Below are 111,954 nucleotides of genomic sequence, written 5' to 3' on the forward strand. Positions count from 1 at the left end.
AGATCACTCAAAAAGGTATAATCAAGCCAGCCATTGAGGGTTTCAAGCAAACTATTGCCCCCTTGGGAAACAGATATCTGTAATCGTTCAGTTCTTAAGACAGACTTCCAAGCCCTTATCACAGATAGTGAGTTCCCAAAGTAATAGAGTGTCCAGCTGAGGAAGTCTCCCAACCATCTTCTCAGGTATGATGACAAAGCCAATGAACCAGGGAAATCCAGTAGGAAGGCTCTGGAGCATCCAGACAGGCTGACTAAACAACCCACTGTATGGCCAGAGAAGGGATCCGACAGACCAATAGAATGCATTATTGCCGTCTATCAGGCTGGAGGATGCTGCTTCCTCCTCTGTAATCCATTTTTAAATGTGGTTCAGCCTTGCCCCTCTTCCTTCCTTACCAACTTCCCCTCTCAGTATGAGGCCACCATATTATTTCTAGCCTTAGGTAAGTCTTCTATTCCTCTATCAGCTTAACAATCGCTCAACTATACTGTAATCATAACAGAAACATACAGAAAATGAAAAGCCCCTAGGGGCCATTTCTCCATTCTCCAGTTTCTCACAATTCTCCAGCTATTTGAAGGGCCTGGCAAAAGACCATACCCAACTATATAAAAGGGCTGCTGTTTAGGGTAAGTGTAACCACAGAGATAAACATAAAACAAAAAAAGATCTTATGTAACATTTATTTATTTATTTATTTATTTATTTATTTATTTATTTATTTTTTTTTTGCGGTATGCGGGCCTCTCACTGCTGTGGCCCCTCCCGCTGCGGAGCACAGGCTCCGGACGCGCAGGCCCAGCGGCCACGGCTCACGGGCCCAGCCGCTCCGCGGCACATGGGATCCTCCCAGACCGGGGCACGAACCCGCATCCCCTGCATCGGCAGGCGGACTCTCAACCACTGCGCCACCAGGGAGGCCCTAACATTTATTTTTTATCCCAACTTAATTTTGGCTTTATTCCTCACCTCCCATTCCCATTCTTTTCTTAGAAATCCAAATGTTTTTTTTTAACAAATTGTTTAAAATCATGATTACCTAGAGTCATAACAAAATTTTCTTCTCTCCAAAAGGGGGAAAAACACAGCTTTTATTCTTGTGCTGCATTTTCAAATGCATGTAGCATTAACTGCATGTTAATATATTCTTTATAAGCTATTTAAAATAAAACCTTCATCCTTTGAGGTTACTGACATTTTTCTAGTTCACTGACACATCTCCTATAATACATTATTCATTTTCATGAGTGAAGTGGGAACTGTAATAAAAAATAGGATTTTAATCCCTGAGGTTGCCATTGCAACACAAGATCGAAAGAATAGACCTTTAACAATAAGCATTGATCATGCTATCTGGATCAAAATCACCTCCATAGCATGGAGTCATTTAGAAAGTTGCATTTACTGGGTTAAGTTAACCCTGCTCTTCCTAGCCCTCATGCTGTAATAATATTTCCTTTTGTAAAGAAATAACACATAGCAATGAAGTCTGCAGAAACTTCTGAGATCCTCAGAAATCAAGAGAAACCACAAGTTCCATTTCTCTAATCTCCATCCACATTGCTGGAGAAGGGTTTTCAGCACCATTCCAAGACCTGGAAAAGTTAATGAACCAACTTGGTTTTTCTATTTCTCCATAAATTTAGTCAAAAGGGAGAAATCAGTCCTCCTGGCTAGAAAATGGGAATGTCCTGCTTATCTCTGCCACCATAACATTAGCAGAGCTGCGTTCAACTCTTTGTGCCCGCCCTCCTTGTGGAACCCTTTCTCTACCAGGCGGCTAACAGTGGGGTGTGGATTCCTGCTCTTGCCCCTAGTAGTAGCGGTTCAGGCTCCTGGTGCCAGGAACCTCGGGCTGGCCATTCATCCAAATCTCCCTGATGATGCGTTCCCGCTCCTCTAGCCGCTGGGCACGCTCTAGCTCCTCGGCTGAGGTGAAGACGTTCTTGTTCAAAGTCCTCTCGAAGCGACGATGTCTCCTGACTGAGATGTCGGATGCTGCATAGGAGCTGCCATCCTCACTGTCGCTGCTGTTGCTGCTGCTTTCTTGGTCCTGCAGGAACTTCTTCTGGGGATGCTGCCGGCAGTCTGTGTGGCAAGAGATCCTCATCACCAAGGCAGCTACGGTGAGGACCAGCCCGATGCACACACCAGAGACAAAGTACAGAGCTGCTCGCTCAGGATTTTCTGGAAGAGGAGGAAGAAGAGAACATTTGAGAGATGACCACTATATATGCAGAGAGCAAATATGACTCCAGCACAGGATGCACGCCTCTCACCAGACCTCAAAGCTTTGATGGTTACAAATATTGCCTTTCCATGTGACAAATTGCATAATGTTTTCAAAATATAATTTTCAACAAATGGTGAATGTGGGTAAAGAGTGTATGGAATTCTCTTACTATTCCTGTAACTTAACTTCAAAATTATTTCAAAATGAAAAGTTAAAAAAAAGAAAAAATATTATTTAGCATTTACTAGAAACAAGTAACCGTGCCATTTACTTATACCAGAAAAATCTTTGCTCCTGAATTTGCTCCTGCAACCCCTTGAATTACCTTTTAATCATAGTTGTAGGTAACTTCTGAGATGACACCCCACCTCTTGGTATTCATATTCTTATGCAAGCCCTTCCCTCCAACGGCTGGACATAGTGGGCTGGACCTAGTGACTTACTTCTAACCCAAGACTGACTTCCAACTTACTCATGCTCTCTCTCTCTAACTTACTCACTTGCTTGCTCTGATGCAGTCAGTTCCCATGCTATGATCTGTACTACAGAGAGGACTGCATAGCGAGGAACTAAGGGTGGCTTCCAACAGCCTTCAAAGCTTGGAAGTGTATGAATATGTTTTGTGTATTTTAAATTTTATTTTGCTTAGCTGTATTTTTAAGTATTCTATTCTCATTGACATTACTTTTGTAATAAATAACATTATTTTACTTGAATTTAAAATTTTGAAGTGAATCATCCCCTGGTGGAGCATTGAGGTGGCCACAACCCTGGTCATGCAGCAGCCTTGTGGGACACCTTGAACCAGAGAACCCAGCTATGCCAATCCCAGATTCCTGACTTACAGAAACAGAGAGATAATTAATATGTGTTGTTTTGAGGTACAGATGGTCCCTGAATTGCAATGGCTAGACTTATGATTTTTTAACTTTACAGTGGAGTGAAAGCAATATGCACTCGAGTAGAATTTGTACTTCTAATTTTAAATGTTGATCTTTCCCTATGCTATCAACATGCAGTACAATACTCTCTCCTGATGCTGGGCAGCAGCAGTGAGCTGTACTCCCAGTCAGCCACATGATCACTTACAGCCATTCTGAACATAGACAACCATTCAATTTTTCACTTTCAGTACAGTAGTCAATAAATTACATGAGATATTAAACACTTTATTAAAAAATAAACTTTGTGTTAGATGATTTTGCCCAACTGCAGATTAATGTAAGTGTTCTGAGCACATTTGAGGTAGGTTAGGCTAAGCTATGATGTTCCACAGGTTAGGTGTATTAAATGCATTTTTGTCAATATCAAAAGAAAAAACCCAATCAAACAATGGGTAGAAGACCTAAATGAGACACTTCTCCAAAGAAGACCTTCAGATGGCCAAGAGGCACATGAAAAGATGCTCAACATCACTAATTATTAGAGATATAATTACATTGAGATATCACCTCACACCAGTCAGAATGGCCATCATCAAAATGTCTACAAACAATAAATGCTGGAAAGGGTGTGTAGAAAATGGAACTCTCCTACACTGTTGGTGGGAATGTAAATTGGTACAGCTACTATGGAGAACAGTATGTAAGTTCCTTAAAAAAAATAAAAATAGAGCTACCAATGAACCAGCAATCCCACTCCTGGGCATATATCTGGAGAAAACCATGGTTCGAAATGATAAATTCACCCCAATGTTCATTGCAGTGCTGCTTATAATAGCCAAGACTTGGAAGCAACCTACATGTCCATTGACAGATGAATGGATATATATATATATATATACACACACACACACACACACACACACACACACACACACACTGGAATATTACCCAATCATTACAAAAAATGAAATAATGCCATTTGCAGCAATATGGATGGACCTGGAGATTATCATACTAAGTAAAGTAAGTCAGACAGAGAAAAGACAAATATCATATGATATTGCTTATATGTAGAAGCAAAAAAATACGATACAAATGAGCTTATTTACAAAACAGAAACAGACTCACAGACTTAGAAAAAAACTTATGGTTACTAATGGGGAAAGGTGGAGGGGAGGGATAAATTGGAAGTGTGGGAATGACATATACAGATCTGTAATTTGCTGTGCAGCAATAGATAACTTATACAATCACAGATTGAAAGACAGTGTGGGCATTTTTGCATACCCTCATCAGGTTAATTTGTGGGGGAGTAATTTAAGCCCTTTCTTGGTGAGAGAAGAAAATAATCATTCTGCTGATGAGTAATATACTTAGTGGGCCCAGTGATGATCCCTGTACGATGTGTTCAACAGAATTGGAGGCTCTGAATGAAGAGCTCTCACCTTCTACATGTGAGAGCACTGAGACATGCCTGGCCTTGAGTCAAAGGGCATGGTCAATCAGACCAGACCCAAGATTGACATCAGCAAATTGAATCCATAATCTATATTCACCTGTAGGTATGAATCATAATGTATATATTGTTTTGTGGGTTTTTAAAGAATATAAGTGGAATCATATATGATTTATATTTGCTTTTTAAATTTAAGAATATTTCTTAGAGAGGTTTCAACATATGTCAATAGTATTCTTTTTGACTGCTGCATATTTTTCTGTAGTATAGACATCAAAGTTTAACCTTTTCCTTGTTGATAGCATATAAATTGTTTCCTATTTTTCACTATTACAATCAATGCTAAAGTCAGTATCTTTTTGTTCTTGTATATATCTCTTTATGCATTGCAGAATTATTTCTACAGGTTAGTTAATCTAGAAACAGAACAGCTGTATCAAAGGGCTTAGGCATTTTCAGGTTTTATACATTTCAAATTGTACCCAAAAAAGGTTCTATCAGTCTGAACACAGAATACTGAACACATGTGTTTATGATCCCTCCTTCTCTCTGAAACCTCCACTGAAATGACAGTGATGTGAGTAAAATATATACAAAGTATAGGTACAAAGAAAAGAATAGAGAAGAAAATAGAAAACACGCATAGTCCAATGTTTACTGCAAGGGAAGAAATGTATGCATATGATTGAATACCAAAAGGGACGATGTGAAATAAAAACTGTTTAAAGAAGAAAAAAGAAAACACGAAGAGTCAACATAAGAGTAGTCAACAAACCATGAAACATAGTAAAAAGGGACTGACATTAACATCATGGTAGTGTAAGACATCCTTCCTCTTTGTACAACTAATGAGGTATCTATCCATAAATCACAGTGCCTCCGTGGGAATTGTGTGATCTAATATCATATGCCAAGGGACCAGGGAGAAGTCTTGCTTACCTGTTCATCTGGTAATAGACAGACAAACCCTGGTTTGGGCTGCAGAATCAGCAGAGCGAGCAAACCTGCCTCAACAACTCCCAGCCATGATTGGGGAAAACCTGGAGAGTGCTGACTTGGGCCGATACCCACAGATGAGAGAGAATTTGTAAAATTCCAGCGCCCTGGAGGTGATTAGAGCACACCACTGGAGGGAAAACACACACACACACACACACACACACACACACACACGAGTTTGAATGCAGCAGAGAGGGAAAGAGGAACTTTTTCAGCTTTGCCCCTCTCCACAAGTTGACACAACAACAGACTGAACTATCCCGTGGTCACCTGTGCACAGGTGAAAAGGAGAGTACAGTGTGAGTGCCCGGCTACCCCAGCTCTGCTGGATGCTGCAAGAGAAATCCATTTTTCTCCAGCAACACTAGGAGTACTGGAAACAGGACCTCTATGACTGGGGGAAGGGAGAAGATCAGAAAAGGCTAATAAGAACATCAAAAGGCGTTAAAGGGGCATGGTTCCTGCTGTCTGTGCTCAGGGCTTCAGCAGGAAGTCCACTCAAGAGCCCCTGGGAGAACCTCAGCCAAGGATATCCCCACCAGCTGGTGGTTACCCCCAATGCCCCAAGTACTAAACCCACACCTCCCCTCACTCTGTGGTGTCTTCTTGTTTGCACTCAGATTGGCACCAGAAGTGAGCAGGGTGAATGGAATGCTATTAGAAAAATAGACCAGGATCTGTGGGCAAGAGAGAAAACACAAACTTGAGCTGTAGTGCTACCTTCTGGAAAAAACAAGAGAGATTTCTAGCAGCCAGCCAGGTGAGTTGTAAGAACCACAGAAGACATAAAAGCTTAAGAATTCTGCCACAGGAGGGAGCAAGAAGTACAGAGCAGGTGTATAAATACAAGGTCAGAGAGAACCCCAGATAGAACAGGATCAACAAGCAGTATACCCTATCTAGTAAAGATTTGAGGAGGTGTCTGAACTACAAGAAAGAGGAAGAATCAAGAAAACACATCATCACCAAAAGATAATAATCCTCAATAACTGAACTCAAAAGCAAAAAATCTTATAATCTACCTGATAAAGAATTCAAAATAGCTGTTTTGAGGAAACAGTGAGCTACAAGAAACACCGAAGACAATTCAATAAAATCAGGAAAAAATACATGTACAAAGTGAGAAATTTAGCAAAAAGTTAAAAACCATAAAAAGGAACCAAACAGAAATTGTGGAGCTGAATAATTTGATGATTAAAATGAAAAATGAAACAGAGAGAATCTGCAGCAGGGTAGATCAAATGGAAGACAAAATAAGCAACCAGGAAGACAGTAATTTTGAAATAACCCAATCAGAGGTGAACAGAGAAAAAAGAATGAAAAAGAGGAAAGAAAGTGTACATGATCTATGGGATTCAATCAAACATACAAATATATAGCATAACTGGAGTTCCAGAGGAGAAGAGAGGGGCAGAAAGTTTATTTAAGGAAACGCTAGCTGAGAACTTCACAAACCTAGGGAGAGTCTTAGACATCCAAGTTTATGAAACTAATAGATAATCCTACTATTTCAATGCAAAAGACCACCAAGAACATTATAATGAAATTGTCAAAAATCAAGGAAAAAGAGAGAATCCTTAAAAAGCCAGAGGAAGAAAGATAATAAACTTACAAAGGAATCCTCATTAGGCTATCAGAGGATTTATCAGCAGAAATGCTACAGGCCAGGAGAGAGTGGAATAACCTATTCAAATTGTTGAAAAAAAAATTGCCAGCCAAAGAATACTTTACCTGGCAAAATTATCCTTCAGATATGAAGGAGAAAATATGCTAATTAGTGACATGAAAACACATTAAAGTATACAACGCACTGGTAAAGGTAAATATACAATAAATATACAGTTTCAGATTTAGAAAACTCTAATTCTGTACTATGGTGCTGTGTTAACCACTTAACTGCAGTATAAAAGTTAAAGGAAAAGGGTACTAAAAATAACTAAAACCACTATAGTCTGTTAAAAAATACACAATATAAAAACAGGTAAATTGTGACATCAAAAATGTAAAGGGGTTAGTAAAATGGTGGAGGCTTTGTGATCGAAAAACTTTCATCTTTCACCAATTTGTATGCTGTTAGCTGTGGGCTTGTCATATATTACCTTTATTATACTGCAATATATTCCTTTTATACCCAAGTTGTTGAGGGTTTATCATTAAAGAAAGTTGTATTTTGTCAAATGCTTTTTCTGCATCTATTGGGATGATGAAGGAAACAGGAGATGACATCACCATCTTAAAGAGATAGCTGCATTCCCATGTTTATGGCAGCATTATTCACAATAACCAAATTATGGAAACAACCTAAGTATCTATCAACAGATGAATGGATAAAGAAAATGTGATATATATTACAGCATTATTCAGTCATAAAAAAAGAAGGAGACCCTGCCATTTATAACATGGATGGACCTCAAGGGCATTATGCTAAAATGAAATAAGCCAGACAAAGGCAAATAATATATGATATCAGTAACATGTGGAATCTAAAAATGTTGAACTCATAAAAACAGAGTAGAACACTGGTTACCAGGGGCTGTGGGGTGGAGGAACTGGGAATATGTTGTTTAAAGGTACACATTAGCAACTTGTAGATAAATAAGTCCTGGAGACCTAATACACAGCATAGTCATTATAGACAACAATATTGTATTATAGACTTCAAAGTTGCTTAGACACTAGATCTTAATTGTTCTCACCAGAAAAAAAGAAGATAGTAATTATATGACGTGAAAGAGGTGTTAGCTAATGCTACAATGGTGATCATACTGCAATACAGAAATGTATCAAAGCAACATGTTCTCACCTTAAATCTATACAATGTTCTATGTCAAATTGTATCTCATTTAAAGAAAGAAAGGAAGGGAGGGAGGGAGAGAGAGAGAAGGGAGGGAGAAAGAGAAGGGAAGGGAGAAAGAAAGAAAAGAAAGAAAGAAAGGAAGGAAGGAAGGAAGGAAGGAGGGAGGGAGGGAAGAAAAGAAAGAAAGGGAGAGAGAAGGAGGCTGAAACTGAACTCTGTCCAGATAATCAGCAAACACTGAGAGGACTGAGTGAGCTCTTTGCCTTGAGGAGCTTAACAGCCCAGCAGGGAAGATAGCCTTATCCGTTGCGGTACCAAAGGGAAGTACAACTATAGAAACATGAATAAAGATTTTTGGAAATGCAAAGGTGAGTGGAAAAGCTAAGTACAAATATGGGAATCTGAAAAGGCTTTCTAGAAAAGATGTACAAATCCATGCTTTTACCAGGGTGGAAAACCATCAGGCAGACCTGTATTTGAAGCCTCATCTCAGACTCTTCTTTTAAACAACGATAACACTACCAACTCTGCTGAATTGTGGTAAAGATATTACAAATGACAAGCATAAAGGGATTATCCCAGATCCTGGCAATAACTGATAACTTACTCTCACTCTATTTGTTTTTTCCCCCTCTTTCCCCTTCCTGCCTTCCTCCCTCCCTCTCTCCCTTCCTTCCTTCCCTCCTACCTTCCTACCCTCCTTTCTCTCTCTCTCTCTCTCCTCCTTCCCTTCCCTCCCTCCCTCTCTCTCATTCCTCTACCCATCTATCTGTTTTCCTACCTCTTTCCTTCTCTCCCTTATTCCCTTCCTTTCTTTTCTCATCCAATCCTCCCTTCCCTGTGAATTAATGTCTCTCTTTCACAACCTGCCCTCACCCCACCTATAACATAGGTTAACTTGAAGATGGTTACTGAACTGAATGTTGGAAACCACTATTCTCCCTCTAGCGTAACTAACAGGGTTTTCTCATACATCCTATAAGCAGTAAATTTGTGAAACTCTTTAAATGCCAATTTGGTAATACTTATCATAAATAATAATTATTATACATTTGATACAGCAATTCTACTTTTGATAATTTATTCTACAAATGCACTTGAACACGTATGTATGTCACGGTTATTTATTGCAGGTTTCTTGTCCTGTTTGAAAAGATTTGAACCATTCCCACTGGCTATGACTGGTTAAACTATGATTCATCTGTACAATGGAACAGTGTGTAGTTGTCTAAAAGAATGAGGAAGCTCTCTATACACTGATATTAAATACAATATTTTCAAAATACATTTTTCAGTGAAAAAAGTGAAGTACAAAACAGTATATAGGATATGCTACTTGTGTATAACAGTGGGGAAGGTGAGACTGTATGCTCATATTTTCTTATATCTGCACAAAGAACTCTGGAAAGATGCAGAGAAGCCCGGTATGGATCAAATATGGGGACTAGAAGTAAGAGACAGCTCTGGAGTAAGACCTCTTACTAGATGTCATTTTGTATTGTTTGATCACTGAGCAATATTCATTCACTAACTTGTTGAGCATCTAATAGGTGCCAGGCACTATTCTAGATGCTGAGAATGTGGCAGTAAATAAATGAAACACAAACCTCTGTGCTCTTGGGAGTTTACATTCTAGTAAGCTAGTAAGGAGATGGATAATAAAAAAGATAAATAAATAAAATAGGTGGTATGTTAGGTGGTGATAAGGAGAAAACAGAAAAAATAGGAAGGAAGATATGATATGTTAAATGTGTGCTGGAGGCAAGGAGAAGGAGGTAGACAAAGTGACCAAAAGGGATCTCACTGAGAAGGTGATTTTTAAAGAAAAATCTAAAAAGAATGGAAGAGTGAGGTGGAGAATGTATTATCACTTCAAAACATTAAATTAAAAAGAGAAATCATTCAGCTTAATCTTTCTAACAACCTTCCTAGAAGTTATTAATGAGGTTATTATGATTAATGAGATTATCCTCATTTTAAATTGTTATATTATGATACCAAGGGGTTGCTTTCAAGTAGTTAGAACAAGAAGTGTTTACTGCTCCAATCCAAGTGCTGAGATAGAGGAAACCAAACACGTGTAGGGAGAACACATGGATGTTTCTTAGGTGGATGGGCACCTAAGCCAGAGTAGGGAATAAGGGGAGAGGATGACTGAGAGAGTTCTAAAGACTGGGAAGGAGTTAGCCAGTCCAAGACTGAATGGAAGAATTCCTGGGTAAGGAAATAACTGTGCAGAAGAGATGAGAAAAGGCTAGGCAGGTGGTTTAGAATAATTGAAGTGAGGCATTGGTCAGGGAGGATTATAATTAAATAAGAGCATGGAGAAGTCAAGGTTAGACAATAAAAGCCCTGGTAAGCCAAATAAAAAACTGCAGATTGGAGTACCTCAAACCATCCCTAAGTCCCTTCCCTCTTGCTTGTCTCTATTCTAGCATGTTTTCTAAACCTTGGCACGACCTACATTTGAAAAGTTAATTCTTTGTCATAGGGGTTGTCCTGTGCATCATAGTATGTTTCTCCACCCACTAGATGATAATAGCAGCAACCCTCACCTGTTGTTATAGCCAAAAATGTGTCCAGACATTGGCAAAAATCTCCCTACTGTGCAAAATTACACTGGATTATGAACCACTGGTCTGGAAGTTGAAAAGGCTAGTATTCTCATTTTTCCAGCCTCTCTTACAGCTAGAAATGGCCATATGACACAGGTCTAGCCAATGAAACATGAGATGAGGTCGACTGGAACCTCCTTCCTTTTTCATCCGTCTTTCAATCTTGAATCAAAAGGCAGGAGCAACAGCAGCCACTTTGCAGCCATGAGATGACAAGTATAAAAAAAAGGCCATGAGAATCACAGAGAATCTGACCCCTACATTTTTGAGCTAATGCTAGCAACCACCTACCTCCAGACTTCTTGTTATGTGGGTAAGATAACTCCTATGTGTTTAGGCCACCAAATTGAAGGTTTCTACTATTTGCAGCTGAAAACAACTCTATCTGTTAAACCATAAAAAAGTGTTTGGATTTTATCCTTGATATAACGAAGATCCACAAAGAGATTCTAATAAGTAAAAAGAATTGCATCATCACATCTACATTTTAGAAACATCATTTCACTACAAAACATGTATTGGAGGTTAGTAGACCATAGAAAATGCCATTATGGCAAAGCAGGCAAAAACATGAATGAGCTTAAACCAACTCAGTTACAGTGGGAATAAAGTAGAAGTGAGGCATTTCAGGGACATTGAAAGGTGAAATGGACCAACTGTAAGTGATTGGATATGGGCAGTGAAGAAGATGCATCAAAGGCTAAAAATCATATTTCTAGTATAGGTGATGCCCTAGATGGTACACAAAATAAGGAGTATATTTAATTTGCAAACAATGCTACTGATAAGGGATTAATTTCCAAAATATACAAACAGCTCATACAGCTTAATATCAAAAAAACAAAAACCCAATAAAAAAATGGGCAGAAGACCTAAATAGACATTTCTCCAGAGAAGACATACAGATGGCCAACAAACACATGAAAAGATACTCCACATCACTAATTATTAGAGAAGTGCAAATCAAAACTCCAATGAGGTATTACCTCACACCAGTCAGAATGGCCATCATTAAAAAGTCTATAAATAATAAATGAGGGAGAGAGTTTGGAGAAAAAAGAACCCTCCTACACTGTTGATGAGAATGTTAGTTGGTACAGCCACTATGGAGAACATTATGGAGGTTCCTTAAAAAACTAAAAATAGTTACCATGTGATCCTACAATCCCACTCTTGGGCATATATCTGGAGAAAACTCTAATCAAAAAGGTATATGCGGGCCTCCCTGGTGGCGCAGTGGTTGAGAGTCCGCCTGCCGATGCAGGGGATACGGGTTCGTGCCCCGGTCTGGGGGGATCCCATGTGCCACGGAGCGGCTGGGCCCGTGAGCCATGGCCGCTGGGCCTGCGCATCCGGAGCCTGTGCTCCGCAATGGGAGAGGCCACAACAGTGAGAGGCCCGCATACCACAAAAAAAAAAAAAAAAAAAAGGTATATGCACCCCAATATTCATAGCAGCACTATTTACAATAGCCAAGACATGAAGCAACCTAAATGTCCACTGACAGATGAATGGATAAAGATGTGGTATATATATATATATATATATATATATATATATATATACACACAATGGGATATTACTCAGCCATAAAAAAAGAATGAAATGATGTTATTTTCAGCAACATGGATGGACCTAGAAATCATCATACTAGTGAAGCAAATCAGAAAGAGAAAGACAAATATCATATGATATCACTTATATGTGGAATCTAAAAAAATGATACAAGTGAACTTATTTACAAAACAGAAATAGACTCACAGACATAGAAAACAAACTTATTACCAAAGGGGAAAGGTGGGGAGGGATAAATGAGAAGTCTGGGATTAACATATACACACTACTATATATAAAATAGGTAAACAACAAGGTCCTACTGTATAGCACAGGGAACTATACTCAATATCTTGTGATAACCTATAATGGAAAAGAATCTGAAAAAGAATATATATATATATATATATATATATATATATATATATTCTTTTTATATATATAAAATATATACATTCTTTTACATGTGAAAAAAATATATTTAAATATATATTTTTTATATATTACATATATTATACATATTATATATATATATATATCTGAGTCACTTTGCTGTATACTTGAAACTAACAGAAAATTGTAAATGAACTATAGTTCAATTTTTAAAAAAGAAGCATATTTAAAGGGGACAATATTCCATTCCAGGCCAGGTTCAATTTGAAACACTTATGGCACATCTAAGTGATAACGTTCAGGTCATTTAGATACTCAGCTAGAGAAGTCAGAAAAGAGTAAGGCAGTGGTAATTATATATATATATATATATATATATATATATATATATATATATATATATATATATATACACACACACACACACATATATATATATTTCAAAATTTTAAATTTCAATAAAATAACATTACTTATTACAAAGCTAATATCAATGAAGTATAGAACACTTATACATACATCTAAGCAAAAGAGAATTAAAAATCCACAGACACATACTCATAAAATCCCAGCATCCAGATATAGTTTGTAGTAAAATGTGGTTATATATACATGTGAATATACACATATAATGGGATTATACTGTATATGCTGTGTGGTAACAGGCTTTGTTTACTTAACAGCACATCATAAACATCTTTCTATTTAAATTAATATTCACCTACATTTTTTTTTACTATTATAAACAGTTCTGAGATAAACTGTCTGCACAGTAAAATTTTGACCCATATCCCTAATTATTTCATTAGGATAAATTCCTAGTTGTGGAATTGCTGACTAAATGCTATATGTAGTTTTAAGGCTTTTGACATTTGTTCCCAAATCATTTTCTAGAGAGGCTGTAGCAATTTATAATCCCATCAGCAATATGTGCAAGTACTCATCTCCCTACACTTCCTCCAAAATTGAAATTATAAATGTAATCACACAAATATTTGAGAATTGTATAAAATTAAAATGTTAACCTCACTGTTGGCTTCATTTTGCATTTGTTTAATTACTAGACATTGAGCTGCTTATGTTTTACCAGTAATCTGTATTTTTTCTTTGGAAAACTGCTGATTCTTATCCTTTGTCCACTTTTCTTTTGGGACACTTATCCTTTGTTGATTTGTAAGAGCTCTTTATATATTAACTTTAACCCTTCTTCATTAATGCTGCCTTTTCTTCTTAGTTTGCATTTGCCAACTACGGGTACATTTTGATAAACAGATATTTTAAATTATACCTTGGTCAAGGCTTAAAATGGGCATTGTGAAGAATGGGAGCAAGATGTATCCAAAAGTAAATAGAAAAAATGACGCAGTATTACAAAGCCTCAGCTAAGGCCAAATTCCATGAATTTCTTAATGGTTTCAATCTGCAAAGTTGTAACAGTGTTTGGTTACTTGAGTGCAGAGGGAGAAAGGGGAGAAAGAAGGGTTTACTTAAGAGTTGGGATTTTGCCTGTTGGTTTAATCAGAAACTAGACAAAGGAATAAGGGAGTTATGTGTATTAGCAAGTGTGTTCCTGAAATGATGGACCACATGGATGAGGCAACTGATAAACTGGGAGAAAATAGGAGCAGTTAGGGGCTGTTATCTTCACCTTTATATTTTAAAGTTTTAAATTCATTTCCTTTATAGCCAGGCAGTGTTCTGAATCACACTCAGAATGAATTTTTAGCCACCAAGTCTATTTACTTGATCTAATGAATTTTATTTTAGACACTCCACTTTCCATTTCCTTTCCTTCTCTTTTTATCTCAGCCCGTATTTACTTAAAAGAAGCATTATCTTCCTGCATCCTATGCAATATTTAATTCCAGAATATGGAGCGGGAAGAAAAAAGGTTGAAGGGGAGAGAAAAACAGGGCCATGAACCCTTTCACCTTAACAAGATCATAAGACACATGGTAAACACCAGGGCATTCAATGATCACAACTCAGGGTCATCCTGGCCAAAATGGAAAGCCGCCAGGTATTTCTTGTGCTGAGTAGAGTTCCAAAGTCCAGAAGCCTGTTTGCTCTCACCCAAGATATTTTCTTACAACAGCTTATTTGCAAGTGTCATCTGAGGCCTGGAAACTCCAGACCCTCCCTGCCACACCCCACTTCGTTTTGGGGTGTCCTCACTATAGAGTTGAGGAGATCATCAATTTAACTGCTTGTGAAAACATGATACCAGAGTTTCAAACATCTCTTTTCTAGCTCCAGTGTCCTTTCTCTCCAGAACAGCCTAGAAGAAAGAGCAGAACTGAGATTCCTCCGATGTGTGGGTGCCCAGGTAAGGAGGCCCCAGGTACTGAACTTCCTTTGGGAGGTGAGGAGCTGACTGATGACCTGAGCCTTTGCTGATCTGAAAAGGGAGAACCCTGGACTTGAGGCATGTGAAGACTACATGCTGCATCTTGCCAACCACAAAGGAGCCAGCCAGGCTCCTGAGAAGTCCTCCTTTCTAAAATCAGGTTGCACGTCATCCAAGATGCTCTCTCAACAAAAAGCCATGAACTTCCTTATCCTCAACCCTAGCTCAGATTTGCCATTGTAAATAGAAGTGTCAGGTTTTGCACCTGAACTCTGAGGTCACCACATATCAACCCTGACCAGAGAACTAGAAAGTAAAACCAGTCCCCCAGGGGAAATCTAATCAGAACCTCAGTCCCTTCCTTTTATACAACAGAGACATAAGGCCAAATAAAATAAAGAAAAGCAAACTACCAAAACCTTAAAAACTCACTCAAGCAGCAGAAAATCAATTTGGTCATTCAAACTATTCAGCATTTTCATGTATTTTTTTAAGTTTCAGGTTTATTGGGTACATTTTCATGTATTTTTAAATGACTCCTTTTATATGAACAGCACCCTGTTCTCAAGAAATGATCTTGAGGAGAAAGTCAGCCATCTTTCTAAAAGAAACAACTGTGAACCAAGGAGGGAACAAATATCAGACTCACATACTTTCTGTCTCCATGTCTCCCAGAAGGTTATCAAACTTCTCACACAACCCCTCAAACACAGACTACACATAAACACACACACACACACACACACACACACACACACACACACACACACTGGGTGGAGTTGAGAACCACTGCATAGAAATAATCAGGCTGAGGATACTCCACTCTGGCCTTACATATCAGAGTTAAATGCTTAATGACAGAAGCCAACAGTAGCCCCAGGCTACTTGATTCACTGGAGCCCAAAAGGAAACCAAACATTTTTCAGAAAGATAAAGCTCTTAGAACCCCCCATTTGCCAAATTAGAGAAAGCTTAAGTTTCAAACCAGAAAATTTTTCATCTCAAAACTCAGTACCACAGAGCCCCTCTGTTATGAGGGGCATTTCTCTCCTGAGTATAAGACCACCCAGGAGATAGCTCTACCCAGCCCCAGGCCTCAGACGTGGCCCAGCTGAGACTGAACAACTACCTGAGACAAAGGAATAGGCCTCTAGGATATTGCTGAGCAGAGCCATGTCCACGAACTCGGGGATCACCAGCTGCGTGTTGTGGCAGATGGGCAGCCTCGACGTGACATCCAGAAAAGGCCTCCTGGAGATGCTTCAGCGGGATCAAGGTGGCTGCCCTCCCTCTCTTCTCTTCTGTTTGGGAACACAAAGTGAGTGATGAGAACACATTCTGATTTCCTGAGGCTGTGCTCCAGGTAGCCTGGGCTCAAGAACAAAAACCAGTCCAACCTTCCCAGCCAGGAGGCTGCAAAGATCTGAGATCTTGTACTCTGTGCTCTAACAGCTTCTTGGCTTTCAAAGCAGCAGCAACTCCTTAAATCTGTCTTTCCTGGCCTTTCTCCTTTCTCTTCCCCATCTCCTCCCAATTTCCCATTTTAACACGTCTCCTCACCTTTCCTTGATCCTTTTTATTTCAATCTTCCTGGTTTGCCTATGAGGTTCAGTCCATCATCACTTTATTCACTGCATTTTAAACCCAAGCCACAGCCTGCTTTTCACCCGGCTCTGTTTTCCCCTGTACTGATGGCACTTGTGTACTTTGATCAGTTTGCTTCATCCCACGTATCACCAAATGTGCATTCTTGGCGATGGGTTAGAGCTGACTATTTCAGAACTCCCAAAGTGGTTCCGGTTCTAAAATGCCCCCAAGAACTTGGGAGCTCAAGGCTGCTACCTGCCCTTAGCTCCATGACTCCACCTGTGACTGTGATGGGCCAACCAAACACACATGCACTGCCACAAAAGGCCCATCAAAGGAACTGATCACCAGAGTTTAGAACAGGAACTTGGGATCTCAGTATTCAGTGGCCCAGCCTCTGGCTGGGGGAGCACATTCTTTCCCCAGCTGCTGCTGCTGTTCAGAACCAGCATTATCATTACCTATTCAGTGAAGCCCTGGCAGAGAGCTGAGGATTTCAAGTGGCAAACCTCTTAATGACTCCTATTCAGTGCCACTCTATCTGAACACAGGGAACTGAGTCACAGGGTATGGAAAGATGTCAGGTTAGGGAAGGCTAGGGAAGAAGAAGGTTCCAGTCCTTTCAGAAGAAACAGGTTCTCAGGTGGGTCACAGACATTGGTAACATGGATCACATTTAGAGGGCTTGGAGAGCTGCAATTCCATAGGTGGATGGAATGGGTCACAACAGATAAGGCAACTCTCACTTTGGTGAATTCCAGTGGGCTCAGGGAAGACAAGAGCAAGAAAAGACAGACCAACCCATAGGTAGGACAGAAACGAACACAAGGTCCTTGGAGCAGCCAGAGGCCCAGAGAGTGGCAGATGAGGAGTGGGAGCCTGGGGGCTCTGAGAAAGGGCTAGCTATTGCTGAGGGACCCCTGTACCTCTGAGTCTTCAACAGCCATTTGAGTTCCTAAAAGGTGACAACTGATGATACAGGTGAAGACTTGGAACCACCACCCTGAGTTCAGAAACTGCTCTGCAGGTCTGAGGACTTCAGAACCTAGGAAGAGAGTGAAGCCACTGGAATATTTCTGAGTATATAGTAGGACAAAGCTGTTTCAGGTCCATTCCCTCCTTCCTATCCCCACTAATCCTACTATAGTGCAAGTCTCATCATTTTATTTATGTGAGTTTTCCAACAGTCTCCTATCTGATGCTTCTGCAAATACCTCTTCCTATTCAATCTAGCACCCACTTTTATCATCAGGGTTATCTTTATAAAGTACAAATCTGATTACTTCACTCCATAGTGCAACCCTTCATTAATGTTAAGAAGTTTAATCCCCATTAAACTTCTTAACACAAAACACATCCACTTTCACAATATCTGACCTCTATTTTGGCTCTTAATTCATCTCCTACCCAAGTCTACACTCTCACACATATACACAGAGATACAATTATGCCTAATGTTTCAACAATACCAGATTACTTTCAGTTCCCCAAATATACTAAGCTCTTTTATGTTTTCATGCTTTTAGCTGTGCCCTTCCTTTTGCCTAAATGTCCCTCCTCCCTGGCTAACGTTTCCTGTAAGAGAGAATTCAAAAGTTCTACTGTAGTCTCAAAATCCCAAAGACTTCCTTTTTTCAGAAATAGAAAAATCCATACTAAAATTCATATGGAATAACAAGCAATCCAAATTACTAAAACAATCCTAATAAAAAAAAAACAAAGCTGGAAGTCTCACACTTCCTCATTTCAAAACGTATTACAAAGCTACAGTAATCAAAACAGTGTTGTACTTGCATAAAGACAGGCATATGGATAAATGGAATAAAATGGAGAGCCCAGAAATAAAACCTTACATATGTGGTTAAATTACTTTCAACAAGAGACCATTCAATTTGGAAAGAATAGTCTTGTTGAGAAAACTGGATATCCACATGCAAGAGAATGAAGTTCAACCCTTATCTTACACCATATTAAAAAAATTAACTAAAAATGGATAAAAGACCTAAGCGGAAGAGCTAAAATTATAAAGCTCTTAGAAGAAAACATGGAGAAAGAGCTTCATGACACTGGATTTGGAAATGATTTCTTGGACTTGACACCAAAAGCACAGGCAACAAAATAAAAATAGATAAGTTGGACTACATCAAAACTTAAAACTTCTGTGCATCAAAGGATACAATCAACAGAGTGAAAAGCAACCCATGGAATGGGAGAAAATATTTGCAAATCATATATCTGATGAGGGATTAATATCTAGATTATAGAGAACTCCTACAACACAACAACAGCAAAAAACAAACAACTTGATTAAAAAATGGGCAAAGGATTTGAATAGACCTTTCTTCAAGGAAGATTCATGAATGGCCAATAAGCATATGAGAAGATGCTCAACGTCACTAATCATTAGGGAAACACAAATCAAAAACACAATGAGATACTACCCCACATCCATTAGGATGGCCACTATCAAAAACAAAACAAAACAAAACAGAAAATATCAAGTGTTGGAGAGGATTGGGGAGGAACCCTTGTACTGTTGATGGGAAGGTAAAATTGTGGAGAACTATGGAAAACAGTGTGGCAGTTTCTCAAAAAATTAAAAATAGAATTACCATATGATTCAGCAATTCACCTCTGAGTCTACACTCAAAAGAATTGAAAGCAGGGACTTGAACAGATTTTGTACACAAGTTATGATGAAGAACTATTATGGCAGCCTAAAGATAAATCAATCAAAGTGTCCCTCCACAGACAAATGGATAAACAAAATGTGGTATATGCATACAATGGAATATTATTCACAGCATTTATTTTTTTTAACATCTTTATTGGAGTATAATTGCTTTACAATGGTGTGTTAGTTTCTGCTTTATAACAAAGTGAATCAGTTATACATATACATATGTTCCCATATCTCTTCCCTCTTGTGTCTCCCTCCCTCCCACCCTCCCTATCCCACCCCTCTAGGTGGTCACAAAGCACCGAGCTGATCTCCCTGTGCTATGCGGCTGCTTCCCACTAGCTATCTATTTTACGTTTGGTAGTGTATATATTTCCATGCCACTCTCTCACTTTGTCACAGCTTACCCTTCCCCCTCCCCATATCCTCAAGTCTATGCTCTAGTAGGTCTGTGTCTTTATTCCCATCTTACCCCTAGTTTATTCCTGACCTTTTTTTTTTCTTAGATTCCATATATATGTGCTAGCATACAGTATTTGTCTTTCTCTTTCTGACTTACTTCACTCCATATGACAGACTCTAGGTCCATCCACCTCACTACAAATAACTCAGTTTCATTTCTTTTTATGGCTGAGTAATATTCCATTGTATATATGTGCCACATCTTCTTTATTCATCTGATGATGGACACTTAGGTTGCTTCCATCTCCTGGCTATTGTAAATAGAGCTGCAGTGAAGATTTTGGTACATGACTCTTTTTGAATTATGGTTTTCTCAGGGTATATGCCCAGTAGTGGGATTGCTGGGTCATACGGTAGTTCTATTTTTAGTTTTTTAAGGAACCTCCATACTGTTCTCCATAGTGGCTATCAAGTTACATTCCCATCAGCAGTGCAAGAGTGTTCCCTTTTCTCCACACCCTCTCCAGCATTTATTGTTTCTAGATATTTTGATGATGGCCATTCTGACTGGTGTGAGGTGATATCTCATTGTAGTTTTGATTTGCATTTCTCTAATGATTAATGATGTTGAGCATTCTTTCATGTGTTTGTTGGCAATCTGCATATCTTCTTTGGAGAAATGTCTATTTAGGTCTTCTGCCCATTTTTGGATTGGGTTGTTTGTTTTTTGTTATTGAGCTTGCATGAGCTGCTTGTAAATTTTGGAGATGAATCCTTTGTCAGTTGCTTCATTTGCAAATATTTTCTCCCATTCTGAGGGTTGTCTTTTGGTCTTGTTTATGGTTTCCTTTGCTGTGCAAAAGTTTTGAAGTTTCATTAGGTCCCATTTGTTTATTTTTGTTTTTATTTCCATTTCTGTAGGAGGTGGGTCAAAAAGGATCTTGCTGTGATTTATGTCATAGAGTGTTCTGCCTATGTTTTCCTCTAAGAGTTTGATAGTGTCTGACCTTACATTTAGGTGTTTAATCCATTTTGAGCTTATCTTTGTGTATGGTGTTAGGGAGTGTTCTAATCTCTTACTTTTACATGTACCTGTGAAATTCTGACACATGCACAACATGATGAACCTTGAGGACATTATGCTAAGTGAAGTAAGCCAGTCACAAAAGAACAAATATGGCATGATTCCACTTATATGAAGTACCTAGAGTAGTCAAATTCATAGACAGAAGGCAGAATAGTGGTTGTCAGGGGTTGGGAGAAGGGAGAAATAGGAAATTATTGTTTAATTGGTACAGAGTACAAAGTTTCAGTTTTACAAGATGAAAAGTGTTCTGGACATGGATAATGATAATGGTTGCACAACAAAGTAAATGTACTTGATGCCACTGAGCTGTGCACTTAAAAATGGTTAAAATAGCAAATTTTATGTTATATGTATTTTACCACAATTTTAAAAATTAATAATAATAAATATGTTGATGAGGTACAACAATGAATTTTAAATGTTAAATTTTAAAGATTCTTTAGAGAATCCAGCAATCAAATACTGATTTTCAGTTAATAGGAATGGTAGCAGAATTATAGAGATATTAAAATTAAAGTCAAAATACTATATGATATCACTTATATGTGGAATCTAAAAAATACAACAAACTAGTGAATATAACAAAAAGAAGAAGACTTGTAGATATAGGGAACAAACTAGTGCATCAGTGGGGAGAGGAAGGGGGGGCAATATAGAGTAGGGGATTCAGAAGTTCAAACTATTATGTATAAAATAAGCTACAAGGATATATTGTACAATGCAGGGAATATAGCCGATATTTTACAATAATTAAAAATGGAGTATAACCTTTAAAAACTGTGGGGACTTCCCTAGTGGCAGTGTGGTTAAGAATCCGCCTGCCAATTCAGAGGACAATTCAGAGGACCAGTCCCTGGTCCAGGAAGATCCCACATGCCATGGAGCAACTAAGCCCATGAGCCACAACTACTGAGCCTGTGCTTGAGAGCCCGTGAGCCACAACTATTGAAGCCCGCGCGCCTAGAGAAATCAAGTAAAAAAAATAAAGAGGGCTTCCCTGGTGGCGTAGTGGTTGAGAGTCTGCCTGCCAATGCAGGGGACACGGGTTCATGCCCCGGTCCAGGAAGATCCCACATGCCGCAGAGCGGCTGGGCCCGTGAGCCATGGCTGCTGAGCCTGCGCGTCCAGAGCCTGTGGTCCGCAACGGGAGAGGCCACAGCAGTGAGAGGCCCGCATACCGCAAAAAAAAAAAAAAAAAAAAAAAGAAAGAAAGAAAAAAAAGAAAAGACTAACACCTCTTGGCCCTCCATTAAAAAAACAAACTGTGAATCACTGTATTATACACCTGTAATTTATAGAATATTGTACATCAACTACACTATGATTTAAAAAATTGAAGTCAATAAAATTCTAATTTAAATCAAATTATGGATATTGCTTTATTTTAAGTAAAAGATGTTATTATCTCACTTATAAAAACATTGAATGTAAATAATTGTAATCTATCACATTTATAGATTAAGAGGAAAAACATCATGTCAATGGATGCAAAAATGGGTTTGTGTAAAAATTAATAAAAATTCATGTTTTATTTAAAAAGAAAGGTCTAATGCAGTAAAGCTCCAAATCCTCCAGACTCTTTTTTTGTCTATCAAAGTACTAGAATATTTTTCTAATATTGCACCTATGATATTGAAATTGGAATTATTGGTTTACTGAAGAGACTTCTTACAAGTCCTTATTACCCTGGTACCTAGCATGGTGCCTGATAAAAGGAGGTTCTCAGTAAATTCTGGCTGGCTGAAAAACAGAAAGAGCAATTAGGCATGAGCTTTGTATGCATGAGGAAGTCCCAGAGAGTATTTCTGAACAGGTCTTAGAGTGAGCCACTTTGAAGACTAAAAGGACACCAGGGCTGACTGGCTCTGAGTGGGGTGCCAAGCAGGGTACTTCCTCAGGACTATGAAAGGACCACATGCAAGAGGGAAGCTTAACCATGGCACAGAAATTCTTCCTGCAAGTCTCTCCATGCCCCAGGCACTAATGGAGACGGTTGCAGGAGCCAGAGGTAAAAGAAAGGGGGACAAAGAAGGCAGGCTGATGGTCAGGAAAGACAACTGCTGGTGGGCCACCCTATAGAGTGAACAGAAAAACCCCCTATGGTCCATGTAGCACAAGTCAACGTAAAGCCGGGGTCAGTACACATTTATAACTTTACTATGAAAGGGCTCTGAGGGCTATATGCTCTCTGTCTCAACTACTCAACTTTTGCCATCGTGGTGTCAAAACCACCACAAACAACCATAAACGAATGAGTGTGGCTGTGTTACAGTAAAACCTTATTTTCAAAAGTAGGTGGTGGACCCAGATTGGCCCATGGACCATACATAGTCTGCAGCCCTCTGGCCTAGATTCTTACTACTCAAATTACGGTACAAGGACCAGCAGGATTGACATCACATAGGAGCTTGTTAGATCTTCATAATCCTGGGCACGCAGACCTTTGGAATCAGACTCTCATTTTGTAAGATGCCCAATAGAGTTTGCAAAATGCTCTGCCTGACTTCTGTGATCCCCCCTCAGCCTGAGCACTCAGATATTATAAGAGCATAGGCTTAGGAGGAGTTTCACTTAATGCATCCTTTATAAATCTGATCTAGGGTAGGAGGGCAAGTCCTTCATGAGGACACTGAGACAGAGGGCAGGACTCAGCATAGGAGATTCTGTTCAGGGCAGCTGCCAATGAGACAAGGTCTGCAGAATTTAGATACGTGATGACCCCCAGAGCCAAACTCTACTACCAAACCCTCTCCCTGAGCCCTCCCTTAATAGTGATTAAACTACTCCAGGTAGTTCTAGACACTCTCCACTGGTGATGTGCCCTGTAATTAAAACATTTCTGCATCTCCTACTGTGATGGTTAACTTTATGAGTCAACTTGACTGGCCATGGGATGTCCAGATTAAACATTATGTCTGGGTGTGTCTATGAAGGTGTTTCCAGATAAGATTAGCAATAGGTAGACTAATTAAAGTAGATTGCCCTCCCCAATATGAATGGGCATTATCCAATCCATTGAGAGCTTGAATAGAACAAAAAGCAGAGGAAGGAGGAACTTGCCTCTTTTTTCCTGTCTCACTGTTGAGTTGGAACATCACATCTCATCTTGTCTTCTCTGGCCTCAGACTGAGATTTATACCATTTGCTCCCCTGGTTCTCAGGATTTTGGACTTGGATTGAACTACACCACTGGCTTTCCTGTGTCTCCATGTTGCAAGGTTGTGTATGGCAAATCATGGGACTTCTCAACCTCTATGATTATGTGAGCTGATTCTTCATAATAATAATAATTTATTGTTATATATTTATGTAAAAAATATATATGTTTCTGTTTCTGTTTCTCTGGAGAACCCTAATACACTTAACCAATATAAAGGTAAGGGGCATGAAGAACTCATCCACCTACAAGTGAAATTTTGTGCTCTAGTCCTCAAGGAAATCCCTTATCACTGGTTACTTCCTAAAATAGTGATCCTCAACCTTGGGCAGTGTGCTCCCCAGGGTACAGTTGGTTGTCACAACTGCAGTGGAGGTTGATATTGGCATCTATTAGGAGGCAAGGATACTGCTAAAATCCTACAATGTATAGAACAGCACCCTCACAACAAAGAACTATCTGGCCCCAAATGTTAATGCATCGAGGCTGAGAAACCCTGCTCTAGAACAAACATCGTTACCTCATTGATCAACCTAAGAAATTCTCAGTGTTTGTGAACCTCATGCACATCACCATTACAGCTAGATAGGTGTCAGAGAGAGGTTTGCTTGGCAGCTCCTAGCGGCCTTGATCGGAACACCACAGGTCCAAGCCCTGGGCCACCAATTCAATGTTCCATGACCAGGAGTAAATAGATTCTGGGAGAACAAATCACGCCAACCAAGCCCTCAAGAAAATACAACATCAGGGGACTTCCCTGGTGGCGCAGTGGTTAAGAATCCGCCTGCCAATGCAGGGGACACAGGTTCAAGCCCTGGTCTGGGAAGATCCCACATGCCGTGGAGCAACTAAGCCCATGTGCCACAACTGCTGAAGCCCGTGTGCCTAGAGCCCATGCTCTGCAACAGAGAAGCCACCGCAACAGAGAAGCCACCGCAACAAGAGAAGCCACTGCAATGAGAAGCCTATGCACTGCAACGAAGAGTAGCCCCCTCTTGCTGCAACTAGAGAAACCCCACGTGCAGCAATGAAGACCCAATGCAAAAATAAAATAAAATTTATCTAAAAAAAAAGAAAAAAGAAAATACGGGGCTTCCCTGGTGGCGCAGTGGTTGAGAGTCTGCCTGCCGATGCAGGGGACACGGGTTCGTGCCCCGGTCCGGGAGGATCCCACATGCCGCGGAGCGGCTGGGCTCGTGAGCCATGGCCACTGAGCCTGAGCGTCCGGAGCCGGTGCTCCGCAACGGGAGAGGCCACAACAGTGAGAGGCCCACGTACCTCAAAAAAAAAAAGAAGAAAAAAAAAAAGAAAATACAACTTTTGCCATCGTGTTTATTAATTCATAACTGGAGAGCCACCTGGCATAAGATCTAGATCAGATTCTCTTCTAGACAAGTTGACTCTGGGGATTATCTTGGCTAGGGCAGAATTACAACTAAGCAGCCATATATTTTCAAAACCAGGGTTTTCTCCCTGTGATCATCCATTGGATTAACCCCACACCATTCTAGGGGAAAATGATGTCTAGAGAACACTCTAGGGCCAGTAAACCAGAATTGCAGCACACTTTCTTTGGACAGCACCCACTAATTCTTATATTTCTTACTCTTTGACAGCTTTTTTTCATCTATGACCCAAAGGTCCTTCACCTCATTACTGAAAATCTGTGGCACAATTGAAGAGGCAGCTTCTTTCCATCACCTACCTCTCAGAATTGTGTCTTCCTGTACACACGCTGGTCTCCTGATGAAGATGACAAGCTGGCTTATAAGCACCATCTCTTAAACTGAATGACTAATTGCATGCATTGCATGCCACTTTCACTGGTTTCCATATTAGAGATAACCTATTTCCCAGGGCTGCAAATTCATATTCTCTGGAACCTTGAATCTACCCACATATACTGAGTGTAACCACTGGATGTACAAAATGAAGTATGCCTGATGATAGTACATTTCATCTTATATTTCAGTAGCAGCCGTGCACATCCCTGGTATATGACCCACCATGCAGATGACTATCTCATCACTTGGTGCGCAAAGGGTCGTAAAAAAGTCTTATTATCAGGACTTCCCTGGTAGTCCACTGGTTAATACTCTGCACTTCCAATGCAGGGGGCACCAGTTCAATCAATGGTCGGGGAACTAAGATCCCACATGCCACGCAGCACAGCCAAAAAAACAAAAATGAAAAAAAAACAAAACAAAATCTTATTATCCCCTTAGCTACCTGGGGAGAGGTGTACTGTTAAGAGTAGAAGGGTATCTGGTTAGAATGGTTCATCCTTGGAGATGCTAGTATCAGACAGTAGAGGTTCTGAAACTTGGTTGGCCTCAGTTGGCTTCTCAGGCTCTGAAAGAAAAGAAAAATGGCATAAAAAATATCAGAGAGCCATCACATGGCTGAGAGATCACATCATGCCTTAGACCTGGGGTTGTTATGAACTGCTTAGCAGAGAAAACTTGGTGGTCTTTGTCTGGACCCCTGAAGATACGAAGTAGCATTTCCTGAAAGGATAAAGCCCACTGCCAGAGTTTAATCTGGAATTTGAACCTGACAGCCAGAGAAACCAACCTCCCAAGGTCAGAGCAAAAAGGGAAGCTAAGGGTAAAAAAATCAAAAGATGTATGCTTCCTCTTCCCTCCTGTCAGCCAAAACCCGCAAAATAGCTACAGTGGCTCCTGCGTGGCTCCTCATCAGTGAAGTTTGCAAGCCAGCCTCTCTGGAACAGGAAGGGAGGAAATTTAGTTTCCAGATAGTAATGCCCAGATGGGCCATGAAATGAAGTCTCATGCAGCTCTGTGGGCACAAAAAGCCTGGACATGCTGCCAAGTGGATTCCCACAGACTGTATCTTCCATCGAGAAATCTCAAGGCTTCTGTTCAACCCAGCTAGAGAAGCCACCAGGGGTCTCTGAAAGACCTAGATTACACACAACTCCTTTAGGTTGCCAGTTTCATTTAGAATTGTGTAGAAAAAAAATGAAATCAGTCACAGAGGTCCTGGAGCCCTAAGCAGTCCCCTTGCTCCATGCATACACACTCACTCGTCATCACTGCTTCCTGCCAGCTCCTGCAGCATCCGACTTTTGCTTATTTATTTACATCTTTACTTATCCCAGCTGCCTCTGCTCACAAAGGATTTGTGACATTTTCCTATCTCCATTTTACTGGTAAGGGCAAAAAAGCACAAGATCAGTAGTTCTTTAGAGACTCATGCACCAAACCATGGAATCAGTTCCTTGAGTTGCACTCGCTCTCCACTCTACACTAAAGAAAACCATGCAAGGACTGACCTCATTGTGGTCACATGGAGTCTGAGATGCAAAAGCTTGAAAGGAAAAATAACTCCCAGGGACTTCCCTGGGGACTTCCCTTCCCCAGTGGTTAGGACTTCATGCTTCCACTGTGGGGGCATGGGTTTGATCCCTGGTCAGGGAACTAAGGTCCCACAAGCCAGGCACCATGGCCAAAAAAAGAAAAAAAGAAAAGAAAAATAGCTCCCACCTCAGAGGATGGTAAGAGGATACACATGGCCCTGGAGAAATGACTGAGCAGAGAGAAACCCTGACTTTCTCTACAGGACTGTTAAACACCTATGGATGACACATCCAACATGCTAGCCTACCAGCTGCGTGGTTTCCTTTGCTCCACCAACCCTCCCCTACAACCCACTGCAGTAAACCACTTCCAAGAACATGTCCCGGACTTTGTTTTCACTTAGAAAGGCATCACCTATGAAGTCTGGGCTGTGAGCTCCTTAAGGGCAGGGTCCACCTGGGATCCATTCTTCTCTTTGTTCCTAGAGCCTCCCACAGTAAATGGACAAAGCCAATGTTCAGTGACTGTTGGATGCATGACTCACACTCAGAAATCCCACTCTTCAACCAGCTCTTTCTGTCTTCCTACTACTCTCACCCCTAGAATCAAAGTAAATGTGCTCTCCAACCTCTCTGGTTCCTCAAGCTTCTTATACTCTCCAGCTCACCCAGTTAAGTCTCATCCTCCATTCACTTTTCTCTACACAGCCTGGCTACTATAACTACACTCCACTTGGCTCTTACCAGGACCTTTCTGCTGCCCTCCCACCATCCCCAGGCCTAACCCCAAGACCACTCTAACCCTCGCCTGCCAGCTTTCTTGTCCAAAGGATAAGTGTTTCTGAAAAAAAAATCATTCGTATTAGCACCATTGTAAATGTTTGGTTTACAACCTCAGTAAGGCCCTCATTTTGCTAGGAAAACTTCTAAGTCCCTTGCATTGTCCTTTCTCATTTCCAAGAGAAAATGTACCAAACCACTACCCCATTCTTTCAGCCCCTTTCTCCATCCTCACCCCTCTTGTGCTTCCTATCTTCCCAGAGGAAACAGCAGCCAAGTTACATGAACTGTAACTCCCTTCTCTTCCATCTGATCCTGACCTTCCTCCCTCATTTCTCTAAGGGAGTTTTTACCTGTGCTTTTGATCAAATCTCTTCCTCCTTCTTCCTATAAGATTTCATTCCATCAGTGATTCATCCTTCTTTTACCTTTCTTGTTTGACCAATCTCCATCTCTATCTATACAGAGGTAGGCAGATAGAAAGATATACTTTACTATATACTATTCACACAGAAAGACAGATAGAGAAGGAGAGAGAGATTATATATGTGTATAATTCTCTCTCTCAAACTTGCAGTTTCTCCCTTTCTCCTTTCCTTCTCTCCCCCACCTCCGTGTGTGTGTGTGTGTGTGAGGAATGTATATATGTCATATATTTACATATATACACACGAGATGTGTTTAGGCAAAAACATGCATATATGTGCACATACATGTATGTACACACACACGTCTTTCTCCTTCAAACATTTTCTCATTCTTTCCTAATCACTGTCAAAATCTCTGTCTTTCAATTTGCTGGTCTTACCCACAATAAACTTGCTCAATTGCCCTCACCCTTTTAAAAAAAAATTTTTTTTTTTTGGCTGAGTTGTGTCTTTGTTGCTGTGTGCAAGCTTTCTCTGATTGTGGTGACTGGGGGCTACTCTTCGTTGCAGTGCATAGGCTTCTCATTGCTGTGGCTTCTTTTGTTGTGGAGCATGGGCTCTACGTGCACAGGCTTCAGTAGTTGCAGCATGCGGGCTCAGTAGTTGTGGCTCGCGGGCTCTAGAGCACAGGCTCAGTAGTTGTGGTGCACGGGCTTAGCTGCTCTGCCACATGTGGGATCTTCCTAGACCAGGGATCAAACCCATGTCCCCTGCAGTGGCAGGTGGATTCTTAACCACTGCACCACCAGGGAAGTCCTGCCCTCACCCTTAAATGACCTTCCCTTTATTCAGCCTCCCTGCTAAACTTATACTTCTTCTCTCCATTTTTTTTACCATCATTCAATCCTTAGGGATCTCATGTCCCATCCTTCTCCATTTATGCTGCCTAGCACAGTGCCTGAGCACATAAGTTCTTTAAAATAAATTCTGTCATGGATATGAGTCAATGTTTTAGACACCTCTGTGATCTAGTGTTTGACTCATAGTGAATGCATCCATTGACTGAATGAATCTAAAAATGAACAAACATGGTTAGTGAGAGAGATCTGCAACCTAGCTAAGCAAACAGAATGAAGTATAAAAGCAATGTAAGTTAAGTGGTGTGGGTGCAGATGGGAAAGAGTAATTAATTCCAATAATGGGAGAGCAGTGGGCAGAAATCATAAAAACTTAATAGAGAGGTAAGATTTAAATTGAACTACTGAGTATTAATTTAATACAAATTATACTAATAACATATTTATGGAGACCTTCCTCTGTAACCAGGCAATGCTTTATGTAGAATATTTAAGAATGTTTAATGTAAGTATATTAATTTATAACAATCCTGTGCTATTATTATTCCCATTTTTCAGATGGGAAAATTGAGGCACAGAGAAGTAGGGCTATATAAGATCACTCAGCTAGAAAATATTGGAGACGGAATTTAAACTCAGGCAGCCCATCTCTAGTGCTTTTAACTTCTAAACCATACTTCCCAGAGTAAAGAAATGTACTAGAGACAAAAGGAATAATGTGAGGGAAGGTATATGGCATGTCTAGAGCAAAAGGGTAGGCAGAAGGATTTACTAGCAATTAAAGATGGAAAGGCAAAGTAGGAATTGGACCTTGGAGAATCTGCAGTGCCTTACAAAGGAGATAGAATTTTATTTTATGAACAATGGTATTAACAGAAGGGTGACATGGCCAGTTCTGCTTTCTAGGAAGAAAACATTGGCAGAAGTGGAGGCTATGTTGGAGAAGTCAGAGGTTATAGATTATAGTCTGAAAGACTCACTAGGGGTTAACTCAACAGTCCAGGTAAAGGATGAAAGTACCTGAAACCAAGATGTCTGAAATAAAATGGGGATGAAGCTGCTGAAGAAGTCAGCAACCCAGAAACCAAACCTAACAGGTGTAGACCAAAACAAAAGAAATCAAAGCAAAAAACCACCAAATGCATGTTCTTTAGTCAAAAGACCAGTTAAGGGACAGTCTAGCAAGACAGAAAACTCTTAGACAATAACTACTCTACCCCAGCCAAACACCATAGGAAAAACTGTGGCCCCAGCTTACACCCATAACAGCAAAGGCTGAGTGGGGGAGCGTAGACTTCCATCCTCGAGAGACTAAAAGAAGACACCCCAACGTCCGCATCAGAGTGGCATTAGAGAAGACCAAGTAGGGAAAGGGGACTTTCATACCAGACAGCTGGTAATGAGCCACTCTTCCTGGCAGTATCAGTGGAGAACACATAGGAAACCTGGACTTCACCCCACCCAGCTCCTCTCCCTCCTTGCTGGAGTAATGTAATAGGAGACCTAGTGAAGGGTCAGGACTTTCACCAACCCCAGTGGTTAGAAGCCCCACCATCACCAACATCATGTCAGTGGAGGCCACATGGGATCTGGAACTCTCATTCTCACCCAGCAGTAATAAGAAGCCAGTCAATAGATGCCAACACCAAGATGATAGAGATGTTATAATTATCTGACAAGGATTCTAAAGCAGCCATGATAAAAAACACTTCTAATAGCAATGATGAATGTGCTTGAAATGAATTTTAAAAAATGGAATGCCTCAGCAAAGAAATAGAAAGCCTTAGCAAAGAAATGGAAGATATAAAGAAAAAAATGAAAATTTTAGGATTGAAAAATATAACCAAAATTAAAAACTAAGTAAATGAGATCAACAGTAGAGTGGAAAGGACAAAGGAAAGAATCAGTGAACTGGAAGGTAGTACAATGGAACCTACTCAGTTGGGCAACAGGGAGAAAATAGATTTAAAAAAATTGAACAGAGCCTTAGGGACCTGTGAGACTATAACAAAAGATCTAACATTTGTGTCATTAGAATCAAAGGAGAGGAAAAACAGGCAGAAATGAAAAAGTGTTTTAAAAAATTAAGAAATAATGGCTGTAAAATCCCCCTATTTAGGAAGAGATAAAAATCTACAGATGTGAGAAGCTGACCAAATCTCAAAAGGATAGACTCAAAGAAATCCATGCCAATCCGAAGGATCAAGATGGTGGAGGAGAAGAAGGATGTGGAGTTCATCTCTCCCACAAATGCATCAAGAAAACATCTACTAATGAAACAGTTCTCACAGAGCGCCTGCTGAACACTAGCAGAGCGCCCGAGACACCTAAAAGGGCAAGAAGAATCCCCGTGTAACCAGGTAGGATGAAAGAAAGAAGAAAGGAAAAGGAAGAGGAGAGGAAGCAGGATGGGACCTGCACCCCTAGCAGGGAGCTGAAGAGGAGGAGAGCTTCCTGCATCTGGGGAAGCCCCCTCACCAGTGGGGAGATCACCTGGGACAGAAGGGGAGCTTCGGGGTCCTGGAGGAGAGCACAGCAACCGGTCTGTGGCAGGAAGCACAGACTGAGACCTACCCAACTGGTCCATGCCACAGCCCTGCATGCCCCGGTCTGAGACATGTGCCCATCAGTGTGGAGGGGGGCTGGGTGCCAAAACGTGGGGTTGGGGGAGCAGACCCGGGGAGGGGACTGCTGTTGGCTGTGAGGAGACAGCCTGCGGGGCCGGGACTGAGGAGCTCTGCAACCTGGAATGCTCCTGGAGGAAGCCCGGACCACGATAGAAGAAATGCACCATCGTTGAGTGACGTGCAAAGGGCAGGGCCGCCATTGCAGCCTCTCTCCTCATGTGCCGGCCCTGCCTCCACAAGCACTAGGGAGGGCTCCCGCTGGAGAAGGCTCACACATCTCCGGCCATTGCCTCCTCTGCATCCACCCCGCCTGGGTAACTTGCTCGCCCCAATCGCCTGGGTGGCCCACTCACCTGGATTGCTGCCTCGGCTCCCTCCCACCTGACAGGCTTGTGTGCTCTGGCAGCCTCGGGAGCAGAGGCTGGTGGGTGGCCCACATTGAGAGGTGGGGCTGAAACAACAGCTGAGCCCCAGGGGTTCTGTGACTAAGAAAGAAGAGCTGTAATCTCTCCTTGTGGCCGTGCAAATTGCGGAGTTAGACCTCCACAGACAGCTTCCTAAATTCAGTGTTTGCAGAACATCCAAATGGACAAGTGCTCCTGCAGCTGAGACGGGTCTGGCTTTAGGACCTGTGGGCTTTATGGGCACATACAGGGGATGGGTAAGGCCAGAGTCTGAGCTGCCTCCATAGCAGGTCCAGGTACACAGTTACTGCAGTCCTGAGACCTGACCTCAGTGAATCTGTGATGGTGGCCTGGTGAAAACAACACGTGAGAATCACCAGGGCCAATTGACAGCATACCCACAGTTAAGGTAGGACCGAGAGCAGTGCCAACAACAGTGTACCTTGTGTGCCCACACAATGAATGAAAGGGGACACAACTGAGCACACTCACAGGTAAACAGCTACAGAGGAGGAATATTCAGTGGATTCTCTCCCAGTGGGAGTGCTCCAATCTCACCTGACTCACACCGCAGATCAGAATCACAGCTAAGAAACAGATCTGAGGTCCTCTATTCCAACAAGTAGGGAGCAGACCATAACCCTGACAGGGCAGTGACCATGACAGAGCAAAGGGGAGGCTGCACTGCATATCCAGGGCAGGCTCTGGCCATGACAACACCAGTCAAACCCCTTATTCAGGGGGATAACAGCCAGCATACACTGAGGGAAGAGGTGGCAGTCACCCATACTAAAACCAGAACTTGGACCAAAATATATATATATATATATATATATATATATATTTAACCAATGAAGGCTACATAAGGACCTTCCCACATAAAAATAGCTCTCCAAGACAATCTGACAGTCTGGCATGAGGAGGGAGAACCTCCAGAGCATTTAGCTTTGAAGGCCAGCAGGGCTTGAGTGCAGGAGCTCCACAGGGCTGGGGGAAACAGAGACTCCACTCTTGGAGGGCACACACAAGGTGTCAACACAAAGCAGTACCTCCATAGGAACCTGGGATACACCTACCTAGGGGTCTTGGAGGGCCTCCTGGGGAACCAGGCATTGGCAGTAGCTCATTATGTGGCAAGGGGACTGGTAGCAGAGGCCCCAGGGAATATGAATTGGCATGTGCTCTCCTGGAGGTCCCCATTTTGACACCAACACCCGGCTCCACCCAACAACCTGCAGGCTCCAGTGCTGGAACAGCTCAGGCCAAACAACCAGCAGGACAGGAACACAACACCACCCATCAGCAGACAGGCTGCCTAAAGTCATAATAAACTCACAGACACACCAAAACACACTGCTTGACATGGCCCAGCCCACCAGAGGGACAAGACCCAGCTCCACCCAACAGAGGCAGGAAACTGGTCCTCCCACCAGAAAGCCTGCACAAACCCCTGGACCAAACTCACCCACCAGGAGGCAGACACCAGAAGCAAGAGGAAATACAATTCTACCACCTGTGGAAAGGAGACCACAACACAATAAGTTAGAGAAAATGAGATGACAGAGGAATACGTTGCAGACGAAGGAGCTAGGTAAAAACTTATAAGAACAACTAAATAAAGAGAAGATAGGCAATCTACCTGAAAAAGAATTCAGAGTAATGATAGTAAAGATGATCCAATATCTCAGAAAAAGAATGGAGGCATGGATCAAGAAGATACAATAAATGTTTAACAAAGACCTAGAAGAACTAAAGAACAAACAGAGAGGAACAATACAATAACTAAAATGAAGAATACACTAGAAGGAATCAATAGCAGAATAACTGAGGCAGAAGAATGGATAAGTGAGCAGGAAGATACAATGGTGGAAATAACTGCCACAGAACAGAATGAAGAAAAAAGATTGAAAAGAAATGAGGACTGTCTCAGAGACCTCTGGGACAACATTAAATACACCAACATTCGAATTATAGGGGTCCCAAGGAAGAAGAGAAAAAGAAGGGCCTGAGAAAATATTTGAAGAGGTTATAGCCAAAAAATTCCCTAACATGGGAAAGGAAATAATCACCCAAGTCCAGGAAGTGTAGGGAGTCCCATACAGGATAAACCCAAGGATAAACATGCTGAGACACATAGTAATCAAACTAACAAAAATTAAATACAAAGACAAAACATTAAAAGCAATGAGGGAAAAGCAACAAATAACATATAAGGGAATCCCCATAAGGTTATCAGCTGACTTTTCAGCAGAAACTCTGCAGGCCAGAAGGGAGTGCCATAATTTAAAGTGATGAAAGGGAAAAAATACAACCAAGAATACTCTACCCAGCAAGGCTTTCATTCAGATTCAACAGAGAAATCAAAAGCTTCACAGATAAGTAAAAGCTAAGAGACTTCAGGACCACCAAACCAGCTTTATGACGAATGATACAGTAACTTCTCTAGGCAAAGAAAAAAAGAGAGGCCACAACTGGAAACAATAAAATCACAAATGAGAAAGCTCACTGGTAAAAGCAAACACACAGTAACAGCAGGAAATCATCCATACACAAATATGATATGAAAACCAGCAAAAGTAAGAAGACAGGAGTACAAATGTAGGAAATGGGAACTGCATTTGAAATTAAGAGACCAGTAACTTAAAACAACCTTGTATAAATAAAGACTGCTATATCAAAACCTCATGGGAGGGACTTCCCTTGTGGCACAGTGGTTAAGAATCCACCTGCCAATGGAGGGGACATGAGTTTGAGTCCTGATCTGGGAAGATACCACATGCCACAGAGCAACTAAGCTTATGTGCCACAACTATTGAGCCTGTGCTCTACAGCCCATGAGCCACAACTACTTAGCCTGCATGCCACAACTACTGAAGCCCATGTGCCTAAAGCCCATGCTCTGCAATAAGAGAAGCCACCACAATGAGAAGCCCATGCACTGCAATGAAGACTAGCCCCTGCTCACTGCAACTAGAGAAAGCCCATGCACAGCAACAAAGACCCAACACAGCCAAAAATAAATTAATTAAAAAAAACTCATGGGAAATGCAAGCCAAAAAACTACAATAGATACACATACAAAAAAGAAAAAGCAACCTAAACACAGCACGAAAGATGGTCATCAAACCAAAAGAGGAGAGAGCAAAGAACAAAAGAGGAAGGGAAGAAAAAAGACCTGCAAAAACAAACCTAAAACAATTAAGAAAATGGCAATAGTAATATGCATATCAATAATTACCTTAAGTGTAAATGGATTAAATTCTCCAACCAAAAGACACAGACTCGCTGAATGGATACAACAATAAGAACCGTATATATGTTGTCTACAAGAGACCCACTTCAGACCTAAGGACACATACAGACTGAAAGTGAGGGGATGGAAAAAGATATTCCATGCAAATGGAAACCAAAAGAAAGCTGGAGTAGCAATACTCTTTTCAGACAAAATAGACTTTAAAATAAAGACTGTTACAAGAGACAAGGAAGGAGATGACATAACGATCAAGGGTTGAATGGGTTCAATGCAAGAAAAAGTGTTCAATGCAAGAAAAAGACATAGCAATTCAATGCAAGAAAAAGACATAGCAATTCTAATATATATGCACCCAACATAGGATCGCCTGAATATATAAGGCAATTGCTAACAGCCATAAAAGGGGAAGTCAACAGTAACACAGTAACAGTGGGGGACTTTCACCCCACACTTACACCAAAGAACAGATCATCCAGACAGAAAATGAAGAAGGAAACACAACTCTTAAATGACACATTAGACCAGATGGACTTAATTGATATTTATAAGACATTCCATCCAAAAGCAGCAGAATACACTTTTTTCTCAAGTGCACATGAAACATTCTCCAGGACAGATCACATCTTGAGTCATAAATCAAGCCTTGGTAAATTTAAGAAAATTGAAATCATATCAAGCATCTTTTCCAACCACAATGCTATGAGATTAAAAATCAATTACAGGAAAAAACTGTAAAAAACAGAAACACATGGAGGCTAAATAATATGTTACTAAACAACCAATGAATCACTGAAGAAATCAAAGAGAAAATCCAAAATTACCTAGAGAAAAATGACAATGAAAACACAATAATTAAAAACCTATGGGACATGGGACTTCCCTGGTGACACAGTGGTTAAGAATCTGCTTGCCAATGCAGGGGACATAGGCTCGATCCCTGGTCCGGGAAGATCCCACGTACCATGGATCAACTAAGCCCATGCACCACAACTACTGAGCCTGTGCACTAGAGTCTGCAAGCCACAACTACTGAGCCCACATGCTGCAATTACTGAAGCCCGTGTGCATAGAGCCCATGCTCCAAAACAAGAGAAGCCACCACAATGAGAAGCTCACACACTGCAATGAAGAATAGCCCTTGCTCGCCCCAACCAGAAAAAGCCAGCAACAAAGACACAACACAGCCAAAAATGAATTAACTAATTCATTTAAAAAAATAAACAGAACCTATGGGACACCACGGCAAAAGTAGTTCTAAGAGGGAAGTTTATAGCAATACAATTTTACCTCAAGAAACAAGAAACATCTCAAATAAACAACCTAACCTTACACCTAAAGCAGAGAAAAAGAACAAAACCCAAAGTTGGTAGAAGGAATTAAATCATAAAAATCAGAGCAGAAATAAATGAAACGGAGACAAAGAAAACAAGACAACAGATCAATGAAAATAAAAGATGGTTTTTGGAGAAGATAAACAAAATTGTTAACCTTTAGCCAGACTTATCAAGAAAAAAAAGGACTCAAATCAATAAAATTAGAAATAAAAAAGGAAAAGTTACAACTGACACCACAGAAATACAAAGGACCATAAGAAACTACTATATACAAGAAACTATATGCCAATGAAATGGACAACCTAGAAGAAATGGACAAATTCTTAGAAAAGTACAACCTTCCAACACCGAACCAGGAAGAAATAGAAGATATGAACAGATCAATCACAAGTACTGAAACTGAAACTGTTATTAAAACAACTTCCAACAAACAAAAATCCAGGACCAGATGGCTTCGCAGGTGAATTCTATCAAACATTTAGAGAAGAGCTAACACCTATTCTTCTGAAACTCTTCCAAAAAAATTGCAGAGGAAGGAACACTCCCAAGCTAATTTATGAGGCCACCATCACCCTGTTACCAAAACCAGACAGAGATATCACAAAAGAAGAAAATTACATGCCAATATCACTGATGAACATAGGTGTAAAAATGCTCAACAAAATACTAGCAAACCAAATCTAACCACACATTAAAAGGATAATACAGCATGATCAAGTGGAATTTATCCCAGGGATGCAAGTATTCTTCAGTATATGCAAATCAATCAATGTGATACCTCACATGAACAAACTGAAGATTAAAAACCATATGATCATCTCAATAGATGCAGCAAAAGCTTTTGAAAAAAATCAACATCCATTTATGTTAAAAAAAACTCTCCAGAAAGTGGGCTTAGAGGGAACTTACCTCAAAATAATAAAAGCCATATATGATAAATCCACAGCAACATAATTCTCAATGGTGAAAAACTGAAAGCATTTCCTCTAAGATCAGGAATAAGACAAGGATGTCCACTCTCGCCACTTTTATTCAACATAGTTTTGGAAGTCCTATCCATGGCAATCAGAGAAGAAAAAGAAATAAAAGGAATACAAACTGGAAAAGAAGAAGTAAAACTGTCACTGTTTGCAGGTGACATGATACTATATATAGAAAATCCTAAAGATGCTACCAGAAAACTGCTAGAGCTTGTCAGTGAGTTTGGTAAAGTCCCAGGATAAAAAATTAATACACAGAAATCTCTAGCATTCCTATACACCACAACAAAAGATCAGAAAGAGAAATTAAGGAAACAATCCCATTTACCAAAAACAGAGAAACATAAACAGAGAAAATGTACAAAAATCAAGTTGATTTCTATATGCTAGTAATGAACATGTGGACACTGAAATTAAAAATACAATACCATTTACAATTGCTCAAAAAATGAAACACTTAGATATAAATGTAACATAACATAATCAGAACTTGAATGCCGAAAACTACATAATGTTATGGAGAGAAATCAAAGATCTAAATAAATGAAAGGGGACCATGGCTGTGGATTGGAAGACTCAACATAGTGAAGATACTAATTTTCCCCAAAGTGATATACAAGTATAATATGATTCTTATTGAAACCCCAGCCAAAACAAAACCAAAACCAACAAAACAAAATGAAAAAATCAGCAAGATTTCTGGTAGATATAAATAAGATTATGCTAAAATTGATACAAAAATGCAATGGAACTAGAATGGTTAAAATAAGTTTAAAAAGAATAAAGTGGGAGGAATAAGTCCTCCTAATTTCAAAACCTACTAGTATACAGCTACATCAATCAAGACTGTGCGTTACTTCTGAAACATAGAAACATTGGAGCAGGTTATCTATGGAGCAGAATAGATAACCCAGAAATAGACCCATGCAAATATGCCCAACTGATTTTTTTTTTTTTTTTTTTTTTTTTTTCTGTACGCGGGCCTCTCACTGCCGTGGCCTCTCCCGTTGCGGAGCACAGGCTCCGGACACACAGGCTCCGCGGCCATGGCTCGCGGGCCCAGCCGCTCCGCGGCATGTGGGATCCTCCGGGATCGGGGCACGAACCCGTGTCCCCTGCATCGGCAGGCGGACTCTCAACCACTGCGCCACCAGGGAAGCCCCCTGCCCAACTGATTTTTGACAAAGGTGCTTTGCAATTCATTGGAGGAAAATGCCTTTTCAACAAATGGTGCTGGAGAAACTGGACAGCCATAGGAAAGAAAGTGAACCTTGACCTAAGCCTTACATCTTATATAAAAATTTACTCAGAGTAGATCAGAAACCAAATGTAGAACATAAAACTACAAAACTTTTAGAAAAAAAAAAAGAAAATCTTTGGGATCTAGCACTAGGCAAAGAATTCTTACACTTGACACCAAAATCACAATGCATAACAGGGAAAATTGATAACCTGGACTTCATCAAAATTAAAAACATTTTTTCTGGGTTAAGAGGATGAAAAGACAAGCTAGAGAGTGGGAAAAAATGTGCAAATCATATATCTGCCAAAAGGACTAGTATCTAGAATATATAAAGAATCCTCAAAACTCAACAGTAAAAAAAAAGCAAAGAATCCATTTAGAACAGGGATAAAGTCATGAAGAGACATTTCACCAAGGGAGATACTGAAGTAGCAAATAAGCACATGAAAAGATGTTCAACATCATTAGTCACTAGGAAAATGAAAATTTAAAACAATGAGATACCACTACTCATCTACCAGAATGGCTAAACTGAAAAATAGAGACAACACCAATTGTTGACAAAGATATGGAGAAACTGGATCACTCATACACTGCTAATGGGAATGTAAAATGAAGCAACTACTCTGGAAAACACTTTGGTAGTTTCTCAAAAACTGGATGTTGCAACTATCACAAAACCCAGCAATTGCACTAATCCTGGGCACTTATTTCCAAATAAATGAAGACTTACATGCACACAAAAACCCACACAAATATTTAAATCAGTTTTATTTGTAATATCTAAAAACTGTTAACAACCCAAATTTCCTTCAAGGGGAGAATGTTCAAACAACTGTGGTATTTTCATGCCATAGAACACTACTCAGCAAGAAAAAAGGAACAGACTTTTAATGTACACAACAACCAGTATAAATCTCCAGAAAATTATACTGAGTGAAAAACTCAATCCAAAAATGTTGCATATTTTATGACTTTATTTATATAACATTCTTAAAATGCCAAAATTATAGAAATGGTGAATAAATTAAATAAACGGTTTCAGGGATTAAGGAGGAATTAGAGTCAGAAAGGAAGTGAGTATAGCAATAAAAGGGCAACAGTGGGATTCTTCTGATGATGGAAACGTTCTGTATTTTGAGTGTATCATGTCAACATCCTGGTTGTGATATTGTACTATAGTTTTGCAAGAATTTATCATTGGGGAAACTGGGTAAATGGAACATGCGATCACTACATTATTTCTTGCAACTGCATCTAAATATAAAATTATATCCAAAAAAAGTCTAATTAAAAACATTTTTAATGCATGATCTCTAGAGTTGTCCTGAATAATAATCTTCACATTAAAGTTTAAGAAGAAATAACCCAGAGGACTCAACCAAAATGTTAGGGAAATTCAAAATTCTTTTTCATGAGGAACAGTTGAAGAGACATACATTTCATCTCGGGAAATCTTGGAGAAGGTGGTTATGAGAGTTTTCTTTTTCCAGAATATGAAGGGATTATACAGGAGAAATTAGACCCCATTCACGTAGCAGCAGGAAACAGAACACATGAGTATGTAGGGGAAAGGACACAAGCTTCAGGACTGATCAGGCCTGAGTTTAAACCAAAGCTCTACTATTTCCTGTCTTTAAGACTGAGCAAGTTAGTTTACCTCTCTGATCCTCTGTTTCCTCATCCTTAAAATGAGGCTAATGATTCCAGCCTCAATCCATCAATCAGCTTCTAACCAGAGAAACAGAAACTGCTTCAAGTATTTACAACTAAAGAAATTTAATGCAGGGAACTGGTTGTATGTGATAAAGATAGAAATACAGGTTGAAAGTGATAGAGAAGCTGAGATTTGAAGGCTGCTACAATAGATGACAAAGTCAAGAATTTAAAGATCTTTTCAAATTGGTATGAACTTTAAAAAGAGGAAATTAGTTGGAGTAAGATTGTATGAGATGGGATCATGAGGTAAACCAGAGATTAGCAACAACAAGCAGAAGGCAACTGAAGGGGCAAAGGGAGGAGCCAGGGTCACCAGAAAGAATCTGGAACCATGGAGGACTCAAATAGTGGAAGCTGGAACCATGGAGATGCAGCCACTACTGGAGGAGATGCTTGAGGATAAGAGAGAGGAAGGAAATAATCCGCCTTCCTCCTTTCCTCACCCTCCAACCTCTCACTGGTGACTCTATTTGGCCAAACCTAGCAGGAAGCCAGAGCACCCTTAAGCCTGAGAAAGGCAGCCTCCAGTTTAGTCCCTCCTACCCAGGGCAGAGTATGGATCAGAAGGCCAACAGGCCTGGGTTTGGCACACTCACAGGATGTTTTTGAGGATGCAGAGCATGGTAAGATGTCTGGCACGTAGTAGGTACTCAGTAAATGGTAATCCTAACTTTTATATGCCAATGCTATACGATGGGCACTTAGAACTGCATTTTCTCATCGCTTTATATCTGAGTATACAGAAACACAAGCTGGGATATTTGGCTCAGGCCACACGGATTCTGCCAAGAATGCTTTTTTTTTTTTTTTTTCCAAATGAGCTACATATCTGAGAAATGTAAAAAAAAATCATGTCCTAAAGTTTCAATGCACAAAGCAAATGTTGAATTTCCACAGCTGCTGGCATCAGCCTATCCAGAGGAATAGTTTCAGTGAAATATGAATTTGTGAGAAAGCCACACTGGGGTAAATGTATAGTAATTCAAGCAGCATGTGCAAAATTTATTTGGTATTGGCCAGGAATGGTTTTACTTATGTGAAGTCTTCAGAATGAGAAGAAAGTAACTGAAGATGTTTGACTAAGTCAGTCACAGAGGCTCTGGATACTCCCAGATCCCTCCCCAGTTTCAGTTCATTTCTGAAGTCCCCAAACCATAAACATAAAGGAAGTGCCCATGGAATTGGATGATGACACTGTCAGAACCAAGGGGCAACCAGCAGCAAAAACAATCAATGTACGAAATATCAGCACCAGCAATCCAAAGACCCAGTGTACCATGAAGGTCAGGTGTCCAGTTGTGTGGGAGGACAACCAGGGTAGAAGAGAGAGAGGAGTCATAATCTAAAGGAATGTTCAAAACTTGGGAAGCAGGATGCAAGATGCTTTCATAAAAGGTCCCAGATAGGTACAAGATGCAGAGTGTGCCATGCACATGTTGGACACTTCACATTTCCTAGAAGTCACTGGTGAGATGTGGTGCTGGATTCGAAGTAGCACCTGAGAGTGGGAAGAGAACCAGGGCCCATCCCTAAGGATGATACAGGCACTGAAGATTTGACCTTGCAGAGAGAAGAATTGAGTCAACCCTATGGGCCTTAAAAATGGTCAAAATCCAGGAAGTTACCTTTAAAAACTAGCTTTCAGTCTCTGGGTTCTGTCCCTGGATATCAGAACTCTGGCAATAGCCTGGGAGCAGGGGTTTCTATCCCAGGAGGGCCTACACGAGTGAGAACATAAGAAAGGGGACAAGAATTTGAAAAGGAGACAAACAAAAACTGGTCCTGTGACGCAGAGCACATGGGTTGAAGATGGGCTGCAAAGTCCTCATGATCAGCTCTAGTTTGACCTATTAGGATTGATGCCCCAATATGTATGCCCAGGGGGTCAGAGGACCCTCTTAAGTATTTACTGCCTCAAGTCAAATAGGCCTGGGCATACCAAGGCGGAGCTGATCCTAGCTGGGAGGAGCGGGGCAGGAAGCCAGACCATTTTAACCTGAAAGGGAGTCTAGAGTACTGGGGATGGATGAGGTGGGATGGGAGTCTCCACTTGGATTTCCCAGAGATCTCTCCAGCCCAATGTGTCCTAAGTTCATTACCTCCCCTAACTACTTCCAATTTTCTCTACAGTGTTCACAGTATCCTGAGCCTCCCCATCATTCACACTTAAACTTGGGAGTCATCTTAGGCCCTTCCTCTCCCTTGCCCTGAAGATTCTACCTCATATCCCTTCTAACTATTTTGTCCCCGTTGTCACTCACCTAACTTAAGAGTTCTTCCCTTTTCTTCTTCCCCTACCCTAAGATCATATATTGGTGCCAGACTGAGCATTCGAAACAATGTTCTACTAATGCCACTCCTCTGTTCTAAAATCATCACCTACAGACTAAAATGCAAGTGTGAGCCTGTAAATAAAGGCCCTTCATATGTTCTTCCCAACCTACCTTTCCAACACAGCCAAAGTCCAAGCAAATGGAATCATGTTCTTCTGCATGTACTTCCCACCCAGTTCTACCTCTGCGTTTTGCTCTGCTGAATGCACTTCTCTATATTAATGCATTTCTGAGTCCTACCCACCCTTCAAGATCCATGTCACATCACCTCCTGTAAGAACGTTCTCTGATTCTCCCCTCCATACATAATTGCTCCCTCTTTTGCAGCCCTGTAACCCTGTGTGCCAATTTTTGCATATGGTAAAATTATGTGTTTTCTATATTTTTGCATTACACTATGATTTCTTCAAAATTAGGGGCCTTACATCTGATTCTCCTTCATGAAGTGTAGGGAGACCCAAGAACATTGAATTTGGCCAGCTTGTAAGAAATGTAAAGAGGTTTGGGGGAATAACATTCTAAAGGAAGTCTAGAGTCATATTGTGATCCTGGAGTGATAATTAGAGGCATTTGAGAGTCATCAGCTGAAGTATGAAAATAGATGAGGTAACCCTGACAAAGAATACCAAAGGTAGAGGAAAAAGCTCATGGCTGAACCCTAGCCTGCCAGTGTCCGATGGAGAAAGAAGAAACTGTCATGGACACTGGCAAGAAGTAGTCAAACAGAATCGCAGCATTCATACCACACTGGGCATGAAAAGAATTTCAGCCCTAATAGTCAACAACCAACATGTGCTTGAATAATTCTGAACAAATCCTGTGTGATTTTCTCTCTAGAATTGCAAGTAGGGCAGGACATGATGGCAAACTTCTGGATCCTTAATCCAGGACATTAAAAAAGGTGACCCACTTGCCATTTTATTCTTAACCAGTATTCCTCAAGCAAATGCTTCAGTCTGTCACTAGTGGGGCCTCCCAAGACCAGTATATCTGAGGCATCTACAAATGTGGAGAACTCACAAAAATAATGCCCTACCGAGGAACACGCAAATGGGAACAAGAAGCATTCCTGGTCATCTGATTCTTTCCCATTTTGGCCCCCCAGTCCCAAGCTGACTTCTAAATCCATTATAATTATTAACACCAGAGCATAAGCACAGGAACACTGAAGAAATCAGAAAGAGTAGATCAAAAACAAGGTAGAGTCTGGAAACCCAGGGATGTCCCTCAGGGAGCCAGAGAAAATGGAAATTCTGGGTCGGGGTGTGCCAGCCTTCCTTGGCAGGAGCTGTGTAGATTCTTGAGAAGGTGGATAGCTTCCACCTGAGACCTTGCTGATGGTTCCTCACCAGGGGGAGCTAGTCCATAGCCACACAGGACATGCTTTGTGCCAATTCAATTCAATGCAAAGCAGATAAACTGCTGAGCACCTGGGAGATGAAAAGCCATGTGCTGGGCAGACATTTATCTGATGCTAACAGGGAGGCTCTCTCAAGTCAGTTTTGCAGCTTCCTTGAAACCACCATTGTCTTACATCATACTCCAATACACTGGAGTTCAATCTATTTGTTTCAAGGGTTCTACAAATGTTTGATTCAGATTACGTTTTTAAAAATATTTTTTAAACCGTAAACGGATATATTCAGTGTGTGATATGCCAAACATGAACAATCATAGAATAAAGGTTCTCTTGCCAAAACCATGAATATGTTTGAACACATTAGATATGTCATTAATTAGGAAAGCTGTAGTTCTGAAGATGTCATTAAATGATTCAGATCCATGCAAGTCTTATGCTATAAAACTCTGGCTCAAGCGCGCCATGTTCAATTAAATGTCAGGCAAGATTCAGGGATATCCATTGAGTGCATGCTCACATAAAGATATAATAGTAAACTGTACCATAATAAGTGACCACATTACCTGTTGCACTGTGGTATTATTGGTATTATTACTGTTTGTTTTATTCTTAGAGGGCTTGAAAGGTTTTTATAAAGCCAAATAAGACCAACTCAGCAATGCAGGACCAGAGTGTCAGTGATGAAAATGACAACTGAAGTTTGGACTCAACATGCCAAATTAAATATTTTTTGCTGTGTTAAAGGCTTTAAGTGACTACTAAAGAGAAACAGGCACTGGAGTTTCTCACAATAGTTTTAATGACATAATTAACATCTCATAATGGCACTATATGTTTCACGGAAGAATTTTCTATCAAAGGAAGATAAAAATTCATTGAAGAACTTGTTCATCTATTCCTTTCAATTAGATTCCTTATAATTAAAGAATGCCAACAGCTGTTACATAGTATTAATGAGTCAACATTAAAACCAAATTTTCCTATATTCTTCTTTCCAGTTTTTGGATCATTTAAATCAGAATAACCCAAATCTGCAAGGTATCCTGTTTAAAAATGCTATCACTTTGAATGTCTGGCTGCCATAATTTTCTCAAGGTTGTACATCCAATACAAAATATGTATAACTATATGTTACAAACTAGAATTATCAAATAAAATAATTACATATATACAATAAAATTTTGGCTTCTCCTTTTACTCATTGATATTCCATATAAGATTTCATTTGAAGAGTATTAATGCTAAAAAAAAATTGAAAATCACTGTGTTATTCAATACATAGGAGAAACCCAATATACTAAGCAGGAAGGAGTAAAAGAAGCAGGTCTTTTTTATCAGAAAGAAAGGCAGAAACTAGATAAGAGTTAATGTGCTTCAAGCATAACTCAGGTATAAACTAGGGGCTCAAAAAATTACTTGTTGAAATAATCATTGTAGTAGAAATGCTATGTCCCTTCCTTCTAGAATTGAGAGAGGGGGAAACTTTGGAAATGAAGAAACAGAGAAGACCATGGAAGAAGTTTTGCTTTTCCTATGAGAACCACCTTCCTGCATGCAAGCAAATAGGACTTTCTTTGTGTGAAGCAGGACAGATGAAAGAGATGGTGGTCAATGGGTAGCCAAATGTATCCACTGACCATAAAGGCCAGCATAGCTGAGGTGTCAGCATATTGGAAAGAATGCCATGAGCTACTGCTCTGGTCATGTGGTAGAAAAAAAGTGGTGACTAGACAGGATTTTGAGGGAAGGATGCCAAAGGAAAAGTACAGCCTGGAAAGCAGAAGCAAAGTCCAGTCTAGGAATCATTCATTCATTCACTTGTTTATTGATAAAGCACCTATTAACAGAGGCATGATACTAGTACTGGGGATATGAAAACAAACAAGCCTTGGTCAGTGACTGTTCGGGGGAAAGGAGCACTGTTTCCAAAGGTAAAGCTCAGGGAGTGAAGAGAGGATGGTAGGAGGGCATAGTCGGCTCCCTGGAAGAGGAAGCCCCAGAGATGAGTCTCAAAGAAGAAACATGAGTTAATCAACTGGATAATGGCTGAGGATGGGGGAGGGGAACACATTAAACAGAGACAGCATTCACGTAGAAAGACAGAATTTGAGATGGAAAACTATATAGTTGGAGAAAAGCATGTGGATCAAAATGGGTGAAGGACAAAGTGAAAGGAAAGGAACAGCAAGCAGATGAAGCTGTTGAAGTGACCTGGGGTGCTCTTGTTAGCACTAAGGAGACAAGGCAGACGCTATGCTGGGGATAGCACAGTATTCAGAATCTGCACACACACTTCCCTCTTCAACTGTTTCACACTATTTGCTTGTGTAGCCTCCCATGAGAATTCCGAGAGCAGAAACTGTCTTCTTCACCTTTTTCATCCTTACATCCTTGGAGCTTAGCATAGTACCTGGAATGTAACAGGAACTCAACACTTACTGTTATATGAACACTTACTGTTAAATGAACAAAGTTCAAAGTAAGGAAAGGAGAGGCTGGAAGGACAAATGCAGTGAGTGTGGCCTAAAGAACACTGACAAGCGCAAAGGCTGAGAAACATCTAAAATATAATAAACTAGGAATAAACAGAAACAGAATCCCTATGTCCTAAGCAGCATATAGAGGAAGTGAACAGCAAAATGACCACAGATGAAGATAACTTAGAATAGATGCACTCAATCACCTTGGTAAGAGGATGGAGTCCTGAACTCTCCCTGAGAAAGGGCTGTGTTATAGGTTGAATTGTGTCCCTCAGAAAAGATATGGTGAAGTCTCAGAATGTGGCCTTATTTAGAAGTAGGATCTTTACAGATGTAACCAGGTTAAAATGAGATCATTACAGTGGGCCCTTCCAGATGACTACGGTCCTTATAAAAAGGGGAAATTTAAATGCAGACATACACAGAGGGAGGGCAATGTGAAGAGACACAGAGAGAAAACAAAAATGCCTAAGGCTACCAGATGCCAGGGGAGAAACCTGGCACAGACACTTCCCTAGTACCTTCAGAGGGAGCATGACCCTGCTGATATTTTTCTAGCCACCCCAACTGTGAGACAATAAATTTTTGCTGTTATAAGACATCCAGTTTGTAACACTTTGTTATGGCAGCCCTATGAAACTAATACAGGCTGGTGGTCAAAACTGATCAACAACTGTGGCAGGCACTGGTGTTTAACTCCAACATGCATTCCTCCTTACCCCTTGCTGGAAGAGCCCCACTTTGTTTGTGTGTCCATCCTCCCTGGCCCAAGGTATGCATCATGCAATTGATTCACTTCAATCACAGAGGTCTCTTTGCCATTCCGTGTACCACGTGACCCAACGCTGTCCAATAGATATCACTAAAAGGACTGCTGTATCCATGATATAATTCAGTTGTTCTAGGATATTTCTCTGTCCTGTTTGAAATATTCTATGTAGAGACTGTCTCTTACTGAACCTGGACAAGGCACTAAAGTAATGATCAGTGGTGTTACTAGACAACCTGAGGTAGAATGGTAACTGAATTGATTTCCTTGACCATAATTGTCAAGTTTGCCGTTTCAGAAGCTAATCTTGACCTCCAGGGTTTAAATCAACAAGTTTTCCCTTATCAGATATTATTACCTGAATTTGACAGTTATCTCCTGGGTGATTAGGCATGGAATAGGACAACGTTCTAATCTAGACACTTAAATTCAGGGATTCCCTAATCCACAACCTAATACCACACTGTCTTCTCCAAATTGTAACATGCAAAAATCATCAGGTTAGAACCTCAAGATGGGGTCTCAGTTTTGCTGCATGTCCTTTGTCAAACACAGAAGAATAATCCCATACCTAACAGATTTTTTCAGCTAAAACACAGCTCTAGTCCTTGCTATGCCAGAAGCTGATTGAGAAACTTAAAGGGCTGGGTGGGTCTTAACAGGGACTGAGAGAAGAGAGAGGAGGGAGTTGCATAGGCTTATGGAGTGGGGCTTCATGACATACCCTGAGAGGTGGGGAGAAGATTCTACATTTTAGGAATGGCACAGGCTTTGATGCCAGATCCAGGTTCAATCTCAGCTCCACCATTTACCAGCTACATGACTTTGGACAAACAACTTAGCATTTCCAAACCTCAGTTTGAAAAATAGGAAATGAAACTTAATATTCTTAAGAATTCTTAAGAATTCTGCTTAATAATCTATATAATGCACCCAGCATAGTGTCTTGTGACCAACAGGTGACCTCCCAGGATGTGCACATGATTCTGAGTCCCAAATACAGAATGTCTACATTTTTTTTCTTCACTGGGAGAATCACTCCACTGAGCAACAAAGACACAACTAGACATGTTCCCATCAAATTGGTTATGTAGTCCTGTCATTTTTACCTTGGAGCCTGTCACAAGCCATTTCTCTTCATGGTCCCTCCTTCTTAGTTCCCCTGATTAAAGCAATGGCTCCTAAGTGGCCTCCCTGCCTCCATTCTCTCCCCATGCTCCAGTCCAATCTCCAGTGAGCCCCTAGAATTATCATTCTAGAACAGGGATTGGTAAACTCACAGGTAAATAAAGCCCACTACCTGTTTGTGTCAATAAAATTTTATTGGAACAGAGCCATGCTCATTTGTTTATGTATCATCTATAACTGCTTTCACACTATAGTGGCAGAGGTGAGTAGTTGCAACAGAAACTGTATGGTTTACAAAGCTTAAAATATTTACTATCTGATCCTTCACCAAAAAAGTTTGCTGCACCCTTGGTAACTTGTTCTAGAACACTCCCCTTGGTAACTCATCACTCTCCCCAGTGACTTGCCTCCAAGATAAAGTCTAATCTGTGTTCATTGGCCCTTACCAATCCTTCCTGATGCATCTCTCACTATTCCCCTACTTGAAGCCCAAACTCCTTGCTGAATGAGGGTCCTATAAACACACCAGGTTCTCGTCACGTAGAACAACACTACTCCCTTTCCACATTAAAAAAAAAACAAAAACTTCCACCTATTCTTCAAGATTCTTCTTAATTATCCCTTCCTTTATGAAGCTTTCTAGAACTGCCCCCTCAGACTTATACAAGGGTCAGGCACTCCTTCCTTGGAAACAGTATCCCACCAATAAATGGTACATCATATACAGTAGATATGGGTCTACATATCTGTCTTCCTCACTAGACACCCCCAAGCTAAACTATCTCCTCTCTTTCCCTCCTGGAGCACCCTGTTCTTTTCCAACATAGTGCTTACCATAGTTTGTAATCATGTATTTCTTTGTGTAATTATTTCTTTAATGTTTGTCCCCTAACAAAGTGAGCTCCAAGAAGACAGGAACTAAGACTGTTGGATTCACCACCACATTAACGTCACATATCCTGGAGCCACAGCCACATAGTAGCTGTTCAGTCTGTTGAATGAATGAATGATCGGATGAATGAACAAAAAAAGACAGAGGGAGAGATTTTACTAATGAATCAAATATCAATGAAATAACCTAAGGAATCAGAAAGTGCTGTTACTTTCTGAGCACACCAGCTACTGCCCCTCAGACCCTTCTGGTACTCCCATGGTCCAGAAGGTTGGGCATAAGCACCACTAATAGCTTTGATATGGATGTTTGGAGCATGTATACAGCCCTATTCACTCATTCTTGGAATATGTGTGGAACATTTACATAGCCCTTTCCATGAGATCAAATTCAGACCCCATGAAACTAGAGTAAAGCCACATGTACTTTTATATAATTGAGTCCACATTTTCACTGAAGCATACAGTATCCTGACCATGCCCTCCTGGAGAAGGACATCCTCTATTCCTTTCTACTAGGAAAAGGTGGGCAAGACTACTACAACTTCTTCCCTCTGTCCCTAAGGAGAGTGTCCTGTCTGTGCATCACACCCATACCCAGCCAAAGGCACTCCACACCATGCCTACATCCAGATGAAAGACCTGCGTGGGAAAGTTTGAAGAGGGAGTTAGGCTGGAATGATTCTTCTTTGACTCATACAGAGGGAACCTTCAAGCTCAAAATGTGACTCTTGAAAGTTGTACTGTTCATTTTTCCTAATACCTGAAGCTCAAGATCAAACAAATAATTCAGCTGAGTTGCTGCTTCATGTGGAAAAAAATATCCCAAGGCCATTTCTTGTGTGGCCTTTCTGATTTTGGACAGTGTCTCTTTGAGGGACAGCCCCATCCATAAAGGCCTTCTGTGGAGGTGTGTGTGCATTTCACTGAGATGTTTCCAAGAAGATTCCAACCATTCCAACCAAGGCAAATTTATGAAGTTGGCAGCCAAACCCTATTTCCAGCCTGCAGCCTCAGGGATGTCAGTTCCATGAACGAAGAAAAAGCTGAATATCATGTTTAAGTCAAACTTTTAACCCTCTGTGGCATCTACCTCTGGTCTGAATGACAAAAGAATCCTATGTATTAAAACACAGAGATTGTCTTTGGATTTAGATAAACACTTCTTCTCAGAGCTTGCTGGACTTGTCCTTTAAGCCTGGTAACAAACCATTCATAAGGAAATGTCAGTCTTTCCCATTATTAAGAACTTAAATTGCAGCAGTCACATTATCTAGATTCATTTTAAGCATAGGGTTGTCGCCCTAGCAAACCTCCTTAAAAAATATGCCTTCCATTTCCTATAAAATCCAAGCAAATCTCTGTTTCCTTCTATAGATTTATCTTAATCTCCAATCGCCTTTCCCTCTGCTCACAGGATATGTCTCATGTCCAGTTCAAAATCAGTGTCCCCCTCTCCTGGGCTGCAGTCCTCATTTTGCCCCAAATAAAACTTAACTCGCACACACACATGTACACAAAGATCAGTGTCCCCTCCCTTCCACCCACTGTTCTGTGAGTCACTTTCCTTCCTCTCAAGGCTTTCTGCCACCCATCATTCTTACTATTCTGGTATCTATAGAGCAGACACCCCTCTTCCACATGCATGACAGGGAGCTCTAGCACATTGTGCTCTCTTGGAATATTTCAAATTAAATTCAGTAGATGATGTACTGTACATAGATTTGATATGGTCTGGATTTAACAACGTGTGATAATGATTCACCATTGGGTACCATGAAAGAAATTTTCTCTACTCCACCTAATAAAAGCTGAAGATCTGAAACACATTTCAGGGGCTTCTTTAGTGAGTCCTAACCATCTACATGGAAGCTGTCCAGAACATGGGGAGAGATATTAAAAATCTGTATAAAAACGAAAAGTGAACATAGAGATACTTTCCCCAGTGTGCATAGTGCATTTGTGGCCACTCTGTGAGGCCTCCTCTGGTTCTGTCCCTCCAAAGATGTTGACAGGTCTTTTCCATCTCTAAAATGTTCCCTCTACCTAATACCTTTAGTTAGCATCTTCCCTCTCTTGTTGCTTCCACAGCCAAGCATCTGGAAAGAATTGCCTATGTTTGGTATCTCTACCTACTCACCTCACATTTGTTCCTCAACCCACCTCATCTTTCAAATTCCCCTCACCAAGTCATCAATAACTTCCTTATTCCCAAATCCATGGATATTTCATTTCTTTTCTTAATGGATTTCCAGATAATTTGATGTTACTGATCCCTCCTTCCTGGAAACTCTCCTATATTCCAGTCTCCCATTTCCTCCTACTTTTCTGCCCAGCTCCTACTCCTGTTGCCTTCACTAGAGCCTCTCCTTCCCCTCTCTCAGAGGTCACTGTTGTGCCCTAGTCCTCCCACTCTCAGAGGCAGTCTGGCAAAGACATTAATAGCACAGGCTCCGAATCCTGACTGCCTCACCTAAAATCCTAGGTCCGTTACTATAGTTGTATGACCTTGGGCAAGTTACTTACTATCCCTGTGCCTCAGTTTATTCATTTGTAAAGTAGGTATAATAGTCTTCTCTGGCAATGGTTATTCAGGGCATTAATACACTTAAAATATTTAGAACAAACACATAGTACACACTCAATACGCACTGCCTGTTATAATTCCTCTTCCCATGCTTTATACTCTCCTTGAACATCATGACTTCATTACCTCTTGTTAAAAGTTTGCCCTTGAATCTTCTTTAAGACTTCTCTCCTGGATGCCAAATCTGCTAAACCATTTGCCCACTAGACATGTCTCTCTGGCTGTCCCTAAAAGTCTTCAAATTCAGTTTGTCTGAAACTGAGCTCATCATCTTTTCCTGCAAATGCTTCTCCTCCTCCATAACCTCTCCTAACGAATAGCTCCACTATACTTACTCTTGGTTGCCCAGGCCAAAATCCCAGTCAGTCCTAGACTCCTGCCCCTGCCCCCAAACTCCACTGCACAATCAGTCACCAAATTGTGTCAACTTTATTGCCAAAATATTTCTTGAGTCTGTGCCCAATTCTCCACTCCTATTACCAGTGTCTTAGATAGAGCCTCATTTTTTTTCACCTACATGATAAGTAACAATGATATTAAAAATAATATTCACCACTATTTTCACATGCCAATTATGGATCAATTACTGCAGGACACTTCACATACTTCATTGTCCATAGTCTTGACAGTCATCTCTCCATGAGGGAGGGGATCATCTATCCCTGTTTTCAGATTGAGAAAGACAGAAGCTCAGAGGCACTTAATAAATAGCCTAAGTTACACAAAAATGTTATGGGGCTGCTATGTAGACTGAGGTCGGTCTGACCCAAAACCCCAGATCTTTTCTACTCTCTAAACTACAGTGGTGTCCTGACATGGTCTTCCTGCCACCTGTCTTATTCCTCTCCAACATCTACTGCCAGAGGGGTCTATTTTTACAATGAAACTCTGACCTAGTCTCTCCTCTGTGTGAAATCCTGTAGTAGCTCCCCTGTGCCTTCAGGGTAAAATTCAAACCCTTTAGTAAGGCTTTTCCTGGTGTGCCACTTTGCCCATTCAGAGATCCGCCTCCCTCCTCTCCAACCACATCTACCTCTCTTCCCTTCCTGGAGCACACCATGCCTGCTCACCCGGCCATGCTGTATTTCTCGCCGGTCCCTCTGCCTGTGATTCTCTTCTCATCAGCCTAGATGCCTCCATCTCAGCCTCCTAGATGCTCTTGGACCCACCTGCTGTCCAAGCTGAGTTTAGCTGTGCCTCCTCTGGACACAAAAAGCACTCTGTCTTGCCTCTAGTGCTGAATTTTAGAGTGATGCAACAGTCATTGATTGAACGTCTGCAATATGTAAGAATTCATGGTGGACTCTAGTGATTTAGGAATCAATAAGACATGTCTTGCTTTCAGAGAACTTACTTTAATGAGAGAGATGGATAGCAAAATGTTTCATTACTATCTTTGATTCCCCTGACTGCACACTGGATTTCAGAGATTCTTGGGCAGGAAGAGTACTTGTTCATCTCTGTGTCCCCAGGGCCTAGAACTATGCCTGGTACACAAGGGAGTCGGTAAACACTAACAGCTTGAGCTAAAGAGACAAACCAAGGCCACCAAGCTATCTCTGTGAGCACACAATGCCATCTACAAGCACCATCTTCACTTTCATGTGTATCTTTTCCAGACTCTAATATGTCCAAGTCATTGTTTTCTGATTTTCATGAGGTCCTCAAAGTTCACTCCAGAAAGGAAGGAAACTAATGTCAGAGGTTGTTCAGCCAAGTGGAACACAGGATAGGCACTTCAGTAAAATATTGTATGTGTCTTCCAATAAGAGGCCCTTCCAGCCCCTTCTCATGGGCTGCTGTGCCCTGTCTTGCCAAGATAAGTGAGTAAAAGGACAAGTCAGCCATATTTGTGTTTGTCCTTAGGGTAAGACAGGTTTGGGCAGCCCTTCTGAAGGGGGGTCCCTGTGTAGAAACAAGACCCCCTGAAGTCAGTTCCCTCCCGCTACTGACCATCTGAGTGACACAGGCAGGAGGGCACAGGGCAAAGGGCAAAGGCTTAAATTACAGCAGGTATTTTGTAAAAAAGACTTCTTTCCTTCAAAAGCTTATGGTTACTTCTCTGCTGAGCAGCATTTCTGCCTCCTCTCACCTTGAAGAACAAAGTACAAGCTGCCTTGGAGATCAAAGAGGGAGCAAGAGGAGGAAGAGAGAGTTGCTGACCCCCAGAGCAGACAGCTTCTAACTACTTCTAAGTTCTGACAAGGCAAGACCTCAGATATCAGGCAGAGGAGAGGGAAAGGAGGAAAAACATGGAGGAAAAGGCCACTCCCACCTGGACCACAGCCACCCACACACCTGTACTTTCCTTTGTGAAAACTAGATTTTCTAAAAGTGTCTCTGATGATAATATGACCATCCCGACACTGTCTGAAGCAATGGTGGAGGGCTTAGAGTCCGGTGGCCTGGATCTGATCCCAGGTCTGTCTTTTAGCTGAGGGTGGGATCCTGATTCCTCCTCTGATACTGACCTCAGATGATGGTTGTGAGGATCAATGCAATAAAGGCATACAAAACCCTTACCATGGGTTCTGGCACCCACCCCAGGTGCTCCTATTGTAACTGACCACTGGGAACCACCTATGGGACCACTTTCTGTGGAGGAAGGATGTTCCTCAAAAGAGATCTCCCTTCTCACTGCCTCTATTCCCTGACCCCTGACTGGATTGAGTCTTCCTCTGCATCTGTATCTTCTCTGTCACAGAACTACTCCTCTGTTTTGTGCTGGTTTTCTTGTCTATCTCCCCATTCAGGCCATGAGCATCTTGAGGGTCAAGATGTGACTTTCATGTTAGGACCTTCATTCATTCATTTATCACTTACTAAGTGTTTCCTACATGCCAGGGGGGTCACTAAGTGGTAAATAAATTACTGAAGTCTGGGAATGACCTATAGAATCACCTATATAAATTGTCCAATCAACAAGCATATGTTCCTATCACCTGTGGTGAGTTTTGGCAAAAGGCTTTGGGATCAAAGAAAAGGACTGCAACTGTGAACATGATTCCCAGGAAATGTATCAGTCATGACAGTTGATCTGCTAGCTCACATGCTGGATTTTATGTAAAATGGACCCAAATGATCAAGTACACTCTAACTGTCTCTCTCTCTCTCTCTGTCTCTGTCTCTCTCTCTCTCTGCCCCTGCTTTCTTCCTCCCTCTCTAAGTCCAGAGAAACTTAGCAACTACTTACCAATTCATACAGACTTTTGGCTGCTCTAAAGGTAATGTTCAAAAGTCCAGACTCGGGAGGGGCCATCGTACAGTTCATCAGACAGGGCATTACCTTCCTCATGTTTGTCTCTCTGGCACCCAGCACAGAGCTACTTACCCCACGTGTATTCCAAACTCACCCTAATTCCTCAAGATACCATCACCAGTCTAGTCTAGTCTAGTCTAGACTAAATGACCCTTTCAGAACCAAACAGGATTTCACATAGAGTCAAATAATCGGGGTACATTTCACAGAACACAGCCCAAGACCTGAACAGGGTGAGGTGTCTCTCCTTAGAACCAGACACACAAGCAGAACCAGCTTCATCATTAGGAATCTGCCTGCTGGTCAGTTAAGAGGCAGCTGAACCATGACATCAGAGGCCTGAATACATAGTGCCAGGTCTGACATTCCTCTCCTGGGCTACTTTATCTTCTGGATCAGGCTTTAAATACCTCAGTGAAAATGCAAGTGATGCCCCCAAAATCTTGAGTCAGACTTTTACTCCAGTCATTAATACCCTAGGGGAATCTGTTTCTCAGATCAGCCATCTGGTGACCCAGGAGAGAGGATAATGCCAGAGGCAGTAAGAATCTGGTATCTGAAGGGGGAAGGCAGTGCTACAGGGGATCTGAGTGGTCTCTGATGTGTTGATGGACAGGGAAGTTCTCACTCTGCTCCATCCTCAAAAGCAGCCTTACTAGAGTATTTCTGTGACCCCCTAACAAAACCTCAAGGCCTTGCACACCCAGCTAACCTCACACCACTAAAGTTTGAGAGACAACCTGCCAAAACAAGCAAACTCAGGGGGATTACAACTGTGTGACTCAGCTGTGGAAGAAGCCAGAGTACACAAATGTGCAGATATTTGTGCAAGGTAGTCTGGCCTATACAGCAAGTGGCCAATGGACCAGCAAGGAAGGGGTTCAGCTTTCAAAGGCAGGGCTGCATTCAGGGAAAAAGATTTCAACTTAGTGAAGTGATCACCTGTAACCTAGTATCCAGTGTCATGCATAACTCAGATAGGGGGTCAGTGACAGGTTCCAAACCTGGTTCTCCAAAACTCCATATGAGTCATTAAATTCTCTTAACAAGTTTTACCTTTAATATATAACAGTGGTCCCCAACTTTTTGGCACCAGGGACTGGTTTCGTGGAAGACAATTCTTCCACAGACCGGGGAAGGGGTATGACCAGTTTCTGGATGATTCAAGTGCATTACATATATTGGGCACTTTATTTTTATTATTATTACATTTTAATATATAATGAAATAATTATACAACTCACCATAATGCAGAATGAGTGGAGCCCTAAAGTTGTTTTCCTGCAACTAGATGGTTCCATCTGGGGGTGATGGGAGACAGTGACACCCAAAGTGTATTGCTTATGTCCAGTATACTCCATAATCTTGTTTTGGTTTCTGTCACTACAAAAAAAGCCTGCTTCACAAGGATAGGATGTTGGAAATGAAAGCAGGTTTTTCAGTGCTTTTGTGGCAATCTCAGGATATTCTGCCTTGACTTTAATTGGGAACGTATGGAGATTTGAAGTTGTCTCAAACTTACTTTTAAGGTCACGGTCATTTGCGATTTCAAGAAGTTGCTCCTCTTCTAGCACGGACAAAGTCGATTCACCTAGTTTATTCGCAAATGGGTCATGGATCCATTCCTTCTTAGGTCAGGGGTCTTTTGTGATTGGGAAGTAATGCTCAAACTCTTTTGAAAGATGAGATAGGTGATCATGCACCAGCTGAGAGAAAGAAGGTGCTGGTTCAGTCTCTTTCAAAATCTCTGCTAATATTTGAAACACGTCAAAAATCCCAATGTTCACTCGTTGCCCCCATAATTCTAGTTTGGCTTTGAATGCAGCCACTTTATCTGCCGACTTGAACACAGTTGTCATCCTCTCTTGAAGTGACAGATTGAGTTCATTGAGTAGGTTGAATATGTCACACAGGTAAGCAAGTTTTGCAATCCATTCTGTGTCACTGAAATGTGCTGTCAGTGGTGACTCTTTTTCTAAAAGAAATCTCTGGAGCAGCTGTTATACCTCAAAAACTCTGGCCAGTGATCTACCTTTAGAAAGCCATCTCACTTCTGTGTATAAGAGAAGACGTGTGTGCTCTGCGTCCATCTCCTCACAGAGCTTCACAAACAGACATGAGTTAAGAGCATGTACTTTACTTATTTATTTATTTTGAGAATGAGGTCTATTTTATTTATTTTTTTAAAAAATATTTATTTTATTTTTTTATACAGCAAGTTCTTATTAGTTATCTATTTTATACATATTAGTATATATATGTCAATCCCAGTATCCCAATTCATCCCACCCTGACCACCCCACTTTCCCCCCTTGGTGTCCATGCGTTTGTTCTCTATATCTGTGTCACTGTTTCTGCCTTGCAAACCGATTCATCTGTACCATTTTTCTGGATTCCACATATATGCATTAAAATATGACAATTGTTTTTCTCTTTCTGGCTTACCTCACTCTGTATGACAGTCTCTAGGTCCATCCACGTCTCTACAAATGACCCAGTTTCGTTCCTTTTTATGGCTGAGTAATATTCCATCATATGTATGTACCACATCTTCTTTATCCATTCATCTCTCGATGGGCATTTAGGTTGCTTCCATGACCTGGCTATTGTAAATAGTGAGGCAATGAACATTGGGGTGCATGTATTTTTTGAATTATGGTTTTCTCTGGGTATATGCCCAGTAGTGGGATTGCTGGATCATAAGGTAATTCTATTATGAGTTTTTAAAGAAACCTCCATACTGTTCTCCATAGTGGCTGGATCAATTTACATTCCCACCAACAGTGCAAGAGGGTTCCCTTTTCATCACACCCTCTCCAGCATTTGTTGTTTGTAGATTTTCTAATGATCCCTATTCGAACTGGCATGAGGTGATAACTCATTGTAGTTTTGATTTGCATTTCTCTAATAATTAGTGGTGTTGAGCAGCTTTTCATGTGCCTCTTGGCCATCTGTATGTCTTCTTTGGATAAATGTCTATTTAGGTCTTCTGCCCATTTTTGGATTGGGTTGCTTGTTTTTTTAATATTGAGCTGCATGATCTGTTTATATATTCTGGAGATTAATCCTTTGTCCGTTGATTCATCTGCAAATATTTTCTGAGGGTTGTCTTCTCATCTTGTTTATAGTTTCCTTTGCTGTGCAAAAGCTTTTAAGTTTCATTAGGTCCCATTTGTTTATTTTTGTTTTTATTTCCATTACTCTAGGAGGTGGGTAAAAAAAGATCTTGCTGTGATTTATGTCAAAGAGTGTTCTTCCTATGTTTTCCTCTTAAGAGCTTTATAGTGTCTGACCTTACATGTAGGTCTTTAATCCATTTTGAGTTTATTTTTGTGTATGGTGTTAAGGAGTGTTCTAATTTCATTCTTTTACATGTAGCTGTCCAGTTTTCCCAGCACCACTTATTAGAGAGACTGTCTTTTCTCCATTGTATACCCTTGTCTCCTTTGTCATAGATTAGTTGGCCATAGGTGTGTGGGTTTATCTCTGGGCTTTCTATCCTGTTCCATTGATCTATATTTCTGTTTTTGCGCCAGTACCATATTGTCTTGATTACTGTAGCTTTGTAGTATAATCTGAAGTCAGGGAGTCTGATTCCTCCAGCTCTGTTTTTTTCCCTCAAGATTGCTTTGGCTATTCGGGGTCTTTTGTGTCTCCATACAAATTTTAAGACTTTTTGTTCTAGTTCTGTAAAAAATGCCATTGGTAATTTGATACGGATTGCATTGAATCTGTAGATTGGTTTGGGTGGTATAGTCATTTTCACAATATTGATTCTTCCAGTCCAAGAACATGGTACATCTCTCCATCTGTTTGTGACATCTTTGATTTCTTTCATCAGTGTCTTATAGTTTTTTGTGTATTGGTCTTTTACCTCCTTAGGTAGGTTTATTCCTAGATATTTTATTCTTTTGTTGCAATGGTAAATGGGATTGTTTCCTTAATTTCTCTTTCTGATCTTTTGTTATTGTATAGGAATGCAAGAGAATTCTGTGCATTAATCTTGTATCCTGCAACTTTAACAAATTCATTGATAAGCTCTAGTAGTTTTCTGGTGACAACTTTAGGATTCTGTATATTTAGTATCATGTCATCTGCAAATAGTGACAGTTTAACTTCTTCTTTTCCAATTTGTATTCCCTTTATTTCTTTTTCTTCTCTGATTGCCATGACTAGGACTTCCAAATCTATGTTGAATAACAGTGGGGTGAGTGGACATCCTTGTCTTGTTCCTGATCTTAGAGGAAATGCTTTCAGTTTTTCACCATTGAGAATGATGTTTGCTGTGGGTTTGTCATATATGGCCTTTATTATGTTGAGGTAGGTTCCCTCTATGCCAACTTTCTGGAGAGCTTTTATCATAAGTGGTGTTGAATTTTGTCAAAAGCTTTTTCTGCATCTATTGAGATGACCATAAGGGGCATGTGCTTTAATGTGGTTGATAATTTTAATCGCATCCTGCAAAACGTTGTTAAATTCAGGTGACATTTTTTGGCTAGGCAGCATTTCTCTATGGATGACACAGTGCATAGATTCACATTCAGAGGCAACCTCTTTGACCAGAGTAGTGAAACAAGAAAGCTCTCCAGTCGTGGCAGCCACCCCGTCTGTGCATATACCAACACAAAATGACCAATTCAGTTTTCCTGTTATGTAATAACTCAAAGACTTGAATAGTTCTGCAGCTGTGGTGTTGGTTGGCAACAGAAGTGCACATAACATATTCTCATGCACATCCTCCTGAAAAATATATCGCACAAAAACAAGCAATTGTTGCCTTGTGGTCAACATCGGTAGACTCGTCAACCTGGATTGCATACCATGGTGACTCATTAATTCTCTCTAACAGTTGTGCTTCAATATCCTCTGCTATTTCATCAATTTGTCAAGTTATGGTGCTAAGCCGAAAGAGGAACACATGCCACCTTTTGAACTGCAGCCTCTCCTAAAAGTTCACGACAAATGTCCTTAGCAGCAGGCAGGGTCAACTCTTCACCAATAGTAAAGGGCTTCCTAGCTTTAGCAATGTGGTTAGCCACTAAGAATGATGCTCTCAGTGCAGACACATGTGGTGAAGTGGTGACCTTCAGTAATTGCTTCTGTTCTTTGTGTTCACGTTTGTTTCTTTTGAAAAACCCCAAAGGCTTGTCTTTTAATGCAGGGTGCTTGGTCTCCACGTTTGGGTAGGGTTAGCTTGTGGGCTTACCAAAACTGTGACTGAGACAAGTGTGCAGTGTGGGAAAGAGGTGTGGATGGAAGTGGTAAATAAAATAATGGGCAAGCCACACGCAGACTAAAATAAGTGTCGGATTCTGACTTAAAATCTGCCACCAGATGCTGTTGTACTATTGAAGTACAGCAACTCACTTGCCCCTATAAAGCCTGCCACCAGATGCAGCTTAATTGTCACTTGTCACTCAGTGATAGGGCTTTGATATGAGTCTGCAAGCAGTTGATTTATCATGGTCTCTGTGCAGTCAAACCTCTCTGCTAATGATGATCTGTATTAGCAGCCACTCCCCAGTGCTAGCATCACCGCCTCAGCTCCACCTCAGATCACCAGGCATTAGATTCTCATAGGAAGTGCACAACCTAGATCCCTCACATGCACAGTTCACAGTAGGGTTTGCACTCATATGAGAATCTAACGCCACTGCTGATCTGACAGGAGGCGGAGCTCAGGCGGTAATGCAAGTGATGGGGAGAGACTGTAAATACAGATGAAGCTTAGCTCGCTCGTCTGCTGTTCACCTCCTGCTATGTGGCCCTGTTCCTAACAGGCCATGGACCAGTACCATTCTGTGGCCCAGGGGTTGGGGACCCTTGATATATAACACTTGGAGAGAAAACATACTCTGCATCATCAAGTATAAGGCAAGAGACCCACCTGGTGCCATTCATCCACCCACCCCACATTCCTTGATTGATTTAACCCAATATTTCTGTGCTAGGTGCACACTGCAAAGGGCACATGCTTAGAAAGGACAAAGCTGGAGTCAGGTAGCTCCTGACCCCTCGTCTGCACCTCTAACCTCAAGCAGGTGTGTTGATTCCATAGGACCATCCCCAAAGAGTTAATGCCATTCTGACTCTGACCTGGCACACGTAAAGCTCCATTTAGCATCAAGTTCATTGGTGCTGACCTAGAACTGTGACAGGAGACTGACCCCGATGTCCTGTCCCTCTGAGACTGGGTTAGGGGCAAGAAGGAGAGGGAAGGAACAGGATTGTAAAAATAATGGCACAGTCTTAGATCTCAAGTGTGGTGCAGTTGAAAAACCCAATGGACTTTGGCTCTTACCAATGTACACATCAAACTCCAGCTCATATTTATGGAGCACTTACTATATGTGGGGCACTGGTTTAAGCCCTTTACCTGCATAGTGTGAAGAGTGTGTGCTTTGCAGTTCAGATGTCTGTGTGAATACTGGCTTACCACTCATTAGCTGTGTGACTTTGGGCAAACTGCTTAGCCTCTCTGTGCCTCCATTTCTTTGCCTGGAAGATAGGGTAATACCAGTACTAACTTAATAAGGTCCTCATAAAAGTTAAATGACTAAAAATATAAAATGCTAAAGTTGAGCCATGTCGTGGCACAGAGTAGCCACTCAGTACTAAGATGAAGAATCATTATCCTACTAGTTAATCACACTTCTCTGCAGAGAAGGCAGACTCTTTCTTCCTATTTTGTTAATAAGGCTTTGAGAGGCTGAGTCAATGTGCTCAAGGTCACAGAGTTCAGTGGCAGAACTAGGATTTGAATGCAGGCAGCCTGACTCCAAAGTCCGCAAAGCTTAACCACCAGCATGGGGACAGCACTGTGCTAGGTCCAGGTACAAAGAAACAAGTCAGGGGATGAACAAGAGATCCCTCTACAGAACAGTAAACACTGTAAGAGATACACTGAAAGGAAAAATGGGGGAGGATGGCTGGTGCTAGGGTAGCAGGGAGGGTCAGAACCGAACCATCTGCAGGAACCGAATAATGCTTCACCAGGGGACTTGAGATCTAATCTCAAAGAAGAATGAGCAATTTGTCAGCCACGGAGGAAGAAGCACATTCCGAAAAGTCAACACCGAGAATCTCAGAAGAATAGTGAGTTGGGTGGAATGGAAAGTGAATACAGGAAGTGCCATAAGGTGAGGCTGGGAAGGTAAGTTGAGGCCAGTGTGAACAGGCATGTAGGCCAATGTCTGTGGTTCGATTTTATTCTGTAAGACAGTGATTCTCAAACTTTAATATGCACAGGATCTACCTCTGGTGCTTGTAAAACATGTTCACATGTGCAGATTCCCATCCCTCCTGTTGGGGGGTGGGGGCAACACTTACAAGTTAACAGTCAAAAATGTTTCCAGACATTGCCAGATGTCATTTGGGAGGCAAAATCAAAACCCCAGTTGAGAGCCACTTCTCGCATCCCTACTTTACAGATGAGGAAATCCAGCCACAGAAAACTACAGAAAGGCCACATACAGGATTCAAATGCTGGAGGTCCCACTCCAGGGTCTGGGTTAGCCAACAAGCCTAATAGCCTTTTGGGGAGAGAGACTCAAGGCAGCCTTCTGGGGAAGAATTACATGTTTGCTGACAGACTGGATGATGGGTAGAGGATGAAAGAGTAAGGTTCCAAGGTGAAACTTCAGTGCTTGTCACTGGATTGTGAGGATAGTAGGTACTAAATAAATCATTTGGATTTGAATAGAACCAAGATGTATTTGCTCAAAATGGAAAAAGCCTGGTTCCTCATGGTATGACCCAGCGGTAGGTGTTGGGATTCTGCTCAGACTGCATAGAGGAACTCTCTGTAGGGTGTGGGTTGTGCGGTACAAACCAGCTGATTCACAAATCCTGGCTGGGCCCCTTCCCAGGTATGTGGCCCCGGTAGCATTATTTAACGTCTGTGCGTCTCATTTTGCCCCTTTGTAAAATAGGGATAGGAGTCCCTACTCAGAGCCTTGATGTGAGCACTCAGGCAGTTAATAAGAGCAAAGTGGCAGCTAGCACCAAGTGCCTTCCTCGCCTATGCTTCCAAGCCAGCCTCATCACCTCCACGCGAGTCCCATATCCAGCGCTCCTACCCACCCGCACACCCCAATCCTTGGGAAGCCTAGTCAGGGCTGCAGGAAGCTGACCGCGCCCCTCTCCACGAGCAGAGCGTCCCCCTGAGGACTGAAGGGGCGCCAACGACCTTGTCACTCCCCAATCCGCTTTTATTTCGGGGTCCTGGGGGTCGCCAAAAGCTCGCGGCCAGCTGAGTGCCTCGAAGGGTAAATGGGATCGATGAGACCCATGGAAATTTCGGACAGATCCGCCTCCGGCAGGCCCGGGGTCAAAGCCAGTCACTGTCGCGGGCCCGCACGCTCAGCCCCTGGTCCCAGGGGCGCAGGAGGAGAGAGGCGCTGAGATTAGGGAAGGGCTCCCTCTCGGAAGCCAGGCTGCATTAGCGAGGAGCAGAGAGTTGTTGGGTCCAGAAGAAGAAGCCAGGGGGGAGGGGGAGGGGAGGGGGCGGGGGAAACAACAGGAAAGTAAGAGGAGGAGAGAGGGTGAAACAAGCGCGGGGAAGCAGAGCTCCCTGGGGGACCCAGGCTACGGCACCTGGCAGGGGGTCAGGAACAAAGCAGAGGCTTCAGGTCAGAGGTGCTCTGGGTGTTTCCGAAGAAGGGGTGCTCCGGGCAGACCAGGGCCCGCTGGGGATGCCAGGCGCCCCTGCGCCCTTAACGCTCTCACCGGCGCCGCTTACCTTCGCTAGAGCCACCGACGCGCACTTCCGGGGTCCTTGCTCGGGGACCAGGAGCCGATCACTAAGGGGAGGACGCAACAAAGCTGTGGCCAGGGTTTGGGCCGGCACTGGCGCCTCGGAAAGAAATCCCCGGGGAGACACGCCGAGGCGGGCGCGGGACGCTGGGTCTCGGCCTGGGCGCTCACGGGCAGCGGTAGTGAGCCCCGCAGCCGCTGGAGAAGCGCGAGTCAGTGGGAGGAAAAGGTTGTCTCATTTCCTTCGGTCTTCCCCCTCCACTCCACCCACTCCGCTCCGGACCTGCCCTCCCTCCCCCCTCCCCCCTCCCCCCTCCCCCTTCCCCAAGCCAGTGGCCCATGTGGGCTCTGGAAAGACACGAAACTTCAATGGCTGCCGCAAGCGGCGCCTCCCTCCGCGTCAAGTTAGTTCTAGCTCCGGAACTCCAGCCTGACCCGCGCACTTCTATGGAAGTTTCTCCGTCGGCTGTCCCGGGGCTCTTCCCTTTCCCCCTGCGGGGACGAGCCCAGATTGGAAAGCAGACCTCGAAGCTGCCTCCAGCATCCACCCTCTCCTTCCTCTCCCATCACCTGCTCTGAGCCCTTTTTTTTGTTGTTTGGTTTTTTGTTTGTTTGTTTTTTGTTTGTTTGTTTTGTTTTGTTTTGGCCGTGCTGCAGAGCATGCGGTATCTTAGTTCCTCCCAGGAGGGATGGAAACCAGTGCGCCTGCAATGGAAGCTCGGAGTCTTAACCACTGGACCGCCGGGAAGTCCCTGAGCCCACATTAAACTACAGGAAATAATACTTACTTTGTTGAACTTGATCGACTTTTTTTTTCTCCAACTGGAGAATTTAAAACCTAAAACGTAATTTCGAAGGAATGTTCATTTTGATCCGAAGGAGATCAGCTGAGGTCTTTGGGCTTGCTCATTCAGAGTTGGGGTTTTCTTTCTTAAATTGAACACCTACTTTATTTAAGAGCCTGATAGGTGCTGAGCTGGGCTCTGGGAACTTAGAAGAGAACTAGTAGGGCATGTTGTTCCTAGACAATCGTCATATGTAACTAGTGCAGGCAGAGAAGAGGTCCAGGGATTCTGCGGTCTCTTAAGAGATAGGTCAAGGACTGGAAGAGCTTTCCACAGAGTAAAAACGGCGTGCACAGAGCCAAGGAGGAATGGGCAAAAGCCCCATCAGGAGGTGGTCTAGCAGAGAACACAGCCGGGATGGGGAGTGATGGTGGGTGAACATGGAAGAGAGTGTTGACCAGTCTACCAAGAAAGGACAGGAGCTGCAGAGAACTCTGGGGTGGGGTTGATGAGAAATAGTGACCAAGAGCTCATAGGGTGCAGATGAGTGGATGAAGGAAAGAGGTAATTTCCAGGCCTCTGGCTGGAGTACCTAGTGAGTGACCAGTGGATGACCAGAATCCAGAGCACCTTCTGGAGATGCTATTCCAAGTGTGGTCTGGGGACTGGCAGTATTTTTTTTTTTTTTTTTTTTTTTTTTTTGCGGTACGCGGACCTCTCACTGTTGTGGCCTCTCCTGTTGCAGAGCACAGGCTCCAGACGCGCAGGCTCAGCAGCTGTGGCTCATGGGCCCAGCCACTCCGCGGCATGTGGGATCTTCCCGGACCGGGGCACGAACCCGTGTCCCCTGCATCGGCAGGCGGACTCTCAACCACTGCGCCACCAGGGAAGCCCAGGACTGGCAGTATTAACATGAACTGGGAGCTTGTTAGAAGTGGGAACTTTCCAGCCCCACTTGACCTACTGAATCAGAATCTGAATTTTAACAGGATGCCCAGATAATTCAAATGTTCATTAGAGTTTTGGAAGCACTGATCTCTAGACCACTGACTGTGTATTAGAATGACTGGATATTAGACTGTGAAGCCCTGACCATACTTTAGAAACACCTGGAGAGCTTTAAAAACCAATATGAGGCCCCTGGTCCCACAAATCCATATTTAATTGGTCTGGGGTAGGGTTCCAAAATCAGTATTCTCAAAATGATGTTCAGATGATCTAATGCAATCAGAGTTAAGAACCACTGTTCTAGACTTATCCAAATGCTATTTCATTTAACCTTGAAAAGCACCTCTTCAGAAAGAAAAAGAACACCTATGTGTAAGTGAAAATGTAAAGACTAGTTATCTCTCTCTCATACAGAGGCAAGTGGTCTGCTGGAAAGGGCTCTTTTTTCCTAAACTAATCAGAACCAGATTCTAGCCTCAGATGGCCACAAAAGTACTGTCTGAACTTGGGGCAAGTACTCCCCTCTCAGGCCTCAGTTTTCTTATCTGTAAAATACACACATGACTAACTCCAGATTTCACCCACAAGGTGCCATGATCAGAGCTCCTCCTAACTCTCTAGCTTTATCAGAAGGCAGCTGGAAAAGTGATATTGAGAAGTGGGTTTTCCTGGTGTAACACTATTCGTTCCACCCTGGTGCAAATGCCATGCATAAACACCAGAGATCAGAGAACTGTGTGCTGAGCAAGGGCAACACACATAAGTGATGCTCAATAGATGTGTACTAAGTATATAAATAAATACATGAATGAATAAATAACAGTCAGTGGCATAGACTTTCCATGGATTGGCCCTAACCCAGAACATATTCACTTGCTTCCTAATCTAGAGGAAGGAGTCTGAAATTTGGAAGCACTCTGACCCATGAACCTAGCTTTGGATTTAAAACTACTACTATTAATAACTACTAACATTTGTTGAATGCCTAGTACACACCAGGCATTGGGCTAAATGCTCTGCTTAGGATAACCTCATTTCATTATAATGAAGAAGATACTGTTGAACCTCTGCTGTCCAACTGGTTTCAGGAATCACAGATATAACAGGATGAGAGCTGCCATCTAGATCAGCCCCTGCCTCTGGTTCTGCAACTGGGTATAAGTGGCCAGAGAGTCCTCTTGGGGGTCTTTGGGGTCATTCTCCAGAGAGATCAGCCTGAGGGAAGGGCTTTGAAGTGACTGTTCCAGGGTCCTATAGAAACCAGTGCTCCCAGAAGCTATCTCAGGAGACCTGTGGACTATGGTTAAACCTTGGACAGGAACTCTTCAAAGCTACCCACTTCATGGTCGCATGTGTGTGCACTTACTGCCTTACTTACTTATAAGAGCCAAACCCGGCACCAGTCCTTCTCACATATATTTCTCTTAACTCTCACAGCATCCTGACATGTTAAGTACTCTTGTTTTCATTTTTTATAAATGAGAAAACTGAGATGTCATGAAGTGAAAATCTGTTTGTCCTTGCAATCCAAGTTTCTCAAGTGGTACACTTTGCTACCACCACTGTCTGCATTTACCGCCACCGTTTTGCCGCCACCCTGCCACTTTGATAGAAAGGAGAGTCCTCATTTCAGGTCCCATTCACTTATTACCCTTACACATCATCAAAACTCTCTGTGACCCATTTTCCCACTTGTAAAATAAGTTGTCCTTGATTGCCCTTTTACTAAGACACTATGTGTGCTTTGATCCTCCATAGCCTGAGATGAGATGACAAGAGTTAAACCATAGACGGTTACAAGAAACCAAATGTATGGGGGAGATTTATCCCAAAATGAGAAGGGCCAGTACTTCACTAATAGCACAACTGTCATAAAAGAGGGAATCCTCTATTTTCCATCTCTAGGGGGATATAACTAAAGCATAGTATTACATAGCGTTTCAGACTTTAGATCAGATATCAGGAGGAGTATTAAGTCCCTCTGCTAGACCATGGCAGATGCTCAGGGGCTATCTTGTGAAGTTTCCCCTGGTTATGGGACAGCTGGCTGGCCTTAAGGCTGAAGTGGATAGGAACACAATCTGGGATTGAGATCCACAGGATGAGCCAGGCAGGAACAGAGGCAGGAGGGAGTCTGTGTGCACAGGAACAGCCTCAACTCCAGTTATAGGCAGGGGTGGGGAATTAGAAGTGGAAGAGTGTTCATCCCAGGAAACCAAGATCTGAAGTAACTACTTCATGCCTGGGTCCAGGCCCAGGGCTGTGAACTAAGCTCTCAGTGTAAGCATTCTTGCTGATGTGTCAGCAGGCTTGGGTCTCCCTGCAGAGTGTGCAGGGCTCCCAAGGCGCTGGTGGTAAGAGCAGGGCTCCACCATCCTGCATACTGGTGTCCTGGCCAGCAGCAGGACCTCTGACTCATGGAAGAGGTCTAGTCCCCAGAGCCCCTTCATCTAACACAAAAGAGAAGTGGTAGTTTTAACCCTCAGTGGCATTTCTTCAACAGCACTAATGTCATGATGCTGGGATTTGGTAGGAGAATCCCTAAGTCCACATCATTGCTGAGCCCTATCGATCAACTTTGACAAGTACTCCAGACACATTTCTGCTGCTTCCACTTCCTAAACTCCCATTTGTGTTTGCATGACAGCAATTTGATGATTTTACACAAAGCTCATTGTGGCGAATTTTTACTGGTACTGGTTTTTGCCTCAAACAAAAATATGACCTCAAACTTTGGTTATTTCCATTTTACAGATGAGGAAACTAAGGCACAGCACCCAAAAGGGGGACAACAAGACAAAACTGATCTACCAACTCAACTAAGGTAAGACCTTCAGGCCCCTGTGGTTTTACCCCAAAATTATGAGCCACTTAAGGTACTACACAATGCCTGCAGTGGACTATGTCCAGATATGTCCTCACCCCAAATCATCTGGCCCTGTGTAGCCTGTTTATCAATGCAGTTCAGTTTAACTGCCATTTCCTGGAGACCACCTGCCCTTCACAAGGAACTGTCCCAGACACTGTAGGTGACCTTGCTGCACGTTACAGTCAATCCTAACCTGGGGAATATTTTGAAATTACAAGCTGGGCTCTAGACCAGATCAATTGAATCAGAATCTCTAGGTGTGGAGCCCATTTTTTTAACCTCTGCAGGTAATTAAAATGTACAGTTAGGATTAAGAACCACTTCTGTAGGAAATGCAGAGACAAAGCCTAGGTCCTAACAGATAAGGAGTTTGCAAAGTAAGTAAGGCGCTCAGTTTAGTAATGGATGATCACCAAAAGTCATCAGGAAAGGGAAAATATCAAAATCTCTCTCTTGACCAAAGCATGCTAAGATAATACCAAACTAACAAAAATCCCTGGATTTATCTCAGCCTTGAGCGGGTAATGTCATCATCGCATGGTCAAGAGTAGGAAATCTGGTTCTGTCCCAAGAAAGTACAAATGATTGAAACCAGAATTCTTGTCCTTTCTCTTATAGCACTGCTATTTACAAGAAGCATTCAAACATCAAGCGCTTATGAATTCCAGAAGCAGTAAATGATCTCTAGGAGCGTCAGAGCAAGGCAGTCATGTAAACCAGATAATGAAAGACAAATGAAATTGCCTCATGGCCTGATGAGAGGCTAATGGATGTGCAGACAGAGACATCAATGTGTCACCATTAATGATGTCACTTTAGGAAAATCAGGAGGCTGAGTTTTTTTTAAATGTTCTATCTTACAGTCATTTCATATTTATTCATCTTAACAAAAGTGAGCCTGAAAATATTGTTTAAAATATTAGGGGAAGCAGGACAATTTATCTCTCTCTTTTTTTCTTTGTTTCTTCCTTCCTTTCATTAACCAGGTGGCATTTAAATTCATTCACTTCACAACTACCTGCTGAAATGACACTAGTCATATGATAGTATTAGCTACTAGCACCTCCTAGACACCAAAGGTTGAAGAATGAAGCACCATACATTTACAGCCAGACCTTTCACCAACTTTTTACAAGGTCTAATGGATGCCTTTAATCACCAAATAAATCAGCATTGACGGTTAGGCTCTCCTTAGTTTCCAGAGGTAGATAATGAAATTAACGTTCCCAGGTCTTCTCTTCCTTTTCAAAAATTGAAGTTTTGCCTGTACAGAGGAATATAAGGGGGTGCTGGACACACTAGTCAAAAAATTTTTTAATAAAACCAGAAAGCACAGGGAACTTGAGCCACACAGCTGAGCGCCACCCCCCAACTGGCCCCCCAGTGTTCTAATCATCTCCCCCACCTTTCTTAAAATGTTATGTGTCCAAAAGGGATGAAATAATGAGGAACAAGCATCAACTAAGCATGTCTTTATTCTATTGCGAAGTGGAAGCTTATCTCTCATTGAATTAATTCTTCATGGGCCCAGTCAGAAGAGTAGAAATCTAAATCCTTTTGGTTCTCAACCACTTTACCTTGCTTGAGGCAACAGAGTAGAAATCAAAATATTTCTCTTGCCAGTTTCTGCTGCCCAATACAACATTACCTGTGATTAGTGATAGTTTTTTTTTAAATTGAGGTATAGTTGTTTTGTGATGTTGTGTTGGTTTCTACTGTACAGCAAAGTGAAGTAGACCCCCCCCGTGCTATCCAGCAGGTTCTCATTAGTTATCTATTTTATATATATTAGTGTATATATGTCAATCCTAGAGTGAAGTAAGTCAGAAAGAGAAAAACAAATATCATATATTAATACATATATGTGGAATCTAGAAATATGGTACAGATGAACCGGTTTGCAGGGCAGAAATAATGATAGGTTTTGAATCAAAACATATTCACCAGTTAAACCATAAACATAGCTGAGTGTAAATTTTGCTCCTTTTATTCCATCTATTTTCCATAGAGAGATTCTCATCCTTTTGTTGAAACCTCCTTTACATTTTTCATCTTGGTTAACAAGGTTAAATAAGCATGAGTAAAACTTTACTAAATCATTCATACAAAACACTCTCTTTCTAACCAACAGGAAGTCGCTGTAAAACTGAGAGGTTTTAATGATAAGAAATGAGACAATGGAATCATGAAACATGCCTAGTAAAGTTGCTAATAGTTGTGCTTTAATAAAAAGCAAGTTATGTCTCTATCCACAACTTATATGACCCTAAACAGTTGTCTATAATATAAATGACTTTTTATATTGAAAATACCATTGACTCATTATAAAATTAAGACATTCTGCTATAAGTAATTTTAGTCCCACAACCTATTAAAAAGTACACTTCATATGTAGCAAACTACTAAAAGTCATTTTTAGAGGAATAAAAAACAGTAGAGCTCAAAATAAAGTATAAAATTTGCGTTACAGTAGCTCAATCTACCGCATAACTGAACTAAACTCTGAGCTTTATTCAGTACTCCTTTACGAGACTGCCTACAACTCTTCCAAATTCCTCAAAGACTTGTCTCCTGTAACTCTGTGAAAGGTGTGAGCTTGAGAAATTAGTAGAATGATTTGGTCTGAAAGATAAATAGGCAAACACAGGACAGATGACAAAACATACCAAACTATACATTTCTTTGAAGACTGCACTAACCAGAGCAGATGGTTGAGGTAACCCTGAACTTCTTAAAACCCTACAGTACATTCATTTAATCAGTTCTCTGATTCATAAATTTCATAGTAGCAAGTTCTGGAACATGGTGTCCTTATGCACAGGTGTGCTAGATCTAGTCAAACCAAACGGATGACACTCTGTTCATTACCCAGTGCCCAAATTGGAGTGATTTCCATTCTTAAACTGATGCCGGTATCCAACAAGCAGTCAGCCTCCTGTGTCTGGGCACAGCTAATGGAGTTGAGGGATCTACTTTGGATGTGAACAAGGAGTCTAAGATTATGGTCCTAACAGAAGAAGAGATAAGAAATGAAAAGTTGATTCATTTGTTTCAACAGAAGGTCCATACTAGGAATCCTTTAAATTAGCAAGTTTGATTAATGCATTTAAAATATGACCCATTTGATTTATGTTTAAATGGTTTACTATACTTCTCAGAAACATAGAGTTTAGTTGTACTGAGATGTGCAGAGTAACAGTTTCCACACAGATGTATGACCCCAACCCCTTGGGCACATGGGAGGTTTGGTCAGTCAGGAGGTTCTTCTCTGTGCTTCAAGCCTCTGCTTGCCAGACTTCCTTCCTTGCTCTAATTTCTCTTCCCTCATTTCTGATCTTCCCATTGCCTCCTCCCCCTAAATCTTGAAGATGCTTAAGCCCTCCTCATCATTTGAAATACATAAATAAATTACCCATTTATAGGTATTTTTCTGTATCTTTATTTCTTTTCCAAATTTCTCAAACAAATGGGTATATTTATTGTCATTTTCTCAACCTCCATTCAATTGTCAACTCACTGTAGTTGGGGGTTTCTGACCCCCAACACACCACTGAAATTGCCCTCACTGGAGTCAAAAATAGCCTCCAAATTTCAAAATCCAGTGGCTGTCCCTGAGCTTGTGTTGGTACCTCTCTGCAGTATTGTCCACTGTTGGCTACTTTCTTCTTCACAAACTCTTCTCCCTTCACTTCTGCACTTTCTCATCTCCTAGATTCCTTCCTCCCTTTGTGGTCATTCCTTCTTTGTGACCTTCCTTAACTGGCTTTGATTCATAATAAATGCACATATTCACATTACTAGCATTGTTTGGGGGGTGCCCACCTCTTACAGGATAAAGTCTAGGCTTCTTAGCATGGGATTCAAAGCCCTTCAGGGTCAGCCTCCACCCACTCTATAACAATCTATCATGCTTCAACTGTATCAACCTCTTTACCGTCTCCCAAACATGTCATGCTATTTCACACTTCTGTACCTTTGTACAGAATGTTCTCAACTCCACCCCCCATCCTCCACTGAGGAATTCCAGCTCATCTTTTAAGACTCAGAATAAAGGTGAGCAATTCTGGAAAGACTTCCTGGCCTCCAAATAGAGGCAGTGCTCCCTCCTGAGTCCCCGGCATCTGTGACATGTCTTTGTTGTGAACTCTGCAATGTGTTTCCTCACCCGTGAGGGCACCAGGTGCTCATTCATCTCTTTGTCTCCAGAGTTTGCACAGTGCCTATCACCTAGTAGGTGCTACTACTTAATTAGGATGCAAAACCTATCACACTTCTCTTATTTCTCTAAATTGAATTTAATTTTCCCTGAGCTCTTTATTCCCTCCATAGGGAAATTTAATCTCAGTCATTACTGGGTACTTCCCAGGGTCAGGGGTAGGTCCCTGGTGACTTGTACCATACAGAACATGCAAAGAGGGGCCTCTTCTCTCTATACTGATTACCACATCCGGGCTTATTTTCCAAGCCTGCATGGAACAAGGAGACAGGTACTTCTGAGGCCTGGGACCTGAGGTTTTTTTCACAGGGGTTCTCAAGGCCACAGCCTCTAATGTTTGGTTGTTTCTACTCCACCCCCCTCCCCTCCTGCCGTTCCGCAGCCCTTGCTGTGAGTGCTGTGGGAAAGCAGGGTCCAGGCATTCATACTTGATGAACATCCTCTGTAATCTTGTTCTTTCTTTCCTTTACAGGGGCTTCCTTAGCCTCCAGTCAGGATGTGTACCCTCAGAAACCCAAAGCTCCTACTCCAGCCCCACCGCAATTCGCCTCAATCAGCATAGGTGACCAAAACAAAACCCAGAAAAAGGGCTTCTTCTTCTACTAGAAAGTTTTCAACCAGCAACAAAAAAGCCCCCAAAGACAAGGGTCTTCCTACCTTCTTGAGGCAGAGGAGAGAAGAACACTGATAACAAAGAGGAGAAGACATGAAAAAGTTTCCCAATAAATTATCATGCCACATAACACTCGACGAATTTGTTCAATTAATTAAAAGCAGAAATATCCACGAGAAAAACATGAATGTCTTTCTTTGGTCTCCCAAAGAAAGTCACCTCTCCTTAGCAGGCCTCCTCACTTAGCCTAAGTCTCTTCATTCCTCCCCTGGAGATGGAGGCCTAAAATCTCTGGATCCCCCCATCTATGGCACAGGGACACCACTCACATGGCTGAGTTAATTTAAGCTGCTGACTTGGATTGCTGACATGGGCATTTGTAACAGCTGTATTAACCCACTTTCTCTCATGGTTGATTTTAATCTCTTTAAATTTTGCCCAGCCAGTGAGAAAACTGAAAGCATAGTTGAGAGGGGATGGGAGATAGAAGTTGCAGGTCATAAGCTGAGTGGTGGTTAAATCCTATGGAAGAAAGCAAACACATGTATAATCCTTTCAGGAAAACAAGTATTACTGGAGAGGAGAAAGCTGCCAATGTAACTTTGTTCTAAGAATAAATAGCACATTTTCCCTCAGTGTTTGCTTTTCTCTCTTTGATCCCCTTGAAGCTCTCTGGAACTGCTGACCCAGAAATTTTTCTCCCCTCTGAGGCTGAAGAGAAGGAGCCACAAACCCTCTCTTGAGATTCCTCAAATGGAGACATAAATAGGGGCTCCCAGGCAATGCTGGAGCCAAGAGGCCTATGGAAGCCTAGGATCCAGACATTTTAGTGAAGTTTAATCACCACAAATATGCCACTGTGTTTCCAAACATGCTGTCATGATACCGAGAAGCTGTTTAAAAGGGAATAATAATGGAAAGGGTCTATGACCAAGGTCACTGAGAGTCATGGGAGTTTGAAAAACAAAAAGAAAAAGCAGATCTCAAGTGGGTTAATGTTTAGCTTTAGTCCTAGGCAGTAGTAAATGTCTGCATGCAAATAAGCTGACTAGAGCATACCCTCACCATGGGAGTTTATGATTCAAATACTCTAGAAACCACAGTCCCTAGTTACATAGTTTTCCCCCTTTTTTTCCCAGACAGCTTCATTTTTTTTTCTTTTTCTTTTATTTTTATCTTTTTATTAGTTTCTGTTTTATAACAAAGTGAATCAGTTATATATATACATCTGTTCCCATATCCCTTCCCTCTTGCGTATCCCTCCCTCCCACCCTCCCTATCCCACCCCTCCAGTCCATCACAAAGCACTGAGACAGCTTCATTTCAAGGGAGTTGTAGGCAGGATGATACCAGTGAAAGATAAGGGCCTTGGTCTCAAATAGATCTGCATTCAGTTCTGGTTTTTCTACTTACTGGTTGTAAAATAAAGAAAATTAAGTGCTTGGTTTCCTTGTAAGATGGGAATAATTATACTTATAGAATGGTCATCAAAAATATATGAAATGATATATGTAAACTTAGCAATGTGGTTGGCTCTAAGTGTTCAATAAATACCAATTCCCTTCCATCACTCTTCCCCACAATATAGCATTCAAATCAGAAAATACTTACTAAGCACTGATCAACGCTGAAAGCCAAGACGTGTAAATCCGACTCAGTGGGAAACTACATACAAAATGAGTATTCAGATCTGGAAAGTGTCAAGTAACAGGTACACTCAGCCTTCCACATCCACAAATTCCATATCTGTGGATTCAACCAACTGCAGATTGAAAATACTAAAAAAAAAAAAATTTCCACAATGTTCCAAAAAGCAAAACCTGAATTTGCTGCACACTCCAGCAACTATTTACATAGCAGTTGCATTGTATTAGGTATTATAAGTAATCTAGAGATTACACAGGAGTCTATGTAATGGTCATATGAAAATATTATGCCATTTTATATAAAGGACTTGAGCCTCCAAAGATTTTGGTATCTGTGAGGGGAACCAGTCCCCTGCAGATACCAATGGATGGTTGTATGGTCATAAAACTTCACAGCAGACACTGATCAATGGCCAATCCTGACAGTCAGTCCTAGGATCCCCCAGAGGGTAGAGGTATCTGAGGGAAGACTATATGAAGAGGGATAGGCTTGCTCTAGACAGAGAGGTAAGAAAGAATCAGACATATTTTGGAAAGCTCATAGACTTACCTTGCTTCATAGGATTTTCTTGAGTGATTTTGGGAGGTATTTGGAATGGAAATTGGGGAATGTGGTAGCTTAAATATGAGGGCAAATTCTTTGTCTCTATCCCTATCTAAGAGAGACTTTGCTACTCCTAATTTTGAGTCTGGGCTGGTTCTGTGACTGATTAACAAACAGAATGTAGCAGAAATAATACCATGCCAGTTCTGGGCCTAGCCTTTCAGAGAATAAGTAGTTTTCACTTCCTGCTTCTTGGAACTTTTGCTTTTGAGACACTGACTCTTTGAATCCAGCCACCATGCTGTGAGAAGTTCAAGTCATATGGAAAAGCCACTTGTAGGCTTTTTGATCAAAGCCCCAACTGAGCTCCCAGCCAACAGACAATATTAAGAACAGCCAAGTGAATGAGCCATCTTGCATATTCCAACCCAAAAAAAGCCCCCAGATGACTGCAGTCAATACCACATGGAACAGTTCTACTCAATTGATCCCAGTCAACTCACAGAATTGCAAGAGATAATAAAATGGTCTTGTTGTTAGATACAAATTTTAGAAGTGGTATGTTATACAATAATAGATATTCGAAACAGGAAGGGACTTGAGGGAGGCATTGAATGACAAACACCAAAGCTCACACTTTATCATTATGCTCATGATTATCACCATCATCATCATAGAAACCATTAGTAAATGATCACTATGTGCCAGACACTACGTTGTAAATTTTTAATATACTTTTAAAATTTAACCTGTTTATAAACTTGTGTGGTAGGTACTATTATTCTTACTTAATAGTCAGAAAACTAAAATTTAGAAATTTGCTCAAGATTATACAGCCAGAAAATAGTAGAGATGGGATTCAACCAGTTACATTCTGACAGCTCTCAAACCTGCCATCTTCTTTCTGCAGGAAGAATAAGCAGTGGACATGCTGATAATCTTGGGAGATGCAAACAACTCTTCCAGCTGGGAATTGGCAACCAGTTTGAAAAACACAAGATGACTTGACTTAAATAATTCCAGACAAGAAAATGACAATGGACCTGACTCACACTGCACAGGGACTGTATAGGTACATAAGACAAATTGAGAAGACTTAAAATGAAAAGTTTTTGCATAAGCTTTTGTTCAGGAAAATGGAAGCCACTTGTATTAGTTATCTATGTCTGCATAATCATCTTCCCCCCCAAAAATTAGTTGTTTATAATAACAGTAATCAATTATTATCTGTATCTGTGGGCCAGGAATTTGTATGTGGCTTAACTGGGAAATACTAGCTTGCTGTCTCTCATGAGGTTGACTGGGGTTTAAGTCATCTGAAGACTTGCTTGAAACTAGAGAGTACATTCAAAGCAACTCACTCACATGGCTGACAGGTTGGTGCTGGTTTTTAGTAAAAGACCTCAGTTCCTCATCAAGTGGGCCTCTCCACAGGGCTGTTTGAGTCTCCTTATGAATTGAAAACTGGCTTCTCCCAGAGCAAACTTTCCAAAGGCCAAGATGCAAGCCACAACACCTTTTCTGACCTAGCTTCAGAAGTCACACACCATCCCTTCCACCTGATTCTATGGGTTACACAGAGCCATCCCTGATTCAGTCTGGGAGGGGGGTTCACAAGCAATCTTTGGGGCCATCTTGGAGGCTGACTACCACACTTCTTGATCTACTCCAAGTACTAAAGCTTTAAAATGGGATATTTGAGGGTTTCGTATCTGTTTGCAGGACTAGGGAGCAAAGGTCAAGAAGGCTATTTGTGACAATCTCAGCCTGCATCACCATCATAAGAGGCTCTAAAGAGCTTACTTGGACACTGCTTCAAATATCAGAAAACTTTGAGAAATTCCTGCCATGCATCTTAGCCAGAAACTATGCAGTGAGAGATTCTCTAGAGGCTACTGCTGGCTGTCTCAACTGCCTACAGTATCCAAGAAGTTCATTCAGAAGAATACCCTGAAGTTGTTGAGAGCCTCACATCTGCTTCCAGAGAGTGTGGCCCTTCCTACTCCTCTGCCTTCCAATCTTATGCAAATGCCTCGCATTGACTGATGCTACCCTGGAATCATAGAGAAAAGGGAATTCTGGGGAATGTCATTTCTAGCTTATCCTTCTTAATGCAGGGAAGAAGGTGGTAGTACTGCTGAGCTGACCACAGATAATCCAGCTGAGACTTTGGGGAGTTTTCAGTCAACGAAACATGCATAGTTCTGTTTCAAGCATTTTGGCTTGAAATTCTCCCATCTTTCCCAAAGTAGTAAAAAACAGTTAAAATTTTTTTTTAAGTAACATAAAGCATGCTCACAAACAAGATAAACATTTCTGTGAACAAGATAGTAATGAACAGGAGCTGAAGCCATGAATCTATGGATCCAGAAATTGGCAAAGAGGGTTAGAATTCTATTCCTTTAGACATGTTATGGACTGAATGTTTATGTCCCCCAAAACTCATATGTTGAAGCCCTAATTACCAATGTGATGGCATTAGGAGGTAGAACATTTGGGAGGTAATTAGGTTTAGATAAGACCATGAGGGTGGAGTCCTCATAATGAGATTAGTGTCCTTACAAGAAGAGAAAGAAAGACCAGAATTCACTCACGAAGAGCACACAAAGAGGTCAAGATGTAGCCAAGATAATTCTGAAACAAAGAACCTATTCCACAAGCTATATAGGCTTACTGAAAAGTAAGACAGCAAACAAATTACTAAGATAATAACAGCCTATAAATGGACAAATAGACCAATGGAATAGAATAAAGAGCCCAGAAATAGACCCAAGTATAAATGAGTCCTTGGTATAAAGTAGAGGGGGCATTATAAATCATTGGGGGAAAGATGGGCTATTTAATAAGTGGAACTGAGACAACTTGATTTCCATATGGAAATTTCCAAATCTGGAAAACACCATTGAATATCCACCTAACACCATTAAAAAAATAAATTCCAGATTGATTGAAAAAATAACAGTATCTAAAGTGGTAATGAAAGTAGGGCATTTAGCATCAAACCTGCACATAACACTTTCTCAGTGAAAAGTAGTGATGATGATAATGATAATGATTATGATGATGATGGTGATGGTGGTGATTTTTAAGCATTGAGGGAGAATGCAATGATCATTAGGGACTGTGAAAAATTTATTAATCCTTGTTCCAGACTAATTTCATGTACTATTTAATTTGGGTTATTAAGCTGATAAACCAAGGAAATACCATTAACCCTAATCTGTCTTCAGTTTCTTAAGCAGAGTCTTTGATTATATCATAATGTTTGGCAGAGTCTTTCATTATATCATAATGTTTGTATTCAAAATAATATCATGTTATCTATGAGGAGGAATCTTTTGTCTGTGAGCAATCATACCAAGCTCCTAAATTTGGATCAGTCTTGAGGGTAGCCAGAGTGTTTATGATCAAAGTGCTGCCTTGTTTATTGATGGTTTGTATCAGTTCATAATAAAGACATTTATACGTTTAACCCTCCAAAGAATTGAGATCATCTTGACAGATTGGGAAATCCGTATTTTGTTGAAGATAATAACTGTATGACTTTCATTATCACCCCCCCCCTTAGGAGAACATTTTACTTGACTTAATTTCTCCCTGAGAGAAATTAAATACCAAGGAATAGGATTTTATTAGGTAAGGCTGAGTTTTGGAGAGCCACTGCCATTGTAACACAGGGATTTTTTTCACTGCTTACTCCCATTGAGAATGCATGGGTTAAGACTAGGGTAAATAATCCATTCATTTTATTTCATTTGAATAGGGAATATTCAAATTCTATTATTTATGTCATAAGCATTTCCTCATATTAAAACCAACTTTTTATTTGGTATTAACAATTTATTTGAATAGACATTCAGTCAAGAAAGATACAGCTGCCAAAGGATGTATGAGAATCATGGGCTGTGTCAAAAACCAAGTGTTGAAGATGGAATGTACTTTGTGTTGGTGAGACTTTTTCTTTAAAATATATTAATTTATTATTTATTTTTGGCTGCATTGGGTCTTTGCCTCTTGGAGGGAGGGGGTGCTGGGGGGGCTACTTTTACATTGCGGTTGCACGGTCTTCTCATTGCGGTGGCTTCTTTTGTTGTGGAGCATGGGCTCTAGGCATGCGAGCTTCAGTAGTTGTGGCTCCTGGGCTCTAGAGCGCAGGCTCAGTAGTTGTGGCACACAGGCTTAGTTGCTCCGCTGCATGTGGGATCTTCTCAGACCAGGGCTTGAACCCATTTCCCCTGCACTGGCAGGCAGATTCTTAACCACTGCATCACAAGGGAAGCCCTTGGTGAGACTTCTTGAGTGTCGATCCAGTTCTAGACAGCAAATGACCAGTGAAATTCTGACAAGCTACAAGCAGTCAGAGCTATGAAACCTTGTCAAATATCATATAAGGAACCAGATCATATGAGGAACCAGATCATAGAAGGAAAACTCAAGGGGCTTATAGTGACTAGACTGAAGAAAAAAAAATGTGTAAGGAGCATGATAATATATTCAAATGTTTAAAGGAGGAAAGCTAAGACTCAAGAATCCCACCCACAACAAGGTTGTCATTTATGACTCAGTAAGAGGAAGACATTGTGAGCTAAGCAAGGATCCAGAAAACACATAGCTCAGCTCCCTTTCTGAATAAGCTACTGTCACAATTTTCTAAAATTTGAACCCTGAAAACAATATGGTATCCTGGATTGCATCCTAGAACAGAAAAAAGACATGAGTGAAAAATGGGGAAATACTGAAAAAGTCTATACTTTAGTTAATGTATGGCACCTATGTCAATTTCTTAGTTTTGTTAAATATACCATGGTTATGTAAGAGGTTTATTCAGATTTCCCTGGTTTTGTCCTTTAAACATTTGAAATTTATGTTGGAGGCTTCCGGAATTTTGAGTCTAGTTCTAGGCAGCAAACTACCAACCTAAGAAAATAATTTTAAAAATCCACATGCACAAAGATGTTCATTACATCATTATGTGCACTCATGAACATTTAGAAACAAAATGTTCAACAATATAGGAGTTGTTAAATTATGGCACATCTCTATGATTAAATGTCTTGAAGCCATTACAAATGTTTATGAAGTTTGTATTAACATGAGGAAATGTTTATATTGTAATACGAAATTTGAAATGTGGATACAAATCTGAGTTGTAGCCCTAACTACTACACAATTTAAGTGAATAGAAAAAATTAGGAAAAAAAAACCTCTCAAAACTAATACACATTTTCTCTGGATATTGTGATTTTTTCTCTATTTTCTAGCTTTGTCTAATAGATGTATAATACTTTTGTAATAAAAAATTCATAAAAAGATTTGAACTAGTTCCATTATATGTAACAGTTTAGAGGTCAACTTCTCTTCTCACTCCTCCAGGCTTTGCCTGCCTATAGAATGTTAAAGGACTGAGAATGAAAGTCTGAAAATTGCCCAGAATAAAATAAATTATAAGAATTTTTTTAAGAACATAAACTATGGCTTAATCCATTAGAGCTGGAAAAAAAATTGTCTACATGCTTCTAAGCAGTCACAAATGGCTTAGAGGCAGGAGGGCCAGCAAGATAGAAATGTGTGCCAAAGATATCTCAACTGGAGAAGAGTGTTCCATATATAAAGACAGAAAACAAAGCTAGAGAGAGAGGAGTTAGAATCTGTCACAGACCTTGGAAAAGAAAAACCCCAAATTATATCTTAGTGTACACAATGGTCATAAAATAAATAAGGCAATAATCCAAGCTAAAAAGCATATACTTACAGATGACATTTATCCAGAACAAAGATTTAGGTCTCATTATCAAAAATGCTTCATGCAACCGTCAAATACAGAGCACAGAAAATCCAAGTTAAGGAGCTGAAATGCCACAGACAAAACTCTGAACACAAAGTATACAGGGATTGCATTGTGTTGTTTAGAGCTTTTGCTTGGATGAGCCAGTCAACCCCTCTCCATGAGGGTCCCTCACAGAATGCCGATGAAAACAATCTCATGCAGAAAGATGAAAGAGAGTATCATCCCTTTTACATGGGAAAAAACGTAGTCTGGCCAGATGATACCAGTGCCTGTGCCCATCTAGCACAACTATCCTTGGGTATTTAGGAATCCAGAAACGGTTGCAGACACTAGCCATAAGTCAGTAACCCTCCAAAGTCACCCCGTCCAGCTGGGGATTTCATTTTTCCAGTGATGGGCCACTTATATGTGTGAACTGTTTATAAATTTCATAGTCTGTTTGCTGTCTGTTCCTAGCCCCAAATTTGGGCTTTTTAGCTTTAATACCAAAGCAAATCAAAACACATTTTGATAAATGTTGTTTCTATAAAACATTTATAGGCCTGTTACTGGTCTCAGTTCAATTTTATCCCTGTTAATTATAGAACTGGTACCAAGAGCCTAAGTTGTTATCAAGCCTTTGGAATATATTCATAGTTTAGTCTAGTATGCATATCCTTTTCTCCAAAACTCCAGGATTATGACTTCTTCTCAGTGGATACAACGTACTTTTAACAGTCAAACTGTTAGAGCTCATCTTCATCATTTCTGAAGATCCTGATACTTCCATTCTAAGAACAGCTACAGAAACTTAAAGAATGACTTGTATGCACTAAAAAAATCTGGGACTGGGACTTCCCTGGTTGTCCAGTGGTAAAGAATCCGCCTTCCAATGCAGGGTATGCAAGTTCAATCCCTGGTTGGGAAACTAAGATCCCACATGCCACTGGGCAACTAAGCCCGTGTGCCACAATTTCTGAGCTTGCTCACCTCAATGAGAGAGCCTGTGTGCCACAAACTACAGAGCCCAAGCGCCCTGGAGCCTGCACACCACAGCTAGAGAGAAAAAACCCACACACCACAACTAGAGAGAAGCCCACATCCACAATGAAAGATCCTGCATGCCTCAACAAAGATTCCAACTAAGACCAGATGCAGCCAAAAGAAAGAAAGAAGAAAGAAAGAAAGAAAGAAAATAAAGAATTTTTTAAAAAAGAATACAGAATATTAATAAATAATAAATAAATAAATAAATAAATAAATAAACAAACAAACTCCTGCGAGGATGAAATGAGAAAATGCATAAAAAAAAAATCTGGGACTAACACAGTGAATTCATTTCCATTAAATATTTTTAATTTCCATGAATCTGTATTCTTACTGAACTCAGGGCAGTTTGATAAAAGAAAATAGGTCTAGTTTGAATCGAAATACCTTCACTTCCTTCAACAAATGAGAGGTACTCTTGACTTTTTCCCTTGCAGTTTAAAGGTTAATGTGTTTGAATGTCATGTCATTTCACCAAGGATGAAAAATTCTCCCAGCCATTGAAAGATGGATCAATAGGGTCTCTTAGGGGTAATATTCTTTTTTCAAAATTCTGGATCCAAGAACAAAGTCCAGTAAAACTCCTCTGACTATATTAAATAACATAAACTTTTATTCTCTGTTTCAACTTATTTAAGTATCTCTCAATGTTTAGTCTTAAAGAAAATTGAGCCTTGCTCACTTTTTCTTATCATGTAAGAAAACTGATACAAACACTCATAGGAGAAAATTTCCTGATGGAAGATTAATGAAAGCTGGGGACAACCACCTTCTCTGTTAACATAAATGTAGATGCCTGTTCTACTTTTCATTGTAATGGACCATGAGAACTAAATTTTTCCAAGGTATTGTGTATACTGGTAAAGAGCAAAATGCAGTAGGTGTCACACCAGGATCAAATAACACACTGACTGAAACTCACTGAGATGATTAATCTTTTTGATCCTTTCCCATTCTTATAGGTCCCTTGGCTCTCATAGAGAGCCTGGATTCCTCAAAGTGAGGGAGACAGAAAGGAAAAATTAAGAGCTGTTTGCCAAGGCCCACAATCCTGCTCAGTGGACCAGAAATCAGGAAAAAGTTACTAAAACCTGGGATACAGATAGGATTGGATTGAAGAAGAAAACCACAACCAAAATGCACACAGGCAGCTACAAAAGGTGAAGCAAAGACAAGGCACAGCCTACCAGGAGGAGTAGGTAGAGAAGGAGGGGTCCAGGAATCACTAACCGGGTTAGTATCTAAGGTTCCACAGTAAGAGCCATCAGGTTTGTGGAATCCTTCCTCTCCTTCCACTTTCCCATCTTCCCACCCATCCGTCTTACTTGGACTGATCTACTTGGATCAGGCAGCAGATGACAGAGCTGTCTGCACTTAGAGATGAGCAATGAGCATGCGTGCTTGGACAGAAAAACAGACTTGCCTTGGGCAACTCACAACCCCTTGCAAGTATGAGGAGCTCTCCTGCCTAAGAGTCTATCAGAGTAACATACCTGGCAGCAAGTTGCTTTTGCCTAGGCTCACTTTATGCACACTAGACTACAAGCACAGCAGCATGCAATGCCCCTCTCTCCTTCCTCTCACCTATCCTATGCAGGCTTGCAAACAAGAATGCATGCATAGCCGTTAAAAGGGAAAAAAATACAAAGAATCGCTCACAATCACAAATCATTAAACGTTTGAGGAAAGCTAACACCACTAAAAAGAGGTGCCAAACTCAAGGAATAGAAGAACTTGACTAATGGAAAACAGAGGTAATGGGGCAAGCAGAAAAACAGCCACAAAGTTAAAAGAGACATACTCAGAAAATAATTGCCATGAATATGACCGACAAAGGAGAGTATGCAGAATATATAAAGAACTGCAATAAATCAACGAAGAAAAAGATAATCCAATAGGAAAGTGAGAAAAGATTGTAAAGAAGTAATTTACAGAAATGAAAATATAAAAACAGTTTAATCTCACTATTAATTGGAGCAATGCAAATTAAAATGAAAGATCACTTTTGTCTTCAAGAAGTTTCTTAATGTAGAATGTTGGCAAAAATAGGGGGAAATAGCTGCTCTTATGTAATGATCCAGCCACTTGGAGGGAGATTGAGGAGAATCCATTAAAATGAAAGTTCCAAAACAAAATGAGGTACATACATACAATAAAATATTATTCAACCTTAAAAAGGAAGGAAATTCTGACTAGCATTACAACATAGATGAACACTGAAGACATTATGACAAGTGAGATAAGCCAATAACAAAAGGACAAATAATGTATGATTCCACCCAAACGAGGTACTTAGTCAAATTCAGAGTCAGAAAGTAGAATGGTCGTGGTCTGGGGATTAGGGTAGGGAGAAATGGGTTTAATGTGTAATAGATACAGAGTTTCAATTTTGTAAGATGAAAAAATTTCCATGGATAGATTGTGGTGATGGTTACACAGTATGTGAATGAACTTAATGCTACTGAAAATGGTTAAAATTGTAATGTTGTGTATATTTTACCACATTTTTAAAATAATATTTTTTAATAAAGTAAAAAGAAAGCTTTGACAAAACTATTACATTTTCCTGTGTCAACTCTAAGTCAACATTCACATATGTGCACAAAGTCACGTATATGAAGATGTTTGTGGTCACACTATTTGTAATACAAAATCTGAGAAATAACCTTAATGTCTTTAAATAGGGAAATTATTAAATGTACTATGTCACATCCACATTATAGAAAACAATGAGATTTCTCTATTTATACTGACTTGAATAACTCTCTAAGATATGTTAAGTGAAGAAAGCAATTTGCAGACAGTATATACAACAAATTCCATGTAAGTAAAGAAAATTAAAACACACAAAAATGCTATATAATTTTGAAGGTACATTTATTACGTATAAATATGTGTATAAAAATTTAAAGACATACACATAAAATTAGTAACAGCAATCCACCCTGGGAAGGAGAATGGGAAATGGGATGTGGCAAAGAGGGATTTCAACGTTATTTGCAATATTTGAATTATTAACAGAATATATACACATTACTTGAATAAATTGTTAAAACTTCTAAATTCAGAAGCTAAATTCAAGTATAGATCAAGTAGGGAGAGACAATTACTTGTTAAATAATAAAGAAAACCTACTACCCAGGATACCAGAAAGCATTGGTGACTATTTTTGCAAACAAGATGAAAGAAAGCATCCCCTCATTTTATGTTCTCTTTCTAAGGAAAAGAATAATAATCAATAACAAGTCACAGCTGCATAGATGCAGCCTCACATGCTGGCTCAGGAGACGAAGTAACACTTCCTCCCTTTGAATATCAGGGCTCTCAACTTCTCTACCACAATGTGAGAGAAAAATGATGTCTGAAAATAGTCTTTTTTTTTTTATTCATTTATTTATTTATTTATTTATTTATTTATTTATTTTAATTTTTTGCCTTATAACAAATTTAATCAGTTATACATATACATATGTTTCCATATCCCCTCCCTTTTGCGTCTCCCTCCCACCCTCCCTATCCCACCCCTCCAGGCGGTCACAAAGCACCGAGCTGATCTCCCTGTGCTATGCGGCTGCTTCCCACTAGCTATCTACCTTACGTTTGGTAGTGTATATATGTCCATGCCGCTCTTTCACTTTGTCACAGCTTACCCTTCCCCCTCCCCATATCCTCAAGTCCATTCTCTAGTAGGTCTGTGTCTTTATTCCTGTCTTACCCCTATGTTCTTCATGACATTTTTTTTTCTTAAATTCCATATATATGTGTTAGCATACAGTATTTGTCTTTCTCTTTCTGACTTACTTCACTCTGTATGACAGACTCTAGGTCTATCCACCTCATTACAAATAGCTCAATTTCATTTCTTTTTATGGCTGAGTAATATTCCATTGTATATATGTGCCACATCTTCTTTATCCATTCATCTGATGATGGACACTTAGCTTGTTTCCATCTCCGGGCTATTGTAAATAGGGCTGCTATGAACATTTTGGTACATGTCTCTTTTTGAATTATGGTTTTCTCAGGGTATATGCCCAGTAGTGGGGTTGCTGGGTCATATGGTAGTTCTATTCGTAGATTTTTAAGGAACCTCCATACCGTTCTCCATAGCGGCTGTACCAATTCACATTCCCACCAGCAGTGCAAGAGTGTTCCCTTTTTTCCACACCCTCTCCAGCATTTATTGTTTCTAGATTTTTTGATGATGGCCATTCTGACTGGTGTGAGATGATATCTCATTGTAGTTTTGATTTGCATTTCTCTAATGAGTAAAGATGTTGAGCATCCTTTCATGTGTTTGTTGGCAGTCTGTATATCTTCTGTGGAGAAATGTCTATTTAGGTCTTCTGCCCATTTTTGGATTGGGTTGTTTGTTTTTTTGTTATTGAGCTGCATGAGCTGCTTATAAATTTTGGAGATTAATCCTTTGTCAGTTGCTTCATTTGCAAATATTTTCTCCCATTCTGAGGGTTGTCTTTTGGTCTTGTTTATGGTTTCCTTTGCTGTGCAAAAGCTTTTAAGTTTCATTAGGTCCCATGTGTTTATTTTTGTCTTTATTTCCATTTCTCTAGGAGGTGGGTCAAAAAGGATCTTGCTGTGATTTATGTCATAGAGTGTTCTGCCTATGTTTTCCTCTAAGAGTTTGATAGTGTCTGGCCTTACATTTAGCTCTTTAATCCATTTTGAGCTTATTTTTGTGTATGGTGTTAGGGAGTGATCTAATCTCATACTTTTACATGTCCCTATCCAGTTTTCCCAGCACCACTTATTGAAGAGACTGTCCTTTCTCCACTGTACATTCCTGCCTCCTTTATCAAAGATAAGGTGACCATATGTCCGTGGGTTTAACTCTGGGCTTTCTATCCTGTTCCATTGATCTATCTTTCTGTTTTTGTGCCAGTACCATACTGTCTTGATTACTGTAGCTTTGTAGTATAGTCTGAAGTCAGGGAGCCTGATTCCTCCAGCTCCATTTTTCGTTCTCAAGATTGCTTTGGCTATTCGGGGTCTTTTGTGTTTCCATACAAATTGTGAAATTTTTTGTTCTAGTTCTGTGAAAAATGCCAGTGGTAGTTTGATAGGGATTGCATTGAACCTGTAGATTGCTTTGGGTAGTAGAGTCATTTTCACAATGTTGATTCTTCCAATCCAAGAACATGGTACATCTCTCCATCTATTTGTATCATCTTTAATTTCTTTCATCAGTGTCTTATAATTTTCTGCATACAGGTCTTTTGTCTCCTTAGGTAGGTTTATTCCTAGATATTTTATTCTTTTTGTTGCAGTGGTAAATGGGAGTGTTTCCTTGATTTCACTTTCAGATTTTTCATCATTAGTATATAGGAATGCCAGAGATTTCTGTGCATTAATTTTGTATCCTGCAACTTTACCAAATTCATTGATTAGCTCTAGTAGTTTTCTGGTAGCATCTTTAGGATTCTCTATGTATAGTATCATGTCATCTGCAAACAGTGACAGCTTTACTTCTTCTTTTCCGATTTGGATTCCTTTTATTTCCTTTTCTTCTCTGATTGCTGTGGCTAAAACTTCCAAAACTAGGTTGAATAAGAGTGGTGAGAGTGGGCAACCTTGTCTTGTTCCTGATCTTAGTGGAAATGGTTTCAGTTTTTCACCATTGAGGACGATGCTGGCTGTGGGTTTGTCATATATGGCCTTTATTATGTTGAGGAAAGTTCCCTCTATGCCTACTTTCTGCAGGGTTTTTATCATAAATGGGTGTTGAATTTTGTCGAAAGCTTTCTCTGCATCTATTGAGATGATCATATGGTTTTTCTCCTTCAATTTGTTAATATGGTGTATCACGTTGATTGATTTGCGTATATTGAAGAATCCTTGCATTCCTGGAATAAACCCCACTTGATCATGGTGTATGATCCTTTTAATGTGCTGTTGGATTCTGTTTGCTAGTATTTTGTTGAGGATTTTTGCATCTATGTTCATCAGTGATATTGGCCTGTAGTTTTCTTTCTTTGTGACATCCTTGTCTGGTTTTGGTATCAAGGTGATGGTGGCCTCGTAGAATGAGTTTGGGAGTGTTCCTCCCTCTGCTATATTTTGGAAGAGTTTCAGAAGGATAGGTGTTAGCTCTTCTCTAAATGCTTGATAGAATTCGCCTGTGAAGCCATCTGGTCCTGGGCTTTTGTTTGTTGGAAGATTTTTTATCACAGTTTCAATTTCAGTGCTTGTGATTGGTCTGTTCATATTTTCTATTTCTTCCTGATTCAGTCTTGGCAGGTTGTGCATTTCTAAGAATTTGTCCATTTCTTCCAGGTTGTCCATTTTATTGGCATAGAGTTGCTTATAGTAATCTCTCATGATCTTTTGTATTTCTGCAGTGTCAGTTGTTACTTCTCCTTTTTCATTTCTAATTCTATTGATTTGAGTCTTCTCCCTTTTTTTCTTGATGAGTCTGGCTAATGGTTTGTCAATTTTGTTTATCTTCTCAAAGAACCAGATTTTAGTTTTATTGATCTTTGCTATCGTTTCCTTCATTTCTTTTTCATTTATTTCTGATCTGATTTTTATGATTTCTTTCCTTCTGCTAACTTTGGGATGTTTTTGTTCTTCTTTCTCTAATTGCTTTAGGTGCAAGGTTAGGTTGTTTAATCGAGATGTTTCCTGTTTCTTAAGATGGGATTGTATTGCTATAAACTTCCCTCTTAGAACTGCTTTTGCTGCATCCCATAGGTTTTGGGTCGTCGTGTCTCCATTGTCATTTGTTTCTAGGTATTTTTTAATTTCCTCTTTGATTTCTTCAGTGATCACTTCGTTATTAAGTAGTGTATTGTTTAGCCTCCATGTGTTTGTATTTTTTACAGATCTTTTCCTGTAATTGATATCTAGTCTCATAGCATTGTGGTCGGAAAAGATACTTGATACAATTTCAATTTTCTTAAATTTACCAAGGCTCGATTTGTGACCCAAGATATGATCTATCCTGGAGAATGTTCCATGAGCACTTGAGAAAAATGTGTATTCTGTTGTTTTTGGATGGAATGTCCTATAAATATCAATTAAGTCCATCTTGTTTAATGTATCATTTAAAGCTTGTGTTTCCTTATTTATTTTCATTTTGGATGATCTGTCCATTGGTGAAAGTGGGGTGTTAAAGTCCACCACTATGAGTGTGTTACTGTCGATTTCTCCTTTTATGGCTGTTAGTATTTGCCTTATGTATTGAGGTGCTCCTATGTTTGGTGCATAAATATTTACAATTGTTATATCTTCTTCTTGGATCAATCCCTTGATCATTATGTAGTGTCCTTCTTTGTCTCTTCTAGTAGTCTTTACTTTAAAGTCTATTTTGTCTGATATGAGAATTGCTACTCCAGCTTTCTTTTGGTTTCCATTTGCATGGAATATCTTTTGCCATCCCCTTACTTTCAGTCTGTATGTGTCTCTAGGTCTGAAGTGGGTCTCTTGTAGACAGCATATATATGGGTCTTGTTTTTGTATCCATTCAGCCAATCTGTGTCTTTTGGTGGGAGCATTTAGTCCATTTACATTTAAGGTAATTATTGATATGTATGTTCCTATTCCCATTTTCTTAATTGTTTTGGGTTCATTATTGTAGGTCTTTTACTTCTGTTGTGTTTCTTGCCTAGAGAAGTTCCTTTAGCATTTGTTGTAAAGCTGGTTTGGTGGTGCTGAACTCTCTCAGCTTTTGCTTGTCTGTAAACGTTTTAATTTCTCCATCAAATCTGAATGAGATCCTTGCTGGGTAGAGTAATCTTGGTTGCAGGTTTTTCTCCTTCATCACTTTAATTATGTCCTGCCACTCCCTTCTGGCTTGTAGAGTTTCTGCTGAGAGATCAGCTGTTATCCTGATGGGGATTCCCTTGTGTGTTATTTGTTGTTTTTGCCTTGCTGCTTTTAATATGATTTCTTTGTGTTTAATTTTTGACAGTTTGATTAATATGTGTCTTGGCGTATTTCTCCTTGGATTTATTCTGTATGGGACTCTCTGTGCCTCCTGGACTTGATTAACTATTTCCTTTCCCATATTAGGGAAGTTTTCAACTATAATCTCTTCAAATATTTTCTCAGTCCCTTTCTTTTTCTCTTCTTCTTCTGGAACCCCTATAATTCGAATGTTGGTGCGTTTAATGTTGTCCCAGAGGTCTCTGAGACTGTCCTCTGTTCGTTTCATTCTTTTTTCTTTATTTTGCTCTGCAGCAGTTATTTCCACTATTTTATCTTCCACCTCACTTATCCGTTCTTCTGCCTCAGTTATTCTGCTATTGATCCCATCTAGAGTATTTTTTATTTCATGTATTGTGTTTTTAATCGATGCTTGATTCATCTTTAGTTCTTCTAGGTCCTTGTTAACTGTTTCTTGCATTTTGTCTATTCTATTTCCAAGATTTTGGATCTGGGAAATAGAATCTTGGATCATCTTTACCATCATTATTCTGAATTCTTTTTCAGGTAGACTGCCTATTACCTCTTCATTTGTTAGATCTGGTGGGTTTTTATCTTGCTCCTTCTCCTGCTGTGTGTTTTTCTGTCTTCTCATTTTGCTTATGTTACTGTGTTTGGGGTCTCCTTTTTGCAGGCTGCAGGTTCGTAGTTCCCGTTGTTTTTGGTGTCTGTCCCCAGTGGCTAAGGTTGGTTTAGTGGGTTGTGTAGGCTTCCTGGTGGAGGGGACTAGTGCCTGTGTTCTGGTGGATGAGGCTGGATCTTGTCTTTCTGGTGGGCAGGTCCACGTCTGGTGGTGTGTTTTGGGGTGTCTGCAGACTTTTTATGAGTTTAGGCCACCTCTCTGCTAATGGGTGGCGTTGTGTTCCTGTCTTGCTAGTTGTTTGGCATAGGGTGTCCAGCACTGTAGCTTGCTGGTCGTTGAGTGAAGCTGGGTGCTGGTGTTGAGATGTAGATCTCTGGAAGATTTTTGCCGTTTGATATTATGTGGAGCTGGGAGGTCTCTTGTGGACCAGTGTCCTGAAGTTGGCTCTCCCACCTCAGAGGCACAGCACTGACTCCTGGCTCCTCAATTTGGGATGATGTGTTGTCTATTCATGTATTCCACAGATGCAGAGTACATCAAGTTGATTGTGGAGCTTTAATCCGCTGCTTCTGAGGCTGCTGGGAGAGGTTTCCCTTTCTTCTCTTTGTTCTCACAGCTCCTGGGTCTCAGCTTTGGATTTGGCCCCGCCTCTGCGTGTAGGTCGCCGGAGGGCGTCTGTTCTTCGCTCAAGCAGGACAGGGTTAAAGGAGCAGCCTCTTCGGGGACTCTGGATCACTCAGACCGGGCGGGAGGGAGGGGCACGGAGTGCGGGGCGAGCCTGCAGTGGCAAAGGTCGGCGTGACGTTGCACCAGTCCGAGGCGCGCCGTGCGTTCTTCCAGGGAAGCCGCCCCGGATCCCGGGACCCCGGCAGTGGCGGGCTGCACAGGCTCCCGGAAGGGCGGTGTGGGCAGTGACCTGCGCTCGCACACAGGCTTCTTGGCGGCGGCAGCAGCAGCCCCAGCGTCCCACGCCCGTCTCTGGGCTCCGCGCTTTCAGTCGCGACTCGCGCCCGTCTGTGGAGCCCCTTTAAGCAGCGCTCTTAATCCCCTCTCCTCGCGCACCAGGAAACCAAGAGGGAAGAAAAAGTCTCTTGCCTCTTCGGCAGCTCCAGAGTCTTCCCGGACTCCCTCCCGGCTAGCTGTGGCACATTAGCCCCCTTCAGGCTGAGTTCTCGCCGCCAGCCCCAGTCCTCTCCCTGCGCTCTGACGGAAGCCCGAGCCTCAGCTTCCAGCGCTGCGTGCCCCGGCGGGCGAGCAGACAAGCCTCTCGGGCTGGTGAGTGCTGCTCGGCACTGATCCTCTGTGTGGGGATCTCTCCGCTTTGCCCTACCCAGGTATGTGGGGGGTTTCTTGCCTTTTGGGAGGTCTGGGGTCTTCTGCCAGCGTTCAGTAGGTGTTCTGTAGGAGTTGTTCCACGTGTAGCTGTATTTCTGGTGTATCCGTGGGGAGGAAGGTGATCTCCGCGTCTTACTCTTCCGCCATCTTACCCGGAAGTCCTTCCTGAAAATAGTCTTAATATAGAGCACACTATTTCTGGGTGTAGAAAACCTACACTCATTCACTGACAGAGACATTATCTCACACCAGCAGCTTTTCAGAAAAATCAGGAAACATGCCTTGTAAGACAGCCTTTTAAAAAGACAATATTCCACATAGTATTTGAAACATTTAAGTAGAACCTTCTATGAGTTAGTTTATGCCCCAGCATTCATAATTATCAGAGTCCCATGGAATAGGCAAACAAAAGCCATAACCTTTCAACAGGTAACATCATGTTCTCAGTACCTACTGTCTGTTCTGAGAATAGACAGGTCCCTGACAAGTTTTCTGGGAGGAAAAGTGTTCGTTCATGCAAGAACAGGAATAGAACATTGTAATTAATGTCTTTAAAGTGGAAAAACATAAAAATTCAAATTTGTTATAGAGTATGCTTCTAACCAGTAAACATAAGAGAGAGGAGGTTTCAGAGTGATAAGCCTACCATTTCTGGCTATATCATAACCCAGACTAGTCTGGGTTATGCTACAATAACAAACATCAACAAACCTTGTAGGGTAAACAAGGAGGCTCTGTACCTCATTGTCACTCAGGAGCCTGTGTTGATAGAACAACCACCATTCGGAACATTGCAACTCATGATGCAGATGAAAAGAGAATTCTGGAGGGTCTTGGACTTTTAATAAAATGTGCTGGCCCAAAAGTGACACACATCATCTGTTCATTTGCCAGAGTTATTTATTTGGTTCTATTCAATTGCAGGGGCCAGGAAATGCAATCCTATTATATGCCAAGAAAAGGAGAGAGCCTCTTCAAATAAATATTTGGCAAACAACACTAATGACTAATTAGTCCCTTCCTTTTATTTACACACATTAGCCTGGTCCAGGGTCATCAGAAACATCTACACTGAGGTTCTAGGCCAACACCAAGTTAAATGAAGGGTAACTATGCTAAGAACTTGGCCTCAGATTGGCTTAACCAGGAAGTAGGAATAACTCATTCTGCCCAGGAATCTTAATACAAATGGAAAAATTCCAGAAATGCCTAGTTTAGGATAATCTGTGCATGTTAGTGATGCTGGAACATTTCTCCAAATTGCTCATGCATAAATCATGATTGATGGTTTCCAAAGCTGGCTGATCATCAGAATCACCTGGGAAGCTTTAAAAAATAGAAATGTCACACACTTAAGGATTCTAATTCAATACACAACTGGGATGGGCCTCAAGAATCTATATACTTAAGCCCCAGATCCCAGGATTCTCATGATCATTAGGTTTGGTGACTTTTGCTGAAGACCTGCAATCATCGAGCAGTCCTCATGCAGGGTAATGCACCAGTTTTTCCAGCTTCACAGACCACTGAGACTGGTGAGTGGTCTGCATGACCCAGAGGGAGACAGTGAGCACTAGTGTGAAAGAAACACTGGCTGAGGGTCAGAGCATCTTCTTCTGATTATCTATTGCTACATAACAAACCATCCCAAACTTAGTGGCTTAAAATAGCAACAAGCATTTAATTTGTTCATAAATCTTCATTTGGGGCAAGGCTATGCAGAGATGGCTGTTCTTGCTCCATGAGTTTTCAGCAGGAGACACTTGACTGGAGCTAGAGGATCCACTTCCAAGTTGGCACAAAATGCTGACTGTCACCAGGGACTGTTGATCAGGGACCTCAATTCCTCTCCTATGTGTCTCTATGGGGTTATTTGGGCTTCCTCACAGCATGGCATCTGTGTTCAAAGCGTCCATGTTCACAGAGCAGGAAGTGGAATCTGCTAGCCTCTTAAGACCTGAGTCCAGAAACTGGCACAGTGTCACTTAGGCAGCTTTCTATTAGCTAAGCAGTCATAGAGCCTGTCCAGATTCATGGGGAGGGATATAGTTCTCACTCACAATGGGAGAAGTGTCAAAGAATTTGTAGTCATCTTTAATCTGCCATAGTCCTTGCTCTGCCTTTTGGGCCTCTGGCTTCTCACCTGTGAAATCAAAGAGTCAAACTGGATTACCTTTGGGGGCCCTGTCAATCCCCATAGGTTATGAGTCACTGGTTCTGATGCATAATTCGCTAATTGAAAAAAGGGGCTCAGTCTGTGAGTCCATGCCCTTTGTAGGCCTGCATGTGGTGACAGCTGAACTCAGCCCAGAAGACATGTAGAGCTCACAGGGTAGTGATGACCCTGGGTACCCAGGCTCCAATTCATTTCTTGTTAAATTCACTGCTATTTTTCTCCCCAAAGCCAAAGTTGTATCCTAATTCCTGGAACCTGACAGCAGGCCCCCTGAGGGCTTCCTAACTGTCCACATCATTCTTGTCCCCTCTCTTGGTCTAAACTTGTTAAGTAGACAAGCAATTTCAACAAGAATTTAGCAAAGCTCACGAGTACAATGAGGGGTGTCAATGAGTGGACTCTAGTTCCAGACAGCCTGGGTTCAAACACTCCTAACATGAGTCAAGATGGTCAGCACAAGAGTCCCTTGCAGACACTCACACTCTGACTTTCCCTTGGTTTCCCTTGGGAACCTTGACTTTCCCAAGTTTTCTCTTCTCAGGCCACTTACGTATTTGTTGTGATTACTCCATGCTGTCTCTTTGCTGGTATATTCTAATTAAAGATATGTAGACCAAGACTCTCCCCTGAGTCCTCTATTGAGGCACCTCCTGGACACCTCCACCAAAGGTCCCACCACCCTTTAAACTAAGTGTAATGGATTGAATTGAGTGTCCCAAAAATATGTGTTGAAGTCCTAATGCCCAGTACCTGTGTATGTGACCTTATTTGGAAATAGGTTCTTTGCACATATAATCAGGTTAAGATGAGGTTGGTAGGGTGGGTCCTAATCAAATATGACTGGTACTTATAAGAAGAGGAAAATGCCATATGGAGATAGAGACACACAGGGAGAAGTTCATTTGTTGGCAGGGGAAGAGATTGGAGCTGCAAGCCCAGGAACACTGAAGATTGAGAGCAACCACCCGGAAGCTAAGAAGAGGCAAGAAAAGAAGGATCCTCCTCTACAGCCTTTGGAGGGAGCATGGCCCTGCTGACCATCTTGATTTTGGTCTTCCAGCCTCCAGAACTGTGAGAGAGTAAATTTCTGTTGATTTGAGCCATGCAGTTTTTGAACTTAAGCCCTAGGAGATGAATACTCTCAACATGATCCAAACTGAGTTTGTTTTCTACCTTTCTCAGATTTGCTTCTCCTCTGATATTTCTTGTTGTGATATTTCTGAAGTTACCAAATCAGAAATTTGAGGGGTCACTTTGACCTTTGACCACTCCAGCCCATCAAACACTGAGTCATGTCAACTTGACCTCCTTAGTACTTCACAAATCCCTCCTCTTTAAAACCTAGTCTCTGTTGTGGTTCAGCCCAGATTACTTCTCCAATAGAAGGTTGTAGTAACCTCCTTTCTGTTGCACTCCTGGCCAATCTCCCCTTATCTGATAATCATCTCCTGCCCCAAACTTCATTTCTTGTCAGTATGATCTAAAATCTCTCATATCACACCCCTGCTTAAAATATTCCTCAGTAGTTCCCCGTGTAAACTTTAAACTCATGTGCATGGCCAAGCAGAGACCTTCATCAGTATAGCTGCTTCCGAGTTTCCCTGGTGGCGCAGTGGTTGAGAGTCCGCCTGCCGATGCAGGGGACACGGGTTCGTGCCCCGGTCCAGGAGGATCCTGCATGCCGCGGAACAGCTGGGCCCTTGAGCCATGGCCGTTGGGCCTGCGTGTCCGGAACCTGCACGTCTGGAGCCTGTGCTCTGCTATGGGAGGGGCCACAGCAGTGAGGGGCCCGCGTACAGCAAAAAAAAAAAAAAAAATTATATATATATATTGCTGCTTCCATTTATGATCTTTCTTATACTCCTTTTCCCAACCTGAGTTTACACTCAAGCAACACCAAATCTGTTGAAGTTTTTCAGAATATGTTATGCTCTTTCATGCCTCTGTGCTCTTGAAGGGGCTGGTTCTTGGGCCAGAAACATCACTCCATCCTCTTATTTTCCTGGTAAATGTTTACTTATCCTTCAAATCTCTGGTTAAATGTTTCCTCACTTATGAAATCTTCCAGACTTTAGGTAGCTTATGTTCCCTCTGTCCTATAACAATAATCATCTCTTTCTTTTATAACTGGGCTGCTTACATGCCTGTCTCTCCATCATGCAATTTTGAGAGCACAGACTATGTTTTCTTCTTTGTATCTTTAATGCTTGACATTCATTCATTTTTTTCTTCTTTCCTTTATTTATTCAACAAATATTTATTGTGTTTAGTACCTACAATGAGCTAGACAAGGCACTGGGGACACCATGACAGAAGCTATTCCTCCATTCTTGGTACTTACTATCTAGTGGGGATAAAACTAAGTAAACAGGCAATACAGCAATACCATCAGGGACATAGGTGCAAGGAACTATAAGAACGTTAAGGTGGGTACTTTGCCCAGTCTCAGGGATTCCCATGGGAAGTGAGATCCAGGTGTATAGGAGGGAATAATGGTGCCAAGAATGCTCCTGGTCCTGCACAGCTGGAGAACAGAGGAGAAAGAGCAGAATAAAGGGGAAAAAGGCTGGTGCTGTAGGCAGACATCAGATCCCAGGGTCCTTGTGAGTCCATTAAAGAGAATGGACTTTAACCTGAGGGCCAAGTGAGTCATAGAAATATTTTAAGCACTTTGCCATTTTTTTCACTTCAAAATTTCCTTTAGGGCTTCCCTGGTGGCGCAGTGGTTGAGAGTCCACCTGCCGATGCAGGGGACACGGGTTCATGCCCTGGTCCAGGAAGATCCCACGTGCCACAGAGCAGCTGGGCCCATGAGCCATGGCCACTGAGCCTGTGTGTCCTGAGCCTGTGCTCCACAACGGGAGAGGCCACAACAGTGAGAGGCCCATGTACCGCAAAAAAAAAAGCCTTTAACTGATTCCTTTTAATTAAAAAAGCAAAAACATGATTCTTGTAAAAAGCAGACCAACCAAAAGTATAGAAACAATAAGATAAAAATCACTCTCTCTCATTCATATTACCTGAGGGAATTTATGCTGTTAAGCCATACTTGTCCAAGCTGTTATAAATACATGCAAACCCAGAACAGGCATGAGTCTTGAGCTTTATTTGCTTATTCAACTTTTTTACAAAAATGCAATTATAGTATACACATTTGGAATAAACTTGATTTTGCACTTAATATATTAATATTTCTCCATGTGAATATGTTGATAGATCTAACTTATTTATTCTTTGTGATAGTTACATAATATCCCACAGCATGGAGGCACCATGTTTATTTGGCCATTTTATCATTAACGGATAATGGTTCATTGCACAATATTTTGTCACAGCAAACAGTACTTCTGTAAACACCCCTGTCATATATTCTTAGGCACTGGCACTTTTATATCTACTGAAATGACAGCTTAAAATGGGGTTGCTGAAACAATGCAACCAACAAGGGATTAATCTCCAAAATATGCAAATAACTCATACAGCTCAATATAAAAAACAAACAAGCTAATCAAAAAATGCACATATCTAAATAGACTTTCTACAAACAAGACATACAGGTGGCCAACAGACACATGAAAAGATGCTCAATATCACTAATTATTAGAGAAATGCAAATCAAACTTCAATAAGGTATTACCACACATAGGTCAGAATGGCTATCATCAAAAAGGCTACAAATAATAAATGCTGGAGAGGGTGTGGAGAAAAAGGAACCCTCCTACACTGTTGGCGGGAAGGTAAATTGGTTCAGTCACTGTGCAGGTTCCTTAAAAAACTAAAAATAAACTACCATATGATGCTGCAAACCCACCCCTGGGCATATAACCACAGAAAACCATAATTTGAAAAGATACTTGCATGCCAATGTTCATTTATAATAGTCAAGACAGGGAAGCAACCTAAATGTCCATCAACAGATGAATGGATAAAGAAGATGTGGTATATATATGTACAATGAAATATTACTCAGCCATAAAAAAGAACAAAATAATGCCATTTGCAGCAACATGGATGGACCTAGAGATTATCATACTAAGTGAAGTAAGCCAGACAGAGAAAGACAAATATCATATGATATTGCTTGTATGTGCAATCTAAAAAAAAATGATACAAATGAACTTATATACAAAACAGATATAGACCCACAGACTTAGAAAACAAACTTATAGTTATCAAAGGAGAAGGGAGGGAGGGATAAATTAGGAGTTTGGGATTAATATATACACACGACTATACATAAAATAAATAACCAACAAGGACCTACTGTATAGCACAGAGAACTATGCTCAATATTTTGTAATAAACTATAAGGGAAAATAATCTGAAAAAGAGAGCAGAAGCAAGAAGAATTACAATCCTTCAGCCTGTGGAACAAAACCCACATTCACAGAAAGATAGACAAGATGAAAAGGCAGAGGGCTATGTACCAGATGAAGGAACAAGATAAAACCCCAGAAAAACAACTAAAAGAAGTGGAGATAGGCAAACTTCCAGAAAAAGAATTCAGAATAATGATATTGAAGATGATCCAGGACCTCAGAAAAAGAATGGAGGCAAAGATCCAGAAGATGCAAGAAATGTTTAACAAAGATGTAGAAGAATTAAAGAACAAACAAAAAGAGATGAACAATACAATAACTGAAATGAAAACTACACTAGAAGGAATCAATAGCAGAATAACTGAGGCAGAAAAACGGATAAGTGACCTGGAAGACAGAATGGTGGAATTCACTGCTGCTGAACAGAATAAAGAAAAAGAATGAAAAGAAATGAAGACAGCCTAAGAGACCTCTGGGACAACATTAAACGCACCAACATTCGCATTATAGGGATCCCAGAAGGAGAAGAGAGAGAGAAAAGACCCAAGAAAATATTTGAAGAGATTATAGTCAAAAACTTCCCTAACATGGGAAAGGAAATAGCCACCCAAGTCCAGGAAGTGCAGAGAGTCCAATACAGGATAAACCCAAGGAGAAACATGCTGAGACACATAGTAATCAAATTGGCAAAAATTAAAGACAAAGAAAAATTATTAAAAGCAGCAAGGGAAAAATGACAAATAATATACAAGGGAACTCCCATAAGGTTAACAGCTGATTTCTCAGCAGAAACTCTACAAGCCAGAAGGGAGAGGCATGATATACTTAAAGAGATGAAAGGGAAAAACATACAACCAAGATTACTCTACCCGGCAAGGATCTCACTCAGACTTGATGGAGAAATCAAAAGCTTTACAGACAAGCAAAAGCTGAGAGAATTCATCACCACCAAACCAGCTCTACAGCAAATGCTAAAGGAACTTCTCTAAGTGGGAAACACAAGAGAAGAAAAGGACCTACAAAAACAAACCCAAAACAATTAAGAAAATGGTAATAGAATTATACATATAGATAATTACCCTAAACGCGAATGGATTAAATGCTCCAACCAAAAGACACAGGCTTGCTGAATAGGTACAAAAACAAGACCCATATACATGTTGGCTACAAGAGACCCACTTCAGACCTAGGGACACATTCAAACTGAAAGTGAGGGGATGGAAGAAGATATTCCATGCAAATGGAAATCAAAAGAAGCTGGAGTAGCAATACTCATGTCAGATAAAATAGACTTTAAAATAAAGAATGTTACAAGAGACAAGGAAGGGCACTATGTAATGAACAGGGGATCAATCCAAGAAGAAGATATACCAATTATAAATATATATGCACCCAACATAGGAGCACCTCAATACGTAAGGCAACTGCTAAGAGCTATAAAAGAGGAAATCAACAGTAACAAAATAATAGTAGGGAACATTAACACCTCACTTACACCAATGGACAGATCATCCAAAATGAAAATAAATAAGGAAACAGAAGCTTTAAGTGACACTATAGACCAGGTAGAATTAAATGATATTTATAGGACATTCCATCCAAAAACAGCAGATTACACTTTCTTCTCAAGTGTGCATGGAACATTCTCCAGGATAGATCACGTCTTGGGTCACAAATCAAGCCTCAGTAAATTTAAGAAAATTGAAATCATATCAAGCATCTTTTCTGACCACAACGCTAGGAGATTAGAAATGAATTACAGGGAAAAAAAACATAAAGAACACAGACACATGGAGGCTAAACAATACAGTACTAAATAACCAAGAGATCACTGAAGAAATCAAAGAGGAAATCAAAAAATACCTGGAGACAAATGACAATGAAAACACGATGATCCAAAACCTATGGGATGCAGCAAAAGCAGTTCTAAGAGGGAAGTTTATAGCTATACAAGCCTACCTCAAGAAACAAGAAAGATCTCAAATAAACAATCTAACCTTACACTTAAAGGAACTAGAGAAAGAAGGACAAACAAAACCCAAAGTTAGTGGAAGGAAAGAAATCATAAAGATCAGAGCAGAAATAAATGAAACAGAAACAAAGAAAACAATAGCAAAGATCAATAAAACTAAAAGCTGGTTCTTTGAGAAGATAAACAAAATTGATAAACCATTAGTCAGACTATCAAGAAAAAGAGGGAGAGGACTCAAATCAATAAAATGAGAAATGAAAAAGGAGAAGTTACAACAGACACTGCTGAAATACAAAACATCCTAAGAGACTACTACAAGCAACTCTATGCCTATAAAATGGACAACCTGGAAGAAATGGACAAATTCTTAGAAAGGTATAACCTTCCAAGACTGAACCAGGAAGAAACAGAAAATATCAACAGACCAATCACAACTAATGAAATTGAAACTGTGATTTAAAATCTTCCAACAAACAAAAGTCCAGGACCAGATGGCTTCACAGGTGAATTCTATCAAACATTTAGTGAAAAGCTAACACCCATTCTTCTCAAACTCTTCCAAAAAATTGCAGGGGAAGGAACACTCCCAAACTCATTCTATGAGGCCACCATCACCTGATACCAAAACCAGACAAAGATACTACAAAAAAAGAAAATTACAGACCAACATCACTGATGAATATGGATGCAAAAGTCCTCAACAAAATACTAGTAAACAGAATCCAACAACACATTAAAAGGATCATACACCATGATCAAGTGGGATTTATCCCAGGGATGCAAGGATTCTTCAATATATGCAAATCAATCAATGTGATACACCATATTAACAAATTGAAGAATAAAACCATATGATCATTTCAATAGATGCAGAAAAAGCTTTTGACAAAATTGAACTCCCATTTATGATAAAAACTCTCCAGAAAGTGGGCATAAAGGGAACCTACCTCAACATAATAAAGACCATATATGACAAGCCTACAGCAAACATCATTCTCAATGGTGAAAACCTGAAAGCATTTCCTTTAAGATCAGGAACAAGACAAGGATGTGCACTCTCACCACTGTTATTCAACATACTTTTGGAAGTCCTAGCCACAGCAATCAGAGAAGAAAAAGAAATAAAAGGAATACAAACTGGAAAAGAAGAAGTAAAACTGTCACTGTTTGAAGATGACATGATACTATACGTAGAGAATCCTAAAGATGCCATCAGAAAACTACTAGAGCTAATCAATGAATCTGGCAAAGTTTCAGGATACAAAATTAATGCACAGAAATCTCTTGCATTTCTATACACTAATGATGAAAAATCTGAAAGAGAAATTAAGGAATCACTCCCATTTACCACTGCAACAAAAAGAATAAAATACCTAGGAATGAACCTACCTAGGGAGACAAAAGACCTGTATGCAGAAAATTATAAGACACTAATGAAAGAAATTAAAGATGATCCCAACAGATGGAGAGATATACCATGTCCTTGGATTGGAAGAATCAATACTGTGAATATGACTATACTACCCAAAGCAATCTACAGATTCAATGCAATCCCTATCAAATTACCAGTGGCATTTTTTACAGAACTAGAACAAAAAATCTTAAAATTTGTATGGAGACAAAAAAGACCCCACATAGCTAAAGCAGTCCTGAGGGGAAAAAATGGAGCTGGAGGAATCAGACTTCCTGACTTCAGACTATACTATAAAGCTACAGTAATCAAGACAATATGGTACTGGCACAAAAACAGAAACATAGATCAATGGAACAAGATAGAAAGCCCACAGATAAACCCACGCACCTATGGTCAACTAATCTATGACAAAGGAGGCGAGGATATACAATGGAGAAACAACAGTCTCTTCAATAAGTGGTGCTATGAAAACTGGACAGCTACATGTAAAAGAATAAAATTAGAACACTCCCTGACAGCATACACAAAACTAAATTCAAAATGGATTAGAGACCTAAATATAAGACCGAACACTGTAAAACTCTTAGAGGAAAACATAGGAAGAAAACTCTTTGACATAAATCACAGAAAGAGCTTTTTTGATCCACCTCCTAGAGTACTGGAAATAAAAACAAAAATAAACAAATGGGACTTAATGAAACTTCAAAGCTTTTGCACAGCAAAGGAAACCATAAACAAGATGGAAAGACAACACTTAGAATGGGAGAAAATATTTGCCAACGAATCAATGGACAAAGGATTAATCTCCAAAATGTATAAACAGCTCATGTAGCTCAATACTAAAATAAAAACAACCCAATCCAAAAATGGGCAGAAGACCTAAATAGATATTTCTCCAAAGAAGACATACAAATGGCCAAGAAGCACATGAAAAGCTGCTCAATGTCACTAATTATTAGAGAAATGCAAATCAAAACTACAATGAGGTGTCACCTCACACCGGTTAGAATGGGCATCATCGGAAAGTCTACAGACAACAGATGCTGCTGTTGAGAGTATATGGTGAAAAGGGAACCCTCTTGCCCTGTTGGTGGGAATGTAAATTGATACAGCCACTATGGAGAACAGTGTGGAGGTTCCTTAAAAAATTAAAAATAGAATTACCTTATGATCCAGCAATCCCAATATTGGGCATATACCCAGAGAAAACCATAATTCAAAAAGACACATGTACCCCAATTTTCATTGCAGTACTATTTACAATAGCCAGGTCATGGAAGCAACCTAAATGCCCATTGACAGATGTATGGATAAAGAAGATGTGGTACGTATATACAATGGAATATTACTCAGCAATAAAAAGGAAAGAAATTGTTCATTTGTTGAGACGTGGATGGATCTAGAGACTGTCATGCAGAGTGAAGTAAGTCAGAAAGAGGAAACATATATCGTATATTAATGCATGTATGTGGAACCTAGAAAAATGGTACAGATGAACTGGTTTGCAGGGCAGAAATTGCGACACAGATGTAGAGAACAAATGTATGGACACCAAGGGGGGAAAGTGGTGCGGGGGTGGGGCAGGTGGTGTGATGAATTGGGTGATTAGGATTGACAAGCATACACTGATGTGTATAAAATTGATGACCAATAAAAACCTATTGTATAAAAAATAAATAAAATTCAAAAATTCAAAAAAAAGACTATTGCTTACAAAAATAAAATTAAAAAAAATTTTTTAAGTATGTAAACATACTGTGTCCATTCCTGACATCTAGCCTATTCCTTTGAGAAATTCATTCATGTGCCAAAACATATTTTTTGATGACAATAATTTATCTTCTATTTTAATATTTGGTAAGGCAAATATCCCCTCTTTTCTTTTTTAAAATTATCTGTCAGACTCTACAAGTACTCTATTACAATGCTCCACTATAATTATGCTTTTTAATTAAATGCATCTATGTTTCAAAGAGGATGTGAGTAAGAGAACCTCAGCGAATCTCGGATGGCTGCACACATGCACACCAGGTCATTCACACAGCCTCAGTCACCCCAGGTGCCCTCATGAGCAGTTTCATACTCCAATTCCTGCCCACAATACTAACCAAAAGTCTCAGAACTCTGGGCCCTGACCCCTATTCTCCCCTTTCCCTCATACCCAAGGGATTGCCTCACCCATATCCTAGGGGCAACCTGCCTGTGGCTCTCCTCTGGTAACTGTATCCCAGGCTAAAGGCCTGCATGCTTGGGGTTTTCTTCCCCTTCAGGTTCCTGCTATGTCTGAGCACAAAAGCATAGAAGACGAAAATCCCTGGCACCCGCTAACTGCTGCTCCTCACTTCTGCAGCTGTCCATGAGACTTCCACGGGCCATGCTGCTCTCCAGCACAAATCACTCTGACCTCTTTTTCTTAGACACTGCTGATGGCAGGAAGAAGAGGATAAAGTCCTCTACCCATGATGTTATGGGTAGAACTTTGTCCCCCTACTATTCATACACTAAATTTGAACCCCCAGGACCTTAGAATGTGACCTTATTTGGAAATAGGGTCATTGTAGATATAATTAGTTAAGTCATTAGAGTGGACTTTTATCCCATATGACTGATATCCTTATTAAAAAGAAAAATTTAGAGACACACACATAAGAATGCCATGCGAAAATGAAGGCAGAGATTTGGGTGGTGACTCTAAAAGCCAAGGACAGCCAAACATTGTCAGCAAACCACCAGAAGCCAGATGAAAAGCCTGAAACAGATTCTCCCTCACAGCTCTCAGAAGGAACCAACACTACTGTCACTTTGATCTGGACTTCTAGCCTCCAGAACTGTGAGACAATAAATTTCTCTTGTTTAAGCCACCCAGATTGTAGTGTTTTGTTACAGCAGCCTTAGCGAACAAAAATACATATGCAACCCAACAGAGATGAAGGCAGACTGCCTTCCACCTGAGCTCCTCTCTCTGACCTCACCTGGGACGGAAACACCTCAAACTCCCTAATGCCTGCCACCCACAGCCTAGACCCCATGCAGAAGCAGGCTGAAAGCCAAGACTTCACAGGGAGAGCAGAGCTCAGGGGGAGGAGTGTTGTGCCCAAATTTCAGAGGCTTAGAAGGAGACAAGTAGTTAAAAATCACTCTGTGAACTACCCAAGCATGGCATGCTGAGGTTTCTGTGAATTATTCTCTAGTCCCTCCCCACTGTATTTTGGCGTCCACCACACAAGAGTCCTCGCTCTGAAATGTGTGAAGATGACCTGTGGTCATTCATTATGGTTGTGTGCAATCACTCCTCCTGCTACCCCAGTACCTAGCCCAGTGCCTGCCTCACAGTAAGTGCTCAATCTTCATTTATTGCATGGATAAATGGATAGACAGATAGAAGATCGATGGATGGAAGATCAGTGGATGCGTTGATGGAAGGAGGGGCAAATGTATAAGGAGATTCTTTGGGCTAAACTTCCTGTGGTACATGATTCAACAAAGCAGCTGTGATGTCATTACCACGAGGAGCTACTAGGAAGTGAGTCAGCTGTTGAGTCACTGTAGGTTCCTGTTCTTGCCACACGGATCCTACACTCATTCTCTCTGGGCTGAAAATTTCCCAGGTGCCAATCACCACAGCAAGGCTTCCTAGTTCCCTTTCATTAGTGCTCTCTTCTGGCAGCTCTTTACAATAGCTTCACACACAGGAAGTTGAAACAGCCTCTGACAAGTCTCCCTGGAATTCACAAGCAGCCCCCACCCCAAAATCTACCAAAAGCTTCAGACAAAACCCAGAGAAGAAACTCCGTATTTAAAAACAAGTCTCAAAGAAGTTTAGTTAATTTTTGATATTTGGGAAGTTTGTTAAAAATATCAAAAATATTTAAAAACACAACAGGATCATAGATCTCTATGAAACAATACTTATTCATTTAACCAAGTCACAAAAATATTTTAAAAATTAAATACAGATCGCTTAAGGGCACAGACACTCACACAATCGATTATCAAAAAGGAGCACACTAACAGAGAGAGAAATCAAATTCCAGTCTTGTATTAGCTTACTAAATAACAAAATCCATTTACTTAATTAACTTCAATATAAAATTAGTTAATCTGAAAATGCATAAATTTGTTTTTCCTCAATAAAATGTAATTACATTCCGTATACCTTCTTTACTAAAAACACACATTCTTACTTTCCTTAACTTGGGATATCTGGTTTTCTTTAAGTAACAGTAACGTTTTGATGTTCTGAATACCTGCCCTTTGTTGCAAAACTTCTATATAACATGGCTCCCCACCTCCCCTCCTCGGAGCAATTCTCTCTGGGTTACTTGAGATGCTGCCTCCCGGGCTTGAAGTCCTAAAAATCCCCACTGAATAAAACATAACTCTCAAAAAATTAATTAATTAATTAATTAAAAAAACCCCAAAATCTCTTTCCCTGATGCTTCAACAGCTACTTCTTTTTTAAAAAGTAAAAGCTCATCTTGAAACAACTGTCCCAGGGAAGATATGTGAATAAAGAAAAGAAAACAAAACAAAACCCTAAGGCCTATAAGTCATTGTACTCCAGAAACTTCCACAGATTGAATCTGTACTGAGGAGGGTGATTGCCCTAGGTGGGGAGAGACTGCGAGAGACGTTGGGGACTTAAGAGCTGGAGATAGCAAGAAAAGTGCTCTGAGCTTGGCCCAACTTGGCTGTTAAAGAGAACCCCACCACTCATTAACTAACCCTAAAACCTGCTAAGTGAAAAAGAAATGAGCTCATTAAATGCAGAAATAGGGAAGACCAGGAGGCTTAATCAAGGATAATCCCAACTCCCAGGAAAACAAAGGGGTGTCGGGCACAAGTAGATTCATGGCCAAGACTAGGGGTTGAGCTATCCTGAACTGTCATGTGAGGCTCAGGTATTTACAGTTCTGCAAACAGACACCTAGAGAGGGAAGTGTTGCTCAGGGCGTGGCTGGCCAGGATGGTTGGTGTGGTTTACCAATTCAAGTGGTCCAGGTCTTTGGTCAAACCTGTAGGGAAGTCAGCTGGGAAACACAGAGGGAAGTTCCAGGAGCATGATGAGTTCTTGGGAGAATTATGATTTCATTCCTGATTGCAGCAACTGCCTGTGACAAATACAGCCTCAGGTTTGGCTTAAGAAAGGCTGTTCATCATTACTGGTTCCTCTGATTCATCACCTGCTTACTGAGGACAAACCATCTACATGCAGGCCCCTTACTAGATACTGCACCTTCCGACTTGACTTGCTAGCATTTGTTTCTGTCACCCTCTCCAGGTTCCTGGTTCCTGGTTCCAGCTTCACCCCCTAACCATGTCTGCCTCTGGGCTATGCAGACTCCCTTCATATCTCCCTGTTCTTGAATGGCTGGGGCTCTGAGCATCCCTGGCATCTGTTTTTGTCTTGTGTAAAAACTAACTCCTCTGCCATCATGTTTAGCCCTAGGCCTAAACAATGACCGTGCTTTGAATAATGCGTGCTGTACTAGTGCCTGCACAAGAACAATGGGGACACAGATGAGAGAGTGCCTGACTCTACCTGTGTATTGGGGGATGCATCAGGAAAAGAAAACCTTCTTCTGCAGAGGAGATTGTCAGACTTTCCCCAAGCTGAGCAAGGCAGGGGTTGAAGGTAACTCCAGTCAGAGGAGCAATGAGGGCAAAGGTGCAGAGACATGAAAGAGACCAGATGAACAAGGAGCCCACCCACTAGCAGGGAAAAGAAGGGGTCACATTTGTCCTGTGCCCTTGGCTTCCACCACTCTTTCTGCCAGAGACTGTGGGTCAGAATAATTTTCATCCTTGACTCACAGGCAAAACTATCATTTTTCTAAACTTTAAATCTCACAAGGAACCCTGCAATATGGCAAGATCCATTCCCAGCCACCTCCTCCTTGCCATCCATCTTCCAAGGTGGACACTATTCTTGAGAGCCAACATAGGATAATGGGAAGAGAATGAGTTGTAGAGTCCTAAGAATTGGAACCCTGCAATAAGACAAGATCCATTCCCAGCCACCTCCTCCTTGCCATCCATCTTCCAAGGTGGACACTATTCTTGAGAGCCAACATAGGATAATGGGAAGAGAATGAGTTGTAGAGTCCTAAGAATTGGAACCCTGCAATAAGACAAGATCCATTCCCAGCCACCTCCTCCTTGCCATCCATCTTCCAAGGTGGACACTATTCTTGAGAGCCAACATAGGATAATGGGAAGAGAATGAGTTGTAGAGTCCTAAGAATGGGTTTGAATCCCAACTCCACAACCAGCTGTGTGACACTGGACTGGTTATTTCTCTGAGTCACTCTTTCCTCATCTGTAAAATGGGGGTAATACATATCTACCAAATAGAGTGATCATGAAGATTAGAATTAACATATGCAAAGTAACCCCCCAAATGCTTTGCATATAGCCCATGTCCAAAGATGTTAACTGCTGTTATCCCAGCTTGTGGGAGGTCCTGCCTCACCCTCCCACCTCTGCTCCCCTCAGTGCCTGGCTCCTACTCACTAAAGGTGAGAGGTGGCTTAGTCACTAGTGTGACATCCAGCACTCCATGACCTCCATCCCTGCAACAGAAACACTGGGTTCCCCACTCTGCATCTCCATGGAGACTAACCTTTGTTCTTAGAAACTTTAAAAGTTTCTAAACTTGCATGAAAAAGCCCTTGGAATCTAAAATCACTTCCTTAAGTCAGAGGGGTCAGACTGTGGCACTATTTTCAAACGCACTCCCAGAGGTCTGCTCTGAAGGTGAGGGCCATGGACAGTTCCAGATCTTAAAACATGTGAGACATGCTTTTACTTTGAGGTGGAGTGACTTTGAGGCACCCCTTACTTTGAGGGATGCCCAAGGAAGATGAAAAGATTACATTTGTAGCCCCTTTATTAAGTGAGAAAAGTGCCAACTTCTTCTTGGCCTGTAGATTCTGACAGAAAACCAATTTGGCCTCCATGGGCTGCTGACATGAGGTGGAGGGGAGGGGAAGGGAAGAGATAGGGTGTTACCAAGTCCAAGTTCTCTCTGCTCTCTGCACAACAAGCCAATAAATCAGGAGATGAGGTGTTGAGGCAAGGAACATGAATTTATTTGGAAAGCTGGCAGACCGAGATGTCAGACTAATGTCTGCAAAAAAAAATTTGTTGGGTTTGGATGCCAGTTTCTTTTGTAGAACAGAGAGGGGGAGGAGATGAGGAAGTAAAGTAAAAATGCCATAGGATTTGCAAATGTCCCCTGGAATGGCTAGCCTTGGGGAGGGGATGTGTTAATTTCTTCTTCCTTGCATCCATCCACAGGTGGACAGTGTCCGGATGTTTCCCTGAACAAAGGCACTTTTGTTGAACCTTCAGGCAGAGGGGCAGGGTTCCTTGAGGTAGGCCGTTGTGTATAGACAGTATCCTTTTAGTGAACAAAAGCAACAAGAAGCAAAGGTTAAAGTAAAAGAAACAGATCCAACATGAAGTCAGATTTGCCTCTTCCCTGTTACAAGGGCATCCTGGAATTCCCTAGCAAGTTATTGAGAGTACTTTTTTTCAGAGCTCTAGATGATTGGCAATTAGCCCAGTTGTTCAGGAAGAGGAGGTGATAACAGGACACTTTGTGTTTTGAGTTGAAAACAAGGGCTCACAGGGATTCCTGGGAGCCTGTGCTGCCCTGGGGATCCATGAACCAGTTGGCACCTGGAGGGGGGCTATGAAAAAAAACTGGCAGCAGATCTCAGCTAAGCTGCAACCTCGTGAGCTCTAGTTGGTGTGTGGAGGTCACCCCTGGCTGAAGTTACCGCTTGAGGGAATGGGGTCATTCTCCTTCAGAGAACCTGAGCCGCTGTGCAGGGACAAGGACAAAAGCCCCTTTGTGGAAGGCTGAAGGACTTTCAACGGCGCCACCGTGTGGCAGCATTGAGCAGCGGCAGCAGCGGACACAGCAGATCCCAGTGCTCTCTGCATCATACATCTTGGACCTTCTCAGATCATCTCGGACAGGTGAGAGGGGCGACCTCAAGGAAAGGCTGATTTTCGGCTGTGTAGATGGAGCTTACTTGCTATGCAACTGGAAAAATGAGAGAGATATGCCCACATTTGCACCCCAAGTTTGCGGAGCAATTTTGACCACTTCCATATGCTGCTGAATTTAGTCCCAGTCAGTAGCCTCATTAAAAACTGTTGACTTAGACAAAATCCAAATTGAATGAATAAGGGCTACTTGACTGTCCAGTTAAGCTGGACAGTCCCTGGGCTGTTTCCAGCTTCCTGACTCAAAGAACAGGTGCTGTGTGAGTGATGAGGGAGTGAGTACATGAGGGAGTGAACTGAGAATGTCTGAACTGACACCTCATCCTACCAGAGCTTTATGTCACAGGCTTGTTAGGTGGGACTTTTCCTGCCTCAGTCTCAACTGAAGCCTGAGCAAGGTTGAGGGTGGGTCAGCTCACAATGTGCAGAATTCACAAAGGAAATTTCCAAGATCTGATTCTACGATCCTCAAGCACTGTCCCCTACTTGAGAATATAGAAGAGTCTGTATCTAGACAGGAGGGGAGCGGGGAGTTTCACAAAAGTTTATTTGTAGGTGCTGTGGCCAAGTCCCTACTCCCTTTTGAGGAGTGTCCAGAGGCAGCCTCTTCCCCTCAAACTTATTGAAGGGGGCTTCTGTGGTTGCAGCAGAAGATCTTGCACTGTGTTCCCAAAGGCGGGAGGGGAGGGTACAGGAAATGTTGATATAGCTAAGGCAGCCTGGGCAGCAGGATAAAAGATACTGCCTCAGAACTGGACTGTTCTCCCAGAACTTGTCAGAGTAAGCATGTGTGAGTGTTTCACAGACCGTGAAAAGGCAGAAGAACCTGACGGAAGAGGTTTAAAGCCCTGCCTGAGAGCAGAGTCTTGGAGGTTGAGGGGACCCCAACAGTGAGATCCAATGAAGAATGGGCCGTGAGCAAACCAGGGACTCGGGGGACTGACATCCAAAGGGACAGGAGGGCACTGCCCATGTCACAAGGCCTGTGGTCAGAGGGACTGGCAGGGGGTGTCTGAAGGGACCATAAACGTACCACAAGGGAAAGACTCAGCTTCAGATATCTGCTTCTCGAGGAGGCTATGTTAGACACAGGTCCCATGGCAGAAGACCCTGTCCTTGTCTGC

The 111,954-nt window shown here is 41.1% G+C and overlaps 1 protein-coding gene and 1 long non-coding RNA gene across 12 annotated transcripts; one reads left to right on the forward strand and one right to left on the reverse strand.

Annotated features, from left to right (window-relative positions):
- Nucleotides 1-654: 654 nt before the first annotated feature.
- Nucleotides 655-64,894, reverse strand: EVA1A (eva-1 homolog A, regulator of programmed cell death). Of its 10 annotated transcripts, none has more exons than XM_082642156.1 (6): nucleotides 64,626-64,894; nucleotides 57,130-57,987; nucleotides 26,424-26,546; nucleotides 17,795-17,913; nucleotides 16,411-16,582; nucleotides 655-2,190 (listed from the first exon to the last, which is right to left on the reverse strand). In XM_082642156.1, the coding sequence occupies exons 5-6, from the start codon at nucleotides 16,454-16,456 to the stop codon at nucleotides 1,817-1,819; spliced, it is 420 nt and encodes a 139-aa protein (XP_082498282.1). In that variant the 5' UTR covers nucleotides 16,457-16,582; nucleotides 17,795-17,913; nucleotides 26,424-26,546; nucleotides 57,130-57,987; nucleotides 64,626-64,894; the 3' UTR covers nucleotides 655-1,816. The 10 variants fall into 10 exon arrangements, with proteins under 10 accessions (XP_082498282.1, XP_082498283.1, XP_082498285.1 ...); XM_082642157.1 differs by lacking the exon at nucleotides 17,795-17,913 and adding an exon at nucleotides 53,233-53,288; XM_082642159.1 differs by lacking the exon at nucleotides 26,424-26,546.
- LOC309815389 lies at nucleotides 62,390-74,174 on the forward strand. Of its 2 annotated transcripts, none has more exons than XR_014295858.1 (3): nucleotides 62,390-63,038; nucleotides 69,127-69,196; nucleotides 73,930-74,174. It is a non-coding gene; the product is annotated as an uncharacterized lncRNA (long non-coding RNA). The 2 variants fall into 2 exon arrangements; XR_014295859.1 differs by having other exon boundaries at nucleotides 62,390-63,024.
- The last annotated feature ends 37,780 nt before the right edge of the window (nucleotides 74,175-111,954 follow it).

The sequence above is a fragment of the Mesoplodon mirus genome (genome assembly GCF_964341445.2).
Source record: "Mesoplodon mirus genome assembly, chromosome: 14".
Taxonomy (NCBI): Eukaryota; Metazoa; Chordata; class Mammalia; order Artiodactyla; family Ziphiidae; genus Mesoplodon; species Mesoplodon mirus.

What these genes read in the sequence shown, in the direction of transcription:
- EVA1A (XM_082642163.1), bottom strand. Translation starts at nt 16,456, where the DNA reads ATGGCTCTGCTCAGCAATATCCTAGAGGCCTATTCCTTTGTCTCAG. An exon ending in GGCCTATTCCTTTGTCTCAG is followed by an intron (nt 2,191 to 16,410) that starts GTAGTTGTTCAG and finishes CTCCTCTTCCAG; the next exon opens with AAAATCCTGAGCGAGCAGCT.